The 144179-nt window shown below is 38.4% G+C and overlaps 1 protein-coding gene across 1 annotated transcript; it reads right to left on the bottom strand.

Annotated features, from left to right (window-relative positions):
- Positions 1-46013: 46013 nt before the first annotated feature.
- On the bottom strand, positions 46014-134497 carry LOC149144564 (endoplasmic reticulum oxidoreductin-2-like). Its single transcript, XM_089450112.1, is given in 11 exon segments — positions 46014-46483; positions 46485-46592; positions 46711-46834; positions 47002-47204; positions 70719-70823; positions 71041-71159; positions 72623-72733; positions 73134-73389; positions 132462-132593; positions 133619-133920; positions 134098-134497. Coding segments are annotated over 10 exon segments (1371 nt in total). The 5' UTR covers positions 133793-133920; positions 134098-134497; the 3' UTR covers positions 46014-46444.
- Between the last annotated feature and the right edge of the window lie 9682 nt (positions 134498-144179).

Genomic DNA, 144179 nt, shown 5'->3' with positions numbered 1-144179 from the left:
ACCAATTTCCAGATATGCATCTATTAGAGAAGTTATATCTATTTCCTTAGAGATGGGGTGGAGGATTCATTAGATGGATGTGAAGATAACATTCCTCAATGGTGTAGTTGAGGAAAACTTGTATATTGAGTAGCCTCATGGATTTTATGTGCATGAGATGGAGTCCCATGTATGGAAATTGAAGAATGCCTTATATGAACTTAATCAGACACCTATTGCATGGCAATGTACGATTGATGGGTACCTACTTGGTTTGGGCTTCACCAAGAGTGTGGTAGACTCCAACTTGTACTTATGTACTTTTTTATGGTGAGACACTTATCTTGATACTATATGTTGATGATATAGTTTAACAAGATCGAAGAGGCACATAGGGATGTGTAAGGACGACATTACTTTGGAGTTCAATATGGAGGATATTGGATTAATGCACTACCTTTTGTGATTGAAGGTATGACAATAGCCAAGAGAGATATTCCTTAGGTATGGAAATTATGCAATTGAGATCCTAAAGTGATTTGCAATGGTGGATTGTAAGCCTATGTTTGCACCTACGATCACTAACTTTAGGAAGGTTTATGCTTCTAGGATTGAATTTGTGGATCCCACATTGTACAGGTAGTTGATTAAGTCACTGATGTATCTGGTCAATACTAGATTGAATATATACTTTGTAGTCAATACACTCAGCCAATTTATGGTGGAACCAAGGAGGGTTCATTAGGTGGAAACAAAACTTGTGTTGAAGTATTTCATAGATATTGTAGACTATGGACTTAGATATGTTAGGTGGAGTGTAGCCATAAGGCTATACATATTCGAACTAGGCTAGGAGTGTAGTGGACAAGAAAAGTACATATGGATGTTGTTTCAGCATGGGGTCAACAAGGATATCATGGCTTAGTAGGAAGTAACACTTAATGGAACTTAGCTAAATAGAGGCCAAGTACATGGCAGTGAGTCTAATGATTTTTGAGGCCATATGGTTTCACAGGATGCTCTCATGTTTATTTTCTCTTAATATGGGACCCACAATTATCCACCATGATAACCAAAGATGTATAAAAAATTTATAAAATCCAATGTTTCACAATAGGTCCAAGCATATAAATATCATATACCACTTCATCAAAAATCGGTTCCAAAGTGTTGTTGTGATATTGTTGGATAGTGTTGTCTTTTATGTCAACCCTGGGGTTTGACTTTGATTAAAACACCAATCATTGATGTCCAAAAATTAACGAACACTTCTTATGATTATCTAGATTACATGAAGTTCAAACTTCCATCGTTGGATGGTTGAAAACCCTAGTCCTAGGGTTTAGGTTCCCTGGACCAAGGACATACCACAACTTTGTCGAGGGTTTTTGAAGTCGGAAATCATTAAGTTTGTCTCGTAGATCCATGTCATAGGATTCTCCTCGTTGAGATGTTTTCTTTGGTATGTGTCATGCCACATAGTTCTTCACGGTTTGAGATATATTCAAGGTTGAAGTTAAAGACCCCAATTTTTGGTCTAAAATCCCAACGGGTGGTAGATTGGCATAATTTCATTGGTTGCGGGAATCAAATATCAAGCATATGGCTTCCTTGTCATATTTTTAGGATAGGTCATGATTAGGAATGGTATCCAACCAATTAGCATCCACAAACTCCTTACTTAAGGACTAATTCTTCACCCTAAGGGCAGTAATCTTTTTCTTAGGGCTTAAGGTAACCAATCAAATTGTGTTATTTAGAAAAGTTAATAATTAAAAATGTTTAAGTGTCTGAAATTCCCATCCAATATTAGTTTTTAAATCCCCTCCTTAGTCCAACATTTTACTATAAAAAGGTGACCAAATGTACTCCCAAAACATATCAAATCTCAACAACTTATCTTATGTTTGACTCTGAATTTTTCAACCTACCTGAGGCAAGCATAGAAAATTTTAGAAGAGTTCTATTCTTGGTTCTTTTTTTTTTTATTGGGTGAGCCATTGCCTTCTTCTTCTATTCAGTCTCTCCTTAAGGTTTGAAGCTTGGCCTTCATCAACTCGGCCTACTCAAGTTATGCCTATTTAGTTTGATCTTCTTATTTTTTTCGTATACCTCTGAACAGCACTAGCAAAGTGACTTATTGACTAGATCTAGGGCACAAACAATAAGAAGTTTGGAACCTTGTGATAGTGACCTCGGCCCTCATTAGTGCTTAACCTTTGTACCTCAAACTCCAAAAACAAACAAAAACAACAACAAAAAATAACATCTTAGGATTACCTCTTAGGTAGAGCAAAGTCATACTCGGAATATTGTATCCTTTTAGGAATCAGACTTGTGGTGATTTTGTGTGTATGTATGAGTAGTTACAAATAAAGGTTTTGTTGCCTTTTTCATGGTTTAATCTAGGTTACAAACCTCTTAGGAAGCAAAAACTTGAGAAATTTTTTTAGCATTAAAGGAGAACATACCTACTTGAGTGCATCCTAGTAGTATTAAATATATTCATATGTAGACCTGGAATAAGAGGAGCAGACACAGTGATCCTACAGTTGTCAATATATGACATAAATTCCCACCATAATATCATTGTATCTTTGAACAAATTAAAGTATCAAAATGCACTAAGCCAATCATTGATTTTAGTGTTGTGTTTTGGTACTCACAAGCCATAATTGAATACAATTTTCTCATAAAATTGTTTATATATATACATATATACTTGATAGTGACTTGATCTCTAATTCAATTATATAGCTAACATTCTAACAAGTAATGACGTTGAAATATTATGACAGTACCTACAATGACATTTACATGAAGTATAGTGGAAATGGCTCATCAACCATCTTATAATAGCTACAGTCCTTGACATAACAATGATGTAATTTGATCTGACATAGAAACGTGTTTGATGAATGAAACTGATAGTGACACAGTGGCATAACACTTACCTTATCTAACCTTGCAAAATAGTGGCATTAGTACTTGACAAGCAGTTCGAAGATATATCAGTGTTCCTAGTTCATTCCTTCTTGATATGTGACTATGAATGCAATTATTGATACAAGACATTTTCTCTTTAGTAACTTTGTTTATGATAGAGTAGTCTTGAGGAATTTAATATAGACATTTTAGTGGACCTAAACTATAGAGTTGATTAATTGTGATTTGAAAATATCTCTCTTGGTGCTAATCACATGTTATTTGATAGTGACACAATATGAGTTGATATGAAAATGATCATGTAATGACTGTGATATGTGTACTTACAGTGACCTCAATGATTTAGCTATAAAGTTAGTTATTGACTTGACACATGGACATGACATATAAATTTGACAATTGTGATATATATAGACTTGAAATGGACTTGACACCTAAACATAACATATGTGTACTTATAGTGACCTCAATGATTTAGCTATATAGTTAGTTATTGACTTGACACATGGACATGACATATAAATTTGACACATAGATGATTGTGATATATATAGACTTGAAATGGACTTGACACCTAAACATAACATATTGACTTAACACATAAACCTTACATATAGGTATAAATGTTAGACAGTGAGTTGACACGTTGACTTTGACTTGACATTGACTTATATACTTGTTAGTGACTTGACATGTTTAGTGATTTTGCGCATAGACTTAACACACATGAGCATGAATCTTGACAGTGATAATAACCTTATTGTATAGCTTATTGACATGAGACATGGACAGCAGTGTATGACTAGTGATCAGTAGCAACAATGATAAGACATACGTTGGTAGCCCTACTTGGGCAGTGTTTGTGAGCATTAGAAACATGTCATAGGGATAACCTGAGGCATCTAAGACTATGCCATCATTATACATTTGTGCCTAGCACTTGCAGCAGTACAAGTGCTTGGGTATAGTAATTTGTAGACTGCTTTATTATCTCTTGAACGCTTATTCATTCATGATAAGTGTAGCGCAATGATAGAGTATGAAGTGGTTAATGGTAGAAATTTGTATTGTGATGAGCAGTGGTCAGGTTGTGTAGTTTTTAGTTAATTTGGCAGTGTTGATAGTTAGGGTTTGATGTGCAATGATATGACATGGTTGAGCAGTGATCAATGATGAGCAGTGGCTTGTATGAGCAGTGACATGTAGTGATCAATTTGAGTAGTGTTGGAACAGTGTTGTGCAATGGTCAGTGATCAGTTGGAAAAGTATTGCAATGTTGTGCAAAATATTCATAGTGTTACCTTCTATACAACATTCTTATATTGATGCAAAGCACAAGGGGATCCAATCTGAAAATTATGAAATGTGATCTGCCTACACTTCAGGGTGGTAGGGTGGTGCAAGGCAGGTGATTAGAGTCACCTTAAGGTTGGTGCCTAAGAAAACTTCAAGGCGGCAGGGTGATGCTAAATTAGGTTGAAGCCTAAAACAAGGTGTTGGTGTGTCGTTTCAGTGGGTGCTGATAAAACACAGGGCATTGTTGCATCTTTTAGGTTGGTGCCTGTAAACCAGGGGGTTGGTGCTTATAAACCAGGGGTTTGAAGCCTCCTTCAGTTGGAGTTGAAAATTTGATGTAATTATTTTCTTTTAAAAGAGAAGAAGACAATTACTAAAAAGCATTAGGTGGTTTTCGACCCAGAGAGGGTTTTCCACCTAAAATCTCGTGTCTATTGTTTCTATCTTTCTGCATTGTTGTATGGTGTTTTTTACTGGTTTTTCTATTTGATATTGAATAATAATAATATTTTTGAAGATCAACTAATGCTCTGAAAATGATTAATAAGGTGATAATTGCTAAGAATTATTGATTCATCCCCCATCCTCTTAGTATTTCCAACAATTGGTATCAGAGCAGGTTCCTTCAATAGCAGCTTCACAGCTGAAAGGAAGAGCTCAGAGTACATAGATGCAAAAATCAAATAAGCAAGCCCCAAGCATTCAAAGGAATCAAAGGAACTTCTAGGTATTAAAATAGTTTTAGATCTGATTATCATTGATGAAGATCTCGGTCCAATTCCTTTGTTCAGTGAATTAGGTTTTGTACTATAGAAAGATAGCATGGAAATTTATTTGAGACCTCAAGGATATGATGTATGGAATTCTTTTGTTTCTAGAAATACCTATACTGATGAATCAAGAAATACAATTCCAAAATCGTGAATATCATCTTAAGTTGCTTGCCAAATTCTATGAAATTAAATGTAGCACAATGCTCATCTGCCAAACATATTTGGGAGAAAATTCAAGATCTCTATGAAGTTCAAAAGCATGCAAGTCGAGATAAATATGTTCATTATGATGTGGATCATGATGTCAAAGAATCAAACAATGATGATTAATGAGATGAGGAAATGGATGAAAACACATTTCAGAATGAGATGATCAGAATTGTAAAACACCTTAAGGTTGAGAAGGAAAATGTCAGATTTTTGGAAGACCAATTGAAGATAGCAAAAGAACATGTTGAAAGCCTCAATGAGAAGAAAGAAGAATGGAAGAACACAGAGAAGGAAAATTTCACACTCAAAGAAGATTCTCTATTGAAACTCCAGGTGCAGGAAGCAAAAGATAAAGAGAAAGACTTGATAAACCAACAAAAGGAATCTAATAAAAGGTATATATGTGAAGTTGATCAAAAGAAAAAGGAACTAAATACAACTGTTGCAAAAATATATAAGCTTGGGAAGGAAAATGGAAGACAAATGGAATAGATTCAAGTTCTCAACAGAGAAGCAGAAAAAATAATTCTTCTAAAGCTACAAATAGAAGAAGCAGAAAGAAGAAGACAAATCTTGAAAACTTGGTTTCAAGAAGACCTTGCTCAAAAGCAAGAAGAACTTGACACATCTCTTAATGAATTCAACAAGTTCAAGGATTTGCAAAAGGAACACTTATAGGTTATTAACATGAAAGATCAAGAAGTGGCTCAATTGAAGATGAAGGGAGAAAAAGCAAGTGAAGCTCCATGTGATGAAGGCACAATCTCCAAGACTTCGTAGAATCAAAATGAGGAGAAGATTGATCGAAGTGAAGGATGAAAGAAGATTAAAAATGTTTCAGCTCCAAAGAATAATGTGGAAGCAATCAAGGACAAAGGACAACAAAAGACTACACCACCACCTCCAAAGAAGAACAAATATAGAATTCCATCCAGGTATGTTAATTCATTAATGGTTATTGTTTTTCATGTACTAACTTTGTACATATGGCTAGGGATTGTAAATTTTTTGATAAGTACAATTATCAAGGGCATTATAAAAACCCTAGAATCAAGTTTGCAAGATCACGAGACAAGTTTCACGATGAATTTGTCAGCAAAAATTACATGTCAACTAGGCTAAACATTGAATGTTTCAAATGAAATAACTATGGCCATATAGCTCGTGATTGCAGATACAAGGAGGCATCTTTCATGAATAATAATCCCAACATTGAATGTTACAAGTGCCACAATTATGGGCACATAGCTCGCGGCCATAGGTACAAGATGGAATCAACCATGAATAAAAATCTTGATTCCAGGTACGAGAAATTCTAGAGAAGAAAAATGGTGCAAAAAAAATCAAGCAGATAAGAAAGTCTCAGCAATCATGCTTTTAGGTTTCGTAATGGAAAAAGGTCATGATGAATCATAAGGAACATTGGACGATTACACGAGTCAAGAAGATCCAGCTGAAGAGTTGGGTGATACATTATTTTGAAGAAGCCAGCTTGTTGACTCACTGAGTTTTGAAGAGGGCGATTCTATGCAACAATATGTGGCACATTTTTTAAGACGTGTCTACAGTTTACAGATAGGCAACATTGTGGGTAGAATAATAGCTTCAAGTCAAATATGTCAATTCCATAGCAAGTTCAAGGAGAGATAGGTCGTTGTGACAAGCACTTTGCAGGAATGCAGAGGAAGGATTCTCATCAAGGGGAGCACAAGAAGGTTACAGGTCCACAAGAAGAAAGTGGATTGTCATGGGGAGTCACCCATTTCCATTAATGTCAAAGGGGGGGAGATATCATGAGAAGAAGATCGAAATCACGAGAAGGAGATGGAAGCATGAATTCAGGGGGAGTTGTACACACAAAAGGAGTGTGTATGTTGCCATCAATGACAAAGGGGGAGATTGTTGGATAGTGTTTTCATTGATGTCAACAATGGGGTTTGACTTTGACTAAAACATCAGTCATTGATGTCAAAAAATTAATGAACACTTATTATAATTGTTTGGATTACATCAAGTTGGAAGCTCCATTATTTGATGGTAGAAAATCCTAGTCCTAGGGTTTGGGTTCCCTGGATTAAGGACATACCCCACTTTTTCGAGGGTTTTTGAAGCGAAAAATCATTAATTTTATCTTGGATATCCATGTCATTGGATTCTCCTCGTCGAGATGTTTTTTATGGTATGTGTCAAGCCACATATTTCTTCACGGTTTGATATATATTCAAGGTTGAATTTAACGACCCCAATTTCTGGGCTAAAATCCCAAGGGGTGGTGACTTTGCATACTATCATTGGTTGTGAGCATCAAATATCAAGCATATGGGTTCCTTGCATTACTTTGAGGATAGGTCATGATTAGAAAGGGTATCCATCCAATTAGCATCCACAAACTCCTTGCTCAAGGACTAATTCTTCACCATAAGGGAAATAATATTTTTCTTAGGGCTTAAGGTAACCAATCAAATTGTATTATTTATAAAAGTTAATAATTAAAAAGGTTTAGCTATCTAAAAGTATCCTCAAACGTTCATTTTTAGAGCCCCTTCTTAGTCTAACATTTTACTATAAAAAGGTGACCAAATGTACTACCAAAACATATTAAATCTCAACAACTTATCTTATGTTTTACTCTTAATTTTTTGACCTACCAGATGAAAGCTTGGTGAATTTTAGAAGGGTTATATTCTTGGTTCTGTTTTTTTTGGGGGGGGGATTAGGTGATTTGTTGCCTTCTTCTTCTATTCGGCCTCTCCTTAAGGTATGAAACTTGGCCTTCATCATCTTGGCCTACTCAAGGTATGTCTATTTAGTTTGATTTTCTTTTTGTTTTCGTATACCTCTGAACAACACCAGCAAAGTGACTTATTAACTAGATCTAGGGGTCAAACAGCAAGGATTTTGGAACCTTATTTGGTGTTTGGTTTGGGTGAATTGTTTGCATTAAAATAATTGTTTGTGTTCATTGTTATACCCTTGTCACAGTGACCTCGGCCCTCATTAGGGCTTAAACCTTGTACCTCGGACTCCTCAAAAAAAAAATTCCATTATTACCTCTTAGAGTGAAGTCATACTCAGCATCCTATATCCTTTTAGGACTCGGACCTATTGTTATTTTCTGTGTATGTATGGGTAGCCACAAATAAAGGTTTTGTGTTTCCTTTTTCGTGGTTTAAGCTAGGTTACAGACCTCTTAGGAAGAAAAAACTTGAGAAAATTTTGAGCATTAAAGGAGATCATACCTACTTGAGTGCATCCTAGTAGTATTGAATAAATTCATATATATACCTAGAATAAGGAGCAGATAAAGTGATCCTACAGTTGTCAATATATGACAGAAATTACCACCATAATCTCATTGTATCGTCAAACAACTTTAAGTATCAAAATGCACTAAGCCAATCATTGATTTTGAATTTTGTTGTGTTTTGGTACTCACAATAGATAATTGAACGTAAATTTCTCATAAGACTAGTTATATATATACATATAATCTTGATAGTGATTTGACATTCGATTCAATTATATAGCTAACTTTCTAACAAGTAATGACACTGAAATATCATGATAGTACCTACAATGAAATTTACATGAAGTATAGTGGCAGTGACTCATCAATCAATAACCTTATGACAATTATAGTCCTTGATGTAATAGTGATGTAATTTCATCTAACATAGAGACTTGTTTGATGAATGAAACTGATAGTGACACGGTGACATAACACTTACCTTATCTAACCTTGCAAAACACTGACATTAGTACTTGACAAGCGGTTTGAAGACCTGGCAGTGTTCCTAGTTCATTCCTTCATGACATATGATTGTGAATGAAATTGTTGAGACCAGACATTTTCTCTATAGTAACTTTGTTTACGATATAGTAGGCTTGATGACTTTAATATAGACATTTTAGTGGACCTAAACTATAGAGTTGATTAACTGTGATTTGACAACATCTCTCTTGGTGACAATCACATGTGATGTGACAGTGACACAATGTGAGTTGATTTGACAATGATCATGCAATGATTGTAATAGTGTACTTACAGTGACCTCAATGATTTAGATATATAGTTAAATACTGACTCGAGACATGGACATGACATAGAAATTTGACACATAGATGAATGTGATATATATATGCTTGAAATTGACTTGAAACATAGACATAACATATTGACTTAACAAATAGACCTAACATATAGGTATAAATGTTTCACAGTAGGCTAACACCTTGACTTTGAATTGACAATGACTTATATACTTGTTAGTGACTTGACATGTTTAGCGGTTTGGCACATAGACTTAACATACATGGGCATGACTCTTGATAGTGACAATAACCTTGTTGTACAATTGATTAACATGAGACATGGACAACGGTGTACGAATAGTTACTATTAGTAGTAGTGATAAGACATATGATAGTAGCCTTACTTGGGCAGTGTTTGAGAGCATTATAAATAGGTCATAGGGATGACCTAAGGCATCTAGGATTGTGCCATCATCAAACATTTGTGTCTGTCACTTGCAATAGTACATGAAGTTTGGTACAGTCATTTGGTAGACTTCTTTATGAGCTCTTGAATGCTTATTCATTCATGATAAGTGCAGTTCCAATGACAAAGTATGCAGTGCTTAGTGGTAGCAATTTTTGCAATGATGAGCAGTGGTCAGGTTGTGCAGTTGTTAGTTAATTTGGCAGTGTTGATAGTTAGGGTCTTATGTGAAGCGATATGACATGGTTGAGTAGTGGCCAGTGATGAGCATTGATTTGTTTAAGTAGTGACATGCAATGATCAATTTGAGTAGTGTTGGAACAATGTTGTGCATTTGTCAGTGGACAATTGGAATAGTATTGCAGTCTTGTGCAAAATATTCTTAGTGTTACCTTCTATACATCATTCGTATATTGATTCAGAGAAAAAGGGGATCCAGTCTGAAAATTATGAAACGTGATATGATAGCCATGGTTCCCGAGATTATTAAATCTATCAATTGTGGCTATTGGATTCGCATCATGGGGCAGTCTACAGCTGTCAGCATGTCCCCAGGGATCTAGGAACGACCACGAATCCTTCACGTGCTTGAAGATGGAGTCCTGTTGTTGTAGGATTCCTCTGTTTGACCACCGCTTGACCACCTTTGACCACAGATTTCCTTGATGAATTCAGCTGAACCAATAGGACATAATCCATGTCCAGGTCATTTCTGATCTACCCACGTGTACCGTTTTGCCTGATGACACCTGCAACCTGGAGTTTAACAAAAACAACTGCAGAAAGTTGAATCAGCTGCAGAAAGTGGCTGCATTCCACAGCTCATGAGCAAAATCTAAGTCAAACAGCAAACACTAAAACATAGTTAGAAAACCACTTAAGTGCTATTTTAGAATCAATATGCAATGATTTTGATAGCTTATGAGGTTCCAGGTGAGGGGAAAAAGTCTAGGAAAGTGTGTAGGAGATATGTAGTTTCAGGACTCAACATACCCCCACTGTGAAGGTGTTGCATGTCCCCATGCAACCAAAACTTTGACCATCCTCCTTTTAGTTCATTTGTTCTGATACCTCTACCAATACATCTAGCCTTCTTTTCTTCTTTCTTGGGACCACTATCATCCTTGGCTTCCTCATTAGACACATGAATTTGAGGTTGATAAGAGCCCTACTCAACCTCCTGTTCTTTTTCTTTAATTTTCTATTTTTCTTCTGCCATATTTCAAGATGCAACATGGTGTTGTCGTGAATAATCTTATCTAACATGCCCTATTCTTTCAATGTTTCATTTTCTCTTTTTATGTGTCTATTTAAGACCTCCAGCTCAAAAACTTCCTGTTTTAGTGATTGGATTTGAGCTTCTTGAGCTGTATTAGGCTGGGCAAATGAAGTGCCTTGTTTTGTGGCTGTTTTCTCCAAGGTCTCAATATAATCATATATTTCTTGCTAGACTGGATCTATCTCAGGTGTGGTCTTCCTTGGGTTGTCCCCAAAATCTGGTTGAGAAGGATTGATCTCAAACTCTAGCTGAGAAGGACTATTTTCAAAATCTGGCTGAGGAATAGGAGTATGGTGTGGGCCACGGCCAGGAGGGATTGTTGAAGGTTGTTCGGGTGTTTCTCCTCCTAAATCAATAAAGTGGGGCCCTTTGGTTTGTACCTTCCTCAATTTTCCTTTAAGTTTGGAGCTCCTCCTTAAATTTTGTGAACTAGTGTCTTCTTTCTCCACACTCTGTTTTTCTTTCCCTTTTCTCTTTGCTGCAGCTGACTGTTCCTGAAGGTAAACTAGTCTTTCAGACAGTATTTGGTGGTCCTCTTCTGAGGAAGGTTCTGGGGTTTGATAGACAGCCTCAATATTTCTTTTCCCTTTTGATTTTCTTGGCTTCTTACCCTCAGTTCTTTCCTTCCTACTTTCAGACAATTTTTCTTCCCTACTAGTTTCTTCAACTATGTTAGTAGGAGTATCCTGAATTCTATCACTTGTTTTCTTTCTTCTGCTTCTCCTTGATGAGCTGCTTTCAGGGGTTTCTTGTGGATCTTGAAAGAAATTTCTAACTAAAAATTGCTCCCAGGTGTCCTTTTCCTTTAATTGTTTTTCTATCAAAATTTTCATAAGGTCGTGATGATACAAGTGGGGTTCTACGTCCCCCAGATTCTTTTGGACGGTGATGTACATTTTCTTTAGGCTATTTAACAAGAAGTAGGGCAAATTAATAGTTTGGTTTTCTAGAAAATTCATCAGCAACCGGGTGTGGTACATGTACATTGACCCGAATCGTCCCTCACAGGTAATGAATTTCTGGATTATCAATAATAGACTAGCCCACTTTTCTTCTAAAGCAGAGACAGGGATTCCATGGTTAAAGATGGTTACATCCATACCTGGATTTCGTAGGATAACCCTCCATGCTCTCTCGTCAAAGCTTTTATTTTTGAACCACCATTCTCCCTCATGTGGAAGTTCAGTTGCAGCTGCTATGGATGCCTCTGTGATTGAGAATTTAAGGTCTCCAACCTCCGCTTCCATGCCATCAAAAGATCTCGCAAAAGTCTTCGTAACTTCCTTGTTGTAGCCTCTGAATTTCTGAATAAATTGTAGCCACTGGGCCTTCCTTAGCATGCTTTTCAATTGCGGATACCCTTCCATAAATTTGGGCCCTTCCAGTTATGTTCTCAACAGAGGACCCATTCCTTCCCCTACTTTAAAATACGTCTGCGTGAAGGATAGACTGAGGTGAGACGGTTGTGCTTGCGGGGAATGTAGAAGGACTGTGCAAAAAAACTAGTAGTCGTAAATGGAGGGATAGAGAATAGGTAGTGAGAATGAGTTCACAGAATGAAGGTTAGAATGGGTTCACATAACGAGGGCTTATGTGAGCAAACCAACAATACAAATGCAACTTCGATGGGGAAGTATGGAAATAGCGTGAACCCGACAAAGTTTTGAACTAGACGGCTGCGGAATAGACGTTAGCATGCTCACAAAATGGCTACGGAATTTATGCGGTAGGAAAGAGCCATGACCAAATCGATCACGTCCTCATAATTACCCAGTTTAACAGATGGAATATCAAAGTACAATTGAACATGAGTTAAGATCGGAGATAGATCCTAAAGTCGTTAGGAATTAATGCAAGGTTCGTGGTGGAATTATGAAAAGGTTATGGAGCGGGTTATGGAATGTTGGCATTATGGCTAAAGTGTTGTCCTTGATGGCAACCCATTTAGGTGATAGATCACAGTACTTCAAGTCAGCAGCAGAGATTGATGATCAGCTATCAAATATTGAAGAAAATAAGGGGTACGCAGGTACACCTTAAAGAAGGTGCGTACACGCAGGCCGGTGTTACATAAAGTGCGTACATACCCGCAGTTATCCCGTTCAGGAGGTGCGTACCCCCAGTTCACTTACTTCAAGGCAGAGAAAAGCACACGTGGGGTTTCTTATGTTTAACCCTTGGTATTTAGCCGACGGTATTGTGTTATTATGGTTTTGGCTCGTGGTATTGATCCATGATTTGAGGAAGAGCTTGCCTATATAAAGCAAAGGAGATCATTTGGCTTAAGCATGCTTTTGGGGTTGAACATCTTATGGGAGCTAGATCTGAAATACTATGATCTCTTGGGAGTAATGTCTAGATCTAAATAAGGCGAATCTACTGATGGGTTGAGATCTCTTCGGCGCATGATCAGATCTGTAGATCTGACAGTCTGGGTTATTCTTGAAGTCTTGAAATTATCTATACCCGCAGGTACGCAAGTGCAGTGAAAGAAAAGCACGGAGATACGCAGGCGCAGAAGCGCTGCAGGTGCGGAGGTCCGCGGCGCCACAGAAGGCGCAGCTGCGGAGGTACGCGGCGCCACAGAAGGCGCAGCTGCGGAGGTACGCGGCGCCACAGAAGGCGCAGCTGCGGAGGTGCGCGGCGCCACAGAAGGCGCAGCTGCGGAGGTGCGCGGCGCCACAGAAGGCGCAGCTGCGGAGGTGCGTGGCGCCACAGAAGGCACAGGTGCAGAGGTGCGCGGCGCCACAGAAGGCGCAGGTGCGGAGGTCCGCAGCACCACAGAAGGCACAAGTGTGGAGGTACGCGGTGCCACAGAAGGGGCAGGTACGGAGGTCCGCGGCGCCACAGAAGAACAGTGCGTACTTGTACGCAGGCATTACATGGGTGAAGCTGCGTACTTCTCTTGAAATATATTTAGCTGTCCATGTTTATCATTGCTGTGTTCTGGGTTTTGAAGTGATGTCTGGTTTCTTATATTATGACAGTATTCTGAGAAGTGATAGAGTATGTTTCAGTTTTGATAGATGAATGGATCGGGTTCATAATGACTTATCTTCATGTGATCTGATGGACTAGATCTGGTTGATGACTCACTTGTATATGTATGGATCTAGTGCTTGGATGATTCAGAAGCTTGTTTATGTTGTTGTTGGGTCCAGTATGAAAATTGGATGAAATGTGGCCTTTCAGATTATGTGTTGTGATTCAGTGTGTCCAGTCTAAAAATTGATGAAACGTGGTACCTAGAAGAGAGAAGATTGTAGGTCAGCACCTACGTACTAGTATCTAAGCTAGTACAAGAGCTAAAGGAAATATTTGGAGCATTGTAGCAGGTAGCAACCTGCGTACTAGTAAATGGATCGGCTAGTACAAGATCAAAGGGGGTTGTAGCTCCCGTACTGGTATAAGACTGCACCAGTACAAACATTGTAAAAGGATTTTCTTATTAAGAAGAAGATTGAGATGACTTGCAGCAGGTTGTTTTCTCCCGCATTGGGTTTCCACCTTATATCATGGTGTTCATGTGTGTGCCTTATGTGTGATGATCTATTCCATGTTACTGCATCTGTTAACTGATAATATGATTGATAATGTTCTAATGCACTCATTGAAGATCAATTAACTTAATCATAAAAAGTTGTGGAAGTAGCATATATGAATCTGATTATGGAAATGGAAAAAGTTTTATTAATGTGGTAATACTGATTCACCCCCCCCCCCTCTCAGTATTATTTCCAACAATTGGTATCAGAGCAGGTCCTTCGATAGAAGCTTGATCGCTTGAAGGAGATCCGTGGAACAATGGGAAAGAAGCTTAAGAAGAAAGCATCTAAGAAAAAGAAGTCATCTCAGAAGAACTATGACAGTGGGAGAATTGATTGGGGATTAGGCATAAGAAGCTCTTCAAATTCGGAATCAGATTCAGAATCATTATCAGAAAGATATCAAATAGAGGCAGAGTTTAAAAGGCTGACAGACAAAATTAGAGATCAACAAGATCTATTGAACAAAAGGGAATGTGACTTCAAAGAAGAAGCTACCAAACTAAAGGCCCAACTAGAAGAAGGAAACAAGGTAAGAAAACTACTCAAAGACAAGGAAGACCAATATCAAAAATTGCAGCATGAAGTGACATCATTAAGAAATGAAGTCAATAAAAAGGACACAACCATCAAGAAACTCAAAGATAGATCCAGCTACTATGAAAATCTTGAAGCTACAATCCTCTCACTAAAGAGAGATCTTGAAGAATCAAAGAAGCAGAATGAAGATCTACATCAAGCAATTGAAAAACAAGACAACGAAGTCATCAGCTTAAAATCCCAGCTGGAATGTGCCTTCCAAGTTCGTCAAATGCAGCAGGATCTGAATGAAGAACAAGAAAAGGAGATTCTCAAACTAAGGGAACAAATGGAAGAAGGAAGAAAAGCTGAAGAAGATTTGAGAAAGCAATCTCTTGAAAAGGAAGAACAGCTTCAGGTTGAGGTAAATATCTTGAAAGGTAAAATAGAAGAAAAGGATAAGATTTTACGATTTCAAGATAGTTCTAAAGTCTTAGATGATATTCTTAGTAGTCAAAGGTCTCCTGCTATAAAGACTGGTCTTGGTTTCCATGAATCTGTTGAAGGTGAATCTAGTTCACAAGGTGAGGCAAGGAATTCTAAAGAGAAATCTAAAGTGATCAATGAAGAAATGAAAGATCAATCTCATCATCAACCAAGGAAAGAGATTCCTCAAAGAAAATCCTTTACTCCTCCTATGAATAATGTTGAATGTTATGTATGTCATAATCTTGGACATGTTGCTGCTAGATGTAGAAGAAGAAGGGTTCAAGATCATTATGCAGAAAGGTCATCTCAATCAAGGTACTTTTATGGATATTGCTTTGCTTGCAATATGTTTGGTCACAAAGCTGCTGATTGTTACAGGAGGAATATGAAACATGTAAGATGTTATGCATGTGACAAGCTTGGACATATAGCTAAGGAATGCAGGAACAAAGTGTGGGCACCATATCAAAAGGAGAAAATGTCATCATCACGCTTGAAGATATGGAGGAAAAAGGAAGTACAGTCAGAAAAAGGGGCACAGCACAACGTACAGACAAACCAGAATCAGAGGGAGCTGAAAGTACAAAACTTCAGTGTCCTGAATCTCATATGCAAACTCCATAAAGGGAAGTCGCATATATACGCGAATTGGATACTGCACAATCGCGTATATGATTGTTTGAAGAAAGGCAGTAGGGAAAGTAAAGTTGATCTATGAAGTATGATCTCTCGAGCACAAGATTAGATCTGGGCATCCGACTAACTGTGGCACACTGGTGAACTGCCAATTCGGCCCTAATCAGAAGTACGCAGGTGATTAACGGTGAAAGTGCGTGGGTACGCAGAGGAGAAACAGGAAAGCTGCGTGGGTACGCAGAGCAGAAGGAGAAGCAGTGCGTGGGTACGCGTTGCAGCAGAAGGCTCTCTGCGGGTATACGCAGGGGAGCAGAGAGTGAAGTGCGTGGCTACGCAGGGCAGATAAAGAGAAACTGCGTACCTGTCTTAAGGCATTTATTGGCTGACTCTTCTTATTAATATGCATGATCAGATCTGACAGATGGCACCAGTTTAGGGGGAGCATATGTTCTTAATGCATTATTGGCATTATGGTCCTTGATGACGATGCTTATGATTCATCTTGCTATGGTTATGAGTTGTTCACATGGTTCTTGGATCAGATTTGTGGTTGATTCTCTAATGGTGCTTGCATGGAGTCTTTATTGTTCCTGGCACATATATGGATGAGGATTGTTGACTGGATACATGGATGATTATTCAAAGTTGCATTGTTTGAGACTTGATGATGATGAGATCTTACCTATATGATGATAGGTTGTTTCGTACATATGTTGATTGATGCAGATGCTTCCTTTTGATGGCTCTTGGTTCATGTAGATCTGGATGGTTATGAATGAGTTGATGCAGAAGTACCTTGTTGTTGACAGATACTATGAAGCAGATCATACAGTGTTGTTGCTGATGTTTATCTTAAGTGATTGGTCTTTACTCATGATGTAATAGTGGGTCTCTATTGTAGTTATCTCTTCAGGTCATGTAACGGCCTATGTTTCCCCACTATGCCTGGGATGAATGATGTTATCATATGTAAACTTTTGATGTATCACCATTGTGATGAATGTATGTATTGAGTCTTTTGGTGATAGGAAGGTCATTTATGATATATAGAGTCATGTTCTTCTTGTAGAACATCTTTTTGCAGACCTTGCTTACAGTCAGGGGGAGCTTGAGCATGAACAGCACTATATAGCAGAGCAGACATCTCAGCTTGTTCTCAGAAAGAGCATTATCAGATTGGAGCACCATGGCATATACAAAGGGGGAGTTCATTCAGAGACTTCAGCAGAACTGGTTTATAGTCAAGGAGAGCATGTTCTTAGGGGGAGCATAACCCTTTGCCCTTGATGTCAAAGGGGGAGAGTGATTTGGTGTTGTTGCCATCAAGTCCAAAGGGGGAGATTGTTGGCATTATGATGCATGTGTTGTACTTGATGGAAACCCTCTCATAGAAGATCATCTCACTTGTATACATTCAGATGAATCTACAGAAGAAATATCAGATGTGACAGAGTGCATGGGTTACCGGACAGCACAAAAGGGATCATATGACAGTTCACAAGTAAGCTTTGCCATCAAGTCCAAAGGGGGAGATTGTTGGCATTATGGCTAAAGTGTTGTCCTTGATGGCAACCCATTTAGGTGATAGATCACAGTACTTCAAGTCAGCAGCAGAGATTGATGATCAGCTATCAAATATTGAAGAAAATAAGGGGTACGCAGGTACACCTTAAAGAAGGTGCGTACACGCAGGCCGGTGTTACATAAAGTGCGTACATACCCGCAGTTATCCCGTTCAGGAGGTGCGTACCCCCAGTTCACTTACTTCAAGGCAGAGAAAAGCACACGTGGGGTTTCTTATGTTTAACCCTTGGTATTTAGACGACGGTATTGTGTTATTATGGTTTTGGCTCGTGGTATTGATCCATGATTTGAGGAAGAGCTTGCCTATATAAAGCAAAGGAGATCATTTGGCTTAAGCATGCTTTTGGGGTTGAACATCTTATGGGAGCTAGATCTGAAATACTATGATCTCTTGGGAGTAATGTCTAGATCTAAATAAAGCGAATCTACTGATGGGTTGAGATCTCTTCGGCGCATGATCAGATCCGTAGATCTGACAGTCTGGGTTATTCTTGAAGTCTTGAATTATCTATACCCGCAGGTACGCAGGTGCAGTGAAAGAAAAGCGCGGAGATACGCAGGCACAGAAGCGCTGCAGGTGCGGAGGTCCGCGGCGCCACAGAAGGCGCAGTTGCGGAGGTACGCGGCGCCACAGAAGGCGCAGCTGCGGAGGTGCGCGGCGCCATAGAAGGCGCAGCTGCGGAGGTGCGCGGTGCCACAGAAGGCGCAGCTGCGGAGGTGCGCGGCGCCACAGAAGGCGCAGTTGCGGAGGTGCGCGGCGCCACAGAAGGCACAGGTGCGGAGGTGCGCGGTGCCACAGAAGGCGCAGGTGCGGAGGTCCGCGGCGCCACAGAAGGCACAGGTGCGGAGGTGCGCGGCGCCACAGAAGGGGCAGGTGCGGAGGTCCGCGGCGCCACAGAAGAACAGTGCGTACTTGTACGCAGGCATTACATGGGTGAAGCTGCGTACTTCTCTTGAAATATATTTAGCTGTCCATGTTTATCATTGCTGTGTTCTGGGTTTTGAAGTGATGTCTGGTTTCTGATATTATGACAGTATTCTGAGAAGTGATAGAGTATGTTTCAGTTTTGATAGATGAATGGATCGGGTTCATAATGACTTATCTTCATGTGATCTGATGGACTAGATCTGGTTGATGACTCACTTGTATATGTATGGATCTAGTGCTTGGATGATTCAGAAGTTTGTTTATGTTGTTGTTGGGTCCAGTATGAAAATTGGATGAAATGTGGCCTTTCAGATTATGTGTTGTGCTTCAGTGTATCCAGTCTAAAAATTGATGAAACGTGGTACCTAGAAGAGAGAAGATTGTAGGTTAGCACCTACGTACTAGTATCTAAGCTAGTACAAGAGCTAAAGGAAATATTTGGAGCATTGTAGCAGGTAGCAGCCTGCGTACTAGTAAATGGATCGGCTAGTACAAGAGAAAAGGGGGTTGTAGCTCCCGTACTGGTATAAGACTGTACCAGTACAAACATTGTAAAAGGATTTTCTTATTAAGAAGAAGATTGAGATGACTTGCAGCAGGTGGTTTTCTCCCGCATTAGGTTTCCACCTTATATCATGGTGTTCATGTGTGTGCCTTATGTGTGATGATCTATTCCATGTTACTGCATCTGTTAACTGATAATATGATTGATAATGTTCTAATGCACTCATTGAAGATCAATTAACTTAATCATAAAAAGTTGTGGAAGTAGCATATATGAATCTGATTATGGAAATGGAAAAAGTTTTATTAATGTTGTAATACTGATTCACCCCCCCCCCCCTCTCAGTATTATTTCCAACATGGAAGATATCAAGGTGAATCATTACATATAATGGAGTTGGTGGTTTCATAACTATGTAAAATGTGTTTTAAAATGCTATTTGAAATAAACTTTGCTCGTACCTTGGAACTTACCACTTCCGTCCACTAACCTTTGATTGGCTGCTTCCTGATGATGTTTCTAGGTGCTTTATATCTTCAAAATATCTTCCTTTGGTCATACATGCATTTGATTTTCATGATCATTTAAATAACATCTAACTATCAATGTTGAAAAATAGATTAGTGGCTGCGGAATCAGCTTCTAGCTGTGGAAACTGACATAGTGATCATATGACTGAATGGAGATGGATGAATAATGGTTGAGTGAATGAAAATGGTCATAAAAGGAATTTTATTGGCGGAATGAGATGATGAAATGAAAATGAAATGAAGTGAAGTGAAATGAGGTGAAATGAAGTGAAGTGAGATGTCATGAAACTATGGATACAATGGGAGAATATTATTATTTTTTTGGAAAATATAGGGCGCCAAGAGCTCATGATTTTCGCCCTGTATTTTCTGTATAAGACTGCCAATCAATGATTGGTTTTCAAGCTTATACACATTATTTTTTTATTTTTTATTTTTTTATTTTTTTAAAAGAAAAGAACAAAAGCTAGGATGGTGGAGAAGAAGGATTCTTCTTCACCAGCCTTATTGTAGAACTATCTTGAAAGATTTTGACAAATTCCTCTTTTGAGAGTGGCTTATGATAGATCTTTAATCTGTGGCCATTCACAATAAGAGGAGTTTGATGTTCATCAATGGTTTTGATTCTTACCACTCCATTGCTAAAGATTTTGTCAATCTCATATGGCCCAAGCCAATGAGTTTGAAATTTTCCTTTAAAATCTTTAAACTTGGAATCAAATAGCAATGCCCAATCTTCTTCTTGAAACTTTTTCTCGTTGATGTATTTGTCATGCCACTTAGCTCTTTGATATTGAACTAGATCAGTTCTTAGGATTGCCTCTTGTCTGATCTCATATAGCTCATTCAACTGCTCCATTCTATGCTTTTGGGCTTCTGATAGATCCATTCCCAACTGAACTGCCATCTTGAAAGTTTTGACTTGGAACTCAATGGGGAGCAGGACTTCTTTCCCATAAACAAGTTCATAGGGAGAATGTCCTGTTGTATTCCTCCATGTAGTTTTGTAGGCCCATAAGGCTTCAAGAAGCCTTTCTGCCCAATCTCTTCTGTGTAGATGAACAGTCTTGGTGATGATGCCTTTAATAACTTTGTTTGTAGACTCCACTTGACCATTTGCTTGCGAATGGTAAGAAGTAGATTTTCTGTGCTTGACTTTGTATTCTTCCATCGGCTTCTCCACCAAGTTGGATGTGAATTGACTTCCCTGATCTATCACAATTTCTCTTGGAACACTAAAGCGAGTAAAAATATCCTCATAAAGAAAACTAACAACTAAATTCTCAGCAGCAGAAAATAATGCTTTGGCTTCTACCCATTTAGTGACATAATCAATACATACCAATATATACTTTCTTTGTTTAGATGGTGGGTTAATAGGTCCAATGAAATCTAAAGCCTATTTTTCAAAGGGTTTGATGAGTACCTGTGGCTGCAATGGCATTTCATTTGAAATGGTAGGTTTCCATACTCTTTGGCAGCTGTCACACCTTTTGACATATTTTTTTGCATCTTTGAAGAGAGATAGCCAATAATATCCTAAAGAGAGGATCTTATAGGCTGTCCTTTTGTCAGAAAAGTGTTTGCCGCATGGTTCATCATGACATGCTTTGAGGATATCAGGCATTTCATCTTCCCTAACACACCTTCTGTTCACAAGATATTGCCTTGTTTTAAACAATTCGTTAGAAATCCATGAATATTTTGAACTCTCCTAAATAATCTTTCTTCTTTCACCAGGAAATAAATGTGGAGGTAGTTTCCCTGTAACCAAATAGTTAGCTATATCTACATACCAAGGGGTCTTAGTAGTTACTGCAAATAAATATTTATCAGGAAACTTATCCTCTACAGGAGAATCTTCTTTAGTATTCTGAATCCTAGACAAGAAATCAGCTACTGTGTTTTGTTTCCCTGGTCTATCCAACACAGCAATATTGAATTCCTGTAAAAGTAGGAGCCACCTTGTAACTCTGCCATTAGTAATAGGTTTGTTCATTAGATATCTAATTGCAGAATGATCAGTATGAATAAAAGTTGCATAGCCTGTTGTATAATGTCTAAACTTATTGATTGCATGAACAACAGCTAAGAACTCTTTTTCAGTCACAGTATAGTTCAACTCAATGGGAGTTAAATTTTTACTGGTATAGTAAATGGCATAAGGAACTAAATCTTTTTGACCCAACACAGCTCCTAAAGTTGTATTTGAAGCATCTGTAGAAATATGGAAAGGAAGTTTCCAATTTGGTCCTCTCAAGATAGGCGCTTCAGATATTCTTGTTTTCAAAGTTTCAAATGTTGATTGGAAATCAGGATCCCACTTGAATTCACAGTCTTTTGTAAGCAGTTTGAAGAGTGGAGATGCTATTTTAGTGAAGTTTTCTATAAATCTTATATAATATCCAGTAAATCCTAGAAAAATTCTAACATCTTTTTGACAATTTGGAATAAGAAATCTGGAGATGACTTCAACTTTTGATCTATCAACTTTAATCCCATCCCCTGAAATATGATGTCCTAAAACAATACCTTCAGTAAACCTCATAAAGCATTTTTCATGGCTTAATGAAAGGTTTCTCTCTTTACATCTTATAAGGACTTTTTCCAAATTTTCTAGTGCCTCTTCAAACTAATCACTATAAACTGTAAAATCATCCATATAAACCTCTACACAATCATGAATTAGATCAAAAACGATTCCTAGCACTGCTCTTTGGAATGTTGCGGGTGCATTACATAATCCAAAAGGAAGCACTCGATAAGCAAAAGTTCCCCATGGACAGGTAAATGTGGTCTTATCCTGATCCTCAGGTGCTACCTGAATTTGATTATAACCACTAAAACCATCCATAAATGAAAAGTACTTTTTGCCTGCTAATGTATCTAATACTTGATCAATAAAGGGCAAGGGAAAGTGATCCTTCAAAGTTGCTTTGTTCAATTCCCTGTAATCAATGCATATCCTCCATTTACCATTTTTTTGGATACTATAACCAAAGGAGAAACCCATCAGCTGTCTGAAATTGGATAAATGAAGTTTACATTGAGTAGTTTTTGGAGCTCTTCTTTCACTATCTCCCTAAGATTTGGATTCATCCTTCTCTGAGGTTGTCTGATTGGTCTACTGTTTTCCTCGATATAGCTACGATGGATGCAATTTTTAGGGTCAATACCTTTCATATCAGTATACTCCCATGCAAATGTAGTAGAATGTTTTTGCAAGATTTTGGTCAGCTCTTCCTGTTGTGATTTTTCCAAATTTTTGTTGATATTAAATGTCTTACCGGGAAAAATCTCAATGGTAAAACTACCAAACTCTTCCATAGAGTAAAGAGACATTTGTCTTGATGATAAGTACTCAACATCAGAATCTAACTGAAATTGTGTGTGGTCATATTCTGAAGATGTTTCAAAATTTTCTAATGCGTTCAGAAGTTGACTACCTTCACTGATTTTAGAAATGGAAAAGACAGGTTGTATAGTGTCCTCATCATCGACCCATTCATTGTCTCCTACTTCTGTAATTGCCTTTGCTGGAGGATACAAATTGAATTTCTTTGTCGAACTACCATCAAAAATGTACATATCTCCAGATCTACAACTAATGAAAGCATCAGTTGTGGCTAGCCAAGGTCTTCCTAAGATAAGTGGATGCCCTCCTAAATTACTCTTGGGAGTCAAAATCATGAAATCTACTGGATATTCCCAAGAATCTAAGGAGACTGAAATATCTTCTAATACACCATCTGGTTTGATTATTGATCTATCTGCAAGTTGCAGTAAGGTGGGTGTAAAAAGAAGATTAGGAAGTTTAAGCTGCTCCATAGTCTGTCTACTCATAATGTTGATAGCAGCCCCTAAGTCAATCAAAGTGTTTGGAATTTCTATCCCATTTATATGGGTCTTGACAATTGGACTACCTGGATCTACATATTTCTGCATGGTAATTTTTCCCATCATGATATCTGCAATTTTTCCTACCAGGTGGATTCTTCTTGTATCTCTTGGTTTCCTTCCTGGTCTCTTAAGACTCAACTCCTTTATTGTTTTTGCTAGAATAGGAATCTCTCTAATGGCTTGTAGCAAGGGAATCTTGATACAGACATTCTTTAATTCATCTAGAAAATCATAGTCAGGCAACAAGATTTGTTTTTCCACCCCTTTGTCAATTTGTAATCTTTCAGGGAAAGGAGGTGTTGATAAAGATGCAGGTTGCTCAACTATAGGAGTTGTGGGGGTTGACTCTTTTTCTTTTTCTTTTTGAATGTTTGGATTTTGAAGAGATGCTTCCTCAGAGCCTTTATTGGTTTTAAAAGAATCCTCCTTAGAGGTATCTTGCTTTTGAACATCTATAGAAGGTTTTTCTAAAACTCTACCAGACCTGAGTTGTGCATCATTAAGAGGAACAATCATATAGGTAGGAAATTGTTGTCCTTCTACCATGTAAGCATTCTGAGGATTTTTATTATTGGGATTTGGCAATGGCTGGGCTGGTAGTTCATTTGTCTTTTGTTGAAATGGAAGCAAGATTTGAAAATTTGGATTTTGTTGAGAAGGTTATTGTTGCTGAAATAGTAATGAAAGTTGTGGGTTTTGATTTGGAATTTGTGGATTTTGTTGATTTTGAAAAGATGGAGGATATTGATAAAATTGAGTAAATCTCCCATAAGGATTTTGCATCCCTACTGCCCATGATTGGTATGAATTTTGAGATTGGGGCCAAGGTTGTTACCAAGAGTTCCAATTTGGTGGGCGTTGAAAGTTCATATGATTGTTAAATCCTTGATTTTGTGGCCCCTGCCATGGTCTTCTTGAAACAAAACAAAGGGATTCTACTGAATTTGGATCTTCCTGAAAGATAGCTTTGAGCCCAGGAATTGAAGGACAATCCTTGGTCTCATGGCTTTCTGAGCAAATCAAACATGTTTCTACAACTTTTGCATCCAAGGGACATTCCCTTAAAGCATGTTTCTTTCTACATTTTGGACAAAATATAGCTAAGGCTTCAACTTCTTCTTTCTGTTTGTTTGTATTTTAAGGGTGTCTAGTTGTTCACTAAGGCTCCCTAGAATATCAGTTTTGAACTCATCAAGCATATTGCCAATCTCTGCCCTACTTACTGATCCAGTTGAAGATTTGTTTTCTCTAATAAGAGAAGGATCTCTAGGCCCTTTTCCAGCTTTATATTTTCCCCTTGAGAGATGGACACATAGTTCTGCTATGTCATTGAGTGGAAGTTGAGAAATATCTCCCTTCCCCATCATATTTAAAATATCTATCCATTCATCTCTGATGGCTTTTAATAGAAGGGCTTTCAAGGTTTCCTCATCTAAATTACTCATTTTTTCTCTCTTTAAATTGTATTGAAATCTTTCAAGTAAATCCTCCAAGTTTTCATCTTCTTTTTGCATCATCTTGAATACCTCATCCTTATGATTGGTGGGCATACAATAATCCAAGTATTTATACAAAAATGTTTGTTTCAGATCATTCCAAGTCCTAATAGATTGAGTGACTAATCCCATGAACCATTTCAAAGCATCTCCTTTCAATTTTGAAGGAAACAGTTTGAGTTTTTGAGAGTCTTCCATATAATCATAGGTTTGACACAAGACTTCAAACTCAAATAGAAATGTTTCAGGATCCTCACTTCGCAACCCATAAAAGTTTGGGAGGACAGATGGTGAAATGTTTTTCATTGTTGTATGGGTTTCCTCATCGGCTATAGGGAATCCAAATGAGTTATCTCCAACCCTATTTCCCCCATTGTTACCTCTACCTCCTCCACTGTTTCCTCTTCCTCTACCTCGACCCCCTCCTCCAAATCTATTTATTACTTCCTCTGTCATGATAGTTTCCTTAGAGTTCTCAGAGTCCTTTGGTTCTTCTATTAATGGCGAATGAGGAAGAATTTCTCCCTCCTCTTCTTCAGGTGATTCTACTTCTTTGATTACAATATGTTCCCCTGTAGAAGTGAAGAAAGGTTCTTCTCCTAGGTCAGATTTAATGGATAGTGTGGGAGAGTCTCCTAATTCGGTTGCTGCCCCTTGAATTCCAAGAATCCTAAGGCTGGGAGTGTGAGTCGGAGATGATGGAGGTGTATCTTGTCTATGCCTTGAAGTAGCTAGAGTTGTGAAAATCGAACTTTTGGCCCTAGCTATAAACCTTCCCCTAGAATCTCTTACTTTATGCATGTCATTTTTTTTATTTTTTTATTTTTCAAGTCGGGCTAATAATTCTCTTTCTGATCTTCCAGGTCACACTAGGTGCAAGAAGAGAGCATAATCAAGAAATTATTGAACTAACAACTCTCTTTTCTGATCCTCCAGATCACACTAGGTGCAAGAGGAGAGCATACTTCAAGAAGTTATCAATTTTTCCCTTCTTTTTTTTAAGAGATTGGCTACCTAGTTACACTTCCCCGGCAACGGTGCCAAAATGTTTGGTCAATTTAGTGTGTCCTAAATTGCTACATTAATTATCAATCCGGGAGTCGTAGACTGATGAAGTGTGGCGCACTATATGTGCAAGACAACCTCTTTCTTATCTTTTTGTCGTTTTCAATTTTTATTTTGTTTTGGGGGTTTTTATCTTTGTTTATCTCCTAATATGAATGGAAATCCTATTCCTGAGTTTTAAGAATACTCTAGAAGGCAAGTATGGATATAGATTTTAAGGCAATTGTGTCCTCTATAATGATTTCCAGAACTTAACACTTCAGAGGGTCTTAGAACATACTAGTGATCAAATTAATACTTGAACAAGAATAAAAGTGTGTTGCTATTTAAATCAAGCAAATAATGAACTAATGATCATGAAACCATTATCTCTACTACTGTCTAAATACAGAAAATGAATTAAGCTACTGCACTCAAATAAATCAAAAATTGCAATCTAGTAAAAGTAAAATCAATTCACATCATTCATAGTCCAATACCTCCCCAGGTAGTCTAAGCTAGGGCTTTTGGAGATAATCGTCAATGATATGAGCAAGTTGATGTCTAATTGCAAAAAAGTAAAACTAAAATCAAATCACATTATTCATAATCCGATTCCTCGCTAGTTAGTCTAAGCTATGGCTTTCAGAGATAATCGTCAATGATATGAGCAAGTTCATATCTAATTGTAGAAAAGTAAAACTAAAATCAAATCACATCTATCATGGTCTGATACCTCGCTAGGTAGTCTAAGCTATGGCTTTCGGAGATAACATCAATGACATGAGCAATCTGATATCTAAACTAACTACTAAAGCAAGTGAACAAGACTGGAATCAAAGCATAACTGGAATTTAAAAAAAAAAATAAGAAAAGAAAAGTCATCAGAGAGGCTAATTCCATGTCACTAGTTATTACGAAAATTGCATGAAAAATGCCCGAGCCTACTCTGTCCTGAAACATACACACACTGATTAGCATTAACAACAATATACAAAGCTTGTAAAATCATGTTATGAAACCAGCTCAAGAAAATATATAAAAGATAGATCAACGCCTTAGAATTCAGCCTCTTCGAGGGGGCAACCTCCTTTACATTACATAAATGAACAATTCTTGGATGATACAAATGAAAAGACCTCCTTTATATATATAGGAGTCTAAGGGGTCATAACATAACCAGAGCCGACATAACAATAATAATGTAAGGGCACAATAATAACAATAGTGGGCTTCTATGGGGCACATTAGTAACAATATGGGCACTACATGGGTACATCAATATAATAAGTGGGTTGTACTAATAACAATAAGGGGTTACACTAGTAGTATAGGGGCCTAACATGCCCCTCTCCTTCAAAAAGCATTGTCCTCAACGCTTGAGTAGTTCTTGATGCTTCTGTATAAAATTCTTGTCCTCCCATGTGGAATCTTCAACGGGTAAGTTCTTCCAATTGATGAGATACTCTAAAATTGATCGATTTCCTAGTTGTCAGGTTCTTGTTTCTGTGACTGCTCCAGGTTCCAATATGATTTTTCGTTCCTTTTCAATATCTGGAAATATTGTTTGAATTGGGATCTTTTGCAAGTTTTGAATAAGTGGCCATACTTCTTTGTCCTTCTTCCATTCATCCCTTGCTTCGTTTATCCAATATGGTTGGATAATAGAAATAGCACAAAACAATGCTTCCACATCCACATCCTTGAAGAGTCTTCCCATTCGGTAAGGTCGCCATTTTTTAAGTGCACGTAGTATTGCCAACGTTTCCTTCTCATAAATAGCTTGCTTTAGATGTAGCAGTAAAAATACCCAATCGCCTACATCAAAACATTTTTCACTATGATGTTGATCTACCTGTTGTTTCATTTGATTTTGCACCGAAGTGGCACTATCCTTTAAAAGTTGGAGAACTTGTTGTTGATGCTCGATGTGATCTTTCACTACTTGAACCTTTTTCTTCTTGATATGTCCTTCTATCTTTAGATTTTGAGGAGTGGTAATTTCTTCCAATCCTTTACAAGATATGGTCGGATTCATTTCTTGACGCTCGATGTGATCTTTCACTTCTTGAACATTTTTCTTCTTGATATGTCCTTCTGTCTCGCTAGTTTGAGGAGTGGTAATTCCGACCAGTGAATTACAAGATATGGTTGGATTCATTTCTTCTTTCTTGATGTGATCTTTCACTTCTTGCACCTTTTTCTTCTTGATATTTCCTTCTATCTTGAGAGTTTGAGGAGTGGTCATTCTTGCCAATAGTTTACAAGATATGTTCTGATTCATTTCTTCTTTCTCTGGGGTCGGGTCCTGGCATATATCCTCTTCTTTTGATGTTTCTTGATCCTTTTCTTCCTTCTCTTCATACTCTATGTAAAATAATTTCTTCTCAGCACACTTATGACCTTTAGTGCATTTGCTATCACAATTGTAACAAAGCCCTTTTTCTCTTTTTTCTTCCAATTGTTGTGGTGTAACCCTTGTAGGTTGTGGAAGGCTAGGAGGAACAACACGTCCATCTTTATAGTTGTGAGGGGTAGACTTCCTTGTTGCCATAATTTTACTTTCAAATATGTCACAAAGCCCTTTTACTCTTTCCATTTGTTGTGGTGTTGCTCTAAAGAAGGTGTTGCTCTTTGTATCCTCATAATGTGCTATCATTTCCTCCGTGAGAATTGACCACGTAACAAGTTTTTTACGAGAACAAAGCCCTTTATACCATAAAAATTGATCCGGTTCTAAATATGAAGATGCAATACATACCTTTTGTAACAGTGGTACACCATGTAGATCAAAATATTGCTCCATCTGAAGTATCCAATTTACCGGATCCTTGCCATCAAACTTCCTCATATTGCTTTTTCTTGATTTTAGGACCTCGAACTTGAAACGACTGTAACTTTGTACTTGTGGATATTTAAGTTCTAAAATTGCTACCTATAGTAGCCCTTTGTGTCCTCTTTCAAATGCCACCAGTCTTATCCAAATTGGATTCTCCAAGAAAGAGTTATGCACAATCTCCCAAGATGACCTGATTATAGACCTCTCCAGAAGAGTGAACTTGTATGAAGTGCCACGTGTACAATTTTTGATATTTGGTTCTGAAAAAGATATAAAAGAAACTACAGTTTGTCCTCTTTCTGTAACTTCTTACGAAATTTCAATCGGATTCCCAGAGAGAAAGTTATGACGATTTTCCCCAGGTCACCTGTTTTGAATGTAATTCAGGAGTCTGCAAAAAGACCAACTTCCTCAAATCATATCTCCGCAAATATCGCGCGAAAAGCTCTGAAATTCGGACCCAAGGTTCAACGCGATTTCTTCTCAAATGGGTTTTTTTTGCGACTTCTGAAACATCACAGAAAAAAAAATTTATAGCGAAAATTCCACGATGACCTGTTTGGAGCAGCGAAACCCTAGAATCCAAAGCTCTGATACCAAATGTTATGAAACCGGCTCAAGAAAAGATAGATCAACGCCTTAGAATTCAGCCTCTTCAAGGGGGAAACCTCCTTTACATTACATAAATGAACAATTCTTGGATGATACAAATGAAAAGACCTCCTTTATATATATAGGAGTCTAAGGGGTCATAACATAACCAAAGCCGACATAACAATAATAATGTAAGGGCACAATAATAACAATAGTGGGCTTCTATGGGGCACATTAGTAACAATATGGGCACTACATGGGCATCAATATAATAAGTGGGTTGTACTAATAACAATAAGGGGTTACACTAGTAGTATAGGGGCCTAACAAATCATAAACAAGAATGAAATGTTAATATCATAACAGATGAAATATATACACAGGTGGATAACTATGAAACATGTGCAATGGAAATAAGGAAACAATACGTAAAAACTATACAGCAACAAGGAAAATGAAACCTCAGCGTACAGGGGCCCTCTGCACAGCCTCGGTCAACAGGCTATCAATCCAAAATTATGTTCACGCAATCATATAGAAACAGAGTCTTCTTTATATATCAAAACAGAGGAAGAAATCCTCTCGTTACCACAGTGGAACTAGTGTCACGGCACAGTAACTTTAACAGCAAAATTACATTAACAAAGACTAACTCTATGCATATAGAAACGCGTTATTTATAACAAAAACTTCATAACTGTTTTCCTGTGAAACTACGTCAACAGAAGACACGTAAAAGACAGTGTCCATGGATTTAGCATAATGGTTGCCGAGATTATTAAATCTATCAACTGTGGCTGTTGGATTCGCATCGTGGGGCAGTCTACAGCTGTCAGCATGTCCCCAGGGATCTAGGAACGACCACGAATCCTTCACGTGCTTGAAGATGGAGTCCTGTTGCTGTAGGATTCCTCTGTTTGACCACCGCTTGACCACCTTTGACCACGGCTTTCCTTGATGAATCTGGCTGAACCAATAGGACCTGATCCATGTCCAGGTCATTCCTGATCTACCCACGTGTCCCGTTTTTCCTGATGACACTTGCAACCTGGAGTTTAACAAAAACAGTTGCGGAAAGTTGAATCAGCTGCGGAAAGTGGCTGCATTCCGCAGCTCATGAGAAAAATCTAAGTCAAATAGCAAACACAAAAACATAGTCAGAAAACCACTTAAGTGCTCTTTTAGAATCAATATGCAATGATTTTGATAGCTTATGAGGTTCCAGGTGAGGGGAAAAAGTCTAGGAAAGTGTGTAGGAGATATGTAGTTTCAAGACTCAACAGAGGGTTTTCCAACTAAAATCTTGCGTTTATTGTTTCTATGTTTCTGCATTGTTGTATGGTGTTGTTTACTAGTTTTTATATTTGATACTGAATAATAATAATAATGTTGAAGAACAACTAATGCTCTAAAAAAAAGATTAATAAAGTGCTAATTTCTAAGAAATACTTATTCACCACCCGCCCCCCCTCCCCGCCCACCACCTCTAAAAGATTAATAAAGTGCTAATTTCTAAGAAATACTTATTCACCACCCGCCCCCCCTCCCCGCCCACCACCTCAGTATTTCCAACAAATATTACAATACATATTATCCAAAAAAGTACAAGTAGCGGATATTCTCACCAAGGCCCCAGTAAAGGGAAGTTTGTTTTCTACATGGACAATCTAGGGGTGGTGGAGAATCCTTTCCTTGCTAGAAGGGAGTGTTTATTTTTAGCCTCAAAAGGTATTTTGAATAGGCTTTGTCTCTTGGCATGCAAGAAAGAATTCCTCTTTAGGTGGTTGTTTGATAGGAGAAACTAACATAATCTCCTTACTAAGTTTTTAACTTAGGAAAAGTACAATGATTAGTTATTTGGTTAATGTTGACTTTGGGCTAGTGTTTATCTAAGGATAAATATTAAATTATTTAAGTGACTTAAATCCAATCTCCATCGTTGATCTAAGAAGGCTAATATTTTATCTTAACACTCAATCACTTCAAAGATTAGTGATTTGGCCTTCGAGAATTATAAAAGGAGACAAAGAGAGAGGATGAGGACACATTGTATATTACAACTACTCAAGTGTGAGTGAAAAAATTTAGAGATATTTTCTTAATTATGAAACGTGATATGCCTTCTCTTCAGGGTGGTAGGGTGGTGCAAGGCATATCATTGGAGTCACATTCAGTTTGGTTCTTGTGAACACTTCAGGGAAACAGGGTGGTGCTAGGTCAACTCGGAACCTGCAGCAAGGCATTAGTGTGTCCTTCAGGATGGTGCATGTAAACCAAGGCGTTTGTGCGTCCTTCAGGTTGGTGCCTGTAAACCAAGGGGTTAGAGCCTCCTTTAATTGGAGATTAATTCTTTATGTAATTATTTTCTTTTAAAAGAGGAGAAGTCAATTACTAAGAAACGTTTGGTGGTTTTTGACCCGAAGGGGGTATTCCAACTAAAATCTTGTGTTTATTGTTTCTAACTTTCTGCATTGTTGTATGGTGTTGTTTACTGGTTTTGCTATTTGATACTGAATAATAATAATATTGTTGAATATCAACTAATGCTCTGAAAAAAGATTAATAAAGTGTTAATTTCTAAGAAATACTTATTCGCCACTGCCCCCCACCTGAGTATTTCCAACAGATATTACAATGCATATTATCCACAAAAGTACAAGTAGCGGATATTCTCACCAAGGCCCTAGTAAAGGGGAAGTTTGTTTTCTACAGGGACAATCGAGGGGTGGTGGAGAATCCCTTCCTTTGCTAGGAGGGAGTGTTGATTTTTAGCTTCAAAAGGTCTTTTGAATAGGCTTTGTCTCTTGGCATGCAAGAAAGAATTCCTCTTTATGTGGTTGTTTGATAGGAGCAACTAACATAATCTCCTTACTAATTTTTTAACTTAGGAAAAGTACAATGATTAATTATTTGGTTAATGTTGACTTTGGGCTAGTGTTTATCTAAGGATAAATATTAAATTATTTAAGTGACTTAAATCTGATCTCCATCGTTGATCTAAGAACGCTAAGATTTTATCCTAACACTCAATCACTTCAAAGATTAGTGATTTGGCCTTGAATAATTATAAAAGGAGACTAAGGGAGAGGATAAGGACACATTGTATATTACAACTACTCAAGTGTGAGTGAAAAAATTTAGAGATATTTTCTTAATTGCATATTTTTGTGAGCGAGTCACAAGGTTGAGGAAAGGAGAAAAGATAGTAGGAGAAAATTTCCAGTTGCAAGAAAACTAGCAAGGAACCCGTGCTTGTGAATCTAGGAGGCTCGCAAAGCTAAGGGAGTGACACGTATAAACGGGCCAATAGATTGGGCCACACATGGGACGTTCAAGAGGCTATGGAAGGGCCACACAGGGTACATTCAAGAGGCTATGGAAGGGCCACATAGGTTTATTGCAAGGCTGGAATTTTTGCTAGAAAATTCTTTAGTTTTTGATGTAATCTTTTTGTACTTTTTGTGGGCCACTTTCCCTAGTTAGGGAGCCTAGTGATTTCTGTGAGTTAATTGAATGTGATGAGAAGCTGGAGGGAAATTTTGTGTTTTTCTATCTTATTTCTTGAGTTATTTTTTGTTTTGTTTCCATTGCCAAGTATTGATGTTTTTAATTTTCATAAATTAAAATTTACAGTTGAAAATTATTTATTGGTAAAAAAAAGTTCTAGGCATAAAATAATTACATGAGAAAATAAATTTGATTAGCACTTAGAAAATTAACAAATTATTCAACATCCATCCATATCAAGCTATATCCTAGGATCTTCCCACCTTCAAAGAGTGGGCTTCTTAAATGCATAAAATGTCATTTCTTTATCAAGGTCATTGCCATGGTCTACATTCAAAGGATCTTCAATAACAACTATATTAGTTGCATGTGGTTTGTCCTTGAGCTTGAGAACATCACTAGCTTCGAATCTACAAATCCAAGCTATGTGATCTATTTTTCTTACAATAATAACATTCCACCTTCCTCATGTATTTAGCTAATTTGCTACAATTATATTTCAATGAGTATAATGTAGTCTCAAGTTGAGAATCATCCTTTGTATTATCTAGAATGTTCCTCTTTTCTTTAGCTAAGAAAGAAGAAATCATGTCTTCCAAAGTTGGTGAAAACATTTGATTGAGTAAAAATACCATTGTTGTATTTAGAAGGAAAAATGTTTAGCCAAATGGATTCGACATCGGCTTCCTCCATTGTAGCTCTAAATTTCAGTGGCTATGTAATGACAAATCCTGGATTGGTTATGTGGTTAGACATACTAACTTTGGTATACTAATTTTCTTATACATCTTGATTCCAAATACTCAAAGCTTCAAAGAAACTTGTACATTCACCTCTTTTTATCCAAATAGTGAATTGAGATTACCCTAGACTTCCTTGGATGATTTTTCCAAATCTATATTAAGTAATTATAAATCTAAAAGATCGAAGCCAATAAATGCTTATTCGTTATCATCTCTACTCTCATCATTCCAGTAATTCAATGGGATTTGTAGGTGATTACTCAATCCCTTTTACTATTCCCCAGAAGTTTTTGTTTATCCACTACATCTCAATTTTCTATTTTCATGTGTGGAAATCGTTACTAGAAATTTTTTCTAATTGAGGTTTCCATTAAAAGAACCAAAATTTGAGTAAAATCTATGAAAAACACGAGAGAATAACACTCGACTACAAACTAATAGAAAACCCTAAAGAGAGATTATTTATTCCATGCCCCTTTGGATTTCGAGTAGTAAAAATACTCATGATCTAGTGAATCAAACTAACACGTGCTAGAAACAAGCAATATTCTCTAAAACACTTATAGTTATACAGAGTGCATATAGAAACTTACAACGACTATTTAGGGGCCTACTTCAAATGCATGTAGTGGTTGATCAAGACTCAAAGGCAAGTCTTCATTCAACTTGATATGATACCTCTACTAATTCAAATGCCATCTTAAATTTTTGTGGTGATTGTTAGCACTAAGTTTGTACTTTCAAAAAATGGTCAAAATGTTTTGAAAATCAGTTAAGAGTTTTATTATAAGCAAAGTGGGCTTAAGTATAGGACTAGGTAAAATTTTGGTGTGAAAAGGTGGCATAAGGATTAAGAAACATGTTAAGAAAGTTGTTTTTGTCATGCCAAACTTTTTTACCCAAGTCTTGCACCAATCGGATGTGAAAAAAGAAAATGGTGCTACGAAATATTTTTGTAGCACCTATAGGTTGTGCTGCAAAATATTTTCATAGCGCCTATAGGTCATGCTACGAAATATTTTCATAGCGCCTGCAAAATTTTGAAAATAAATAATGTTTTATCACTATCAGTTGGGTCATTTTAAACACTTTAAAAGTCTTTGATGTAATTTAATATATGATATGACTCGATTTTATGTTTTGAGGTGGTTTCAAAACATTAAAAGAGGTTTTGAGAAGAAAAGTGTTAAAACCATAATTGTGAAAAAATCAACTATTTCCATCAAGCCCAGGGGACTTGTTGGCAACAGAAAGTGAAACTGTTAGCAGGTTTTTTATAGCGCATGGTAAAGTTTGGATTTTTTATCAATCAAGCAATGGGAAGCAGGGTGGTGCTAGGTCAGGTCAGAACCTGCAACAGGGCGTTGGTGCGTACTTCAAGTTGGTCCCTGTAAACCAAGGCGTTGGTGCGTCCTTCAGGTCGGTGCCTGTAAACCAAGGGGTTGGAGCCTTCTTCAATTGGAGATGAAGTCTTTATGTAATTATTTTCTTTTAAAAGAGGAGAAGTCAATTACTAAGAAGCGTTTGGTGGTTTTTGACCCGAAGGGGGTTTTCCAACTAAAATCTTGTGTTTATTGTTTCTATCTTTCTGCATTGTTGTATGGTGTTGTTTACTGGTTTTTCTATTTGATACTGAATAATAATAATATTGCTGAAGATCAACTAATGCTCTAAAAAAAATTAATAAAGTGTTCCCCCCTCCCCACCTCAGTATTTCCAACATAGATTACAATACATATTATCCACAAAAGTACAAGTAGCGATATTCTCACCAAGGCCCAGTAAAGGGGAAGTTTGTTTTCTACAGGGACAATCGAGGGGTGGTGGAGAGTCCTTTCCTTGTTAGGAGGGAGTGTTGATTTTTAGCTTCAAAAGGTCTTTTGAATAGGCTTTGTCTCTTGGCATGCAAGAAAGAATTCCTCTTTGTGTGGTTGTTTGATAGGAGCAACTAACATAATCTCCTTATTAATTTTTTAACTTAGGAAAAGTAAAATGATTAGTTATTTGGTTAATGTTGACTTTGGGCTAGTGTTTATCTAAGGATAAATATTAAATTATTTAAGTGACTTAAATCCAATCTCCATCATTGATCTAAGAAGGCTAAGATTTTATCCTAACACTCAATCACTTCAAAGATTAGTGATTTGGCCTTCGAGAATTATAAACGGGGACTAGGGGAGAGGATGAGGACACATTGTATATTACAACTACTCAAGTTTGAGTGAAAAAATTTAGAGATATTTTCTTAATTGCATATTTTTTTGAGTGAGTCACAAGTTTTAGGAAAGGAGAAAAGATAGTAGGACAAAATTTCCAGTTGCAAGAAAACTAGCAGGGAACCTATGCTTGTGAATCTAGGAGGGTCACAAAGCTAAGGGAGTGACACGTATGAACGGGCCAATAGATTGGGCCACACATGGGACGTGCAAGAGGCTATGGAAGGACCACATAGGTGATTGGGAGGCTAGAATTTTTGCTGGAAAATTCTTTAGTTTTTTATGTAATTTTTTTGTACTTTTTGTGGGCCACTTTCCCTAGTTAGGGAGCCTAGTGATTTCTGTGAGTTAATTGAATGTGATGAGAAGTTGGAAGGAAATTTTGAGTTTTTCTATCTTATTTCTTGAGTTATTTTTTGTGTTGTTTCCATTGCCAAGTATTGATGTTTGTAATTTTTATAAATTAAAATTTACAGTTGAAAATTATTTATTGGTAAAAAAAAGCTCTAGGCATAAAATAATTACATGAGAAAATAAATTTGATTAGCACTTAGAAAATTAACAAATTATTCAACATCCATCCATATCAAGCTATATCCTAGGATCTTCCCACCTTCAAAGAGTGGGCTTCTTAAATGCATAAAATGTCATTTCTTTATCAAGGTCATTGCCATGGTCTACATTCAAAGGATCTTCAATAACAACTATATTAGTTGCATGTGGTTTGTCCTTGAGCTTGAGAACATCACTAGCTTCGAATCTACAAATCCAAGCTATGTGATCTATTTTTCTTACAATAATAACATTCCACCTTCCTCGTGTATTTAGCTAATCTGCTACAATTATATTTTGAGTATAATGTAGTCTCAAGTTGAGAATCATCCTTTGTATTATCTAGAATTATCCTCTATTCTTTAGCTAAGAAAGAAGAAATCATGTCTTCCAAAGTTGGTGAAAACATTTGATTGAGTAAAAATACTATTGTTGTATTTGGAAGGAAAAATGTTTAGCCAAATGGATTTGACATCGGCTTCCTCCATTGTAGCTCTAAATTTCAGTGGCTATCTAATGACAAATCCTAGATTGATTATGTGGTTAGACATACTAACTTTGGTATACTAATTTTCTTATACATCTTGATTCCAAATACTCAAAGCTTCAAAGAAACTTGTACATTCAACTATTTTTCTCCAAATAGTGAATTGAGATTATCCTAGACTTCCTTGGATGATTTTTCCAAATCTATATTAAGTAATTAAAATCTAAAAGATCAAAGCCAATAAATTCTTATTCTTTATCATATCTACTCTCATCATTCCAGTAATTCAATGGGATTTGTAAGTGATTACTCAATCCCTTTTACTATTCCCCACAAGTTTTTGTTTATCCATTGTGTCTCAATTTTTTTGTTTTCATGGGTGGAAATTGTTACTAGAAATTTTTCCTAATTGAGGTTTCCATTAAAAGAACCAAAATTTGAGTAAAATATATGAAAAATATGATAGAATAACACTCGACTACAAACTAATAGAAAACCCTAAAGAGAGATTATTTATTCCTTGCCCCTTTGGATTTCAAGTAGTAAAAATACTCTTGATATAGTGAATCAAACTAACACATATGCTAGGAACAAGCAATATTCTCTAAAACACTTATAGTTATACAGAGTGCATATAGAAACTTACTACAACTATTAGGGGCCTACTTCATGTCTTCAAATACATATAGTGGTTGATCAAGACTCAAAGGCAACTCTTCATTCAACTTGATATGATACCTCTACTAATTCAAATGTCATCTTATATTTTTGTGGTGATTGTTAGCACTAAGTTTGTACCAGTGTAGGTACGTGCTTCCCCAAGAAAGCATACCATGACACAAACACAGAAGAAAGTTTCAAAAAAGGGTGAAAATGTTTTGAAAAACAGTTAAGAGTTTTATTATAAGCAAAGTGGGCTTAAGTATAGGACGAGGTAAAATTTTGGTATGAAAACGTGGCATAAGGATTAAGAAACATGTTAAGAAAGTAGTTTTTGTCATGCCAAATTTTTTTACCCAAGTCTTGAACCAATCGGATGTGAAAAAAGAAAATGGCGCTACGAAATATTTTCGTAGTGCCTACAGGTTGTGCTACAAAATATTTCTGTAGCGCCTACAGGTCGTAGTATGAAATATTTCCATAGCACTTGCAAAATTTTGAAAAAAAATAATGTTTTATCACTATCAGTCGGGTCATTTAAAACACTTTAAAAGTCTTTGATGTAATTTAATATATGATATGACTCGATTTGATGTTTTGAGGTGGTTTTAACACGTTAAAATAGGTTTTGAGAAGAAAAGTGTTAAAACCATAATTGTGCAAAAAATCAACTATTTCCATCAAGCCCAGGTGACTTGCTGGCAGCAGATAGTGAAATTGTTAGCAAATTTTTTATAGTGTGTGGTAAAGTTTGCATTTTTTCTCAATCAAGCAATGGGAAAGTTAGGCCATCTAAGATGGTTTGAACCAGATGGAGTATGGTTTGAGGTCTATGATGAAACTTCACCTTTATTCAGAAACGTAGGATGGGAGTCAATTTTCTAGCAGTTTAATGGTTATAATTTGAGTTGGCGTTATGATTTTATTCACTCTTTAGACAGCAACAAAGCTCCGATAAGAGACATGGAGTTTGAGGTTACTAAAGATTCAATAGCAAAAGCCATGGGATTGCCTTCTGAGGGTGAGAAGTGGTTCAAGAAACAAATGATGCAAAATGTGGATCTCAATTTCTTCTTAAAGGAAGAGTATCAAAACCCTAATTGAAGTGTGGGAATCCCTTAGAATATGTTGAAGCATGAATGGTTTGTTACCTTAAAGATTGTGCAATTATTCTTCCAAAATATACCTATACAATATGAGATTTTTATGTTATTTAGTTGGGTTTGGGAAAATGAGTCTACCTCATTCCTTGCATCAAAGTTTATTTAAAATGGACACTAAGGCTATAACCAGGGTAGAGTTATTACCTCATGTTATATGCCATCCTTGCTTAATTAAGATATTGTACAAACATGAATTAAATAAACAAATAGAGCAGTTGAGAAGAAGAAATTTGGTGAACCCTACACCCAGAAGACAAAGAAAAGTTAGGGTTGCAACTAGAGTTGAAACCCTAGTTCTAGAAACAAAGACGGTGGATCCTAGTCATCAAATCCCTGTACAAGAAAACGCAAAAAACCCTACGACTGAAGGAAAAACTAGGGTTTATAAGATAAAAAACAAAGAACAACAACATAAAATGCAAAAGGAGCAAGAGTCAAGGCATATAGCAGCAGAGAATAAAAAGGCAAAGTAGCCAATAAGGTAGGCAGAGGATACAAGCCAAAAAACAGAGTCTAGGGTTTATTACTTGAGAAAGCCTCACACCAGAACTACCAAGAAGTTGATACTTGGCTTTAAAGCCCAAAAAAGAGGGAAACAGTGTTTGCAAAAGCAAAGGAACGGGAAACCCTAACAGTTAGCGAAGACACTCAAGAAAGAAGTTAAAGGGTTACTAGAGCAAGAGTAAAGAAAGACAAGTTGAGCATGCTTGCTCAAGTTGTTGAAGCCGCGGAAGAATAAACAAAGTTGTGTTTTTGGTAAAGTAGTGCCTTGATCTAAGAACGGGGAAATTATTTTTGTTATAAAAAAACTTAATTTTGACTAATATATCTCATAAAACTTTTATGAAGATTTTTGACATTTTGGTCATCATACTTTAAGGCCTAATGATGAGATATACAAGCTTTTGTGGATTGAATACACGCAAATGATGGTTTTGGTCACAGGTTCGATGAAAAAGAGATGTCATAGGACAAGGGAGATAGGTGTAAATTCAGTTGCATGACTTGAGGAGATTTTTTGTAGGTTCAATGTATCTCATGGATAGCTACAAGAAGGATCTACGCATGGCCTAGATGGTGAATGACCCTACAAAACAGTAAACAGTTCCAGATCTTGAAGTCTAGCATGTGACTCATCAATCTGTTCCAGAGAATCAGCAGAGGTCTCGTAATAGTTTGCATAGATATTTTGTTTTAGTTTAGATGCCAAGATAAGGCTCGAATAGCTAGAATAGTAGGATTTATTACATTTTGTAAATTATATTATGAGGTTTTGTAATATTTAACAGTTAAACTTCCAAAATTGGTGGATCTTGAAAACTTTATGCAATTTTCCTATATAATGTATCAGAAAGAAGGAAAAAAGTTGGACTTTGAAACAAAGTACTATTTTTTGTTGTGTGTGATAAAATTACTTATCTCTTTCAAGTGCCAAGAAGACTAGGATATTATGTTCAATGATACAGAGATTCCTATGATGGTATACTCGGTCAATTTTCTTTTGTGATAGTTCCCTTTCTATGTGATGTCATTTATCTTTTATCTTCTAATGTTTAAATGAGATTATGTGACAGAATTCATTAGTTAATGCTCTGGCTTATATGGTTTAGACATCTGCATTTATCTTCTAAAGTTTGCAGGATTCATGTTTCATGCCCTACTATAGTGTATTGTTATCTCCTTCTACCATTCAGATGATGTTTGATATGTCTATAGTTTGCCATTTATCTTACCTCTATCCCTCTTGATTCATACAGTCAATATCTTGGTAACTGCATCTAAAAACCTGATTTGTTGACCCCATTGCCCAATGGATTAATTGCTTCATCCCAACCAAACCTTATTTTCAGCATAACCCTACTGAAGATCTAGCCATTATTTGAAGACACGGACAGTTGCTAATCTTAGTGATTAAGTTGTTAGAGAGAGCCCTATCTGGATTGAAGGGGCTAGCCTTCAATCTGTAAGATTGGTTTGAAAAGGTTATCTTAGGAAGTTTTTTGTTACAGCCAAGAAACTTTCTGAGTGTTAATAGTGACCACAACGCATCATATTTTTATTTTATTTCATATGCGACATTTTTATTTGTTCCTTTCACCCAACAAATCCATTAAACTTGAATATTAGTTCTTATTCCCAACTTGCAACGAAAAAACCATCTTCCTTCTAATGCAGCTTGATTCCTTAATTCAATGATTGCAACAAACATAACATGGGTTGTATACAATGGCAGCTTCAAATTGATCTTAAAAAATTTCACACCATTTTACCTTGTGGCTCCTTCACAACAACAAAGGAATGATAGCATCTCACTTTTATGGCATATTTGCATCCAACGGTACGATGATTACCTTTTTCACCAACACACAGATTGAATCACCTCACTCTAATACCATTTTATGTAATGGCCAAGGATATTAAATGCCAAAACCCTAGATAGAGTCAAGACAAAGATACACAATAACACAATATTATGAAAAGAAAACATATCACACACTCAATGATATTCACTTGTCTTATATAGAGTTCAAAAGTTCTTAATTGTCCAAAAACCTAAAAGTCCATAATAACCAAAACCCTAACTTCTATAGTCCAAGCCACTAAGGTGATGTTATTACACATTCAAGCGTTATACCCTAACATAAATAGGGAGCATGTTTTAAATGAGATAAGTATATAAATAAATCCCTTGACAACCAAGCACTTGCCTATAATTATTCAAGAAGAAGTAATTTCCCTAAACAAGTAGTTACATATCAACAAAGATGGGATATTTTTTTGTCAATAATTGAATTTGTTATTAGAGACACAAGTCATTATTTTATGCCACATACAGTACTTTTAAAATAGATGATATAGTCGAAAGAACTTCATATATATTAACCGTAGACCTTCATTAAATCCTCTAAAACTACAAATATTTCATGTTCAATCGGATTCCCTTGCTACTTGAGCTTTTAGTTCCCTCTTAAATTTGTTTGAACATATAGCTATCATGCAATTATTGGTCAAGATGAAGAATTGCATGTTGTGCATTAAAAGAAATATATGCATTTTCATTAAATAGTAGATGTTTTAGCAAAATAGAGATTTGACATTATTGTGACATCCATGGGTGACCATCCAAGTCTTTTGGTCATATGGACATGTTCAGCGCCTTGAATAAGATGGTTCCAATAAGATGTTTTAGTCACATTAATGAGTACAAGATCTTAAGAGAATATTAAAACCATTTTGCATAGATTTACAAAGCCTAACCATAAAATGCTCAAGGGGCCTCACTGCGAGCTATCCCCAACTCCTCCAAATTAATGCTTAATGTTGTGAATATCACACTCAAATTTATATGAGCTTGACTTGATTCGTCCTCAGTGAAAAACTTAGTCACCAAGTTTGGTGAATTTAAACTTCCAAGTTCTAAATTTGCCGAACTTGAAGCGATTTTGAAAACGTTTGTTGATGTTCGCTATTAAATTTGTGTATTCCGTGAAAGCTTGCCTTTTCACATGTTAAAAGTTCAAAAATATGAAAAACAAACCCTCGTGTTCATTCCTTTCTCTTAAGCATTGCATTTGTTTGGTCACATTGCACTCTTCCTCCACTGAGCTCTCATGAATCAAACAACAATTGTTCTTCCATAGACACGATGCCAACACCTTTAGATTCCCCTCTCACATAGTCATGACATCGAGTCAATTATAGTGCATAGAGGTGAAAGTGGCTACTTCAATTTTTACAATGATAGGAATGAATGGTTCGAACTGTGAAGGCTACAATGTGACAAGATAGCTACACGGTTGACCAAATGAAGGCGGATGCAATAGGATTTAAACCATTTTTCAATATTTAAACCATTTCAAAAATGTGTCGGTGGGTCAAATTTTCTGTCCTCTTTGTTGGATAAGGATTACAATGCCCCATGTATTTAAAATGTTATCTATATTTATCTATTTATTATAAATAGATAATAAGTAGTTATTGCATATCTAAGACTATTTATCTATATATTTAAAACTATTTAAAATTCACAATTTAAAATTTCTTATTTAGTTAAAAATTTCAAGACATGTATTGAACATAGAAAATGTTTATATATTTGAAACATAGCATAATATAAATATAACATTTTAAATTTTTCTCAAATATTACGCATATCTATTTCACCCACTAATCAATCCATTGATTTCTCAATGGCCTCAGCGGGAAGTTTTTTGCTTTTTAATTAATAAATATATTGAAATTTGTGGTATATATTTTTTATTTTTAACTTTTTTATAGTTGCTCGAATTCAATGTCCAATTTTATTATCAATTTTTTTATGGTCAAAAATTATCAAATTTCAAGTTCGTCGAATTCAAACACAAACTCGAACCAGGTGACTTAGGTAGATGAAAACTAAAATAGATACAAAGATGTCTACAATATAGAATGAAACAGATATCATGCACAATATAGAAACTCCGCAAATTAGTAAAATAGAAAACCCATCTTACACTAAATTGAGGTCACATGTGGAGCACAGAAAGGAGAAAGGAGATTTTTCCTAATGTAATAAAAAATCCAACCTCTTTAAATTTTATTGGCACTCGGGAGTTTTACACAATGTTCGAATTTACATCCTATGATTTAAGTACAAGAGGTAATACAATGTATAATACATGTATAATATTAACTTTCATCAATCTAATCTCAAGGAGGTTTTGTATCTTCTAGATCAGAGTCATTCTACATCTAATAAAAGTATTATATATTTTATGTTATTCTAAGCACATATAAATGATGGCCACCATTTAGATACTACCAAGTCCCTCATATATTTTACCTCAATTTCCCTCCATTTAATCCCAAGTAGGTTTTTAATCTTCTAAACCATAGCCATTTTACTACATCTAAATTTAGTATTTATATACTATGCTATGTTAAATATCAGATGAACAATGTGACCATGTGCTTGATAGAAATTGTCTTGAAACATCTACATGTATTAATCATATAGTAACATCGTATTCCTTTCACGAACTCAATTATAAATTTGTGCTTGATGGAAATTGTCTTGAAACATCTTTGTGTATTAATCATATAGTAAAGCTGCATCTTATTCTTTTCATGAACTCAATTATAAATTTGTAGCAAACATTTCAACCATTATTGAATAGCAAAAGTTTCTAAAATCTAACAAGCTTATAATAAATCTCTAAGCAACTCCAAACACCACTTCCTTGAACATAAATAAAAGAATTAATAATATCTAAATGGATTACAATATCTATATTGTAGTTTTTTTTTGGTACAATTCTTTACTAATTAATTGTCCCCTAAACAACTTATCTAATTATTTTCATTATGTTCTAAGAATCACGTAAGGGTATTTCTAAGCACCCTATACTGCTTTATATATATCTAATGCATTTGCTAATGATTCACTGCAAGTCTAGTGTCATCAAACTGCACATTTTTCCAAAAATCAGACTCTGCACATATTAACAAACATGACTGTTCGATATATAAGTTTTGACTAAGTGTAGAGCTAAGGAATATAGAAAATTCCGTATAAATTAACTCATTTCAGTAAATTTTCTAATTAGAGAGACTTACATAAAAGTGAAATCAACCGAGCTACCCTAGTTTCATCGGGCATCAGAAAATAGATATTCAAGTGATGACAATAATCACTAAGTAGAATTTAAAAGTGCCTCATGGCCAGCATCGGTATTCAACAGCACCCTGCATATGATACATCGAATAGAATCTTCCACAAGTGCCCAAAAAGAAAACCATAATCATGAAAAAAATCACAAATATTCATATAATGTTCAATTCATCAAAGCACGAGAACATACCATGATACCAACTTATACATAAATAGAACATATCACAAGTGCTTTCAATGAGGACCATGGTAATGAAAAAACAACCAATATCATAGAGATGATCCTAACTCAACATGAAGAATCCAACTGTAAGTGCTTGTGGATTTAACCTACCCATATAATTCGCATCTAGTAATCATGTTTTGGAGAATGCTACTAACAATCAGGTTCAAGTAAGGTGGCATAATTCTTCATCATAAGCAAGTGTGCATGCAAATGCTTTACCCAATCCTTGATTCAAAATTTCTTTTATAGCTCTAAATCATATCAAATATAACAGACATTCCACACAAGATGAGTCTCCCTCCCTCTACAAGATATATTCCATAAGAAAGCAATTTGCTATATAAATTTTGTTTTGCTTCAACTACAAACATTTAGACTTATCAAAGGAAAAAATAATAGCTCAAATATACCTTCTATAGTTTAAGGAAAAATTGCAAACGAAAAATATGTACCATGCAGATGAAGTAGGTGCACTGGACAATTAAAATGTACCTTGAAACGAATATAAATTTACAAATGCATTACCGAGGTAATAAACAGTATAGATAGTGATGATTAAGAGGCATCGCGTATTGATATCTTGATCACTATACTGTCAACAAGATATTGCTGCTATTTTCTTCCTTTATAGAGTTTCTTGTCCATTTTAGTTTGATGTGCATGATTCTATCTTTGTACTCCTGACTCTCAAAAAGACAGACAGGGCTTTCGCAGTTGGTCAGAACAGGCTCACAGCCATCATATAAATTTCACCAAGAAGCTAGCAGCAATGAAATTTTTGCATTCTACGCCTGTCATTCTGTATTACTTACTACTCCAAGTAGTTTCTTTGAAATTGTTTATAAATGCTTTGGGAAAGTTGATTTAATGAATATTAAAAATGGATATCAAGATTTAAACTCAATGCAATGGATTAGACTTGCTAAAAATGCTCTCTTTAGGGTTCAATATGAAATTTATAAATTGAAGATGCTGCCTAGATGGGATCCTTTGGATTAAAGCCAAAATATGCCGATCTCATGTACATGCTTCCAGGTAAGAATGCAGTTGGTGTTTTACGTTCCCATACAAAACTTTTTACAAGTTTTATGGGGCCAAAAAAAGATGTCATCTACATCCACGTTTTTTCAGCCTCAAAGTATGTTATATAACAGAGAATGTAGAATGACTATGCTGGTAGTACATCATTTTCAACTTGTCAGAGATGGAAGGACAGGAATTATAGTGAATGTAACTTCTATCTCAAGTAATTTGTTTACCTTCAAAAAATTTCAAATATATCATGTGAAGCTTGACCAGTTGATTGCTGTTGTTATTTATTGCCACAGGACTTGCTTCTGAGTCCCAATTTCTTGTACAGTATGACAGAGCACCCCCTTTTGGAAGGTAGAGAATGAATAAAATATTCCAAAGCCCCAGTCACCATTATTACTCTTTCCCAGGAATTAATGAATCTAGAATATGTCAGTGCTCAGATTGTCCTTACAATCTTATAAAATTACAATTTAAAGAGGCTCATCAGTTCAGTAAAGTGGCACCCAGTGTCAAGAATAACAAACCAGCATGATATGCAAATGCACATTCAACTAGGAAATTATCTGTTTATCTTCACTAGCTGCCCTTAATTGAAAAATACTTACCAGGAACTCTTTACACTCTCAACAATGGGCACTGAACGATTCCCTTTGTTTACAACATTCTCAACAATGGGAAGAAATGTCTGCACTGTTTGAACTGATTCTGATAATCTGTTCAGAAGATTTATCAATGCAATAACTTCGTTTCGCTGTAACTGTAACTGCATGCCACAAGATCCAATATGAATAGCATGAATCAAAGCATACATGATAAACATGGTGCAGGTGTAGAAAATCACAAGCAAGACAAATTCTAGAAGCAGTTAGAGCAAGCCTTACTGGCTGGCCTACAGAATTGCCACTGTCTACAGAAAAAAGAATCTTCAAGGCTGTGCCAACACCAAGGATTTGAAGCTTTCCCCAAAGCCGGCATTTTTCACAGCCAACACAGTCCATCAACGCACTGGATGCACAGAGATAACACAAAAAGATGAACATTTCATTTACATTTGGATGTCTCCTATATCTAATTTCCATAATGACCTGAATTTTAGTAGGTTTTTTCGTTGCAGATATTTTTTAGCCTACCTACATCCTGGTTCTCAAACTCATATGCTAGTTCAAACAAACCTTATATTTCTGAACTGCAACTGAATTTGCCTTTTCAAGTCATGCACATTCTGACCCCTCCACAATTTGGCTTCATCAAAAGGAATTGGACAAGCTGCTTGTAGTTGCCTGTTATTTACAAGCTGAATGATTAATGACTGTGTATGTTTATCCTCTAATGGATTTCCTGTGCTGTATTCTGCTTGGGAAAGGTAGTCAGCTGCCTGAGGACAGGATGTACATGTACAGATATTAGAAATACTAATCTATCCTGAAACCATTATAGTGACTCGGACTTGGAGATAAACAGAAACTGTGAATTACTGGATTAAATCATATAACAATTAGAAATACAGCCATTAGGTTTATTCAAGCAATGTAAGATTCAAAAACATGTTGAGTCTAAATATTCGGATATGATAATTTATTTATTTTTGCAACAAAAAATTCTTAAGAGAACACAACTGATTTTAACATTCTGGTGGTTGAGATGAAGATGTCATTCTTTTCAAAACTAGTGATGTTATCAATATCGTTGCAATAATGCCAATAATTTAGTTTGAAAACAATGCATTCAATATACAAGCTCAAACTAAATATATAAGATAAATCCAATCAGACTATCATTTTCTCAATGGATACGATGTTTCATACAGAAGAATATAACAAACTTTTGGAAGCTGTGAAATACAACCCAGAAAATCAGCACTGACATCCAATTCAATAAACATTTATAGATGAAGCGATTGTAACTTCAGCCAAAGAAACCACTAAGATGGTGAATACAGCAACAGCGTACCATCAACAGTCTCAATGTTGTGGACTGGCTACCCTTCAGTTGAAATAGGCTTGTAACAAAGGAAAGATGGTAATGGCATTACTATAAAGTGCCTGCCTTCTCAATCAGATAAAGGGTTTATGATTATCAAGTCAAGCCTTGTCTGCATGGTGACTGACCCTACATCTTTACGGAAAGATATAAGGTCTAAGTGGAGACCCTCCTCTATAGGTCAGCAACATTTCTTCCTGACAGAGAATAATTAATTATAAGGTCCTAAGGACTAAAACTAAATAAATAATCGATAACTGTCGACCTTCAAGGGAGGCAACACATACATAGGTCTAATTTGACATCAGTCTTGTCCAGTTGCACTCATACATGTTGCAGCTCTAAGATAAATCCTAACGGAAATACTAGTTGAAAGTAAGTCAAAATCGTCACCCATATGTACAATCAATTCATTTGTGTCTGTAATGAACCTAACATAGTATATTAAAAATATTGTAATTAAAAGCAAATGGACACATGCCACATGAAAGGTCGCAACCTTATGCTCAGCGGAATATTTATATGGTTGTCCTATACATTGTAACTGAGCATTGAAGGGTTGGACGGAGGACTTTGGGTAACAGTTTTGAAGTGTGTTCAAGAGGAGTGGGACACAGACTGGTTTGCAGCATGTAACTGAGCATTGAAGGGTTGGACGGAGGACTTTGGGTAACAGTTTTGAAGTGTGTTCAAGAGGAGTGGGACACAGACTGGTTGCGCACAGCCGAAAGAAAGAGAATGTGGACCAGAAGGAGCCTCCAAATGTTGACACAGAAGGAGAGGGTGTGGACTGACACAGACTGGGGGTGAAGAGGACATGGAGCAAAGGGAATGGAATGGACGCAGATGGAGTAGTGGAATACAGTGGACAAGAGTGGAGGAACACAGCTGATGCACAAAGGAATGGCACAACGAATGGTGAGCACAGCAAGGGAACACGAGGATGAACTACTCCGATAGCAACTTGCAGGCTTTCAAATAAATTATCAAATACATATTTTAGTATTCTTTAAATATTTCTCTATGCATAAGGTCGTGACCTTTCATGTAGCCTGTGTCCATTTTCTTTTAATTATAATAATTTTAGTATACTATGTTAGGTTCAATTAAGGCAACTGCCAATATGAACAATTTGAAAACTACTTTTTCATATAGACACAGAATTTCTCTACAAAATTTTGCAGTGGAATAGGAACAGAAATAAACACACCATCACAATAATCAAGGCACAAAATTTTCTAGGGAACCCAACTGGGAAAACCCTCTGCTTGTTTGAGAATTTTATTGAAGAAATTTGAGCAATAGATCTCTTACAAATACAACTTGTTTCAATAGAGAATACAATCTGATTCCCTCTGCTTGTACTAAGCTGAAACACTCCTTGCAAGACCTCTGATCTGCTCCTCAATTTCCTCCTAAATTCTTGAGCAATTCCCAAGGAAATTCCTCTCTCCAATAATGCACACAAGCTACTCTTGAGTCTTGGCACACCTTTCTCTCACAAGCTCCACACATAAACCTGTGCAACTAGAATCTGATTCCCTCTGCTTGTACTAAGCTGAAACACTCCTTGCAAGACCTCTGATCTGCTCCTCCATTTCCTCCTAAATTCTTGCGCAATTCCCAAGGAAATTCCTCTCTCCAATAATGCACACAAGCTACTCTTGGCACACCTTTCTCTCACAAGCTCCACACATAAACCTGTGCAACCTTCTCACAAACCCGTGAGCTCTATTGTCTTGTCTCACCAACTCGTGCTCACAAGACAATGATCAAATTGTGCCTTCGTTCCTCCTTTTAAAGGAATTCGAATAGCTAAGTTTACTGAGTTTCTAATTAAGGAGTTTGCTTTTGTGATTGATTGAGTTAGCATGAGTTAACTACTCATGCAACTCGTCCTATCTCAAATCAAGGACTTGAGACTCAAACACACATTCTTTTCCTCAATTAACTCGCACTAGAAGACTAATAACTCGGCCTTCCACTTTAACACATCAGTTAACTGCTTCTAAACTCGTCCTGATTTTTAGGAATGATTCCTAAATTTTAGGAAATCATCCTAAATTATAGGAAACTCAAGCATGCCAAGGAGAAACTTGTTGTGGTTCCTTTGATTAAGGCACAAATCAAGGAACCCTTTCTCATTTTTATTTTCAACATTAGGGACTACCAATTACGATCCACCATGTGTGTCATGGAAATCAGTGGAGTGGGTGTAGTATTAGGAGTCCATTGGTTGTCCACAGTGGGTACAATAGGGCTGAATTTATAGAACCAATTCCTAGAGTTCTTTGAAAATGGGAGAAAGTACAAGTTTTATGGAATCTAGAGTCTGTCCCCCAAATAATCCCATCTACTAGAGTGCAGAAGATGATCAAAAAAGGAGCACCATCTTACCTTTTCCATTGTTATTCCATGAAGTCCCTCTCTAATGAAGCTGGTGTTTCTAAAAATCTTGATGAAATTCTCAAGAAATAAAGTACTACTTTTCAAGCCCTACCTCAAAGGTCTTCCTCCAGCTAGATCCAAAGATCATATCATAGAATTGATCCCCGACTCAACTCCAATTAGAAGAAAATCTTACCGACAATCTCACAGTCACACATTAGAAATCGAACATTTGGTTCGGGTCATTATAGAAGATTCATAAAGAATTATGCAGAAGATGTTGCAGGTTATTATAGAAGGTTCGTAAAGAATTATGCAAAACATGTCACCCCACTAATAACACTATTGAAGAAGGATACATTTGGTTGAAATGATACAAATGTAGAATGTTTTAAGAAGATGAAAACCTTAATGACATCAACCCCAGTTTTAGCCACTCAAGATTTCACTAAAACCTTTGTGCTTGAATGTGATGCTTTAGGTACTGGGATCAGAGCAGTGCTAATGCAAGAAAACCACCCCATCGCCTATGAAAGCCAGAAATTAAATTCTGTTGAGCATAAGGCCATGACCTTTCATGCGTCCTGTATCGATTTGCTTTTTAATTACAATAATTATAGTCTTATGTTAGGTTCATTACAGTGTCCAAGGGAAATCTAGAAAGAAATCTTTCACTGAGTACTCATTTGATTTCTCTCTATTGATTTTGTTGTCTTTGCTCCTATTATTATGTTGGCCCTTGACATTCGCTATAAGAGCACATTTGCAGGAACATTATATTGCTGAGGAATAACAATGGAAAGGGGCAACTGCATATCACGTCCAGTGTTGGCCACCAAGGGTAAGAAGGCATGACATATACACTTTGGCAAGCTAAATCAACAATTCACTCAGATTATGACGAATAATAATTTCTCATGTTCCTCGGTGTGATAACATATGAATAAATGTACCATTTTTGTTGGTCCATGATATAACAGCTGGAAGAAACTATTCTAGGATATGTTCCTTTTGTCCTATGAACACCGCTATCATACAGCTCCTCTCGTGTACCCAGAGTCAGTTGAATGAATGCAATAAAATTCTGGACTGAACTTGCTTCACGACTGTATGATAATAATTCCACAGGACCTTTCATAATAGTGATAACTGGACAGAGATAAATCATGTTTAGACAATACCTCTTGACAGTATTTATGTGACAGCATTGTGTGAATGGTAATATCAGTGATGCCTCTCAATTGATATCTTTCAAGGTTTGAACGGTATTTGGTCTACTTTACATGGCAACTGGAACCTTTGACAATTGACCTGGTCTATAGAAGACATCAGAATCATTGCTACTGATTGATATCTTTATCTTTGCAAGATGAATGGGCAGCAGTTCTGTTGCAGTGGATTAGCTAACATAAGAAGTCTGTTGGTGATAGTTTCAAAGGAAATTGCAGTAAGGAGGTTAAGAGACTAAGATAACCTATGCTTATGATTGTCACCCATAGATAGCCCTCACTCCGGACAGTGAAGAAACAACGGGAAGCAAGCCTGTTACATGATTGCAGTAAGATAAAACTAATCTGTGTTTGGTTGCCAACACATACACAGCTGGAAGTTGAGTAACTAGGAGATAATGACAGATGACAGTGACCTACCTTTGATGCTGATAGGAGTGACAGCAGTAGTTTGACATTATAGTAGAGTCTCAAGTGTTGTTACAGTGATCTCCGACATCTGGTGTGGTAGCAATAACAGTGAGCAGAAAAATCTTTACAGCATGACAGGGTAGCAGCAGAGCAGAGGAAGCAGTGGCAGTTTGTTGATGTGATAAATGCAACAGTGAGTTTAGACAAAGGCAAGTGGACTTTGTGTAACAGTGATGAGGCTATGGAGACAGTAATAATTGTGACTTGACAACAGTGATGAGAAGCAGCAGTTGTTGTGATAGCTGGTGGTTTCAGAACAGAGGTGGCAGAAGTGTGGTGAAGGAAAGGTGGTTGCAGTGGCAGAAGTAGAGGCAGTAGTAGCAGCGAGCAGCAGATAGAGTGAGCAGTGATCCATAGCAGCAGTAGCAGAGGTGGTAGCAGTGAACAGATATGGCAGGAGTGATGCAGTAGCAGTTGTACATTGTACTTGGGGCCATTATCCCTGGTACGGGAGCCCCAATCCTCAGGAAGCATTTGCTTCCTTCCAGCTTGCTGGAAAAACTCTTGGGAGTCTTGCACTTCCTTCTAGGCCTACCTAGTAAAGTGTTGTATGTACATCCATACATAACTGAGCTTATTATTGAGCCATTCCTGTGTACAGTCTATTTGATGTGATGATGATGAGATGTTTCCATGTTTCTGCGTATGCTCTGAATGTTCAAGTGAACTAACTAACCAATTGCAAAAAAAAAAAGGAAATACTGATTCACCCCCTCTCAGTATTTCCAACAAAATTTGCTGCTGTTATAAATCATTGTCTTACTATAATTTGCTGGCATAAAACCCCAGTTTATAGTCGCTTTGAGTTTTTCTTCATTCGGTGTGTTCAAACTTCAGATAACCTATTTGAGACTCCTTAGGCTAACCTTAGCCTTTAGATTAACCCATCAGCCCTTTGAACCTGAGTCTTGAACTTATTGTTTCAACCTCTGAAAACCCTAACCTGTCATACCCTTGCCCATTGGATTTTTCTTATAGAATCCTTAAGGGGCATTTTGTAGGAGATCCTTGGGTTAGTTGATCTCTAAGCCCTACCAGGGAAGCCTCCCTTGTGTTAGATTGTGTCTTTCACTAAAGAAAGGGGAGAAGTTGCTGAGGTGATAGTAGTAACACTATTGTGTGTTGCACATTGTCTAGGTCACCTAGTGAAGCTTTCCACTAAATGCTAGATTTTGCTATAACAAGGCTAACCTAGATAAATTGCTTATAGAACAAATTAAAGAAGTAATCCCATTTTCTTTACTTATTAATCAACTCCAGGGAAAATTTTAATAACCCCCCCTAAATTTATAAATATAATAAATGGGCGAATCTCCATGGTATATAGGAAAAATGGAAGGCGATTTTATCAATAATATAATATGCATATATAATTTTTTGGCGAATCTCTCACCAGGCATGGCGAATATTTTACTCAATTATAAAATCTTGTAAGATCTTGGCGAGTCTTTCACTAAATAATAGAACTTTGTAAAGTCCTAGTGAATCTTAGCATAGGCTACATGCTGGTTTAACTCCCCCATTTAAATAGGCTACATTCTAGGTGAATACCATGGGTCAATACCATGTGCCATTTTGGTGAATACCATGGGTCAATACCATGTGCCATTTTTATTTTTATTAATTCTAATATTAGGGTTAATAATGGTTTTTTGCATGGTATTAATAACAATCTAGTCCATGGTATTTGTCCCATAGAATTTTGGCCATAGGTTTCACCTAAATATAACCCATTTTTTGAGTGTTCGTAAATATAAAGTGACTTATGGAGTAAATATAAAAAAATGTTTTATTTGTTTACCATACGTCTCGTTTATTTATATTTTTATTAATTTACCATACCTCGTTTACAAATATGGTATTTGGCCCATAGGATTCACTTAAATAAAACCTCTTTCTTGAGCCTTCATAAATAGAACGAGGGTTATGGACTAAATATAAAAGAGGTTTTATTTATTTACGATACGTCTAGTTTATTTATATTTTTATTTATTTACATATCTTTTGAGTAAGTATAAAAAGACGTTTTATTTATTTACCATACCTCCACTTTACTTATTTGTTGGCTTGTTTGTTGGCTTCCATATTTTGGGACTTGAGGAGGTGAAAGAAGGATTTAAGAGGGAATATTTCAAAGGCTCTAGAGATTCCTTGTAGCAGGAGTTTGAGATAGTTATCTTTGGACCAAGTTCCTTTGTATAAGAAATGAATAGTTAGGAGAAAGTCCCCAAAAATTGCTAAATTTTGAATATTCAAATATTTAGCCAAAGTTAGGCCCAAGAAGAGGCCATACATCTCAGCTTCATTATTATCCCTGTGTCCCAAGCTCCAGGAATAGCTAATGGCTAATTTTCCATCAAGCTTATGAATAACCTCTCCCCCTCCTGCCAATTTTATTTGTTTACACCCTTACATGTATATAAGGTGACTTATGGAGTAAATATTTAAAATGTTTTATTTATTTACCATACCTCTCATTTATTTATATTTTTATTAATTTACCATACCTCTTTTATAAATATGGTATTTGGCCCATAGGATTCACTTAAATAAAACCTATTCTTGAAAATGGGCGAATGGATTCACTTAAATAAAACCTATTCTTGAAAATGGGCGAATGGAAGTTTGTAAGTCCTAATTTCAAGGGCTAAATTTACCTTTTTTACCCTCTCCCTTAAAATAAAGTGGGCTATTTGAGGTGATTTGTAAAAATGTACTATGATACAAAATATTCGCCCACTAAAAATTTAAAACCCCTTAATTTCGCCAAAGGGCGAACATTCGCCCCTAAAATTATCCTTGATCCACTCTTGCAATCCCATTATCCCTAGTGGAAGGATTAGAAATGGAACAAGACCAAGGCCTTCAAGAAATACAAACATATAGATGGTTACAAAGGTCTCTATAACAAAACTATCCTAGCTAGTCCATGAATAAGCTTTGGAGGCTCAAATCGAAACAAACAACCTAGCTCTTTCAACAAAAGATTGAATCTTTGGTCCCTCATCATAGGTACCCTATCTCTTGGCAACAAGTTGATTAAATTGGGCATCCCTCAACCTAAGTGTCCTCTTTGTAGTAGATCAAGAACACTCCAGCATCTTTTCTTGTATTAGTCATATACAAAATCAGCATGGGGTTCGATCACTAAGTTTTTTGGCAACCTCCTCCCGACTTCCATATTTTCGAGTGTAACCCTCTTAGAAGATAAACTTAATCGGGCTATCCAAATTCACACAACAAGGAAACTAATTAGAATTGAAGTGATTGTCCTCATTTGAAAGGAATGAAATGATGCTATGTTTAACAAGGCATAACCTATTAAAAGCTAAATGATTTTCCCATTATGGAAGATCACTAATTTATGTCAATATGCATGTGAAAATGATTCTAGAGATGCAAAATGTCAAATCAGATGTGTCACGCCTTCACCAATTGTCAAAACATTAGGGGCATGCTCCACGTACAATAAGTCGGGAATCACTTGTCAACTATCCAATGTGTTCAGCCCAATCCAAGCAATCACCACAACATAGATTTGGTTAAACTGTTGATGAGACAAGGGAACACCACCACAGCTAGCCCCCTCCACCACAGCACCAAAATTATGAATTCCCAGCACTCACATGGTTATTTCCAAGACAAATACATTTTTCACAGAGGGATTATTTTTCCAATAAATTTTATAAAACTACTACTAATTTTGAAGACTATTTTATGACAACTAATGTAAAAAAATTCCAATGAGTGCCGAGAAACTTATGTCACACATTGGTCATTTTTCGACAATGCCAATGGGGTGAATGCCAATTACAAAGCAAAACATCCAAATAAAAAAGAAAACAAGAATATTGTATCTACTTGAGAATACGATCACCAAATCTACAATAAAAATAAAGGCTACTTTCTAATAATTGCCAGAAAAGAAAATTCCAAAATGGTCAAAAAATGATTTACCATGTGAACACAATGTGAGAAGTCTCCCAAGGAGGCTGTGCAGCAGAATGATGGCTAGGGTGATGCAATCTCAGATCTAAAACTAGTCAATGGTGGATGGGGACCAGCCCCCAAGAATGATGGCAACCACTCTCACGGTGCAAGCCTCATCCAAACAACTAGAGTTACTATCATTGTTAATAGTATTATTCGTTATGTGTGTCAAATCCCAAACTTTAAAGGTTTATGGTTTTTATATTAATTGGACTACTTTTAGCATTTATATATGACCAAGTTGAAGTATTGAGTATTATAGTCACTAGATCGAGTTGACTCAAACCACTTTTCTGTTGAAATTTTGGGCAGCTATGGGATGAATTTCCCAAAGAGAAACCCAACTACCCCAAAAGAATCCCATGTCAACCCAAAGAAAGATTTCAAATGGGATTAAAAAAAATCCTATCATTATTATTTAATATGGCATAAATTTATATGGGCAAGTATTTATGTTGGCTTCAATTAGCAAATTTGAATTTGTGTTTTTCCCTCCAAAGTTCAAGTTGGTTTGGCTTGAGGAATGCCCTAGAAATGGCTAATCGTTGCACCTTGTTGTCGCACAAAGTGTGTAGGCACCGCGACAACGCTCAGAGTAAGGGTTGTCACTCTTGATCCTTACTCACTCCGTTTAGACTCTCTCCTAGGCAAGTCAAGGGGGATAGTCCCTAAGGTAAATGGATGAGAAAGCCTATGGAAAACAAGCTCTAGGAGATTTTAATGATGAACAACTTGATGAATTTAAATGAATCTCGATTAATTCAGATGAATAGATCAAACACTAATGCAACCAAGACACGACCTCTGACTAGAAATGATTATAGACCAGTGCCTTTAATTTGAATTAACCATAGATTAAGTAAGAAAACAAGTCATCCGGAATATTTTTCCAATATGTAACGAACAGTAACAATCATGAATGATCGATATAAACGCCCAAAACTTTATCACGCAAGATATTCTAGATTTAAAATGATTTTCGTTTACTGCCTAGATCTAGATTTAATCAACTTTCTCCTATGGCCAATATAAATTTTAAAACACTAGTCACACTTTGACCATAGAAAAATCATGAAAATGCATTTAATCACCAGATAACACCAAGGAACTTTAGATTAGCGCTTCAATTACTCCTTAGGAAAAATATAAAGAAGTAAAACAAATCAACGGGTTAATAAATCGAATTTTTAATGGGCCGTAGACCACGTTAAAAAATTTTAATGTTAAAGCACAATTCCTTTAATTTACTTTAACTCCTTGTCACAAAAATTTAAGATTTTTAGAATTTTTTAATTTTTTATGATTTTTTAATGAAATTTTTAAATTAGAAATAAAAGAAAGGAAAAAATAAAATGTCAAAAGGTTAGTTTTTTAAAAGTTTTTTAAGTTTTTAGATTCTTGAAACTTTATATTTTTTAATCAAAACCATAAAAAAGGTGAAACTAAATGGAATGAAATCAAATAAAAATAAAAATGAATGGCCGACTTAAACCTTAAAAAAAAATATATAAAAAAACAAAGCTAAATGAAAACTAACGCATATATACAAATGAACATAAAAATCGAATGTATGCGTTTGTGGTTTTTTGCAACTGCAGGTCGACAGAGAAATGCACGCGGGAGTAGCTTTGTTGGATGAAGGGAGCTCGGGCTGCAGTGATCGCTGCGTGAGAGCCTAGAGAAGATGGAGCTGCTTGCGGGTTTATGTATGGAGCAGCTAGGAAAAGCGAGAAGGGATGCTGAGGGCTGGAGCTGCGGGAAGGAGATGGAGGCTACGGGTGTATGGCTGCAAACAGGATAAGGATTGAAATGGCAGTGTGAAGGTGGCCAGTCGAAAAGCGATGGAGCTTTGATGACGGAGGCTACTGCGGATAAGAAGAAAAAGGCAGATTCGATGGTGGAAAAGGGTTGTGTAGGAGGGCAGGTCAATGGAAACTAAAGGCTAGCGAAGGGACAGACAGCGGGGTTCAGGCAGCCACGGAATGGATAGAGGGAGATCTCAAGGCCACGGAAAGGCTAGAAAGGAGCTGCATGAGGGTTTGCAGATTATGGCAGCGAGAACAGAAGTCTGCGTGAGGGATCTGAAGAATAACACAGATGGAAGGAAGGAAATGTGGCAAGAGAGAAATGGAGCAGCAGCACGCAACGAGGGTTTGGTGAGGAAAATGCAAAGAGAGATGGCAGCGAAGCTGGGACTTTGCCGATTCGAAGAGAATGCAGGCAGCAAGGCTGGGGCCTTGTTAAAAAAAAACTGAAATTTTCCAATAAAACCCAGAAATTCAAAAAATGATATCCCAACAGTAACCCAGAAATTTCAAGATTAAAATGTTATATTCTGCTTCAGCATTTATTAATAAAACCCTTAAAAATTTCTCCAGATTTAGAAAAAATTTGAAACCCTGGACTGCAAAATCTAGATAGAATCCCTGCAAAAATGATGTTGCTAAACCCCAGAGATCCAGATCTTACCCTCCAAGGCCTAGATCTGGACTCTACACAGTTTTCTCCTTCAGATCTGTAGCTGCAAGACAACAAGAAACATCCAAACCAATGTTGCACAAAGCGGGGACGTGGAAGCGTCATTTTCCAAAAATCTAGGAAGCGAAGCATCCACGGAAGCGTCTGCTCTATATATATATATATATATATATATATATATATATTTGCATTTATACTCAAAACAAACATCCCAAATACCAAATTAATTGTAGAAGACATGAAAACATGCATATTTTTGCATAAATCAAGATAGATATGGCATCCATGATTCCATTGTAGTTACTAGTATGTACAACAACCATCTATATTCTAGCTATTACAAACATACATCAAATTTTTAAGCATATTATAAAACATAAAACATTTAAGCATATTATAAAACATAAAACATAGAGCATATTATGATTTATTTAGCAAGTGAGTAACTGTCAACATTTGTCATGTCCAAAATTCAAATAATAATGTTTACAAAATATGTCACTTGGTCAACGCCAAGACAAAAAAGGTTCAAAATTCAAATTCACAAGCCTACAAGATTAATGAGTAATCTATGACAAAAGTAGTAGATTGTGAATATATCTACTAATCTCTCCTCTTTCCACCACGAAGAGAACGTGGCGGCGGGCCTCCACGTGATGGCAGGCCTCCACGTGGTGGCAATGAAGAAGGTGGTGCCTGTGGAAGTTGTGGCAGTGGCACTGAAACTGATGAAGAAGAACCCACTACTGTTGGTGTTGAACCATGGAACCTAGGAACAGATGGGGGTGGGGTGACATATCAACACAATCATCATCATCCTGGAATCGCTCAAAAAATTCATGCAAAAAAAACACTAGTTAACAAAAAAATTAAAAACATGAATTAGAGAAATGCTTTATAAGGAAAAATTGGAAAATTCATACCACAATGGACATACCTGGATAAGAGCATCCTCTGATTGCTCTAATTGCAACACTCCATCCTCCAAATTGGGCTCCTCTGGATTCTTGTCCCAAATCAACAGGTCTTTATTAGACTTTGCATCTTCACAGTAATGGGACAACAATCGCAAGTTGTAATGAACATAAACCAAGCTCTCTGCCCGGTCTAAACTCAACATGTTCCTTTTAACACTGTGGATGAAAGAATAAGAGCTCCAACACCTCTCTGCAGAAGAAGTGTTTACCACCTGTGATAGCACCCGCAATGCCAAAGTTTGTAGAAGTGGAGTACCCCCTCCATGCATGTTCCACCACTCAAGAGAAGAAAAAGTCTCTCGATCTTTAATTGCATGCATGCTCCCAAATGGACCAGGCGTATAGTTGCTCACCTGTCTCCATACCAATGCAGCCTCCTCCTCATCAGGGATTAATTTACTCAATGCAGCCATATATTTTCTGTGAACCTCTTGATCTTGGTGTGGTTTTCTCCTGCTTCCCCCCCCAGGTGCTGGTGTTGAAAGCCATGATGGTTGATAGTATTTAGGTGTCAAAACATATGCTAATGCATGCAATGGAACATTTAGCATTTCCCATCGGTTTTCCACCTGTGCACGAATATAATTGTACAAGGTGGTATCTCTAGGCTCAACAATGTCTTTAATCTGCCCCAACATGCTATCCATTTGCTCATACACCTCCCCAATTACTGGTCGATCTAAATCTGCAAACTTGATCATGTAATAAATTGGTTTGGTGAATTGCAAAACATATTTAACCTGTGCCCAAAAGTAACTGTCAAGAACAGTGTCCTTGACTGCATTAGCACCATCTATGTCAGTGTTAATTTCATCCCATGATTCAGCACACACCAGATTAGTTAAAGCTTGTCTCACCTTCACTAGCCGCCTAAAGGTGAGGTAATAACTAGCAAATCTTGTCTTTGCAATTTTAAGCAACTGCAACTTGGAGTAAGTGTCATAGAAGTAGTTTACCCTTGTATGCCCTGTGATGAATTTAATGAGTTGCTTCCCTCTCCTGTAAAGCTCATTAATCCACCCACATTCTTTGTGCTTCACAATATCATGCATCAAAAGGTTCAATGTGTGAACCAGGCACCCAAACCAAAAGATGTGTGGATAAGTACGCTCAATAATTTTTCCTACTGCCTTACAGTTTGCTGCATTATTTGTGATCACTTGAACCACATTATTCGGACCAACATCTTTGATTGATTCCAATAGGAGATCTACAATGTTTTGTGCAGATGCAGTGATGGAGGAGTCATGACATGTAATAAATATTGCACCACTAGAAGAAACACCAAGAACATTTATCAAATGTTGGTTTCTAATATTTGTCCACCCATCTGATACAATGGATACCCCAGAATCTACCCACTCATTTGTAAAACGTGTCAAAGCTCTTTCAACCTTAGCTTTTTCTCTTTCTAATAACACTGTTCTAGCTTTCTCATAGTTGGGGGCCTTGTATCCTTTTGGGGCTTCATTGATGGCCTTTACCATTTCATGCCAATAGCGAGAGCGAAGCACATTGAATGGTATACCGCAAGCACAAAGAAAACGGACTATCTTTCCATCCACATCATCCCTCCCAGCAACATTAAGGAAATCCCCTATTGTTCTTCTACCTCCAAAGCTTGGAGAAGTACCACGAGGAGACGAGCAGCTACCAAATTTAGAGGTTGCACTTGATTCAGAATGAGTTTTTCTTTCTTGTTTTTTTGTTGTGCAGCATCCCTCTATTTGGATGTATTTTCTTCTTTCTGCAGTTGAAATGTTTGGGCAAATTTGTACCCCCACAGAACCCTTTTTTTCATCACTGTCCAGCACCCCACAAAGATGCCTCCTCACACGGGTATATGAACCACAATATGGTTTTCCTCCATGACAACCATGAGGGCACACAAATTTGTAAGTTCCACCACCCTTTCCTCCATCAAGTTTGGTCAAGTTCCACAAGGGTGTTAATGCAGCTTTCCCATCTAGTGTTTCAGTTTCCCCTTCAGGTTCATCCCCTTCCTCTTCAAAGCCTTCCTCTTCATCATACATTGGGTCACTCATATTGGGACCACTGTCCTCTTGTGTTTCTTCCCTTCTATTTCTATTCCCCCTTGCCATCATTAAAACCAAGAGTCGAATGATACATAGAAGCCAAAAGAACACCATCTTGGAATATGGATATAGGTGGTGGACAACCTGAAAGTAAAGGAGCAAGTAGAAATAATGGGAAAGAGTCGGAGAGGGAGGAGAAAAATACAAAAAAAATGTCAAAAAAATAAGGGAGTTTGGGGTTTGAACTTACCTCTTTAGCTCTTGTAGATGAAGTCCTCCAAGCTCTTGCTCCAAGCTCCTCCTCCTTCTCCTAGCTCCTCCTCCTTCACTCCTCCAAGCTCTCCTCTCTTCTCCTCTCATTTCCTCTCTTCTCTTCTCCAACTCTCATAAACTCAAAGTGAGCAAATGAGGAATGAATGGGGGCTTTATTCCCTTCATTCCTCACCTTAACCTCACCCTAACCCACCCCCTTTATGCCAAGTCAACAAAAATTTAAAAAAACTGAATTTTACCTTGCGTGCGGCCTTTTCCGGAAGTGTACGGGAAGCGTACGCTTCCTCCTCCGAAGCGCCATGCTTCGTACGCCCGAAGCGTCGTACGAAGCGCGCTTCGAAGGTCTAGAAGCGTGCTTCCGAGCCACGCTTCCGAAAATTCCAAAAAGCGGCAAAAAAATTCGGAAGCGCGCTTCCGCCGAAGCTTCCTAGGCGCCTCCATACGGGACGCGCTTCTAGGCTTGGAACCGGGGGGACACTTCATGCAACATTGGCCCAAACGATATATACAATGACCCAAAAAACTAAAACCCAGAAAACCCAAGTCAGAAAACTGAAAATAATTATAGATCTATGTACATGAATGGCAAATCTATCAGATCTAGGGAGTGTGAGTCCAACTCCGCTCCCAGATCTGATAATCTGAGGCTCTCAACAGCCAGATCTATCGATTTAGCACAGAAAAATTTAAAATTTTTAAAGTTTAAAGGAGGTGCTGAGCTCAAAGCCCTTCATGCATCACCCATAAAAAATATCTTATGATAAGCCCGGGATCAAATTAAAGTTGGGCTCTTCAGAAAACACGGATTGGGAGTTGGCTGGTTCAACCGAAAACTTCCCCAAACGCCCGATGATCTAAAAATCAATACTTTCCTGCAAAACTCGATTCGGTCATCAACATAGAGCGAGAAAACTATAATAAAATTCAGATAAATAGAGATACCTGCTATTACATTCAAAACTTAAATTATCATTCAAACCCCAGCGACTGAGCAAGATATCTGTACTCAAATCACTCTTCAGAAAGCTACATCAATGGCTAAAAAAAAATATATGCATGAAAATGACAAATCTTACAGTATTTCCACGAAGAGTAACACCAGCAGAAATTAACCCCAAAGTCTTCCTTTATTGCTCATAAAAAAGATTACAAGAGAGCTTTTCACTTAGCACACAATCAAAAGATCGGATCAACTGACTGACAAATGACCTCTTATTTAAAGATAAATCCTCCAATGGCTAGTTCGAGTGATCCTCGACAAAGCAATCTCGACCATTGATGAGGATCAAAAATTCTTTTAATCTCATCCGTCGAAATTTTAAATTCTTGAGGAAATTCGAATTTTTCAATTTAATGCATTTTAATTGATTCAAAAATTAAATTTTTGAATTAATTTCCTCAAAATTTTGACTTTGACTTAACCCTAGGGACCAAAAGCTTAAAATTTAGCAAAATAATCAATTTACCTTAGTCCCTGGACCTCTTAAAATTTAATTTTGAAGGACCAACGAATTTTGCCTTCGGAGAATTTAAATTTACCTAGGACCTAGAATTAATTAAATTTCTGGCTTAGGATTTTAATTAATTTTTGACCAAAAAAATTAATTAATTAACCTATGAGGGGATAAATTATTTTTCCAACCCTCAAGACACTTTACATCATGATTTTCACATTTTTTACATCTCAAGGGGGAAACCCCATTTGCAAAAGACCCTCATAGACTACTCAGTTTTGTGACACAAATATAATCTAGCAAATCAAGCAATTTGTAATAAAATAACCTAACCAAATAGTTAGGATTATTCCCAAATCACTTTTACATAGACTCGATCTAGAACACTAGGACTCCCCTAAGATCTCAGTAACAAAATCCATTCCGACTTTGGGGTAACGCTGAAGAAAAACTCTGTCGACCATCCGAGAATGGATTGGTGAGACAAAAAACCTCCCGGAATGTAAATCGTCACTAGAAAAGTAGGTTTACCTAGGTAATTACATACACGACACAGATCTGTTGAGATTATTTACATTATACACATGCAGACTAGGTTTACATTATAAGATGATGATCAAGCTGATGATGATAGTTGGACGGCACGAACACATCAATCAGGCACTATCCCTTTTGCGAAAAAAGGGGGTGTACTGCTATGGGTCATTGACACGTAGTGGTCAACACACCTCAAGATTATATAAATAAGATGCTTGTCATTTGTTCAACACACTCATCTTGATCTAAATTTTTTGGTGGAAAAGGAGCTTGCACTATCTAAGGCATTTGGACAGAGCATAACCTATTCCCGTGGCAGCTCGTAATGTACTTCTATGGCAGCTCGTTGCGTATCATATGGCATCTCATTGTATATCTTGTGGCAGCTTGTTATGTATCTTGAGGCAGCTCATTTGATAATGTTTGCTGCCTATCTCTACTCTTTGCGGCCTAACCTAATGCGGCCTATCTCTACCCTCTAGGGCCTAACCTAATGCACCCTATCTCTACTCTCTATGACCTAACCTAACGCAGCCTGTCCCTAATCTATGTGGCCTAATCTCAGACCATCTACAGCCTTCTTTGTGGTATATTGTGCAGCCTCTCTGGAGTCTGTGGTATATTATGCAGTCTCTCTATGATATTTTGTTTGGCATTTCATGCAGCTTCTCTACAGTATTCTATGCAGACTATCTATGTCCTATATACGCTCTTTCTCCAAGGATATGTGTGTTCTTTTCAGTAAGTATATACAACCTTTCTCTGTAAATATAAGGATTGCTCCAGCAAGGTTAAATCGACCTTATATGCAGGTCCTTTGGTGTTATGGTGTTATTTTTGTGACCCTAAAGGCGACCTTTATAAGGCCTGTTAAGAGATCACCGTGACCTACTTAAGTAGCTTTTAAGTGCCCTAATCCTCTATGGTTCGCAGTGATGTATGGCTATGATGTATGGCAACAATTCTTGTGACTTATGATAGTGACTCTTGATACATGGCCATAAGGTATGGCAGTAAGATATGTCTCTTGTAACTGTGATTTATGACAGAGGTAATTGTTTCTATATGGCAGAAACAGAGATTCTTGACAGTGATATTTGGGCAGCGATTCTTATATCTATGATAGTGATGTTTGGAGCAGCGATACATGTGCTTATGACAGCATTGATGGCAGTGACTCTTACGATGTATGACTGTAATATATGACAGTATTTCCTATGCTTATGACAGTAACATATGGCAGGGATACATATGCTTATGCAGGACAGTGACACTTATTGTGACAGAAATATATGCTATGGAGGCAACCCTATCTGAGGTTGTGGAGGACTCCCTGACAGTCTTGTGAACTGCCATCTTATGAGGATCCTGTATGATTCAGGATTGGCCCTAGGAGGTATAATTTGTTTGATGGCCTGTGTCTCATTCTTATTGTACTTTGTACCACAACTGAACATTTGATGAATATCTAATAGAAGAAGAAAAATTGATTATGGTTTTTCCCCTTTGTGGGGTTTTTCCCTAGTCTCTGACCAAAACTCCTGGTGTCTCTATCGTGCATGCTTTTCTTCTACTATTTCTTACTGTTCCGCTGCATTGTTGATGTTATTGTTCTCTCTATATAATTGCTTATGATGATATGATGATATGGGCTTAATGTAATGTGAAAATGTTGAAAAAAAATTAAATGCATTATTTACAGCAGAGAACAATCTAGCCCAAAAATTAACATTTTCAAAACACAAATTTGTGCTATAGTGGAGAAACCCTTTCCCTGAGCTATAATATCACTGTAATGGCTAGGTCTCCCAATCCCAAAAACACAAAGTTCAAGACAAGTTTGTAAGGATTCTATGCAATGCAGCTAACCAAATTCTAAGCATAGGGATCATCGGTCCTTCTACTAGAACCCTGACATAGGAAAAGCACTCTCCCTCCGGAGTCAAACATTCCTGCAAGGCAGATTCAACACCCATGCAAACAACCATCCTCCTTAACATGCACTCCATGTAGAATATATCAATGCGACATACAATAACCACCTCATCAAGGAGTGCGCCACATCTGGCACCAAGTTCAAGGTCAAGTTTCGACCTATAAAAATTTAAAGTCTCTCTGTTGCCTCCACGAATTGCACACCTAAGAATGCGGGAAAAATCCTAAACCCCACAAGGTGTGTCCTTTGTGGCAATGCTTAGAGAAGAGGCTGTCACCTAATCTCAACTCTCTCCATCTAGGCTCTCTCCTAGCTAAGCCAAGGGGGGTAGACCTGAAGGAAGATATCTAAGGAAAGCTTGTTAAATCTAACAAGTTCTAGGAGATGATTAGTAAACCAATTAGGCATTCACCATTCAAATAACTTGAATTATAGCTTGAAATGATATTGATTAGCAAGTACAGATAACTATGAGCATATAAACATCAATACTGAAAACAGATCAACTAGATTCAACAATATAGATCCTGCAAGGAAAGTAATTGTGAGTAGACCAATGCCGATAATAATATACTTACAAGAAATATATGCTCAAAATAAAATCACAATACTTGTGATGAAATATGATTTTCAAGTTACAACAAATTGCAAAAATGGGAAGCTGAACAAAAGCAAGTGTTAGTGAATTAAATCAAAATTTATTAGACACAACTTTGAAAGATGAGCAACTATAGTAAAAATTGCAAGTGAAAAAAGCTTGTACTTGAACTTGAAATTGCTCAAATATGATATAATGACATCAAAGGGAGCTTAATATGAGCATGAAATGGACAACTACAAGAACATAAAATCAAGCGCTTGCAAGTAAATGTAAATGCTCACAATCCAACTTGTATGTATTTGAGAAAGACCTTAAATGATAACCAATTATATGCAACGTGAATCAAAGTTTTAGGTGAGTGTGTGAAGTAAATTGGTCTTGGTTAATTTTATTGATTCCTATTCTAGCGTGTTACTTCCCCTTAATTCCTTCAATTTGGTAAAGACTCGAGGTGGTTGCAAGAAGGCTAAGTGAGGAAGCTAGGGCATCATTAACAATACCCACCTAGTTTTTCAAGACAACCCGCATGTCTTCGTTCCTACAAGGGACTTAGCCATGCAAGAGAACTGTGAGGTCATCGTTTTACGGTTTTACCTTTCCTCCAAACTCAAATCTTGGGAAATTGAATGAAAGTTGAGGAAGATTTCCTAAAAATCTATCAACCAAGCTTATGCTTGGAGGTAAATTTAGAGAGATGAAGTTAAAACAAGTGCTTAATGACAAAAAAAAATTATGAATTGACATTGCTAAGTATAGCTCAATAAAGTGTCACACTTTCCTAGAACTGCAAGATCTGAAATGCAAACAAGTTAGATTATGAAATGAACAATGAGATAAGCAATATACCAGCAATAAAATAAATTATATCAGCAGTGAATAAATCAGATCTAAGCTAGTAAATCAGCTATGAAAATGAGTGAATTTAAATGTGATAACTAACCCAATGCAAAAATGCAAATTAGAGATTAGATCTAGCATGTAAATGAGCAGCTAGATGATTAAATGAGCAAGAAACTAAACTAAAGAAAACAAATGAAGAAAGTTAGTCACCAATCATCCAAAGATCCTCCTTCCAAATGAGGAAATCGGGATGCCAAGGGGAAATCCCCAAGCTCCCTCAAAAAGAAAATTTATTTTTATTATTATCATAGATGCCTTCTTATAGAGAAATGAGGGATCTTGAAGAGGATTTATAACAAAGGCTTAAGGAGCAAATACTCCTCAAAATACAAGATGCAAATGAGAAAAATTTCCAATGCTTAAGTGTTACAGTGAAGGAGTTTCTCAAGTGAAGAAACTTGTTTTTCCTCCAATAGATCTAACTTGGACGGCTCAATTTCGAAGTCTTTGGGAGGAAGATCTGCGCACAAGATAGAGAGATAGAGGGTTTTATCCACAGATCAGGGTAGGAGAGATCTCAAATATGTAGATCTCTTGATATTTCAAGCATCCACCTATGGATCCATGGAAAATGTCTTCAAAGAAAACCCCAATCCTCAAGCTTCCAAGAGAAACTACAAAAACATCAAGAGGACAATTAGAACTGTTGCAAGAGAAAATAAATCACAAAATAGTGAATATGTACACTTAAAAATACAAATTCCAGCAACAAGAGTATGAGAACACCTCCGCTCTTGTGCAAGAAATAAGGGATTAACCATCTAATACGCTCTAAAAAGCTAGATCTGTAAATGAAAATGCATAAAATAAATAGATCTTGATTTAAAAAATGAGATATCTTAGAGATTTGGGTAGAAACTCCCTTTTCAATCTTTAGATCAGACTTTGAGAGAAGTAAATTAATGAGGATTCTTCCTGCTTTCGACTTGGCAGTGGGTTTGCTCAACCAAAAACTTACCCCATGCTCAAGATCTGCTTCATAAAACAAAGATCTCTACACACTTGACAAGAAATCATTAGATCCACAAGAAGCTAGATTATACAATGAAATATAAGGCTAGGGATTCAACCAAAAACACTCTAGTGCTTCTCCGTCTAGAGTGGTCCTCTAACTCAAATATTAACGCAAGATAGCTTTACATCAATAGATCCAAAGCCTGGCAAATGGAAATATCAGATAGATTTAGCACTTGTAGAGCATTAAGAATGAACTGAGACAATTATACCTCAAAGGCAGACGAATAACACCACATAGAATAAACCCCAAAGTCTTAGCCTTATTAGATCTGGAAAAATAGAGTATAAAATTTGCAGAGCCACTAGCCCAGTAGCATCAGCTAAGTATTACAATTAATTCTAATGAGGAGCTCAAGCCTCAATTTATAGAAAAAATGGGAGTAGATCCCATTGATAGATCCATCTCCAAGTGCAATGTGTTGATCCCAAGGAAAACATCTTGATCCCTTTGAAAAACGTCTTGATCCCATGAAGAAATTAGAAATGCTTCAATGGCCTGTACAGTCTCCAAGAGAGATAGTTGTTTGCAACTGGAAAAATGGGTGGAGTAGTGGCAATTTAGTGTTGGAGTAGTGGGAGACCCCCTTCAAGCTCATCCCAAGTCAAAACTTGACCAAAACCCCCATCAATCTTGGAACTCAAATTATCCTCCTCAAAAAATGCGATTTTTTGGGACATTCGTTGTGCTTGAGGACCATTGATTTTTTTCTTGTGGTTAGCTTCCTTGGTAATTGGAGTCCCCATCACTTTTTGACTTGACTTTAGTTTTTTGTTAATTTCCACCTCGTTTTGAGCATTTTCGACTTGGAGAAAAAATTTGTTTTCTCTCAACTATTAATTTATGGCTAATTTATTTTCCAGTTTTACGTCAAAACTTAAGAAAAATGAGCTTTGAGGGGTAAATAATTAGTTTTTCACCCTTAAAGTGTGTCCTAGTAGAAAGTTGTGGTGTAGAGGTCTAATTTTGAGTACACATACCCCCTACAACTTCTCTAAACAACACTTATTACATTTACATCAAAAATTTATTAAAAATCTTGTCCTATGGGAAATTTTTAACAATTATAAAAGTGACACCTAGACTTAACCAAATTCCGCAAAACTTTAGAGATGATCTAGTATGGTAATATACATTGATTCTAGACACTAGAATTCACCTAAGACTTTACCATCGAGCCACACTCCAGCTTTGGGGTATATCTGTGAGAAAAGCTCAACTATTTATTTAGTGTTGAGAAACACAAATAATTAGCTAAGGAAAAAAACTCCCTAGAGTGGATTCACTTGCTAGTAAATCCCTAAGCTACCTATGTCTGTTATGACTCTATTTCACCATACTAGCATCATTTTTACAGTGTCCCTGCAGGATTGCGGAATCTAAATAACAATATGATAAGAAGAAGAGGAAAGGGGCTTAAAAGGCCTGATGAAGTTTGAAACTTTGACTGATCTGATGGTGCTGGAATGCTCTAAGTGTACTTTTATCATGGAGTCTTTGACAAATCCTTAAATGCAACTTTAGTGGTCAACGCTCCAAAGATAATTAATCGAAAGGTCTACGATACAACTAAGTGGCTGGGGTTTAACCATACATCCCACACATCACATGAAGACACCACTAGCATGATGTAAACACTTTTAGAGCAACTAGCCAATAGCCATTATGTCGAATTAGTCTATGGACCAATTTTTCTAATGTAAATAATACTACTTTTCAAGCAATTTAAGATATCCTTCATTGGATGAAATATATAAAATGTTTATTATTCATAATCCATTGATTAAGAACTTCCTTATTGACACCATAGCAAAAAAGGCATCTACTCTAGTAGCGAATTCTAACTTTTGGTCGCTCCGCATAGAAGATACAAGGCTTTGATTCACTCTAGACTTGATAAACAGAGAATCAAATAATACAACCATATTTTTTCTATGCGCAAAGGTATCTGAGTGATAAAGAAGCTCAACGAGAGCTTGTTGATGAGCCAAAATAAATCCTAGTCAAGACATTGTCTAAATCTTTGCTAACTTTATAATAATTTTATGATGCAACAAAATAGAATCTTATTTACCAATTACTACCTACTACATAACACTAGAAAAGAAAGATTCATCTTCCAAAGACTTAGAACTAAAGAGAACCTAATTGCAATTTCAATTTTCAACCATAGAGCTCACCTTCATCACATCTTCACACACTAATTAATTTACGCATCCCAAGCTCGTTATACAGAACACAAATGCTTATGACACATGCATCATCTATTACTAACAAACATTTTCTCACCCAACAGAAGACACATACAAACAAACAAGATTATTTTATTCTATGGGATTGTAAGTCAGAACCAAGATTAAACTAGACACTTAGGACAAACTAGTAAAAGCTATGTTCTTGTGTATAACGCTAAAATCAAGTCAACGCATTCAGAGTTCTCAATGTGTGACTGAGGAAAGGAATCTTACTTAAATAGAAGCTAATGGCACTGAGGTGCCAGGTATTTGACACCCAAATAATAGCAACATTCCACAACAGCAAGTAAAAATATGCTTTAGCATTATAATAAAGAACTACTTACCATACTTGTGTCCATAATACTTGGAGGTGTTTAGATTATGTACCTTTGTCACTGCTCGAAGCACAAAGAGGAATGTGAAGTACAAATTTCTCATTCTCTCAGGATATTTCAACACCCGTTCATAAAGCAAAATTGGATTTGGCCCCCACTGGACAAAGATAATCAGCATAACAAGAGCTCTTATGAGTGATCATACCTCTAGTTTGTACATAGAATTCAACTGCTGCTAATTAATAACCCAAACCCATGTATACAAAAGTAAGCCTTAAAAATGGTTTGTAATATAACTACAAATCTGCATCACATAAATATGGACATACACATCAAAATCTAAAGAACAGATGGATATTACTGAGAGGGCCTACCAGATCCTTTTCCTCATCAAGTAGATATTCTGCTGCAATATGAACTGTAATAGAAGAATGCAACCCTGAAATAAGCTTGTAGAAAACCCGCCTCTCTGGAGAGGAATCTCCAGGTCCATCTACAAGCATATACATCAAAAGCCAATAAATAGCATGTAAAGAATGATCTATCAAGAGGAAGACGTATTTTAACTGATGAAGACAACAGCTGCTACATAAAAATACTAATAGTAGATAAACAAGTTATAAGAAATCCCCTATGTATAAAAAATATCATTCTCAATCCTACACTGTTTTTCCTCTAAACAATTTTTTAGGAAAGCTTCTAGCAGTTGAACTGTTTTCAAGAGTAATTTTATAGGCATTCCTTCCCCCAAGAAAAGAATCATTAATGAAAAACATATAAGGCACTTAATCATTAATGAAAACCATGTAAGGCGCTTACATTTATATTTATTATATCTTATTCACACATGTTTACCAATTCCATCTGGTTTCATAGACACACCCATGGGCCACGATTTAGACACAAATGTGTCTCAACATCACAAAAGTACATTGAGAAAGTCCTAGCAGAAAAGCGGGCCTCAAAAATGAAAATTGAAAAACTTATCTGAAAGGTAATAACATCCACATATTCTGAATTTAGAGTCTATGCTATTAATTTTTGGAGTTGGCATTCACATTATGCCATTATGGTGAGTTTAAAAGAACATTTAGACAGAACACATCCCTACCCCTTCTCAGCAACAATTTCATAACTGCGCCTAATGAAAGCATTTAGAAGAATAAACATATAGAAGGAAAACCCAAAAGGGAGAAGGGGATGCATCTTTAATTCACAAGATGAAAATAAGTCTTTCATCCAGTGTGAAGTCCCTCCCATCTAGATTCTCATATGATCATTTTGGCACAAAAAGTAGAAGCTACCATAATCGATCAAAGAATTGAAATCTATTGAAGGATTAATAAAAACACATCAGCAAATCAGCACATACCCCTGACTATTGATTGGCATAGACAATCATTTTAGTAACCCATGACTTTGGGTAAAATGATGAATCCTATTTCAGAGGCACGCCAAAGATGTAGAAAAAAGTTCCACATAAAGAAATCATGGTCAATGCAAAGAGAAGCATATCCTCCATAAACCTGAGCAAAGAAAATTTATAGTTCACGAGATAATGCAATCTAAAAAGTAGTGACAGAATTCTAGTATTAGACGTGCATTAGTAATTCGACACCCAAAGAAAACAAAGTGTATGCATGACACCCTAAATACCATTGAAAATCTCAATCTTTACCTGTCTATAAGTTATAATCTTCCAAGGGAAAATGTTGAATAAGACCCCTAAGAGATTGAAAGATCTCAAATCAAATATAGTGCTTGATATGCTTACAGACGGAAGGATATAATAATATTAATGCATATATCTATACATTCAAGAACAACCATGAATAAATAATTATAGGACTTTCACTGCAGGCTTGAAGCATGAAGCCTTATACATGATCCACCATTGCACGAACTTAGAGAAAGGTTTCATATTATAATGCATTTCATGCAGTGGTATCTAATCACCTTTGAGACAATGCTCCTTGTATATAGAGTCCCAAATTCTCCGAGATGAAGGACCAATGTAGCCTGTGTAGCGTTCTGGATTTAGTTGAAGATTTACATAAGTCATTTCAGCTGCAAACAGAAGATACAGAAGCAATTTTACTAATTGAAAGCATGGTAATGTTTCAAAATTTGCAATGCACATTCATGACAAATTATAAGTTTGAGTAGTTTATGATATTTAGTTAACTATTTCCTGGTGTGTAAATTCTCTTTCTAAAAAAGACATTGAGTATGACCACAAATTAACAATTTTACTACATTGCAAGTAATTTAATTTCTCTCTCCTGATGTAGTTAATGTGTATCAAATACAAGACCCAAGGTTAATGATAATGAGTTATAGATTGTGTATACAAAAAATTATTCTTTCGGTAAAAGTATTTGATCACAATACACAATTTACAGACATCAATATCCAAGAAACACTGAACTCGTGACAGAATGTCAATTCAAAGGCTGTTTGCACTTACAGTTGTCAGTCTCGTCATCATAGGTCCAGGGGTTGTCTATTTCCATCCAACCCGTAAATGCCTTACTATCTAGAGTCCGATCAACTGTAGCCTGTGGCTTGCCCTCTTGACATATTGGGTCATCACTGGACAGCTGAATATTTGGTCTCTTGAATGATTCAGGAAACTCATGAGCAGGACATTCGCACACACTACAATCTCGGAGATGGCACATACCATCATCAGGCCAGAATGGACAATCACACCAAAGCCTTGCCTAAATGCGTCAAGCAAAACAAACTAGTTATTAAACAGAAAAGTTTAAAGAACAGCAGCAGAGCATTATGTTTATGAAAGCTGGCCATGAGAAAACTCCAAGAAAGCATATATTGAGATGGAACTGCAATGATCAATAATAAAAAACCCATTAATCCACAAGATTTATCAGAAAATGCTTGGGAACAAAGCATGCAATCTTAAGATTATCAATTACAACTTTTGTAGATGGCAGAATACATAGAGGGGAAAAAATGTCACTGACCAGATTTCAAAATAAACACCTAACAATATACAAACTAGAAGGTATAGTCTACTTGCTTTCTCTCTATCCCATACCCTCGTTAAAACTAATTACTCTAGTACAGCCCTCCCTCTTTTCCTTTCATGCTTCTCCTTTTGTCTCTTTGCTCCCAAATAGCTTCCAAAGGGAAAGCCAGTGTAGGAAGGTTTAAGGCATTCAAGAAAAACACATCAAGAAATAAGCTTTACAAACAAACAACACTAGCAGTACTAAGTAAGTGGATAGCATACAAAAGGTAAACCCTTTGACAAGATCCTCAAAACAATGTTCCACCAAGAACTCAAATTTAAGTCTACTTTATAGGCAACGTCAAGGTCCCCCAAGTGGGGACCTAGCCATAAACTCTCTATGATGTGAATAGGTTGACAATTTAGTGAGTTGTTGTCGTTACTCTCTTGATGTAGGGACCCTGCCCCAAATATTATATTATAGATATATATAAAAAATCAAAAAAATTATGGGAAAACCCTTTTTAAAATAGGCATTCCTTTAAAATGAACTTTAAATTAGACTTTAAACTAGATATATACATCATTCCCAATGGTATCAAAATATAATTAGAGCAACAACAATGACTCACTAAATAGTAAATTGTCAACCTCTTTACAAAATAGACCAGACCAATATCACCCCCCCTTTAAACAAGCATATACCCTCCTCCAAACCAATGGTTTTTGCCGCAACAACTAAGCAATGTAAACAACAATTCATTCTGAATCGGGCAACTAAGTCACAGAACAAACATTTGTCCATTTTCAAGCCGCAAGCTTTTGTTAGCTTTTGGTTGCTCCAAAAGTATTTTCACGTAGCTAGGAAAACACTTCATTGGATGTGGAGGGATTATGATCCCCTGGCCCCTTTGGTGTATTTTGGGTATACTTACATTTGGAGAGCTTATTGGGTGTAATAGTGTATGCATATCTTGGGATCAATGCTAAGGAGGCGCACTTCTTAATGCGATAGTTGGCATATATGGTTGTTTGAAATTTTCTACGAAGGCACTCTTCTTGAGGAGGATGAGCACTTAGAACATGTGGAGTAACCATCCTGAAGACAAGCATTATGCACTTGCAGGGTGGGCACAAAGTCCTAGGACCATGGGAACCACCTTGTACATATGTTGAGGAGGAATGCTTGAGTTGATAAGCATTTGTTGGAGGACACACCATCTTGCTTAGAGTACTTAGCATGTGGGAACCTAAGCTTGGAGGGTGCACCACCTTCACAATTGCACATAACCTATTGTGCCATGCAGCATTCATGTTTAGTGTAGCACTCCACTTGGGGCTTTGCTGTTGACTTGCGGTCTTGCCCCATGTGTTATTGTTGGCCTCCCTCATACATAAAGGAAGGAAACAACCTTTGTCACGATTCATATTCTATCTTAAATATGTGATAGTTGGTGTGAGGCTAACTATTGGAGTATCTTGAAAGAAAAATTACTTACTCTTGTAACAAGGATAGTGCTTGTGAGCACTGTTGAAAAGTGTAACTAGGTTCGGTCTTCATAATGACATGTAATTGTATTTTTATGTAAAGAGATGAAAAGAAGAAAAATAAAATTATTGTAATGCTTGCATCATGGGTTTCATGAGCAAGAGATTTTATTTTTGAGTCAAGGCTCCCATTGAGAGCCTTTAGGAATTTTGTCATCTAGTCATAAAAGAATAAAAGAGTCATTGTCATGTAATGAAGTCATGTTACACTTTGTAAAGAGTCACACTTGTCTATGTAAAGTCATCCTCCAAGACCTTGTCACTAGCCCTCTTCAAGTCGGCCTACAACAAATGAAGAAACCTAGAAGATCATGTCGGCTCTCCCTCAAGTAATCATGTCGGCCTAAAGGACATGAGGTAACTTGTATATATAGAAGCACTCGACCTCATTTAGAGACAAGCAATTTGGTGAAGAAGAGCCTACAATCATAAGTGTGAAGAAGGACTAGAAAAGAGAAGCGAAGGACAAAGGAAGGAGAGCGAAGGAAGGGATACTTCTGGGAAGTCTGATTTGGGCTTGTATACTCTCCCACGTGTGAAGGTAGCAGATCCAAGGGCATATAGAGAAGGTCGAAGAACTTGTTGCTGCATTGAGGTGACCTTGTTTGGGTAAAGGATCTCGCAAGAGGAAGTCGAGTAGAAGTGTTATAGGTCTCTCTCTCTTGAAGAGACTAATCAAAGAGCAGAGAGCGTTCTAGGGTTTCTGAAATAGGGTTAACCTAAGAGACCGAGATTCTCGAGGAAGCCGAGAAGAGTCTCGAACTCTAAAGCTTGGAGGAAGAAAGAAATCAAGACTCCTAGAACCCACTTTGTCTTTGCAGGATATGATCGATGCAAGTGTGGCAGGCGATGGAGCAATGCACGACAAGCAGGCAGCAACTGTGGGTAAGTCAAACCCTAGCCCTTCTAGGGAAAATTAGCAACTAATATAGTATGCTATGTAAATTTGAAATTTTTTTGGGGCAATTCTGTAGAATTTATGGCCATTTTCAATGTAATATTGTAAAGAAGGAGGCCCGCGGCTCTAGGAAAGTTAAGTTATGGCTTTACTGGAGCTTTGAAGTTGTTGATGTTATTGTTGAATGTAAATGAAGCTAGCCATAAAAACCAGTTTTTTATCTAATATAAATAGCCGGTTTGTTTAAAAAAAAATCCCAATGATACCTTTTTATTCAATAAAACCAAAATCAGCAAGGAAAATTTACTAGGAAATAATTCACCATTTAATAGGGTTAGAAAATGGATACAAAAGGCAGCTTAACACTTAATGGTAGACTTAGGCCAAACACTTTATTGGAAGAAGGATAAGAATCACTTGAGATCAATTGCAAAAGAAAGTTTAAGTACACAACTCAAGAGCTAAAGTGCTTTCCCCAATAGGGGTTATAAGCCCACATGTACAAGCCCAACTTCACTAGAAGAAAGAGGAACCTACTAAGGAATAATAAATAGCAACTTTTGTCCCCAAGAATAAGAATGTGGAAGGACAACATCTTGCAAAGTGTGTAAAAGTTGTAAGAAGAATCACACAATAAACAAATGTTCCAAATTACATCCAAAATTGAGTACTAATAACAAGGAAAAAAAATTCGATTTTCTATTGATCCAAAGGGAGGATGCTAAATCACTAGACACGGGGACATGCAAGACACGCAAATTCGAGTGTCCAACACAGGGCACATAGTCCCCTTGGAATAGGACACATTATATATATATATATATATATATATATATATATATATATATATATATATATATATATTATATACTAACTAGATATTTCATATTACCTAAGTACCCTGACATGGGAATTCGGGATTCGTAGGATACGAGGATTTAGACACGTTGACCCCCCGGAACAAGACACGTAGGATTCGTTATATATTATTTTATTATATATATATATATATATATATATATATTAAAAATTAGATATTTCTTACACAAATTCTCATTAATGATACAAATTCATTGATTTCAAACATAGATCTTCATCTAGATGTTAGTTTTACTGTTTACAAAGTAAGTTAGTAACATTATAGCATGCATAGTACATACAAAATTCAAATACATGTCACATAAATCATGATTCATAAATGAAAGACAACTTACAAGATAGTAAGATAAAGACACTGACAGTTGTAGTTTTCTCATTAAGTCATCAAATCAAAATGTGTTACATAGGTAGTGCAATGCCAATGGCAAATAGAAATAGAAAATATAAAACAACTACAGGTATACAAGCCTCAAGGCAATAGGTAGCCCATGACTCATGAGTCATCAATCCTCATAGTCATCATCAGAATCAGCATCAATGTCCTCATCATCATGGTCACCACTGCTCTCCTCTGCATCCTCCTCCTCCCCTGTATCCATAGTCGCCTTTGCATCTGCTGGTGTGGAGGATGACCCCTCTAAAATATCACCGTCATCAAATCTAACAGGCTCTAGCACTAGATCATTGAGATCCATGTTGGCCAATGCCAACTCAACACTGTTGTCCAGACCCATATCATCAGGAAAGACATCCCACATCTTTGTCTTTCCCCTCAACCACTCTTCCCTCTGCTTGTAAATAAGACGAAGGTTGGTGTGCACATACACCATTGTCTCTGCCCTGGACTGCTCAAGCCTACTCTTCTTCACACTATACAAATTCCCATATGTGCTCCAATTCCTCTCGCAACAAGAGGATGAAGTCACCTGAGAGAGGAGCCTCATGGCTAACTGTTGAAGAGGAGGGCTTGTTGCCCCATGATTTGCCCACCAAGAATAGGGCTTCTTAGCCCCCTTGAAGAGGACAGCTTGTTGCCCCATGATTTGGCCACCAAGAATATCCTGCAAATCGACCAGTGCTAGTGGAAAACTCTGCAAAGGCATCCTCCATCTCATCAAGCAATCCCAAAAATGGTTTCACTTTTTTGGGATTCGAATCCCAAAATCGAGATACAATGTGTCCTAACAGGACACAACCGGGATTCGATCGTGTCTCGTTTTTGGATTCGAATTCCCATTGAATCGTGTCAGATTCGTGGGATTCAGACACATGGCCTGTTTTGGACAAATCCCGTTTCAGAGCATATTACACAAATTCTCATGATGATACAAATTCAAACATACATCTAGATTCTACATTGTAATTTTGTAACGCTATACATACAAATACAATTGTGATAGATTCATCAATGATCCAATACAAGAAAGACAAAAAATTAACAATACGCTGCAATTTTCTCATTTAGTCATCAAAATCAAAATCAAAATGCGTTACATAGGTACTAAGTCCTGAGGACTCCTGACTAGGAATGCCAACGGAAAAATAGAAATAGAGAATAAAAAACAACTATAAGGTAGTAGGGTAGCTCATCAATCATCATCATCAAAATCAGCATCATTGTCACAATCACCACTACTCTCCTCTACATCCTCCTATGTATTTAATGTAATCTCTGCATCTACTGGTGTGGAGGATGACCCCTCTAGAGTATCACCATCATCAAAAGTGACAGGGTCTAGCACTAGCACATTAAGATCCAAGTTGGCCAATGCCAACTCAATGTTGTTGTCCAAGCCCTTTGCTACTTGCTCACACACACCTACAACAAGAGAGATGCATTACAATGAGATATAGCGGCCCAAATCGGGCTTTTAAAGAGTCGTGGCATGCTTTTCGAGAGGGACGCGTGTCCTAAAATTTTGACACACTACTTGAGCAAATCAAATTCATTAGGTGCACAAATCCCTTGTGTTCGGACACACTCGTCCCACGAATCAAACATGTGTCCTTCGAGAATCGTGTCCGACACCCGGGATTTGAGACACGTTGGGGGGGGGGAGGAGGACAAATCCAGTTACTTAGGGAGGATGAGAATATAATAGAGTTAGGTAGAACCATTAGAGCCAAAAATGAATTTCTTGATGGCAAAACTGCATAATGATTTAGAATGCAAAGAGCATTTTTTGAATGTCAAAATTCAAAACAAAAAGGAGATTGTATTTGGCATCATTAATCGAAGCAATCAATAGAGACTTATTATAAAATCATTTCGTCCAAATATTTGAATTGCACATTTTGTGACAAGATATGCAAGTTTGACTTCTATTGGGCAAGAAACGAGTTTCCAACTTCAACTAAGTCAAATTGGGGTTAACTAAGTTTAACTTGTGTTGACCAAGTTTAACTCACAATTGGTCATGAGTTTCACTCAGTAACACCCCCAGATTTCTATTTACAAAGAAACCCCAAAAAATAGCCTAGAATGCTATAAAACCCAAAAAAAAAACCATATTTCTATAGAAAACGCAGAACACTGCCATTTATTGAATGTCAACAAAATTTTCTTTTTTCATCAAAAAAATAAAGTCTTGACCCCTCTGCCTCGCAAAGTTTTTCTAATTCCCACTTTGGTAACTATGGCACATCCTTTGCAATATTGACTTTGATTGTTGGATAAAGACAGTGAGCTAATGGTAGCAAATTAGTGCAAGTTCAAGTTCATTGATGAGATTGAATGTGATCTGGTGCCACTAGATGTTTGTGAGGGAATAAGTAGGAAGTCCCTATTTGTAGGACAAAGGTGCAATCGTATATGAGGAATGCAAAAAAGCAATGTCTTGAGGATGAAGGTAAGCCTTTATCTAGTTAGAGAAGCTTAAGGTAGGAATAAGATCTTTGTGACTTCCACAAATCAAGCAAATTCATTGAACAATGAAAACCAAAAGATTGTTTTGATGGTAGTCAAACACAAAATGGAACACACACATGTAGCCCACACAAATTCATAACAAACAATGGAGCAAAGGTACCAATTGCATAATCTACTCATGAAGCACAAAGAGGTATTTCTTGAGATAAAAACATGAGATAGAGCTCATGTCTAAGTAAGCTTTACCAGATATTGGTTGTTACAGAAGCTCGTCATTCGAGACTTGGGAGATCAAGAAGCAAGTGCATGAGCTCACATTCATAGGACTAATCAAGCCACATTTGGTGCCATGCATATCATTAATAGTGCTAGTTCCAAAGGACAATCATATATGCATGTAATGTACACTATTAGGCATTGAAAAAAATACACAAGGAATCCATACACAATGCCAAGGACTAATGAGATAGTTGACCACCTAAGGAAGCCCAATATTTCACCAAGTTGGATATGGAACCTAGATATCATCTAATCTAGATAAGAGATGACAATGCATGGAATAAAGTTTCCAGGATGAATCAAGGTCTTTAAGAAATATTGAAAATACAATTCAACTAGTGCAACAATCTAGTGGCATTCATGAGATTGAAGAATGAGGCAATAAGACCATTCATTGACTACTTTTGTCACTAAGAAATCCTATGACACCCTAGTGCTCAACAAGAGTTAGGATGAGCATTTGCAATATCTAGAGGTGGAAGTTGAGATAGACTTAAAGCATTAGCTACAAGGCAACTTGCAAAAATAAGTTTGTTAACCAATGTCCAATGCACTTAGGTTTTGTTGCCAATAAGGGAGAACTTAAAATGAACTTGAGCAAAGTCACGGTTGGCCCAACTTGAGGAATATAACTAAGCTAAGGAATTCATGAAACTTTCCAACTATATGAGGATGTTTGAAGAGCAATTTTCATAAGTAAATGGCTATGACTCTAAATGCATTGACAAAGCAAGGCAACACTTTTTAATGAAGATCCAATCAAGGAAACACCTTTCAATCCTTTTATACTAGGCCTACCAAACCTATGGTTATCATTTGAAATTGAACAAACACTTTAGATCATTCAATGATGCGTATTGAAACAAGAAGGAGAAATTGCAACATATAATTCAAAGAGATTTGCTAGGGTCTTAGTAAACTACCGAACATATGACAAGAATCACAATAGTCTAAGCAGCGAAGCATTGAGTTAATACCTATTTGGAAAGGAGACAATAATACAATTTGATCACAAGTCCATTGCATCTTTTGTAGACATGGATAAAGATGCGACTAAGTTATCAGGATCAAAGTTTGAAAGGTCATCGACTCAAAGTCTGTTAAAATCTTAAAGTTCTATGCATAAATTTAAAAAAAAAATTACATAAACTTGAAAATTCTATGCAGAAAACTGAATGTACTTGTAGAAAATTGAATGTACTTTGCATAAAGTTGAATGTACTTTGCAGAAAATTGAATGTATTATGTTGTTACAATTACTTAGAATGCAGATTTCTTCTTCACAACTTTTCAGAACATTGTAGATAGAACATAAACTTAAGGATCATATGAAGACAGTCAAGCACAAATATGAGACACTGAGAGTTAGGTCCAATGACCAGGGCAAAACCCACAAGGGGAAAACCCAAATGATTCTTCTTCTATTAGATTTCTTCAATTGTTCAACAAAGTACAGAAAGAGAGAGAGAGAGAATGAGAATGAATAAAGTCACCAATGTTTGATCAACTTGCAGTTGAAGTGCTCTTGCTCTTTGCTGAAGAATCTCCTCCTTCTCTTGATTAAATCTTGTTCTACACACTTGCTCCAGCTCTTCCCTTGCTCTTACTCTTCACTTGCTCTCACACTTCTCTGGCACACACTCAACTGTAGCTCTCCTTCTTCACAATGAACATGTTACTCTCAACTCCCACTTGCTCATGCTTAAATAGATGAGAAAGGAGAGTTACAAAGTGAATTCATTCCTTAAGAAAATAATAGGAGAATTGAATTCCATGAGGGAGGAGTTACTTGAGGAAAGTGTAACTCATCCCAAGAATGGAGAGAGGTACACTTGTCTTGAGGAGTTACAATTTGAATTAGGGGGAGAGAGAGAGAGTTACAAATCAAATTGAATGAGGGAGTTACAAGTGTATTTAATGAGGAGGAATTACACTTTTGTCATACATTGAATCAGTGTTTTAAAAATCGGTCGGTTTGAACCGGTAACCAGTCAAACCGGCCATTAGCTAGCCCACCGGGTCAAACTGGCAAAAAAACCCAATAAAAAATTGACCCACAATTTCGCCAAAAAATGCTAATCGGTCCCAACCAGCTGGTTTAGGACGGAACATGCTAGTTTGTCGTCAAACTAGTCAGTTCCATCATAAACCAGTCAGTTAGTTGCCACGGTCACGGAGGACCCACACAACGCTTTTTCCCAAGTGTTTAGGGTGTTTTGGAGGGAAAGTAAGGGTTCTTTCCCTCCAAAAACACCCTCTCCAAGCCTTTAAAAGGCCCTTCTCCCTCTCATTTGTCTCACACATCTCATTTGGAGTATTTGTGAGTTTGATTGGGAGTTTGAGAGAGTTTTTGTTGGAGTGTTCATCTTGGAGTTGGAGTTGGAGTTATTTTGGAGATAGTTTGGAGTTGTCAATGGAGTTGGCATCTTCAAGAGGAGGCTAAGGAAGCTAGTTTGCATTTCCAGGTAAGGATTTTCACTTGAAAATTCCTCATTTGACTGTTGTCCATGTATTAAATTTTTTATGTGTTATAAACTTCTAACTTCTATCAACTATGCTATCAAATTTTGTAGGGTACATGTGCATTTTTTTTCTTAAATTTAGATTTGGTTTTCCATGTTTATTCGCTGCAATTTTTTTTAAATGGCAGATTTCTTTGCAAATTTTAATTATTTCAAGCAAAAATGGCTCCAAAAGGCAAGGACAGTGCGTGGGCTCATTGTGATGTGATTGATGGAAAAATGATATGCAAATTATGCCATAAACCTATTGGAGGTGGGGGTATTCTTAGATTGAAACAACACTTGGCTAGGGTAAGAGGCCAAGTAAAGCCATGTGATGCACCAAATGAAGTGTTAGGTCCTATTAGGGCAGAATACCTTTCCAAGCTTGAAAAGTTTCATGAGGATAAGGCTAGGGAGAAGGCCATCCAATATGACATTGCAAGGAAGAGGGAATTATTAGAAGCCATGAAAGAGAGTGGGTATGATGATTATGAGATTCAAGACTCCTCTTCTATCCCTTCCACCAATGACCCCTTTCATTATGTTCATCTTTCTTTTGGCCAACTATCAAAAAGAACAAAGAGAAAAAACATCCAAAGTTATTTCTCATCCTCTGCCAACATTGCCTCTTCTAATCCCACTTCCTCCCAGCCAAATCATCAACCCACTTTGGATCAACATTGGAAAAAACAATGCAAAGAAACTTCTCATCAAATCATTGTTAGATGGTGGTATGATGCAGATATCCCATTTAATGTTGTTCGCTCACCTTATTACCAAGCTATGTGGGACTTCGTTATAGCTGCAGGAAAGGGCTTCAAAGGCCCTAGTATGCATGACTTGATGGGAGCTCTTTTTCAAAAAGAGATTTCTTCCATTGATGAGTATTTGGCTAAGTATAAAGATTCATGGCTCAAAACAGGTATCATGTCAGATGGATGGACAGATGGAAAAAACTGCACTATCATTAATTTCCTTATTTCTTGCCCTCAAGGAACCATGTTTTTGAGATCAGTTGATGCATCTGATAAGGTGAAGGATGCAGCCCTTCTATTTGAGCTTTTAGATGACATTATTCAAGAAGTTGGGGAGAAGAATGTTGTGTAGGTCATCACCGATAATGCCTCAAACTATGTTCTTGCTAGAAAGATGCTTGAGTCCAAATATAGGACCATATTTTGGACTCCATGTGTTGCACATTGCATAGACCTCATGCTTGAGGACATAGGCAAAGTGGAGTGGGTAAAAAACACTATAGATCATGCCAAGTGCATTACAAAATACATTTACAACCACTCATGGGTATTGAACCTAATGAAGAAAAACATTGGGGGCAAAGAGTTTGTTAGACTTGCAATTACGAGATTTGCAACTCACTTCCTCACGCTGCAATGTCTCAATGGTCAACATAAAAACTTGCAGAAGATGTTTTCTTCTGATGATTGCACTGAATCTTGGTGGGCTCGTAGACAAGATGGCAAAGACACCAAAAAGAAAGTGTTTGACAATTATTTTTGGAAAAGGTCTATAGAGCTTGTGAAAATTACCGAGCCCCTTGTTAAGGTGCTAAAGCTGGTGGATGGGGAAAAATTGGCCATGGGCTACATTTATGAGGCTATGGATCAGCAAAAGAGCAGATATGGGCAGCTTACAATGACAGGTTAGCTAAATATAGCCGTATATGGGAGATCATTGATAACAGATGGAACAATCAACTCCATCGTCATATACATGCAGCTGGGTATTTTCTTACCCAAACCATCATTATAAAACTCAGCTAGGAGATCTACAGGATGGGGAGGTCAGAGTTGGATTGATTGATTGCTTGGAGCGCATGGTCCCTAGCCATGCAGACCAGGTGGAAATACATAGACAGCTTACTGTTCTCAATATGGCAACTGGTACCTTTGGCAAAAACTTGGCAAAGATGGCAAGAGATGTGGATCAACCAGGTAAGCAATTCCAATTTCCAATTTGTTTTTCTTTTCAAGTTAAATTGTTTACAAATTTACAATTCAAATTATTTATAAATACTTGTAATTTGTAAATAAGTAATGAAATGAACTAAGTTACTAATTAATGTCTTTTTCTTTGCAGCACATTGGTGGGAGTCATTTGGTGGCCAGTGTCCTAAATTTCAAAAGTTTGCAATTAGAGTCCTCAACCAAACTTGCAGTGCTTCAGGTTGTGAGCGCAATTGGTCTGTTTTTGAGTGCACACACACGAAAAAGAGAAACCGTTTGGAACAAAAACGGTTAAATGATCGTGTCTTCATGCAATACAACCTTCCACTAAGGAGGAACCAAATGATAAACAAAACACATGATCTAGATCCCATTGTGTTGGACGATATTGATCCAACATCAGAATGGGTGGAGGAGACTGAAGATCCTGTGTTTGATGTTGATTTTGATATCGATATGGCATTAGCGGGGTATGAAGCAGATTTGGTGGCGCCGTCAGAACCAGAATCAGTAGTGGCATCAAGGAAAGGCAAACAACCAATGGAAGGCACTAGTCGTGCAGCTCGACCAACTCATGCTTCCATTATGTCCACTTCTATTTTTATTGGTGGCATTGCTACTAAGGTTGCAGATCAGGCTGAGGCATCCTCAGACTCTGAACCAGATGATGTTTATGTAGCTTCTAATGATAATCCTGTGTCTAGTAGTGGTGATGAATTTGATGGTTGATTATGTGTACACTGTAGACTCGTAGTAGGCCAATGGCCTCATAGCTTGCAGCATTGTTTTTGGACTTTATAGGCCATCTAGAGCCTCATTGCTTATGTATTTTGTCGATGATATGTATTGCACTCAGTGCCATTTTGCTATATTCACCTTTACATGGCATATAAATGAGAAAACTTTGCATATTTTTTCTCTATTGGCTTGGAATCATGGTTTTAAATCTTAAAAGTAGTTTTTTTCATTAAAAATAATTATTTAATGTATTTTTCTAAAATCGGTTCATTTAGACCTGACCAGTCCCTGTTCAACTGGTTCTGGTTCGAAACCAGGTTCATTAGATGGACAATCCGATCACCAGTTATAGTTTTTAAAACAATGCATTGAATTAGTTAGGGAGAGTTACATTCTCTTAAGTGTGGAATTACTATTTTATTCCAAAAGAGAGGTTCAATTTGCCAAGTAAGAGATTTTCAATTTAATTTACTTATTTCATGAGAGAATTCGTTTTTATTAATCCATGAAAGGTGAATGACTTTAGATTATTTTATAAAATAATAGTATCATAATAATAATAATAATAGTACGGATAAAAATATTAATTATTGACTTGTATAATCATGATTGATTTGATTTTAAAGTGGATTCCATATGTCAAGATCATCCTTGATCATTTAGACATGACTTTCTATTTTTGGAAAGTCACTTCCAAATTGAGATGTGACTTACTATTTTTGAAAAGTCATATTAGAATTGTTAGAAATGAAATTTTATTATAGGTGGTTCAAACGGAACTGAAAGATATGATTTCTTCTAGGAGAAATTCATCCCTGAGCTGTCAAATTTTAACACTCCCTCTCAGCTAGGGAGGAATTTCTTTCTGCATCAAAGATCTCTGCTTCCTCTGATCTCTTTCATTCATCTCAGTTCAACTTTGCTCAGTAACATCTGTAACAATGAAGTCGCAATTTAAAGAAGAATCATCCACTTGACACAAATTTGTAAAGGAAAGAACCATCACATGTCACATAAACAAGGACTATACTCAACCAATTTTCATCTAAAAAAAAATAGGTGATAAAACATAGACATCACATAGACAAGACTCAAACAAGTCACACAGACAAGAATCAAACACAACCAAGTGTCAAGTGGTGGAACACCTACATCCTAGACAAGTCACACAGACAAATCTCACTACACCTATAGGCTAGATAGGTGGCTCTTCCCATGTCCCAAATTTAGGCCGAATGCATACTAAGGCCTACTCTTGTGGCACACATTACACAAGAGGTCCCTCATCCTCAAGAGCTTTTCGACATCATTCCCTAATCTTGTGAGCTCTGACAGGGGGGAAAGGCAACTCAGTGTTCTCGATCAGCTATGACCACCTCCCGGAAGGGTCACATCCATAAGTCCAAGTTGCTCTCTAAAAACCAAGAACTTCCCTTTCGATAAAGGCTTGGTAAGAATGTCAGCTATCTGATCATCAGTGGAGATGTGATGGAGCCTCACTGCTCCTCTCTACACCATATCCCGGATATAGTGATACTTGATCTCAATATGCTTGGACTTGTCATGAAACACAGGATTTTCTGCAAGACGAATCTCGCTCTTATTGTCACAATATATAATTGTTGTGTTTGGAACTTGCTCAAATAGTTCCCCAAAAAGCTTTCTCAGCCAAACTGCCTCACAGCTAGCCATGCTAGCAGCAATGTACTCAACTTCAGTTGTACTTAGTGCAACAGACTTCTGCTTTCTACTCATCCAAGAGATCATGGCAGATCCCAAGCTAAAGCAACACCCAGAAGTGCTCTTTCTATTAGCAGAGTTACCTGCCCAATCAACATCAGTATATCCATGAAGTCTTACATTTTTAGCAGTATATTTCAATCCTAGATTTATAGTTCCATGCAAGTATCTGAGTACATGTTTTGTAGCAATCCAATGGGCATGAAAGGGATCAATCATATGCTGACTTAAAGTGTTTACAGCAAAACATATATCAAGCCTAATGTTTACCAAAAACATCAAAGCACCAATGAGTTGTCTATACTTTGTGGGATTTGTTAAACAGGGTCCTACAGCTTTGCCACATAATTTTTTAAAGTTCATTTCCATAGGAGTATGCATGGACTTACATTCTACCATAGTAAATCTTTCAAGAAGCTTAACAACATATTTTCCTTGAGAAAGATAAATTTCACCAGGTTTTTGCCATACCTCTAGTCCCAGAAAGTAATGCATCAAACTAAGGTCTTTCATTTCAAATTCAGAAGCTAACTCCCTCTTACACTGGAGGATAAGAGGTTCTCCTCTTGTCAAGAATAAATCATCAACATACAATACCAAAATCAAAGGTATACCTTAGACTGTCTTGAAGTAGAGGCTTAGGTCTGCACTGCTTCTTGTGAAACCAAACTTTATCAGGTAGTTATCAATGCGAGCATACCAAGCTCTTGGAGCTTGCTTCAACCCATATAAGGCTTTCTTTAGTCTACATACATGAGTTTCCCTATCATGCTCTTCAAAGCCTTGTGGTTGTTCCACAAATACCTCTTCCTTGAGGAAGCCATGCAAGAAAGCAGTTTTCACGTCCATTTGGTGAAGAGTCCATCCCTGGCTAGCAGCTAAGGCAACAACAGATTGAATAGTAGTATATCGAGCTACAGGTGCAAAAATCTCATCATAATCTATTCCCTCTTTTTGAGAGAATCCTCTAGCTACAAATCTAGCCTTATATTTTTCAATACTACCATCTGCACCATGTTTAATCTTAAACAACCATTTGGAAGTGACAACAGATTTACCTTGAGGTCTAGGAACCACTTCCCAGACATCATTTTGGATGATGGACTCGTATTCTTCAGTCATGGCATCTTTCCAGACTTGTTCTTTTGCAGCTTCTTCAAAGGTGCATGGTTCTACCTGAATGATGTTGCTCATGGCAGCAACGTACCCTTGAAACCGACTTGGCTTCTTACTTTCTCTAAACATTCCTCTTGGGGCAACATGTTGTTCAGCATCTTGCAAGGTATCTCGCAGCCATAGTGGTCTCTTTCTAGTAGGAGGATCATGTGGTGGAGAATCTATAGGATCCATGGAACCCATTAGATTATCAGCAAGCTCATTCTCAGGTTTCGGTTCAGACTCAGATGCAGGATCTTTTTCATTAACAGCTTGTCTTTCAGCAATGGCAGGAAGAGGAGAGTCTCTTGCTTTTCTAAGAGTTGCATCTTCATCAAATGTTACGTCTCTGCTAAACTCTATAGTTCTTTGACCAAGTACATAAATTCTATAAGCTTTTGAATTATCACAATAACCAAAAAATGTACCTTTCTTACCTGAAGCTTCCAATTTGTTCATTTTCTCTTTCGACACATGAAGTACACAGGACAGCCAAAGATTCTCAAGTGACTCACCTCAGGCCTTTTACCAATGAAGACTTCTTCAGGAGTCTTATTGTCTAAGGCCTGATGAGGAGTTCTATTTTGCACATAAACAACAGTATTTGCAGCTTCTCCCCACAGAAACTTCGGTAGCTTTTGATCATGTAACATGGCTCTAACTACTTCCATAATGGTTCTATTTTTCCTCGCAACCACACCATTTTGTTGTGCATTATATGGCACAGTGATTTCTTTCTTTATTCCAGCGTCTCTGCAAAGATCATTAAAATCATTGGAGGTGAACTCTCCCCATTATCAAATCGGAAAGCTTTGATCAGCTTTCACGTTTGATTTTCAATCAAAGCACTGAAATCTTTGAACATGTCAAATGCTTCCCTCTCTTTTTCAAAAAAAATATCCTTGTCTTGTGAGAAAAATAATCAACAAAAATCATGAAATACAAGTAGCCACGAAGAGAAGTAATAGGCATAGGTCCACATAAATCAAAATGTATGAGCTGAAGTGCCTGACTAGTTTTTGTTCTGCTTGAAGGGAATGGTCCCTTTATATGTTTTCCACTTGCACATCTTGGGAAAACTCTTTCATGATCCATTCTAATCTTAAGCATTCCATAAGCCATCTTCATTACATGAGGTAAAGCTTTGTAGCGTAGGTGAGCAAATCTTTTGTGCCATAGTTCACACTGAAGATTGATATCATGGGCCAATGCATGAATGGATTTACCATTGACTTTGTAAAGCCCTTCACATCTTGATCCAAGAGTGAAGGCTTCTCTCATAATTCAGTTCAAAGGCCAAGTTAGAACTTTTCCATTAATAAAATCAACTTTCATTTGTTTATCTTCTAGAGTAGATATGGATACAAGATTTTTTTCAAACCAGGTATATACAAAACTTCTTATAGAAAAATAGATTTGCCATCATCTAATTAAAATGAAACTGAACCATGACCTTTAACTTGGTGAATAGAATTATCTCCAATAACATTTAATTAGTCTCCCTCTCAACTAGATTAGAGAGTGCCTCTTTGTAACCAGTAAAATGTTTGGAAGCACCACTATCAACTAACCAGCTATCAAATGAATCTGCAGAAGAAGAACTGGAAAGAGCAGAAACAAGAAAATATTCTGATTGAGTTTCTGTTGCATTATTTCTATATCTTGGATTTCTTGTTTTCTTAGGATGCCCTTTTCTTTGATTTTCATAAGAGTCTTTTCTATAATTAGGTTTGTTTTTGAATCTAGGAGCTCTTCTTCTTTCTTTACAGTCACAAGCAAAATGACCATGTTTTTGACAGTTAAAGCATCTAACTTTTGACATGTCTAGATTCTCTTTACTTGATTTGAAAGCATATTTCTTTTTATTACCTTTCTTTCTCTTGTCATAGCTGAAAATGCAGTAGGTTCTCCTTTTTCATAATGTGAAATTCTCCTTCGGAGATCATTCTGGCTCCTCTTGGATACACTTTTCTAAGAGCTCATCAAAATGTGGGAATAATGTTGATGTTGCTGATGTTGGTGATAAAAGTTTCCCAAACATGAGAAAAACCTCCAAGCGCAATCAACACAATTTATTTGTCGAGTACAATTTCACTAACTATTGACTGTTGATCCCTGATTTTAGTCATTCTCAAGAAGTACGTCTGAACCATCTCTCCTCTATTCATCTTGATGTCCTTCAACTGATTCTTCAAGGCGATAATCTGGTTCAAGTTACTAATTGCAAACATGTCAATTAATTTGTCATATATTTCTTTAGCTTTCTTCAAACTAGAAACATAAGTAATGAGATGATCACTAGAAGAATCAAAGATAATTTTTTTCGCTTTGATTTCACCATTTTTATATTTGGATTTGTCAACAGCACTTGCATTCTTTGGTGGATCAGATATTGTGTCTTCAACATACTCCAGAACATTGTGTTCTTCAAGAGTGATATCTACCCTTGTTTTCCATGGACCAAAGTTTGAAGCATCATTCAACTTCTCCTCTATCTTGAAGTAGGACGAAGCCATCTCAATCAGAAAACTTTGGCAACAAGTGGGGTCTCCTCAGGTGATCTCTGATCTCCTTGGACTTGTCTTCACCAAGGCTTTAATACCATGTTAAAATCTGAAAGTTCTATGTAAAAATTTAAAAATTCTTTGCAGAAACTTGAAAGTTCTATGCAGAAAACTGAATGTACTTGCAGAAAATTGAATGTACTTTGCATAAAACTGAATAGAACTGAATGTACTTTGCAAAAAGTTGAATGTACCTTGCAGAAACCGAATGTACTTTGCAGAAAACTGAATGTACTATGTTGTTACAATTACTTAGAATGCAGATTTCTTCTTCGCAACTTTTCAGAACAACAATTGTAGATAAAACATAAACTTAAGGATCATATGAAGACAGCCAAGCACAAATATGAAACACTCAGAGTTAGGTCCAATGACTAGCGCAAAACCCACAATAATTCTTCTCCTATTAGATTTATTCAATTGTTCAGCAGAATACAGAGAGAGAGAGAGAGAATGAGAATGAATAAAGTCACCAATGTTTGATCAACTTGCAGCTGAAGTGCTCTTGTTCTTTGCTGGAAAATATCCTCCTTCTTTTGATTAGATCTTGTTCTACACACTTGCTCCATGTTGAAATTGGAAACTAGGGCCAAACTCCATGTGGGTATCTTATTTATGGCAGCTGATATTTTTCTTGGATCCCTCTCATCGAGAGGTGTAGGATTGATCTAAAGATCATCAGATTCCAATGAGTATTCATGGAGTTATGAAGTTATTTGTGTTATAAGACAATTCGTCAAGGTCGACCAGTAACCAAATAAACCCCACACATGCTTAATGTTTTAGTATAAAAGGAGATGACTTGAGAGTCAATTCTCACACACACTTCTATCTTGATTTCTCTCCACTTGTCTTGGGTTTTAGTGAAAGAGAAATCTAAGAGTGGAAGGAGGAAAGAAGACTAAGGGAGCTGCCCTAGCCCTAGACACTGTCAAAGAAGAAGTCAAAAACATTGTCAAGGAAGCATGCCCTAGCCGCAATCTTGGAGGAATCTTATCACAACAAAGAGAGGCCCTAACGTTGGACAAAAGGCAGCCCTAACGCAGTCTAAAGGGATCCCTAACGCTAACATACAATGCCCTAGATGCAGGGCTAATACGGCTGAAAAGGTGGGTTGTAGGTGACCCTCAAAACCAGTGTTTTTAAACCTGACCGGCTCAAAACCGACTCAGCCGAGTTGGTCCGAGTCGGCCAAAAAATTTCAACTCGGTGGTTGAACTGGTTCGGCCGGCCAGGTCAAAGAAAGCGGCCAGTGAACCCCCAAAAACGCAATTTTTTTTATTTTTTTATGTTTTTTTCTGAGTGTGGGGGACTCCAAATGGTTTTATTAATTGGTTTGTTGGTCTTTGGGGTCCATTCCCCTCTCCTAGTATTGATATGCTATTCAAATTTCATGGTAATGTTAAATTCTTAAAGTAAAAATGACATTCTCCTTAATCTTCATTTTCATCCTTTTACTTAAATTTTTAACATTACCATGAAATGACTCAAGATATTTGAGAGTGGTTCCGGCCTCATTGGATTTCACATGGAGAAAGTAGAATTTTAGATTTCATTCAAAATCCAGCAGACGTATCAGTTTTTCAGGATTTCAGGATTGGGGGATTGCAATGTTTCCATTGAATTTTGTCATGTATTAGGGTATGGAACTCGTATTTAATCAAGAGCACCAATCCCTCTATGTACCTTGATGTTAGTGACATTGGTTGTCGAACTCCTCCGGATTCGCTCCCAAACCGGGAGCTTCTGAAAATGTCGCTCCCGCTCTTGTTTTCGCTCTCGCTCCCCGCTTTCGCTCCCATTCCCAAGTAACACTAACGCAGATGATGTTGGCAACTCTAGCAGTAGCTAGTAGTACTGGTCACGGACTTTTGTTGTAGAGACCATTTATAGCCTCCTTGGTTATGTGTTTTTGTTTTGATCTCTATATCATCATCGTGTATGTATTGGACAGTGCACTGGGTGCCATTTTGATATAATGGATATATTCATGAGCCTACTTTGATCATATGTTGTCTTCTATCTATATTCTAACGTTGTGTGTTTGGAATTATGAATGAAAATCTTTAAAATTATGTGTTTTTATAAAAAATAAATATTTAATGTATTTTTTACAACGACCGAGTCATTGAAATCGAGCTGGCCGAGTCGATACCGAGTCGGAGTCGACCCTCGGCCGAGTCGGAGTCAGAGTTTTAAAACATTGCTCAAAACAGGGACAGCATGAGAGTTTGAGGACTCAAACATGCCCAGGACAGCAATGCTAATAAATGGGACAGCAGGGCTACATGGTGCTACTAAGACACATGGGACAACAGCAGGTATGGCAAGGCTAAGGGGCAGTAGCAAGGCATAGCATGATTGTTAGGGAAAGCAATTACACCTATATATCTAGGCAGGAGTGGCAAGGGACAGTTGTATATTAAATGGGACAGCAAAGGAATGCTAAGGAAAGCATGGCAAGCATGGACAGCATGCCAAGCATGGTGTTGCAAGCACATGAGACATGTTGTGTGTCAACATGCTTCAGCATACCACTTGGGACAGCTGTGTGGCAACATGATCAGCTTCAGAACAATGATGGGACAGCAGCATGTTGGGACAGAACTATGATGGGACAGCAATGACATTGTGCAATAGTGGCACAATGGGATAGCAGCAACAGCAAGGTGCAGCAAGTACATGGTGCAGTCATGATTAGTGAAGCATGATGAGATGCAACATAGTGATGATTGGTGCAGCACGGTGAGGTGCAGCATGATGACGAGATTCAGCACAACGATAGGTGAAGGAGTCACTTTGGAGAATCAATTGAAGCAGCATGTCTTCAACTAATCTCGCATATCATCTTAGAGATTATCTATGCTCTTATCTAGATAAGTCAAAGTGTTGACTTCTATTGTAAATGTACCATCTCTCTCTCTCTGTTGAACTATTGAAGAACATATAAGAAGAATTGATCAAGGGTTTCTCCACATTGGGGTGTGTCCCTGGCTAGCGCCACATCTTATGTCCTCTTGTTTTGGCTTGTCTTCTGCAATTTATGTTATGTTCTATCTACAATTCACTCTAATGCTGATGTGATTGCTAATCTGGAAAAGATATTGAGCTAACTATGAAAATTGAAATAAATTGCTCTAAGCATAGAACATACCTAAAATTAACATGGTATCAGAGGTGAGGTGAAGACAAAGCCCAAGCAAAAGTGAAAGAGCAATCACCGAAGACAGTTGGGAAAGGACAAGGGGATCAGTGGATTCCTCATCCCTCTTCAAATTCACCAAGGGTGAAATCGAAGCAGAGAATATTATCAGAATGGCGCAACGGAAGCTTCTGATGACCTAACTAAAGATCACTTCAGTGGGAAGACCAGATCTCAGGGCAAAAGGAAAGGCAGATGCCTTGTTCACAATAAGTTCAACCATTATGCGAAGGAGTGTCTGAGGTAGGCACACATCACTTGATGATGATAACAATCATTCCAATGATCAGAGGAATGACAGGTAATACTGTCATCAAGGAAATAGCCGAATTTTCAAAAAAGCAAGGAACCCTAGGTATGAGTTTTTGATAGGATATAGAAGCGTTATCTTGTATTGGCCCTCTCCTTCAAACTCTTTGGGAATCTAGCTTATTGATTGTAGTGCTTCAAGACACTTCATCGAATAGAAGGGTGCTCTCTCTAACTTGGTAGAGATGGAAACAATCGTGAGATTATACTTGGAGTCAATGCCACCTATCTCGGAAAGGGTGTAGGGAATGTTACCCCTCAATTGAATGAGGGTAAATTCATTTACAAGAATCTCTTTATGTACCTGTTCGCAAGAAGAACCTGGTGTCCATTTCGGCAATGGAAGTCAAAGGTTTCAAGGTGGTATTCATCGATGGAAAAGTACATGTTTGAAAATAGAATTTACAAAGATGTTTTTTCTCATGGATTCAGGGTTGGCAATTTGTATCAAGTTGCAGGGTGGTCCATTGGAGATCATGTCAATTGACATATCTCATCTATAACACCGGAGGTCTACTTTATGGGGCCCTACCCGATGTGAGTCAGATGGTGACAAGGATGTCTGAATTCAAAAGGAGCATGAAGGTACATGTCTGAGATGTACCGAAAGAAAATCTTACAAGGGGACCATTCCCCTCATGTAGCAGGTCCACAGGTTTGGAACAACCCAAGGGGTTTGAGATTCATGAACGAGAATCTCATGTATGCAGGTAGAAGAAAGCCCTCTATGGCTTGAAGCAAACACCTCGAGCGTAATATGAGAAGATTGATAGTTGTCTGATAAAGCTGAGATTCACTGGGAGTGAAGTCGATCCAAACCATTGCTTGAAGGTTGTGGATGATACACCTCTCATACTGGCACCTTATGAGGATGACCTCTTTCTGACAGGTGCAGAGCCTCTCATTTGCAGAAGTAAGAGGGACATGGATTCCAGATGTGGAATGGTAAACTGCAAGCCCGTGACTACCTCGAGGATCTTAACTTTCAGAAGTTATATGGTAGTGATGCCGGACCAGATTTGGGAAATGCCTCTGAGTTTCATAAACTCATTTGCGTTGACGTTCTTGGTGAACTTTCGTCGGACATATGATTCGCAGTTAGCATGTTGGGCTCATATTTTGGTTGAGCCTCACTAGATTGGTACCAAGAATCTTCTTAGATATCTTCGGGGCACAATCTCTCATGGATTGAGATACACTGCCAGAAATATGAAGCTGCATGATTATTCGAATGCTGACTGAGCAAGCAATGTGTAGGATCACCAGAGCACTTCTCAATGTTGGTTCTCTTTGGCTTCTACTTCGATATCCTGGATGAGCAGGAAGCAGAAGTTGGTTGCTATAAGCACCGCTGAGACCGAATACATAACTATGAGTATGATCTCATGTGAAGCTGCCTGGTTGTGGAAACTCTTCAGCGAGCTGTTTGTACACATGATGAATACCACCGTGATCCTCGTGACAATCAGAGGAGGATTCGATTGTTGAGGAATCCCGTATTCGATGATTGCTCCAACAGATAGACATCAGATACTACCTTATCTGGGATATGCTACGTCGATGAGCGAGGAGGCTCCATCGCATTGAGACTGATGTATAGGTCGCAGACATTTTTTCAAAGCCCCGGGGAAAGGTCAAATCTGTGACTTTCCCGAACTACTTGGAGTCGTTGAGAGACCTTCTTATAAGGGTCCTGCATGTTGCATGCATTGAGCTCTGGGAGCTTCGGGGGGCTTGGGGTACTTACTGGAGAAACACACGAACATAGGGCGACTCACCCTCCCCTAATGGTGCATTGTGTATAGGGTGAATGAGTCAGTCTTCCCCTGTGATGCCCCAAGGCGACTTAGGGACAGGATGAATGGTTCTCTTGTCGAGGCATCCTACCCATGCAGTCTGGGACTCATGGGAAGTACCTCTCATCTGGCGAATGAACAGGGAAATGGGGTTAGGGACCATAGTAGTACTATCGATGGACGCATCATTGTATCTACCGTACTCCCTATGCTAGGATGACCTCCATTGATCTGGGATCAATGAAACTGGTCTGGAATCAGTATGAGTGGTTTGACACTCTCTTGTGATATTGATCTGAAATCAATAAAACTGACTTCGGGTCAATAGAGAATGGTATGAGACATTCTCGATCAATTCTTCTTCTTCATGGTTCAGCAGAGCAGTGCAAGGCACTAATGCTATAGATAGTACAGTCAAACATATGGATCAGCAGATGGAGTTCTCCCTAGTTGAGAGGGAGTGTTAAAATTGGCAACTAGGGCCAAACTCCATGTGTGTCATCCTATTTATGGCAGCTGATATTTTTCTTGGATCCCACTCATTGAGAGGTGTAGGATTGATCTAAAAATCATCCGATTCCGATAAGTATCCATGGAGTTATGAATTTATTTGTTATAAACAATTCGTGAAGGTCGGCCATAAACCAAATAAATCCTACATGTGCTCAACGTTTTAGTATAAAAAGAGATGACTTGAGAGTCATTTCTCACACACACTTCTATCTTGATTTCTCTCCACTTGTCTTGGGTTTTAGTGAAAGAGAAATCAAGGAGTGGAAGCCCTAAACGTTAGAGGAAAGAAGATTAAGGGAGCTGCCATAGAGGAGATGCCCTAGCCCTAGATGATGTCAAAGAAGAAGTCAAAAACTTTGTCAAGGAAGCATGCCCTAGCCGCATTCTTGGAGGAATCTTATCGCAGCAAAGAGAGGCCCTAACGTTGTTCAAAAGGCAACCCTAACGCAGTCTAAAGGAAGCCCTAACGCTAACCTACGGTGCCCTAGATGCAGGACTAATATGGCTGAAAAGGTGGGTTGTAGGTGACCCTCAAAATAGGGATAACATGAGAGTTTGAGGACTCAAACATGCCCAGGATAGCAATGCTAATAAATGGGACAGTTGGGCTACATGGTGCTGCTAAGACAAATGGGACAGCAGCAAGTATGGCAAGGCTAAGGGGACAGCAACAAGGTATAGCATCACTGTTAGGGACAGTAGCTACACCTATATATCTAGGCAGCAGTGGCAAGGGACAGTTGTATAGTAAATGGGACAGCAAAGGAATGCTAAGGCAAGCATGGACAGCATGGCAAGCATGGTGATGCAAGCACATGAGACATGTTGTGTGTCAACATGGTTCAGCATACCACTTGGGACAGTTGTGTGGCAACATGATCAGCTTCAGAACAATGAGGAACAGCAGCATGTTGGGACAGAACTATGATGGGACAGCATTGACATTGATGGGACAACAGCATGTTGGGACAAAACTATGATGGGACAACAATGATATTGTGCAGCAATGGCACAATGGGATAGCAGCAACAGCAAGGTGTAGCAAGTACATGGCAATGTTGCATTAATCGTTATCGGGATAATATCGGCGCGAGGAAAAAATTGGAAAAAATCGTAATAATCGGGAAAAAATCGGAAATAATCGGGAAAAAATCGTTTGGTACAAAAATATTCATGTTTTTCATTTATTTTCAATTTTTTTAATATCTAAACCATCTACAACATAAAATAAATACATTGACACATAAATATGATAAAAGAACTAATATATAAGATGTTTAATATCATTTCTAGTGCTAAAATCACACATAACAGTGAATCATGTCTTGAATAGTAAGTCCTGACTCCTGAGTCCCAACTCAGCCTCAAAATATCAACAAAAAATATAATAATGTATCTCATGAGTCATAATGTCATATACAATAAAATGAACAAAATAACTAAAGTCTAATACTATTGATTTCCTCTGCCCCTCTTGCAAGAAAATGCCACAGCTTTCCCTTTCCCTCTAGATGTAGATGTTGGTGCTGGTGGAGTTGGCAGTGGAGTCTGCTGTGCTCTAGAAGCTGAAGAACTAGAAGTAGGAGCTATAGGAGGTAGACCACGTCCTCTACTGGTGGCAGGGGTAGCCCGGGCAGGTGGTGTCACCTCCACCTCCTCCTCCTCCGCCCCCCCCCCCTCCACTACATCCTACACTAACCAATCATCAGCAAACTCCATGAGAGGCCTCTCAGCCTCAACCCTCCATGCAGCAGTGGTGTCAATCCCATCCAATGAGATGGCCTCCATATCAGGTGTCCTCTCAAGTTGCCTCACCCACAATCGAAGATTGTAGTAGACGTAGACCATGTCATTAAGTCGCTAGGACTCCAACCTGTACGAAGATCATGAAATAATAATTAACAATTATAAAAAAATTATTGTTTAATGAATTCAAAAATTTATTTGGAAATTTGCAGTATTTTAAATGTTTAAGTGTTAACTTGTTGCGCTTCTTGTTGTGTACTTTTTCAAATACACTCCAGTTGTGCTCACATCCTAAAGAGCTACATGTTTGGCTGAGGATTCGAATGGCAAGCTTTTGTAGAAGGGGTACCCTAGCACCATACATTCTCCACCATGCATCTACAACAAAATTACAAAGAAAATTTTAAATAAACATAAGAAAAAATGGAATTTGAAAAGACAATGAAATTTGAAACAAAGTTACAAACTAAAAAATACCTGGCATTTTAATCTTCCTATCAGTCACAGCCATGTCAAAGCCAAATGTGCCACCTGCCATCCTATATGTCTCAATTTCTTTAGAGATCTCTATATGTTCTGCTGGAGATCGCACCATCTTCTGGACACAGGATAAGAATCCATCCATGATCTCAGCATCAAATACAAACCCACATGCGTAAGAAAATGTGGGGTTCAGGAAAAGCCCAGCAGCATGAATGGGACGATGGAGTGTGTTGTTCCATCGCTCATCAATCACTCCCCATAGGAGGAGTTGTCTCTGAAACCCCTCATCTCCCTTATCATCATAGTAGGCCCGAATGGCTTCTTTGGCCCTGTCCATGGCCTCATACAAATATCCCATTGTGGGCTTCTCACCATCAACTAACCGAAGAACCTTTACCAAAGGTTCAGTAACGGCGCACACCTCCTGCACTCCCGCCTAGAAGTCTTCCTGGTATGAAACTAGTCTGCATACGGCCTCTCCCTTTGGTTTGCGGCTCATTGGCAAAGCACGCCACTCCTCTGAAAGAAACATTCTCTTCACATCCCACATAGAATTCAAAAGGGATTGAAGAGATATGAAACTGGTGGCAAACCGTGTAATGGCGGGGCGCACTAACTCTTTGTTGTTGGTGAATCTTCTCATCAAGCTAAGCACAGATGTATGGTTATATATAAATTTTGTAATGCTTTTGGATGACTCAACAATATCTTTGACAAAGGGAATTTTCCCTATGTCCTCCAACATCAAATCAATACAGTGTGCAGCACAAGGTATCCAAAATAAAGTAGGATGCCTATCCATAAGCATCCTGCCAAAAGCAACATAATTTGCAGCATTGTCTATTATGATTTAGACAACATTTTCTGCACCCACCTTCGAAACAAACACATCTAGCAAATCACATAAAGTTCATGCATCTTTGATTTGTGCAGATGCATCAACAGATTTGATAAACATAGTCCCCTTGGGACAACTAACCAAGAAGTTTATAAGGGTTCTCCCCTTTTGGTCAGTCCAACCATCTGACATAACAGTGCATCCTGTTTGTGCCCATGATGCCCTAAAATCCTCCAATCTTTGGGTGCAGTCAAGCTTTTCATTTTGAAGAATCCAGCCTCTGAAATTATGATAAGAAGGGATTTTGTACCCTGGGCCAACAGTTGCAATAGCATCAATAGCAGGTTGGAAAAATGGATTATTCCTTACAATGTTGAAAGGAATATCACTCCAAAGGAGAAATTTTGCCAGCAACTTACCAGCGTGTTCTTTTTCAATTCTTTTTAGCATTGAACTGATAGATGGCTGTGAACTAGGTGTGATTTGAGGAACAAAAAATGATGTGGCAGCTACCAAATTGGTTGATGCTGCAGTAGAACCAGGCCACTTGCTTGTTCAACTGACTTTTTTAGTTGCCTCTTCACTTCTTCTTGGGCCTCTCTATTTTGGTCTAAAGTTTCCAATGCTTTCATGGCTCTTTGGATGAGTTCAAGATTTGTATTTTACAAGGCCCTGTTAGCTCTGCTACATGTCGCTGATTTTCGAGGAGGAGGAATAAGCTCGGTCATTAGTTGTTGGCTCAGAGATGGTCTACACTGGTTATCCTCGCCTTTCCCTATTCCCCCGCTTTCTTCCTTTCACCCTACTGCCTCTGTTTTGTTCCTCTAAACTCTGCATAACCCATATTTCCTTAGCCCCCGGCGCTGAGTTCAAATGATCATATAACTGCGATCATATGACAGTGCGTTGTTCGCGAGCCCTTTCTCGTCACATCAATCAAGGTTCGTGTGATCGAGTTTCCGCCGTCCGATCATCTACCGCTTGATCGAACGGTCTCCGCCTTTTTCCCCGCGCATTAAACTCCGTTTGTTCCCCCCGCCGTCCGATTGTCCGTCGCATGACCCAATGACTTTCGCTCCTCTCCATCCCGTGAACCGCCTGTGCGTTAACTCGCAAGGAAAGCAGTTTCCCCCCTATCCCATCTGCCACGCATCGTGCGCCTATCGTGATCGCTACCCCGCGTACAATTACCGCTTGCCTCCCTAAAGCGATGCAATGCATACCGCTTACAGCCCTTGTCCTCTCTCCCGCGTGTTATCTCCCATGCATCTTTCGCGCTCGATCGCCGTCGGATCTGTCCACCCGCGATCCGACGGCCCACGTTGGTTTGATCCTGTTTGTTCCCGCTTCTCTCCCGCCGATAGATCTTCGTCGTCCATCCATGTGATCTAACGGCTGATATCTGTTCCCATCTTGCTCCTTCGTCCGCCATGAAGTCTCCATGTTCTCGACCTGTAACATGCACCCGAAGGACAGAAGCGACCATCTATCAGTGTCTGGTGCATTACTACTTCAACTACTGCATTCAAAACATTGTGTACCCGAGAGGGAGAAGGATGAGCATAACCAGTTCTCAGTACCGTTTGCAGCAAATCCTCAACCACTGCATTCAAGAGCAGTATGGCCGAAGGACGAGAAGGACAAGCCTCGAGCAGTTAAAGCGTTTATCAGGCATGGAATTTCATCCATATTTCACTCCACCCGATCGAGAAGGACAACAGAACATCAGAGAAGATCAATTTTGTTCATTAAAGCAAGCAGATCGTAGCAGAGACTCCATCAGAGAGTTAAAGTGGTTGGTGGTCCATTATGACCCCTCCACGTCCAGAATAGCAAAATATCTTTGTAATGAAACTCTATATATACCCAGAACAGAGATGCAATCTAGGATGATGGTTGATGGTTGTTGTTTTGATGTAAGGTTCAACTTCTGGAGACTGTAACTACTGTGATACTTGCAGCGTCTGGTCTTCATTTTCAGCTAATACAAGCTTCTTTTGTTGTTAATTGCTCACTTTCCATTTCTACTCTGTTCTAGGTTGTGCCTGTTATGTATTTTTCATGTGCTCAAGATGTTTAGCATTAGAGGGGTTGTCAACCCACCTCTGTGTTAGAATCTAGTATGTATCATTGACTGTGCTATGCAGGTTTCTGTTTGCTTAGTGCCAGAGAGTTGTCATCCTGTCTGTGCATTAGGAAATAGATTTGCAAACCTCTTTACTGGTTGCAGCCGACCATCACATGGTCTTGTGCATCCGCTGGTGTGGTCAGTGTTTTCCATGTTCACGTAATCCTCAAACTGTGAGTAATTGGTGGTCTAAAGCCTTGTATTCTGGGGGTGTTCACCCATGTCTGGAGTCAAGCATAGTAGAAGTGGTTATCTGGCTTGAATATGCATCATTCCTTCCATTCATCCATTTCCAACATTTTGTTGAGTTTGTAATGTTCCCGAGCATCTGTAAGATACAACCTAGGAGAGTTTCTTGGGGTGATAACATTAATTGGCGCCGTTGCTGGAGAGAGGAGATTGAAGCTCAACTTCCCTGGGAGAACGACACAATTCCAGGGTTTGATGATAGACAAGGCCTGGACACATTTTTGGTTGTAATCATCTATCTGGGGACTCCACTGGAGGAAGACCAACCTTTGGCGACTCCACATTATAGTCCTGGCTCAGTTTGTGAGACACACTCGAAGAATTCCTCAGAAATCACCAGCTGAACCAGTGCCTGACCCTGAGAAGATCGTTAAGCAGAAGAAACTTTGCAAAAAGGAGCATCAGAATCAGGTAAGCCTAAGAAATCTTATGTATCTCTGCAAGAGAAGGCTTTAGTTGAGAATATACAGTTTGAAGATCTAAGAGCCTAGTATTTCTAGTGAAAAATCACCTTCAGAGATTCATAAAGCTCCTTGTCCATTTAGTTCCCCTCTGAATCTCAGTCCAAAGAAATCATCCATGTTGCCCATCATGTTCCTCTGTCTCTGCTATCCATTTCATTGATCCATACTTCTCAATCTACCAGTATCCTTTCATATACTCCAGTCATGGCAGGCCAACAAGCCCACACAAAGATAGAAAGAATCGTTGCTGCTAGGTCTGGGCTCTTAGTCTTGCCGGTCCCTTTGAATGCCATGCCCGCAGGAGATTATCGGAAATATATGCCTAAGTTTACTGGTTCAGAAGGAGTAACAGTTGAAGAGCACCTTGAATCCTTTTATAGCTATGCTGATAGCCTGGATATCAATCAAAAGGATGTGTGGATGAGGGTTTTTGTCCAAAGCCTAGATGGGGAGGCTAGAAAATGGTTTAGAGAATTACCCCCTAGGTCTATTGCAGACATTGAGGCTTTAGATGATGTGTTTCTAAAGCATTGGGGGAATAAGAAGGATCTGCTCTATTATCATACTGAATTTGGGAACTTGCAGAGGGAAGAGGGTGAGCTGTTGTCCGATTTCAACATCAGATTCAACCATATGTACAGCAGAATACCAGCTGAATTCAAACCTACCCCTACTTCTGCTATGCTCTCTTATGCTAATGCCTTCGATTCTCAGTTCTGCCTGTTGTTAAGAGAAAGAAGATGTGCTTCTTTGGCTGATATGCAAGATGCAGCCTTTGAAGTAGAATCAAACATCATCGTTGCGGAGAGGCTCGGAGGTGATGCTGATAAGAGAAGACAGGGAGGAGAGCTCTCATCATCCTCTGATCCTGAGATCGATAAATTAGCCAGGATGATAGAGTTATTAGCCTCTGAAGTTTCCAGATTAGAGGCTGAGCAGTATTCTGAGGAAGCAGGAGTTCCTTGTTCCTTTACTCTTCCAAATCCAAATCCATATAGAGGAGCAAAGGATCAACAGCAGATTTTGCAGAGAAATCAAGATGCAAACGAAGATCAAAGGGTGAAAACCCTTTTCAAAGTATATTCATGGAGGAAGAGCAATATGAAGAAGAGGAGGAGGTCCATGGTTTGGAAGATAAGCGCAGTGCCCCTTTCTTAACCAGAGCTGCCTATGAAGAATCATTATCCAGAGGCACTGCTCGTGAGTTTGTTGTACCTGCAGAACAACAAGCTTATCAGCAAGAGCAACCAGCAGCAGGTCCCACCATCCTCGAAGAGCCTGCAGCTAGCCCATCTTCCAATGACTATGCAGATCTGCAACTTGACCAGCGTGCTATCATCCCCAACCCAATGATCAATAAGGGAGAAGAAAGCTCCCCATCATCTTATGCTTCTCTGTCTGTTCAAGTGACAATCCCTCACAGTTGCCCACTAGGCGTCGAGGCAGACCATAACTCAATGCCCAAGGCTGATACTGATCACCTCAGTCTTGATTTTCTGAAGCCTGCCCAGTTGGCCTCCACACAGATTGAATAGGCAGCTTGCCAGATGACAGAGGAAGAGGGTGCGCAGTTTTGGGACTCCTCCTTGGATGTAGACTGTTCTAAGAAAAATGGAGTAGATGATGTCTCTATGTCCCTCGCACAAGAATACATTGGTTCACCAGTCATGTTAGTTGTGTAGACCACAAATGACACAGAGAAGTACACAACAACCATGGTTATTCAACAGGTGTACAAAGGCTCCCATGAAGAACATCCGAGGATGAGAGTATACAGAAAGGGGATGAAATTTGATCCATATCTACCAGATAAGGTCAAATGCCCTAAACTCTTTGAGGTAGAGGATCAAATCAACCCAATTTTGCAAATCTATGATGAATGGGCCGAGAGGAGGGGAAACAATTTTGATGGCCCAGTAGATGGCCAATTTTTGAGGATTTATGTTTAAGGTTTCCGAGCCTTAACAATTATAAGCATGTTCTTTTACAGGTTTTAGCATAGACTTAATTAGACTCCATGCCCAATGGAATACTAGGCAATGTTTTTAAGCTGGTTTTGTATGAAGGTATTGGTCTGCAGTTCTTGAGACCTCACAGGGAGGATCTCATCCCCAGAAGGAGCCAGTGTTAGCTCTGCTACATGTTGTTGATTTTCAAGGAGGAGGAATAAGCTCGGTCATTGGTTGCTGGCTCAGAGATGGTCTACACTGGTTATCCTCGCCTTTCCCTATTCCCCCGCTTTCTTTCTTTCACCCTGCTGCCTCTGTTTTGTTCTTCTAAACTCTGTATAACCCATATTTCCTTAGCCCTCGAGCGCTAAGTTCAAACGGTCATATAAATGCGATCATATGACAGCGCATTGTTCGCGAGCCCTTTCCCGTCACATCAGTCAAGGTTCGTGTGATCGAGTTTCTGTCGTCCGATCATCTACCGCTTGATCGAACGGTCTCCGCCTTTTTCCCCGCGCATTAAACTCCGTTTGTTTCCCCCGCTGTCCGATTGTCCGTCACGTAACCCAATGATGTTCGCTCCTCTCCATCCTATGAACCGCCCGCGCGTTAACTCGAGGGGAAAGCGGTTTTCCCCCTGTCCCATCGTGCGCCTATCGTGATCGCTACCCCACATACAATTACCGCTTGCCTCCCTAAAGCAGTGCGATGCATACCGCTTACCGTCCTTGTCCTCTCTCCCGCGCGTTATCTCCCATGCATCTTTCGCGCCCAATCGTCGTCGGATTTGTCCGCCCGCAATCCGACGGCCCACGTTGGTTTGGTCCTGTTTGTTCCCGCTTCTCCCGCCGATAGATCTCCGTCGTCCATCCATGTGATCTAAGGGCTGATATCTGTTCCCATCTTGCTCTTTCGTCCGCCATGAAGTCTCCATGTTCTCGACCTGTAATATGCACCCGAAGGACAGAAGCGACCATCTATCAGTGTCTGGTGCATTACTACTTCAACTACTGCATTCAACACATTGTGTACCCGAGAGGGAGAAGGACGAGCATAACCAGTTCCCGGCACCGTTTGCAGCAAATCCTCAACCACCACATTCAAGAGCAGTATGGCCGAAGGACGAGAAGGACAAGCCTCGAGCAGTTAAAGCGTTTATCAGGCATGGAATTTCATCCATATTTCACTCCACCTGATCGAGAAGGACAACAGAACATCAGAGAAGATCAATTTTGTTCATTAAAGCAAGCAGATCGTAGCAGAAACTCCATCAAAGAGTTAAAGTGGTTGGTGGTCCATTATGACCCCTCCACGTCCAGAATATCAAAATATCTTTGTAATGAAACTCTATATATACCCAGAACACAGATGCAATCGGGGATGATGGTTGATGGTTGTTTTGATGTAAGGTTCAACTTCTGGAGGCTGTAACTACTGTGATACTTGCAGCGTCTGGTCTTCATTTTCAGCTAATACAAGCTTCTTTTGTTGTTAATTGCTCACTTTCCATTTCTACTCTATTCTAGGCTGTGTCTATTATGTATTTTTCATGTGCTCTTGATGTTTAGCATTAGAGGGGCTGTCATCCCACCTCTGTGTTAGAATCTAGTATGTATCATTGAATATACTATGCAGGTTTTTGTTTACTTAGTGCCAGAGAGTTGTCATCCTGTCTGTGCATTAGGAAATAGATTTGCAGACCTCTTTACTGGTTGCAGCCGGCCATCACATGGTCTTGTGCATCCGCTGGTGTGGTCAGTATTCTCCATGTTCACGTAATCCTCAAACTGTGAGTAATTGGTGGTCTAAAGCCTTGTAGTCTGGGGGTGTTCACCCATGTCTGGAGTCAAGCATAGTAGAAGTGGTTATCTGGCTTGAATATGCATTATTCCTTCCATTCATCCATTTCCAGCATTTTGTTGAGTTTGTAATGTTCCCCAGCATCTCTAAGATACAACCTAGGAGAGTTTCTTGGGGGTGATAACAAGCCCTACATCAAATCCACGTATTTCTGCAAGGTGATACTTCAATCTGTACACCCCCCGGGACATATGGTGCCCACACAATTTGCAAGTCAAGTTTAGTCTATCATTCGGAGCATTAAGTTCACCATATTCCCAAAAATGATCCAATTTCTTTGGCATGTTTGATTTTGAACTTTGAAGTTGAAAACTTGAATGGTGTTTCGGTGAAGTTGTGAACCTATGGGAAAATAAGGATTACAATTTAGCATTTACAGGTTACAAACTTACAATTTAGTATTTTAATTTTTACATTGTACAAAAACTAAAAAAAATTACATACAATTTAGAAACCCCATTCCAAACCCAACCAAAACAACTAAAAAAAAATTACATTGGACAAATGTCAAAAACCCCATTCCAAACCCAACCAAAAACATTGAAAAAAAACAAAAACAAAGTTTCAAAACAATGAAAACAAAAAAAAATTGGTGCCCATACCGTTTTTATGGAGATAATCGGTCTCCTCCTTAGCACACTCTTTGATTTTCTCCTCCGCACAGTTGATTTAGCTCCAAAATGGCAAAATCTCCAAGCCTCTCCAACACTCCAAGTCTCCACAGCCCTCCGCGCGCTCTGCTGTCCAAATGAAATAAAAAAAATCATTTTTTCCTTTTAAAATCGCGCTGCCCCGACCCTCCGCGATTTTTTCGGAAAAAATCACGTATAAAAAAAAAAGTCCGAGTACTACTCGCGATTTTATATTTTTGCTGAAAAAATCGCGAAAAAAACGATAATATCGCGATTTTAACAACACTGGTACATGGTGCAGAGAGGTGCAGCGATAGTACTTGGGACAGCAATGATGCTTGGTGCAGCAAGTACATGGTACAGTCATGATTAGTGAAGCACGATGAAATGCAACATAGTGATGATGGATGCAGCATGATGACGAGATTCAGCACAATGATAAGTGGAGTCACCTTGGAGAATCAGTTGAAGCAGCATGTCTTCAACTGATCTCACGTATCGTCATCTTAGAGATGATCTATGCTCTTATCTAGATAAGTCAAAGTGTTGACTTCTATTGTAAATGTACTCTCTCTCTCTCTCTCTCTCTCTCTCTCTCTGTTGAACTATTGAAGAACATATAAGAAGAATTCATCAAGGGTTTCCCCATATTGGGGTTTGTCCCTGGCTAGCGCCACATCTTGTGTCCTCTTGTCTTGGCTTGTCTTCTACGATTTATGTTTATGTTCTATCTGCAGTTTACTCTAATGCTGATGTGATTGCTAATCTGGAAAAGATATTGAGCTAACTGTGAAAATTGAAATAAATTGCTTTAAGCATAGAACATACCTAAAATTAACACTCCAGCTCCTCCCTTGCTCTTACTCTTCACTTGCTCTCACACTTCTCTTGCACACATTCAACTCTAGCTCTCCTTCACAATGAATATGTTACTCTCAACTCTCACTTGTTCTTGCTTAAATAGAAGAGAAAGGAGAGTTACAAAATGAATTCATTCCTTGAGCCAATAAGAGCATAATTGAATTCCATGAGGGAGAAGTGTAACTCATCCCAAGAATAGAGAGAGAGGTACACTTGTCTTGACGAGTTACAATTCGAAATAGGGAGAGAGAGTATTTGGTGAGAGTTACAAATCGAATTGAATGAGGGAGTTACAAGTGCATTTAATGAAAAGGAATTACACTTTTGTCATACATTGAATTAGTGAGGGAGAGTTACATTCTCTTAAGTGTGGAGTTACTGTTTTATTCCAAGAGAGTGGTTCAATTTGCCAAGTAAGAGATTCTCATTTTAATTTACTTACTTCAAGAGAGAATTCATTTTTATTAATCCATTAAAGGTGAATGATTTTAAACTATTTTATAAATAATAGTATCATAATAATAATAATACTAGTAAGTATTCTCTGATCAAGGTGTGGAAGGCAATGGAGGGCAGAGGTAAGAAGGACAGGACAGATGGCAGGAGGGTAGGCAAGTTGTCGAAGGGAAACAGAAAATATAAGACAGCAAGAGCAGCTGGAAATGGAAAGGCGATGATGGAGGACAATAAATGGAAGGTAAGTGGGCACCTAGACCGAGACCTACACACGAAGGAAAGGGAGGCAGATAGTGAAGCAAGGCAAGTGGAGGGTACCTCGGTAATGAGGATAGGTAGGTGGGAGAGCAAGTTAAGGAAAAAGGTGGCAAGGCTGAAGGGTAATTGCATGCAGGCAGCTAAGGAAGAACGATCAGACGGAGCTGGTGAACGCCGAGAGCCAGGGCGCGACGACCAGCAAACGGCCTTCGTAAGCAACACCTAGTATGTACTTACAGCCTCCCCCTGTGTCGATAGGGTAACAATGCCATGGAATTTGAGAAGAATTTGGAATTTAAGGAGAAAAGTAATGAATACTCTAGAAAAATGTTGGCTCTGTGTTACTGGTCTTCCAGTCGAGAGAAGGAATGGAAAATCCCGAGTATTCAAGGATAATTGTCTGTTAACCCGGAATGGGTTCGACCTGATAGCTTTCCTGGAAGGGTGGGAGGGAAAAATCGAACCCCGTAAGATGGCTGACTGGTCTTGGGGTAGAACAAGACTGTCGGGCCATATAGATGCTAAAAGTAGCGATATTTTAAGTGTCTCCCTCTGTAATTGCCTGAGGATAATCTCATGGTATAAAGGGATGGTTATCCTGTTGGGGTGGGTGGGGAAAAAAGGGCACTGTAAGAGGCCTGGGGGGGAAACAGAACCTGGAGAAAACTCTAGACTGCCTGCCTGTAGGAACCGCCATAGAATTGAGAAGACGAAAGGCCTGGAGGCCTCTACGAGATGTTGGGGAGCTATTTCCCCTTGGACCGGGGAGGGGAGAAGGATAGACACCGGAATTGGCAAAACAACCAAGGGAGGATAGCATGGAGATGGGGGGGGAACTCGCAGCACGGGATAAAAATCTAGATCAGAGGGATAGGAAAGGGCAAACTCTAGTTCAAAAGGGCAGTGAAAGGAAGGAGAAAGAGCACCCTGGGAGGTCAGTGGGTAGGGTTGTCAGCCTAGGGAAACCGCAGCACAGAAAAGTGAAGAGGGGGTCCATCCCAGTGGCGGAATGGCTGACAAAGTTCAGCTCCCTTGAAGACGGTGAGAAAATCTCTAGCCCACTAGACCATGAGCATGGAGGGGGTTACCTGGGATCCTCCTGGGGAATGAGAAGCAGAGGGGGCATAGAGTCGAGGATTGAGAATGTAACGGAGTGGTTTCAAACTGGCAGTGATGGGAAGAATGCGAAAAAAATTGAAGCGAAAAGGCCAAAACACAGACCATAAAACAAAGTAAGAATACTAAGGACAAAATTATTCCTGATTTTAATGTTTTACTACTAGTTCACATTATAGGTAGTATAAAATCCAGTGTCCACCAAGCCCCGATGCACCGGAACTTGAATCAAGCAAGGGCACAAGAGTGTAGGGACTGTAAGAACAGAGAGCAAACAAAGATGGTAAAGGAAGGCAGACAACAGGGACGAAAAGGGAGCAGAAGAACAGGAAAAAAGACTGAACAGAAAATGAAAGGCCCGGAGACATCAACAAGAAAACCACCGAGGAAAAGGGGTAGAAAACAAGACAGGAAAGTATGCAGAATCTAATCAATGCCTACTATGTAGGAACCCTGGCTAAAGTAAAAGCAATCATAGCCGAATCCAGCGGGGCAAATTTGTTGGCCAAGAATACAAGAATGGCCATTTTGAAAACCCGTTTAGGTGCGTGATCTCAAGTTCAAATGCAGTGGAAGTTTTCCACTAGAGCGAATATGAGGCCTCTTGAAAGCCAGGATGATCAAATAAAGATATAGACAGTGGAGTCGCTCAAATGTAGGGGAAGTTTTCCACTAGATCGAGTATGAGGCCTCTTGAAAGCCAGGATGATCAAATAAAGATATAGACAGTGGAGTCGCCAAGGTGTTTACAATAAGATTGAAACAGTGGAGTCGCCAAGGTAAGAGATTTCAACCCACACTTCCCTTGCTCACTTGACAGAGGGAATGTAAAAATTGTCGTACTCAGGGAAAATATTATGATTCATTCCCTAGCAACGACGCCAGAAAGATGTTGTAGCTTTTTCTATCTCCTGTCACACAATTGCTTCAGAAGATATAGAAGCCTCCTAAAGACAACCTTCGGGTTGATAGGAGACTAGTGCCTAGGGCATCCTAGAGGAGTGCTTTTGAAGATTATCTGAGGGATTTCTGTTGCACTCCATATGTCACGTAGTTTGAAAAGAAATAATTTAGGGGCTTGGTTCAATAGTCCTTCATCAAGGTAAACTCAAGCAAACACATAGATCTAAATACTCAGGGGGTAAATATGGCTAATCTCAAAGAGAAATGTCTTGGTTCTGGTGGTCGGCACAGAACAATACCTCATGGCAGCATATCTTCTTTAAAGAGCTTTCACATAGCATTTAATCATTTTTGCAAAATATTATATCCACCTGGTGCTCTATTTGAAGATTGTTGTGCACATTTTAATGTTGAAATTATTTCTGAAGTTAATGATCCTGTTGAAGATGTTTGTCGGGCTCAACACCAAGAAAACATATAGCACTTGTTAGGACTTTGGACACCACATATCTCCACAATGGTATGATATTGTCCACTTTGGGCCTAAGCCCTCATGGATTTGTTTTTGGGCTTTACCCCAAAAGGCCTCATACCAATGGAGATATTTGTCCATCCTTATATACCCATGATCCTCCCCACTTCTAGTCAATGTGGGACTTTGGTCGTATACCCAACAACTTACATCAAGAGGCACTACCCAGCAATCAAGAAAGGGAAGAAGGAGACATTATTAGGTTGCAAATAAACCCTCAAAGATCTTATTCTGCCGAATTTGATGATTCTCCTTCTTATGATTCGTATGACTCCGATGGGATGTTGAGCAATGCAGGACTGCAACAGTCCCAGTCATGGGAAGATGCACAAAAAGAGGAGGTCCACCATGAGGTTAACAAGGAGGCTCCAGTTTACGATCCACATCCTTCAAATGGAGAACAAGTTCAAGAAGTTGATATTAAAGTTGATGAAGATTCTTTGATTTATGATTCATATGATCCAGAGGAGGATGATATGGTTGCAAGTTGTCAAAGAGATCTACTTACCAACAATTGGGGAGAAGACTACTAGCATCAACTTCTTCAAGAGGAGCCCAAAGTTGAACAATTGAACAGTATTTGTGGCTGCCCTAACCAAGAATATATTGGTCAGCAAACTTTTCAAGAAAATGAGGCAAGTGCATTTTTTTCTCATCAATTCTATGACTTTGTAGTTAACTACATGACAACATTCTTAGGTCAGCAGCGATTGTTGTTTCTAGGGTATGTATCAAGTTTTTTTATTGAAGATTTTTCATGGTGCGTGCTTGTTTTGATTTTTAAATTCCAGCAGCATGGAGGCATTAGGTCCAGCACCCAAATGCTGACCTGGTACCATTGGAAGGTTGACCTCACTTGGGTGAATTGAGCCCTATGCCTAAACTAGAGTTGTATATAAATAATCTCACTAGAAGAGTGTTAGGGTCCCACCCTAACCCCCTCATTTATGTAATAGGATCGAGTCATAGTTATCGTTAAGTAAAGAGTCAATAAAGCCCATATTAATAATTGTAAGTGGTTAACCCGCATTTAATGAAGGGACCACAGTTAGTTGCAAATGGGCCATGGTATTAGATAGATGGTATTAATAAGAACCATGGTATTGCCCCATGGTATTGCATGTATGAATCCTATATAAAGGATAGAGACTCCCCTCGAGGAGCATCGTGTCTTATTTTGTATTGAGCTCAGCTCTATTGGAGGTTGCCCCCTCGAAGAGGCAAGTGAACATTGCTTTCTAAATAATAAAATACTTGCTGTTATTTCTCATTGTTCTATGTTCTGGGTATATTTCTTCGCATATTTGGTATTCTAGTATCGTCTTGCAGGTTAAGAGCATAACAAGTGGTATCAGAGCGCTTTCCAGGGCCGGTGGGATCTCCAATTTTTAGCAAAAAAAAAAAATTTGGCTAGAGACATGTTCCGGCGTCTTTAAACCACCGGATTTGTCGTTGAGCGCATAAACCTGCGGATTTGGGGAGGCATGCACGCAGGAAATACAAGAGGTGGTCACGCTTGTTGGACTCCCTTATAACCCCTGTGGGTACCCCTTCGAGTAGTAGCGCATTAGACAAAACCGTGCACGGACTGTCTTCCAAGTACCCTCTAGGTATATCAGAAGACCCCTAGCTCCCTTGAAACCTCCCCATAGATAAACCATCAGCCGTCTTGCTGCTACAGTACACTGAGAACAGCACTCGGAGAGATTACTCGCACGTACGATAGGGTAGTCGGGTTGTACAGCTAAGGGTACAGTTGATCCTCATTGGTTAGTGCCCTGAAAAATTGGGCCGAGTACTACTGTCAGACCCATATGTATATTGCGATCTGTAGCACCTGACACTCCTGGAGACCATAGTTCCCTTCTCTATCTCTGGATCACGCATAATCTTTATCGATCAGATCTCGCAAGTGGGGTTTTGTCACAGCAGCAACAATCAGTTCCGCCGTTCAGATCTATCAGAACAGCCATTCAGATCTATTAGATCCATCAGATCCGTAGCCACAATCAGTTCCACCATTCAGATCTCTCAGATCCATCAGATCTGCCATCCAGATCTGAGTAGTTGTGTGGGTTCCTATACCTGGGCGTGATTTTCGTAGGACTTTTGGCAACATTGACATTTCTGGGATTCGGCTACTGTAGTATTCCTAAGCAAGGAGTAAAACTCCGTTCAAAGTAAATAAAAAAATTTTAAAAAAAAGGTCCGAGACCCCCCGGGGCACTTATTGGTGACTTAGCCCATAAAAATCAGGATGACGAGCTGAGCAAGGTGGTACCATTCAATTGTTAGTGCCAAAAAATTCAGGCGGTCCCAAATTTCAAGTACATCGGATCGGTGCATGGTACAAACTAGAGCTCAAGCTATGGCAAATGAGAGGATCGACAAACTTGAATCAACATTGAACGAGGTTGTGTTGCAGCTGCAGAACTTAAATGCAACACTCTCTAAGGGCAAGGTGGAGGAACGCGCAGAGGCATATATTGGCAATGAAAACAGTGAGGGTGAGTCTAGCCAGTCTCTTCACCTCTTTGGCACCCACCAACAATCCCATCCGCGACCACCCAAGCTGGACATGTATAAATTTGATGGCTCTCACCCGGCCGCATGGATAGCACAAATGGAGCAATATTTCACTCTGAATTACATCCTAGATAATGCGACTCAGCTTAGTGTGGGTATCATGTACTTGGACAATGAAAGATGGCAATGGTGGCAATGGCATCAACGTTGCTATGGAAGGCCCTTGACTTCGGAGACATTCAAAAAAGCTCTTATGGGTCGCTTTGATCATGAATCTGACTTTTTGGGTTGTCTCACTAAGCTCTGACAGACAGGAATAGTGAACAAATATATTACAGCCTTTGAAGCCTTAGCTTTCTGCACTGGAGGTCTACAAGATGAGTTCAACACAGAATGTTTTGTCAATGGTCTCAAAGAAGCTATACAAGCCCACATCTAACTGCACCACCCTAGCTCATGGTTGCATGCTTGCAGGATAGCTCGTGAAGTCGAACGTGCGTTAGCGGCCCAGTCCACTCGCCCAAATGTTATCGCCAAGGGTCGCCCCCCACAGGATCAAAGCACTACCCAAACACTCAAGGTTCAAAAGGTGTCACCAGCAGAAATGGCAGAAAGAAGAAAGCAAGGATTATGTTACCACTGTGATGAGAAATACTCCCCCAAGAAATAAATGCAAGGAGCCCAAATTCTTTCAAATTGATGCTACTGATCATAGTTCATCGGAGTAAGCCCCACCACTTGAGGAACCAAAGGAGGAAGAAGAGGACAACCAGCAGGACAATGTACCTAAAGAACTAGTTATCTCGTTGCATGCTTTGGCAAGGATTTCTTCGCCCCAAACTCTCAAAATCAGAGGTTTTATTAAGCATCGCCCAGTAGTAGTCTTGATTGATAGTGGAAGTACACATAATTTTATCCATCAAAGAGTCGCGGAAGCAGTGCATTGTTTTGTCCAAGCAGTTTCTAACTTCCGGGTCCAAATTGCTGATGGGGGGACAATGAAATGTGAAGGCCACTGTGAAAATGTCAAACTTCAAATGGGGGATTATCAGTTAAAGACCCACATGTTTGTCATACACATGGGAGGGTGCGACATTGTCCTTGGTGCTGAATGGCTTCGCACACTTGGCCCAATCACAATGGATTTCCAAGAGTTATATATGAGCTTTAAGCAGAACAACCACACACATACCCTCCGCGGACTCCAGGCAGGAGCTCCCTCTATCATCAGCTCACATCGGATGGAAAAATTGTTAAAAAAGGGCCACCATGGAGTTATAGCTCAATTTAATGCCATCCAGGCCTTAGAACCCAATTCTCTTCATATTCATCCTGAGATGCAACAGATCTTAAACAACCATCTGCCAGTCTTTGACAAGCCTCATGAGCTTCCACCCTCGAAAGGGGAACATGATCATAGCATTACTTTGGTTCCAGAGCCCCAACCACCAAATGTGCGCCCATATGGATATCCGTTCGCCCAAAAGAATGAAATAGAAAAAATAATCAAGGAACTCTTGGAAGCAGGCATCATTCGTCCCAGCATTAGTCCTTATTCATCGTCAATGGTCATGGTGCTCAAGAAAGATGGGGAATGGCATATGTGTCCAGACTTCAAGGCCCTTAATAAGTTGACAGTCAAAGATAAATTTCCCATCCCGGTTGTCGATGATTTGTTGGATGAACTAAATGGGGCTCAATTCTTTACTAAGCTCGACCTTCGCTCGGGCTACCACCAAATTCGCATGAAAGAAGTAGACATTCCAAAGACTGCTTTCCGAACTCATGAAGGCCATTATGAGTTCCTGGTCATGCCATTCGGTCTTTGTAATGCCCCATCCACTTTTCAGAGCCTTATGAACCACCTGCTCAAACCATATCTCAGAAAATTTGTCCTTGTTTTCTTTGATGACATCCTCATCTACAGTCGCACCTGGGCCACACATCTTCAGCATGTAGATCTGCTCTTGCAACTACTCCGCAAGCATAAACTATTTGTCAAGATGTCCAAGTGATCTTTTGGCCTGGAAGAAGTTGAGTATTTGGGCCACATTGTGGGAAGTGAAGGTGTCAGAGTGGACCCCAAAAAGATCCAGGCAATGCAGGATTGGCCTCAACCTAGGACCTTGAAGAGCCTGAGAGGATTTTTGGGTCTCACACGCTACTATTGCAAATTTGTCCACAATTATGGTCGCATTGCTAGGACCCTCACTCAACTCCTCAAAAAAAATTCATTCCTCTGGAATGATGAAGCACAACAGGCCTTTACAGCTCTCAAACATGCCATGTGTTCCACTCCAGTCTTAGCACTACCCGACTTCACCAAATCTTTTGTGATTGAATGTGATGCTTCAGGTACGGGTATTGGGGCGGTCTTAATGCAGGAAGGTCGACCCTTGGCCTTCACGAGCCAACAACTAAGTGGGAAGAATCTGGGACAATCTACCTATGAGAAGGAGATGATGGCCATCTTACATGCAGTAGATACCTGGCGACCATACTTATTGGGGCGACGTTTCCAAATCCGCACAGACCATCAAAGCCTTAAATATTTTTTGGAGCAACGCCTATCCTCACCACAACAAAATAAATGGCTCGCCAAAATGCTAGGATATGATTATGAGATAATTTACAAGAAAGGGCACGAAAATATTGTAGCAGATGCGTTATCCTACCAATTTGAGGAGGAAAGTACCCTGCTCACAATTTCCCTTCTCATTCCATAATGGATTGAAGAGGCTCGCAAGGAATAGTTTTCACATCCCTAGCTCTCCCAACTCATTAATCAATTGTAGGCGGATCCAAATTCCACAACGGGCTACGCGTGGCAGGATGAGATTCTTCACTACAAGGACAAAGTCATAATATCACCAACATCCACCCTCAAAAGTCGCATTTTGGCGAAGTTGCACTCATCTCCCACTGCAGGACATTCAAGCTTTCAGAAGACGTATGCTCGCACTCAAAGATCATTTTTTTGAACAGGGATGAAAAAGGACATTCTTACTTTTGTAGCTAAATGTGACGTCTGTTAGCACCACAAAGGAGAAACAGTCAAATCCCCAGGCACATTACAGCCATTGCCCATCCCAGCCTCAATCTGGACGGAGTTTTCTATGGATTTCATTACGGGTCTTCCAAAGTTAGGAAACAAGTCAGTCATCATGGTGGTTGTGGACAGACTTTCTAAGTATGCTCATTTTTGCGCCCTACCCCACCCTTTTACACCAACTTTGGTCGCTCAATCTTTCATGGATCAGATCTTCAAATTGCATGGCCTGCCCACTTCCATTGTGTCTGATCATGACCCGATCTTCACCAGTAACTTTTGGCAGGAACTCTTCCAGCTACAAGGTACCCAACTACAATTTAGTACTTCCTATCATCCACAAACCGATGGTCAAACTGAAGCAGTCACCAAATGTCTGGAGACCTACCTTAGGTGTTTCACTTCAGAAAAGCAACATCTCTGGGTACAGTGGTTACCTCTAGCCGAATGGTGATATAACACCAACTATCATGCCACCACCAAAATGACTCCATATGAAGCAGTTTATGGTCAACTCCCTCCTTCCACTACTTCTTAGATCAAGGGATGCTCGAAGGTACAAGCAGTGGATCAACTCCTATAGAACCGCACAACCATGCTAGCCCACCTTAGAGAGAATCTTCATCAAGCTCAAAACCGCATGAAGCAACAGGTAGATCAACATCGCTCAAAACGCCAATTTCAAGAAGGGGATCAGGTATTTTTGAGGCTGCAACCATATAAGCAAACATCACTCAAAGACAAGGGTTGTCAGAAACTATCTCCAAAATTCTACGGACCGTATCAAGTACTTCAGCGCATTGGAGAAGTTGCCTACAAGCTAGCTTTGCCACCCACTGCAAAAATCCATCCAGTCTTCCATGTCTCATGCCTCAAGAAAGTGATTGGGAACAATTGCAGAATTCAAACCAGTCTACCTGAACTGGATGAAGAAGGGTCAATCTGGCTCCAACCTGAACAGGTTCTTGACACACGAGAATGGCACCTGCGTGGCCACATGATCAAGGAAGTCCTTGTCAAGTGGAAAGACACCTCTCCGGAAGATGCAACCTGGGAACCAGCCACTATTCTTTAGCAGTTTCTGCAGCTTCAGCCTTGAGGACAAGGCTATTCTTATGGGGGAGGGCATGTTAGGGTCCCACCCTAACCCCCTTATTTATGTAATAGGATCGAGTCATAGTTATAGTTAAGTAAAGAGTCAATAAAGCCCATATTAATAATTGTAAGTGGTTAACCTGCATTTAATGAAGGGACCACAGTTAGTTGCAAATGGGCCATGGTATTAGATAGATGGTATTAATAAGAACCATGGTATTGCCCCATGGTATTGCATGTATGAATCCTATATAAAGGATAGAGACTCCCCTCGAGGAGCATCGTGTCTTATTTTGTATTGAGTTCAGCTCTATTGGAGGTTGCCCCCTCGAAGAGGCAAGTGAACATTGCTTTCTGAATAATAAAATACTTGTTGTTATTTCTCATTGTTCTATGTTCTGGGTATATTTCTTCGCATATTTAGTATTCTGGTATCGTCTTGCAGGTTAAGAGCATAACAAAGAGCATTTAATTTCCAGTTGTTAGAGTTTATATTTCTACATTTCAGTATTGTGAGGAAAGGACTCCCAACAAATAAAGTTCCATGGAGATTCTCTGGTTTTATAGATTCATTATATTTTTTACTCCATGCTCAATGGTGAAGGCTACTAGTCTGCAAGTTCTCAGCACCTTGCTAGCAAGGCACTGTCCCTAGTTGGCAACGATAATTTTAGGGGCGAATGTTCGCCCTTTGGCGAAATTAAGGGGTTTTAAATTTTTAGTGGGCGAATATTTTGTATCATAGTACATTTTTACAAATCACCTCAAATAGCCCACCTTATTTTAAGGGAGAGGGTAAAAAAGGTAAATTTAGCCCTTGAAATTAGGACTTACAACCTTCCATTCGCCCATTTTCAAGAATAGGTTTTATTTAAGTGAATCCTATGGGCCAAATACCATATTTATAAAAGAGGTATGGTAAATTAATAAAAATATAAATAAATGAGAGGTATGGTAAATAAATAAAACATTTTTTATATTTACTCCATAAGTCACCTTATATACATGTAAGGGTGTAAACAAATAAAAATATAAGTAAAGTGGAGGTATGGTAAATAAATAAAACCTCTTTTTATATTTAGTCCATAACCCTCGTTCTATTTATGAAGGCTCAAGAAAGAGGTTTTATTTAAGTGAATCCTATGGGCCAAATACCATATTTGTAAAAGAAGTATGGTAAATTAATAAAAATATAAATAAACGAGAGGTATGGTAAACAAATAAAACATTTTTTTATATTTACTCCATAAGTCACCTTATATTTACGAACACTCAAAATGGGTTATATTTAGGTGAAACCTATGGCCAAAATATTATGGGACAAATACCATGGACTAGATTGTTATTAATACCATGCAAAAAACCATTATTAACCCTAAAATTAGAATTAATAAAAATAAAAATGGCACATGGTATTGACCCATGGTATTCACCAAAATGGCACATGGTATTGACCCATGGTATTCACCTGGAATGTAGCCTATTTAAATGTGGGCATTAAACCAGCATGTAGCCTATGCTAAAATTCACTAGGACTTTACAATGTTTTATTATTTAGTGAAAGACTCGCCAAGATCTTACAAGATTTTATAATTGAGTAAAATATTCACCATGCCTGGTGAGAGATTCGCCAAAAAATTATATATACATAATATATTATTGATAAAATCGCCTTCCATTTTTCCTATATACCATGGAGATTCGCCCATTTATTATATTTATAAATTTAGGGGGGGTTCTTAAAATTTTCCCTGCCAATTGGAGCCAATGTTGTCACTTACTGCAAAATGTGTTTTCAGTTGTCCAAAGAGTAAATGAGCAGAGAAGTTTGTAGTCATCTTCCAAGCCTCAAAATGACTCAAAGCCCAAATCGGACCCTCTCCATTGGAAAGTGCTCTAAACAAGCTTTCCAACGATATGTGGAAGTCCAAAAATGGACTCCTAGATCAAAAGTTATGGTCTTCTGAAGTTTCAAGGATTGAAGCCTTATGAAGGCATATCAGAATATCGGTGATCGAAATATCAAAGGTCCGGAGATATAGGGGTCAGGGACATCGCAGTCAAGCATATCGGCGACCGCATATCAACGGTCGCAACATTGGAGCTTGGAGGAGATCGGAACATCAAGCAGATCGGAGCATCAATCAGATCAGAACATCAGCAATCGAACATTCGAAACTTCTGAACGTGTGAACCTTTAAAAAGTTGTGATATGGGAAAAGTTTCGATAGCGTTTAAAACCACCGGGGAATGCCAATAAAGGTTTACAGAGGATTTCATCACAAAACCAAAGGCGAGCGGGCCCTTTTCTCTCTCCTCTAACAGGACACGTGGCAGCATATGATTGGTTACGATAAGCTACACACTGCAGCATATGTTTGGCTTCGATAATGACGCGTGGTGGCATATGATTAGTTCTAAGAAAGCTACAGTGGCATCTGATGTCAGCATGATATGGCAATACGGAAGGACACGTGGCAAGTGGTTTTGGCATTTTGCGGGGGCCTACAGGGCAAATCTAGGTGACGTGTCACCACTCAGGGGGTGCCATGTGGAAGAGATGACGTCATATCCAGTTTCTTCTATGATATCAGACCAAGCCAATGGCTTGCTTCCTTCTTTCTTTCCTCTTCTTTCCCGATAGCACCTTATTTCTTTCTTCTTTCTTATTGGACTGTGCCCTTTGGGGATGGCTTTCTTATTGGTCTTATCTCTATGGGGATGGCACAGTGCGGAATATCGCAACTCCAATGTTAATCCTTCGATTAGAAACTTCCAATGTGAGGGGCTTTGATATTTGGCTAGCACATGGTCTAGAAGAACTTAAAGAGCCAGGGGTGAAAATCACTTTAAAAAAGAAAAATGACCCCCGGCAGGAGTCTAAACACTCTAGCACCTCAATGCTAAGCGACAGGTCACAGCCCTCGGTCCCATGGAGGAAAATAGAAAGGGGCTAAATAGAAGGGGCCAAGGACATTGGAACTCACTATTTTCGTAGTGTCTATTAAGAATAAAGTTTCGATAAAGCATAGCTCTGATATAACATTATGGCTATATTACAGGGCATATAGCACTTCGATAATGAAATGCAGAGAGTTATGTGATGGATGAGTCGACAGTTGTGATTCTGCGACACCATTAAGTTCACCACAATTGATTGGTCCCCAGCTCTAAAAGGTGGGAAGTTCAAGAGTTAAGAGGAAAGCAACAGGCAATCAAATCTGTTGCAATGATCGAATCAGCCGAGTAGCTGAAGAAGAGCATTGTGGCAGAGACATGGCCTAATTAGAGGCGATCACAGGAACGACAGGGAGATATTTTCCTCAACCACCATTATGTTTCCCTTATTTCCTTTTATTTTGTAATTTTTGCATTTTCCAGAACGAAATCAAATCTGATTGTAATGATTTGGGTAGCAGAGCCATCGCTCGTCGAGACAGCTAGTCGATCAGACAGTTGGAGCTCAAGCTGAGATATTCTGTAATTGTTTTTCAAGCTCTCCCTCTCCTTATAAATAGAGGGAAGAAACACTTAAAATGGTTCCAGAATTTTGCACCCAAGAGGTCAAAATTCTGTGGTTCCAATTTGGTTCAATTTGCTTGTTCATGAGGGACTTGAGCGATACAATTGCTAAATGTAATGGACTAGTGATTTGGACTCCATCTTGAAGGATTAATGAAACTGTTTTGTTGATTCCAATCAAAGCAATGCGCAGTATGTTTTCCCCTCTGTATATCACTTCATGTATGTCTTTCCTCTTCTGAAATCGTGTAATGAAGCTGTTGGTTTCACTCTCATTTATGGTTGTATGTTTGCTGCTAAGTAGTAATAGTACCTATGTTAATTATATATTTACTTGTGTTATTTGATAGCCTACTGTACCTGTATGTAAACACAGATTTATTTATGATAATTGGTGACAAATGTATTCATGAGTCATAGAGCTTGAGACCTTAATTTGTGCTCCACTTTTTCTGCATTTTCACCTCCTCACTCTTCCACATTTCTGTTGGATATTGTTGCTTAGGATTTTGTGCTATGTCCAGCCCTCTGAATCGATTTCCCTCCTCTCCTTCCTCATGTTGACCTATACTACAACAACAATGTTAAGTTGCTTATTGTTGTGTGTCGGCCACCAGAACCAAGACATTTCTCTTTGAGATTAGCCATATTTACCACCTAAGTATTTAGTTTACCTTGATGAAGGACTATTGAACGAAGCCCCTGAATTATTTCTTTTCAAACTACGTGACATATGGCGTGCAACAGAAATCCCTCAAATAATCTTCAAAAGCACTCCTCTCGGATGCCCTAAGCACTGGTGTCCTATCAACCCAGAGGTTGTCTCTAGGAGGCTTCTATATCTTCTGAAGAAATTGTGTGACAGGAGATAGAAAAAGCTACAACAGGTCACAAGTTCAAATCCAGTTGAGTCCCTTAGGGTTACTAGCCACTATTGTGCTTGGCGACTAAGTTACCCTCCATTTAGGTATTATTATGAGTAAAAGGGGCAAATCCCATGAGGTTTTCCTCCTCCAAATATCTATATAGCCCCAACGGTTAGCTCAATAGGTAAGATGTTTCTATGCAAAGTCCACAAAGGTCTCAAGATCGATTCTCATCGAGTCCTTCGGGGTTATTAGTCACCTTTACAACCGATAGTTGATTTTCAATCCATCCAAAATTTCCAAGTAAGATGGGGGAGGCTCTCCAAGAATGTGTATGTATGTATATTCTAGCACATCAATATAGAACAAAAAGGCATTGCATATGCAAGTTTGTAAATTTAAATTTCAGGTAAGGGTGCAAATTGGAAAAAATAACAAGATACACAAACTATAAAGTTCAAAGATATATAATCTTAAAGTTCTAAGCATAATATAAAAACATCAAGGCTCCAAATGGCCTCTATAGTTCAAAAATTAGGGTGTATATATATATATATATATATAATGAAGCACATCAACGTAAGATAAATGGACACTAAATATGCAAGTTTATTGATTTAAATTTCATGCAAAGATATAAACTAGCAAAATCATAACAAGATACATGAGTTTCATTGTCTGATATATAAACTTAAAGTTTTGCGATATGATACATAAACATTAAGGCTCCAAATGGCCTCTAGAGTCCAAAAATTAGGGTTCATATTAGTTAGGGTTTCTATTTTTGCATTTTGACTTTCCAACCCTAAGCCCTATCCACAAGTTGACACGTCAACTAACAAATCATGAATTTTGCATTGACTTGGCCAAGCCACATTTTTGTGGACTCTAATCAATGAGAGACCAACTTGGTTGAGCCAAAATCTAAGACAAATCAGGTCAACCAAATGTAATAAATAAATCAAGCAACAAAGTCAAAATTTCAAGTGGATGGCATTTTTGCATCAACTTCAATTTGGTGATCAAATACAATAGCACAAAGAACCATGTTGTGAATTTCCTTTCAAGATCTCCAATGTCTTCATTGGTAGTGTTGATGAAGTTGGGCTTGTTTGTACATGAATACAAGGAACTATAAGCAACATATATCCAAATTTTGGCCCAATTAAAGATACCATGCAAGGTACACGAAAAAGTAAGATGTATATATCCTTAAAAGACTATAGTCTTGAACGAGGATTATTGTAAGGTTAGGTAATGTGTGCATTCTAAAGGGAGAATTGAAGATCAGATAAATGCAAGCAGCTTACATCATCAATGTTGTAGCTTAATTTAGGGTGAGAAATACTCTAGCCAACTTCCAATATTATGTGTAGGCCTATATCCTTAAAAGACTATAGTCTTGAAGGAGGATTATTGTCCAAGTTAGATAATGTGTGCATTCTAAAGGGAGAATTGAAGATCAGATAAATGCAAGCAGCTTACATCATCAATGTTGTAGCACAATCTAGGGTGAGAAAAACTCTAAACAACTTACACTATTGTGTATAGGCCAAGAATATAGATCTACATGGAAAGATTTTTCAAGGGTGGTCATTGTGCAACATATCCAAACCAACTGTTAAAATTGGCAACTAGGGCCAAACTCCACATGGGTCATCTTATTTATGACAGCTGATATTTTTCTTGGATTCCTCTCTTCAAGAGGTATAGGATTGATCTAAAGATCATCTGATTCCGACATGTACAAATGAAGTTATGAATTTATTTTGATTATGGACAAATTGTCAAGGTCAGCCAACAAACTTATGTAGGCTTAAAAGTCCAACAGTCACATCTATTCATCCTCAACGTTTGCTATAAATACATGATGCCTTAGCCTCATTTGGACACACTCATCTTCACACTTCTCTCTCTCTCCTCATTGATTGGGTACGGATTTTTGGGCCTCTCTCCACACCTCCAAAATTTCAGGAGAGCGAAATTTCACGAGGCTGAAATTTCAAGAGAGCGAAATTTCAAGAGGTCGAAATTTCAAGAGACTGAATTTCTGGACAGTTTGACCAAGTGTTGACCGACATGCGTTGACCTCTTTTGACTGCATTTGTGTGAGGGCTATATCTATTTGGGCAGGCCGCATTTCTGGGCACAGAAATCAAGGCTAAACGTTGACTATTGACCAGTGTTAACTGCAACTAGGCTTGACCGCAGGTGGGCTGTTTGACCAAACTTTGACTAGGCTGAATTTGACTGTTTTGAGGGTTGTTTTATCTTGCTGTTTGGAGGCCGAAGTTGACTGAAGTTGACCCATTTGCTAAGGGTCAAATCTTTCTTGTTGACCAGCGTTGACTTTTCTGGTTAGGGATCTTCTTGCTGCTATCATAAATTATCAGATTTGTAAATTGCACTCTCTCTCTACTAAACTATTGAAGACTAAAAGAAGATTTGATCAAGGGTTTCCCCACATTGAGGTTTGTCCCTGGCTGGTGCCACATCTTGTGTCCTCTTGTCTTCTACTGTTTATGTTTATGTTCTATCTGCATTTTACTATCATGTTGATGTGATTGCTAATCTGAATATTGATACTGGGCTAATAAAGAAATTGAAGTAAAATTGCTCTAAAGCATAGAACATACCATTGTTGCCTAAAATTAACATGGTATCAGAGCTGAGATGAAGACAAAGCCCAAGCAAGAGTGAAAGAGCAATCACCAAAGACAGTTGGACAAGGACAAAAGGCTCAATGGGTTCCTCATCCTACTTCCCGGCTAAAGACAATAGAAGGGACACATCACATGATGATGATCACAATCATTCCAAGGGAAACTTCAACAACAACAATCAAAGGAATGGCAGGTCCAATGGCAAAGGAAAAAGGAATGCACGACATCAAGGAAATGGTTGACCCTCCAAGAAATCAAGTAACTCTAGGTATGAAGAATCAAATGTTGTTAACAATAAGCAAAAAGAGTACTACCTTATATCGGCCCTCTCCATTGCCTCTCCTCCAGACAATTTGGGAAATTGGTTGATTGATAGTGGTGCCTCAAGGCACTTCACTAGATACAAGGAAGCCCTCTCTGATCTGATAGAAAATGAGACAAAATTGGAGATCATCCTTGGAGACGATGCCACCTATCCCATGAAGGGAGTAGGGAATGTTACCCTTCAATTGAATCAAGGTAACACTATTTATTTGCAAGAAGTACTATGTGTACCTAATCTCAAGAAGAACTCGGTGTCCATTTCAGCGATGGAGGACAAAGGATTCAAGGTGGCATTCATTGATGGAAAGGTACGTGTTTGGAAAAGAATTTTAAAGATGCTTTTACTCTTGGGTTTAAGGTTGACATTTTGTATCAAGTTGGAGGAAGTCCATTGGGAGCCATGTCTTGCAAGACATCTCTACACTCTAAACTATGGCACTGAAGGTTTGCCCATATTCATTATAAGGCCCTACCCGATGTGAGACAAATGATGACAGGTATGCTCAAGTTCGAAGTAGAGCATGAAGGCGTATGTCCGAGATGTGCCAAAGGAAAACTTACAACGGGACCATTCCCCTCAAGTAATAGCAAGACCATAGATATATTGCAATTGATCCAATCTGACATATATGGTATGATGCCCGTAAACTCTTTGGAAGGATACTTATATTACCTCACCTTTACGAATGATTACTCTCACAAGACCTGGATCTATTTCTTGAAGAAGAAGGATGAAGTGTTCACCTGGTTCCTACACTTCAAAGCCTTGATCGAAAACCAATCCGAGAAGAAAATCAAGATATTGAAGATTGATAATGGGACCAAGTACGAATCCAATGAATTCCAAGATTATTGCAGAGAAGTTGGCATTAAGAGGGAGACTACAACGCCATACACTCATGAGCAGAATGGTATAGCTGAAAGGAAGAATCACTCTATTGTAGAAGCAGTTTGTGCCATGCTTCATGATAAAGGCCTTCCGAAGTTCCTATGGGCTGAAGCTGCAAATACCGTCATGTATGTTCAAAACTGATGCCCTCATCAAGCATTGGACTCCAAGACTCCCGAAGAAATGTTCACTAGTAAGAAACCCGATGTCTCTCATTTTAGAATTTTTGGAAGTCCCGTATATTTTCATGTGCCTAAAGAGAAAAGAAGCAAATTAGGTGCATCTGGGAAGAAAGGAATATTTATGGGCTATATTGAAAATTCTAAGGGATATAGAATTTATGTGGTTGGTCAAAAGGAAGTTGAGAACCTTCCTATCCTAAGGAAAGACAAAGAAGCTGACACCGGAAATCATGGTGAAAAAGAGGATGAAACGATGCCTGATGTTGATGAACCTATGGATCTTATAGATCCTCCTCCTCATGAGCCTTCCTCGTCCAAGAGGAGACCCTCATGGCTTAGGGAGACTCTCGAGGGTCGAGAGAAATATTGCACCAAGGAGGACTTTCCGTGAAAACAAGAAGCCGAACAGGTATCAAGGATACTTGACCATCATGAGCACTATCATTCAAAATGAGCCTTCATCATTCGAAGAAGCCATGAAGCAACATGCCAACAAGTATGGAAGGATGCTATGAATGAAGAATACGAGTCAATTATGAAGAATGATGTGCGGGATGTGGTCCCTAGACCCCAGGACAAATCAGTTGTCACCTCTAAGTGGCTCTACAAAATCAAGCATGGAGCTGATGGAAGTGCAGACCCTCTCATTCACAAATGTAAGAGGGAGTTGGCTTCTGAATTTGAGATGAAGGACCTAGGATCTCTGCATTGTTTCGTAGGGTTGGAGGTCTAGCAAAAGCCAGATGAAATTTCCTATCTCAAGGAAAATATGTTGTGAAGATATTGGAAAGATTTGGGATGGTGAACTACAAGCCTGTGACTACTCCGATGGAACTTAACTTTAAGAAGTTATGTGGTAGTGCTGCTGGAACTGAATTGGGAAATGATTTGAGTATCGTCAACTCATAGGAGCACTGATGTTCTTGGTGAACTCCCATCCAGACATATGTTTTGCAGTTAAGACATTGAGCCAATATATGGTTGAGCATCATCATATACATTGGATTGGTGCCAAGAATCTTCTGAGATATCTTCGGGGCACAATCACTCATGGACTGAGATACACTGTCGGAGATGTGAGGCTGCATGGTTATTCTGATGTTGATTGGGCTGGCAGTGTGGTGGATCGCAAGAGTACTTCTGGATGTTGTTTTTCTTTGGGTTCTGCTTCGATATCCTGGATGAGCAGGAAGCAGAAATCGGTTGCCTTGAGCACTGCCAAGGCCAAATACATAGTTGCTAATATGGCCTCCTGTGAAGTTATCTAGTTGAGGAAACTCTTCAGTGAGTTGTTTGGACATGTGCTGGATACCACCATGATCCTCTGTGACAACCAAAGTGGGATCCGATTATCAAAGAATCTCGTGTTTCATGATCGCTCCAAGCATATAGATATCAGGTACCACTTTATCCGGGATATGGTACAACGAGGAGCAATAAGGCTCCATCACATTGGGACTGATGAGCAGGTCGCCGATATTTTGACAAAGCCCCTAGGGAAGGTCAAGTTCTTGGCCTTTCAAGAACGACTTGGAGTCGTGGAGAGACCCTCTTATGAGGGTCCTGTATGAGATGGACATTGAGCTCTGGGAGCTCCGGGGGGCTTGGGGTACTTCTTGGAGCAATGAGCAACCATAGGGTGAGTGGTTCAACCTTCCCCTAGTGGTTTGTTGTGTACAGGGTGAGTGGTTCAACAAAGCTAATTGATTGAATTAGGCAAAGAAGATTGGAACTTAGGAATAGTGCCTATTTCTTTCATCTGACACTACAGCTTAAGAACAACAACTTGGGGCGGCACTATTTTTCAAAGAATGGAGACTGGAAATGCTCTTAAGGCTAGCCTTTGCCCACCACACTCCAACTGGTGCTCCCTTGCTCGCTTGCCTGGATGGAAAACTTCCCCTATGATACCCCTTGGTGACATGTAGGCAGGATGAGTGGTTCATCCTTCTCCTGCTGAGACATCCTACCCATGCAATCTGGGACTCATGGGAAGTGCCTCTCATCTAGGCAATGAGTAGGGAAATGAGGATGGAACCATAGTACTACCGATGGACGCATCGTGTACTACCCTACTCCCGATGTTAGGATGACCGATATTGATCTAGGATCAATGGGAACTGACTTTGGGTCAATAAGAGTGGTATGAGACACTCTCTTTTATTTGGAACTGACTTCAGGTCAGTAAGAGTGGTATGAGACACTCTCTTTTATTTGGGACTGACTTCGGGTCAGTAGAGAATGGTATGATACATTCTCGATCACTTCTTCTTCTTCATAGTTCAGCAGAGTAGAGCAGTGCATTGATGGCAGAGATAGTACAGATTGGCAGATCGATTAGCAGATGGAGTTCTCCCTAGTTGAGAGGGAGTGTTAAAATTGGCAACTAGGGCCAAACTCCACATGGGTCATCTTATTTATGACAACTGATATTTTTCTTGGATTCCTCTCTTCGAGAGGTGTAGGATTGATCTAAAGATCATCTGATTCCGACATGTACAAATGAAGTTATGAATTTATTTTGATTATGGACAAATTGTCAAGGTCGGCCAACAAACTTATGTAGGCTCAGAAGCCCAACAGTGACATCTATTCATCCTCAACGTTTGCTATAAATACATGATGCCTTAGCCTCATTTGGACACACTCATCTTCACACTTCTCTCTCTCCCCTCATTGATTGGGTACGGATTTCTGGGCCTCTCTCTCTCCACACGTCCAAAATTTCAGGAGAGCGAAATTTCACGAGGCTGAAATTTTAGGAGAGCGAAATTTCAGGACGCTGAAATTTCAAGAGGTCCAAATTTCAAGAGACCGAATCTATGGACAATTTGACCAAGCGTTGACCAGCATGCGTTGACCTCTTTTGACTGCATTTTTGTGAGGGCTATCTCTGTTTGGGCAGGCCACATTTCTGGGCACAGAAATCAAGGCTAAACATTGACTGTTGACTAGTGTTGACTGCAGCTAGGGCTGACCGCAGGTGGGCTGTTTGACCAAACTTTGACTGGGCTGAATTTGACTGTTTTGAGGGTTGTTTTATCTTGTTGTTTGGAGGCCGAAGTTGACTGAAGTTGACCGATTTGTTGAGGGTCAAATCTGCCCTGTTGACCAGCATTGACTTTTCTGGTTAGGGCTCTTTTGCTGCTGTTATAAATTATCAGATTTGTAAATTGTACTATCTCTCTCTACTGAACTATTGAAGACTAAAAGAAGATTTGATCAAGGGTTTCCGCACATTGGGGTTTGTCCCTGGCTGGTGCCACATCTTGTGTCCTCTTGTCTTCTACTGTTTATGTTTATGTTCTATCTGCATTTTACTATCATGTTGATGTGATTGCTAATCTGAATATTGATACTGGGCTAATAAAGAAATTGAAGTAAAATTGCTCTAAAGCATAGAACATACCATTGTTGCCTAAAATTAACACCAACACATAAGAATTTCATACTACACACCCCATTTCTAGTCCTATCAAGACATTGGGAAAGTATATTGATGGACTTTCTAGGAGAATTGTCGAAGACCAATCATGGACATGACTACGTTCTCATGCTTGTTGATCAATTTATGAAGATAGCAATACTCATGCCACACCATAAGATAGCTAGACAACAAAACGTGGCAAACCTCTTCTACACAAATGTGTGAGCACACTTTGGATTGCTCAACTCCATCATTTCCAATCAAGTTTCTGTCACCACATTGTGAACATCGATGGACACCAAAATAAAGAGTACCACATTCCATCCACAACAAGATGGTCAGTCCAAGGTTGTAAACCAAATGTTAGTGCACCTATTGAGAGGGTACAGGTTCAAGCATCCTAAGACAAGGGGTAAAATCCTATTGTACATTCAATGTTGCTACAGCAGAGCAGTGCGGGGACCTACACAAACATTTCCATCTGAAACTTGGTTGAGGTATATTCATCAAATCCCATTTGGCTCAACTTTTCAAGTAGCTAAGAACAACAACAAGCATCAAGAAGAAGTATAGGTAAATGTAGTTTAAGTTTGTGGAAAAGGATTAACAGGTTCATAAGCATAAGCAAAAAGCCTTGCAAAAATCACAATCACGTACAAGGAGAGCCATGATAAGCATTGGATAACACAAAGCTTCCAAGTCAGAGAACAAGTATGGCTTCATTTATCTAAAGTAGCAATTCACAGTACCACATGAAAGCCCATTAGGTATGCATTGTTCACAATCCATGAGAAGCTTGGTGAAAATGCATTTTGGTTGGATTTGCTTACATACATGGGTATTTATTTCGTGGTGAACGCATTTCAATAAAAGTCGTTTGAGCCAACCTTATTGGATGAAGAGGCTGAAGGGGAGTCACTCCTACAATAACGAAAGAAAAACTTATTCCAAATCAGCAGCATGCTTTATAGTACGACGAGATAGTGTAGTGGCACCACTCCCACCCACAGAGGAAAAACTTATTCCAAATCAGCAACCTACTTCATAGTTTGATTAGATAGTGTAGTTGAATCACTCCTACCAGCAAAGGAAAAGCTTATTCTGAATCAGCAGCCTGCTTTATAGTATGACTATATAGTGTAGTAGGAGACTAGATCCACCTGGATAAGCCGAGATAAAGCTGTTGCAAATTGTCAGAAAAGGAGATTTCCCCTGGTAAAGCAAATGGTACACCCAATAGGAGGTCAAAAACACTTAAATTTAGAAGATGACTATGACCATCAACGTCAAGAGGGGGAGGTTTGATCTATGTCAGATCCTTGAAGTTGATTCCTATAAGATGCAGAGCCTGTTAGCAGCTAAGTTAGTCACAAACTATGGAAGGTACAAAGTTGGGGTAACGAGATTAGTGGTTTGCAAAAAGAACGCAAATCCAATTTGCTTAATGCTCAACAAATACACAGGTAAGGTGTCATGTTTCAAGGTGACCTTGCTACAATCAGAACTCATGCTAGCTATAAGCAAGTAATCAAGTCTTTGTGAGAAACTTGTCAAAGAGGCCACCAAAATCCATCCTATTTGCAAGAAATAGTGGGTATGTTGCAGTATGGACCCTCTACAGAAGTCACTAAATTTACAACATCACCTGACCTAGTTTTCAAGAGAAGACTTATAATATATTATTGCTGAGACAAATTCGTTCATTAACTCATAACCACTTTAGTGTGTTGGTTGAAAAGGATAGTGGAAATTGAAAAAATTGTGGACAAGAATCCCAACACAAAATGGAAAGAAACTGAATTGCAAAAGATGAAATTTGTAAATTTTAAGAATTCATTGTGAAGAGCCATAACTTAAAGTAGAACCATCAGATCTCAAAACATAAAATCTCTAATATTTGTTTCTTGCTTGTTTTAAGTTGATTGTTATTTATCCATCTCAAGTGAATGCTACATTTTTTTCTCCATCTTTCCTGCTTGTAAGAAGTGATTGTCTGCATTTGATGTTCTTCTTTGAAAATTAACGTTCATATTTGATTATTTAAAATCAGAAAAGGAAAAGATGATAGCTGAGTTGCAATAGTCAGGAAAATAGGAAGGGATATGGACACCGCACTTCTGAAAATTATAGGATAGGCGTACTAGAAAATCAGTTTCCAAGCCATATATAACAGAATGTCAGAATCTCAAATATTTGGCATGCTTTATAAATGATAGAAATGCTGTGTATTTCACAAATTCGCCTTGATTTTGATCCCACCATAGACACTAGCTCTTTCAATATCTGGAAATCTGTTTACCGTGATAACTGTATTGGAGAAAAAAAGGTTTACAAAGCATATAATATAAAATCTGAAATATATAGCATGCCTTATAAATTATAGGAATGCAGTGTATATGATAAGTTCTCCTTGATTCTGATCCAGCCATACACTAGCTCTATCAATAACTGGAAGTCCGTTTCCTGTGGTGTTAGGGCTAAAATAGTTGACATAGGGTAAACGGAAATTTGGATCCGCACTTGCAGGATTGGAAACACGGATGAGAATCCAAAGAATAATTTTGTGTAGAATAAATATATATGGTTAAAAGAGAGCCTAGTCGCTATCATCTCAATGTTGAATATTGCTAAATTTCTTCTTCAAGAACTCTGATTCATTAGAAAAACCATGGACTGAAATTGCTTGGGTTCTGTTCAAATCACCCATTCTTTATCGCATCTCCCACAAATTTTTGCTAAACTAGAAAATGACATTGGCTAATTGAACAAAGAAAAATTAGCAGTGAGATATGTGATTTAAATAATAAATTACCATACATCCTGGCCCAAAAGTTTATGTACTCACCTTAAAATACCGGAAGAAAGGAGTTTTCACAACTTCTTGAAGTGAAGGGTGTAACACCTCACTGTTAAGAGCGTCCACAGTTTCATAATCACAACAGCAATCTTCCACAAGTCCAGTAAGTTTATTTTGACTCTGCATCATATACAAAGGAACTGTAAGCTGCAAGCATATCTAACAACTATATATCGATATCTTTTAACAAGCAAGTTAGATCACTGTAAGTAAACTTGAGGGGAAAAAGAGAGAAAAAAGATCAATTATGCTGTGAATTGTTTGCAATGAGCTTTGAGCTCAAATCAAAAAGAGCCAGCGGAGAATTGGTTCACTGGTGAGGTCAGTGAACATGAAATCGTTCACCAGGAATCCATTCTCATCATGGTCTTCTTCACCCGAATGGCATTCATTTCGAAGGCATGAGAGCATCATGAGACCAGCTGCAACAGTTTCAAGTCAGATCCAGCTACTAGCTAAAGGAAGTCCGCTCTTTGCAGTACAGGCCTTTGAAGTGTATTTCTCAAAGAACTTAAATTTAAACCAAAAGACAAACAGCATTGTTTGTCTTCCATATGGAAGTACCAAAGCTTATGATACCTTGCAGATAAGGAAATGACTTAAATTATTTGAAAGAGTCACTTCCACTTCTTTATCATGGAATTTTATTCTACAAACAAAAACATTTTTAAGCATTTCTAATTATCCAAGTCCGGATGAGAATGAAGACAGAACCCTTAAACTCTGTCGAGGCCTGCACCTGCAACAACAGGGAGCACCATGCCCCATCACAGCGACACTTCAGTTCGCCATGATAGCACTGGTACACAACCTAGTGGACCCGCATATGAGGCCAATGGGTGATCAAATTTGAACGGATCACGGGCAGACCCACACTCCAAGCAGATCAATTCACACAAACTGAGCACATGTGCTAGCGGACGTTAATTTCGTGCACCCTCATTTAACAAAAATGCAAGCATCCTAAATTCTATACAATCACAAGTGTTCAAGCTTACAATCCAAACTACTTCCACTTTAAAGGCATCACAGATCAAAGCGTTTTCAGAAAATCAGTTGATCCTTAAAGAGGAAAACTTTAATTCATTATTTAACGGCATGAATTGCAGCATTAATAGAAAAGAAACTATTTTGTCAGCACTTACCCCACAACTGCATAGCTTGTTGGAGAAGCCAAACAAAGAAATCACAGTCCCTCTGCCTGATGATGATGAAGCAGCAACAGCGATGGCCAAAATCCCAATTAAAGCGACGGATGCCCATGATTTCCATTCCAATCTATACCTCTTTCTCTTCTTCTCCAAATCCGAATTTCCCATCTATTCAATAACAATCAGGCACCAAAATACCCCGGTTGGTTTGCAGAATTCTTCTTCGAAATCCTCGGCTTCTCCAGAGCCAATGAATCCTCTTTGTCGATAAATGCCTATACTGAGTTAAATCACACCTGCCATTTGTAATGCAAAACATGAGAAACTTGGGCAGATTATGTCGTATGCCAGTATTGCATTGCTCATAAATTGGACCCAAATGAATAGAACTTAATTCCCACCTACAACAAATTGTGTTATAAGAAGATAAAACGAATTTACTGTGGTAGATAAAAATCTAAATCTTGCTTTACCCTATCTGATTCAAATTGGGCAGACTGGTGAGCATAAATACAATAGGACAGAAAGAGTACTATCCCCATTTTTGGTGATCTAACTCTCCACAAACCAAAAAACAAGAACGATTGCAGACAACGGGCGAGATTTCTGTGTGCAGTTGGAAGGATTTTGCAAACAACTTAAGTAATTTTGACTTTTTCTAAAATATCACGCTCTTAACTAAACAAATTTGGTCTTTTCCCAAACATGAATTTACTGAAAATCAGCTATTCCATTTATTTCGAAATTGGGTAATGTGTCACGCAATGGCTCGTCATACAGAATATAAAAATCTCTAAAGCCGCCATTCTGGGCAAAATAAGATGAATGAATTGACCGACTCAGCCCAAGCTACATGCTCCATTATTCTTAAACTCGGACCTCAGCAGACGAGAGTGGAATGAAATCGTCGGTGCCGTTAGTTTTAATAATCGAGGTATCGTCTAGAAATGAACTACAAATAATAATAATCACGATCAACTTAACCCTTTGTTACTGTGAACAGGTAAGTAATGTATCCATGGCGGTGGTTTTCTTTTTTCATTATATTGGAAGTTTGCGTACTTGGAGTTGTTATTGGTAGGTTTGAATTCGTTAACGGTGGGATGATCACTAATTACGAGTGGTTTTTGGTGAGAATATATGGAAGTTGTTTTTGGGTTTTTTTTTTTTTATTTATTTCAAATTTGGTAGAAATTTATTAAAATCACAAGGTTAATAGGTAATTCTGTGTAATTGAAGTGTTATAAGTTTATTGAAATATATTCAGTCAAAAAAATAAGTTTAAATAATACAAATTAAAATTTTACTTCAATTTTTTCTATAGAATTTCAACACAGAAAATTCAAAAAATCACACTAAACACAACTCCCAATTAAAATAGAAAATAACTTTTAAAATAATTACTAAAATAAAATTTAAAAATAATATTTTCGTATTATATAACAATGCATTAAAAAATTATAAAAAATTATATTTATTTTAATTATTTAATATTATATATATATATTCTCGATGACGTTGGCTCTGCTGGTCGAATGTTGTGAATTTTAAGTAAAAGGTTTTGGAGTCAACTTTTGCAACGCACTATTTTTATGTAACTATTAAACTTTAATCAATATTTTGGTTGAATTAAATTAAATGGCCTAAACTACCATTTATATATTTAATTATATATATATATATATATATATTTTTGCTTTCTCTTTTCTAAATTTATTCCTACATCATGTTATGTTTAGCTGTTTTTCTATATTCATTTATATGACATAGTTATGTTTAGTTAATTGACTTTTTATACTCATTTCTTTATGAGATTAAGTTTAGTTGTCTTTTAAAATGGTGAAAAAAAAATGAGTCTTTAATATGAGAATTTTATTTTTATTTGTGACTCAATGTGTTTGATATTTGCATGGGAGTGCTTATTATTAACATGGGTACTTTGGTACTTTACTATCTTTGAAATTCATTTTATTATTTTGAAATAACGATTGTAATGATTGAATATTAATTTAATTAATGTTTTTACTAAATTGGATGAACAAAATTATAATTAATATATTAAAAAAAATAATATAAAATTATTTGTTTTTTTTTTCTATATCATGCCATGTTTAATTGTTTTTAAGATGTCTTACAAAAAGTTAAATTATTGCTTTTAATATGAGAATTTCCATTTTTGTGTGGCTAATGTATTTCATTACTGACATTAGTTCTCTACTATATTTCGAATTTTTTAAGTTTATTGTGTTATTTTGTAATGTGATATGTTTTTTATTTTATTGGTGTTTAAAATAAATTGTGTGTTAAACTCTTTAAAAGGGATGGATTTAATAGTGGAAAGGAAAGAAATTTTCACTCTTGGACAAGGTTCAATTTCCATGAGACTCTAGCCTAAAGCTATGGGGTAACTTGAGGTAGTGGTTGAAAGTATAGTTTACCCAGTCAGATTATATTAAATTGTGTTATGACCTATGCACGCACAAATTTGAAGTCAAATCTAGCTATCACAATTGGATTTCGAGGGTTTTCATTATATAAGGTGGTCAAGATTTGAAATTAAGGCTAGTTAGGAGGAGACATCAAAATAAAAATCCAACCATGGTAAAGGTTGGTGTGGCCCAAGGCAGGTGTGATCCCTGGATGATTTTGATGGCTTAAATTCCCCTTGAATCATTGTTTCTTAAATCACAATCGAGTCCCACAAGTCACAAATATATATATATTCAACTCCATAAACTCAACTTGTTATTTTGTAACATGACTACTACATATCCTTCTTCACACACAAACAACAACACTCCTTAATTTCCAACACATTGTTGATTGAATATGTGGTTTGCATATCACTCCCCACACCCCGCCCTCATTCCAAATGCCCCACTAGATTTTGATAATTTAGTTAGTTCGATGTATTAAATTTTTAAGCTATGTCATATTACTTAGACAAAGTGATGATTTGTTACCAAGGTGGTAAGCCATATCATTCACTGATTTGGAGATTGAGATAGTTTCATTTGGATCATGTGTTGAAGTTAGATGAGGGTGGTGGTGAGGGGAGTGGTGGGTGCGGGTGGAAGGAGCTAATATGGAAAACATATTTGGGTGGGTGACGATGTGGGGAGTTAATACACAAAACATATATTATATATGTTTTGTGGGGGTAGGGGGAGCGAATATGCAAAACATATATAATATGTGTTTTGCATATTAACTCACCCCACCTCCACGCACCATAGAGTGGGGGGATTTAATATGAAAAACGTATATTATATATGTTTTACATATTAATTCTCCCCATCCCGAGGAAATACTTACAAAAAATGTATTTTGAACAAAATATAATTTATACATTTTCTCTAATATCTCCCTTGCCTCCACCTTGTGGAAACATTAGATGGTGGAAGTGGCTGGAAATATTAGAGAAATATATGTTTTACATATTAACTCCCCCCCACCTCGGGGAAATATTACAGAAAATGAATTCTGAAATACATTTTCTCTAATATTTCCCCCCACCCTCAATATTAGAGAAATATATGTTTTGCATATTAACTTCCCTTAGCCCCACCCCCATGAGGATGGGGGTGTGAAGTAATATTAGAGAAAATGTATTTTGTTCAAAATGAATTTTTTCTAATACATGATAGTGGGTGTGGGGAGGGATATTAGAGAAAATGTATTTTCAACACCCCCTACTGGGGATGGGAGGAAATATTGGAGAAAATGTATTTAGAACAAAATACAGTTTCTCTAATGTTTTCTTTGTCCCCCACCCTTGTGGGGGTGAGGAATAATATACATTTTCTCTAATATTTCCCTCCACCCCCACGCTCATGTGGGTGAGGAAACAAATTACATTTTCTATAATATGAGAAAGTCTATTTTGTTCCCACACCCTCATGAATGTGGGGGTGGGCTTGATGCGGTGGGAGTTAATATGCAAAACACATATATATATATATATATATATGTTTTCCCTCCACTCCCATCCTCATATTAGAGAAAAAGTATTTTGTTCCCTCACCCTCATGAGGGTGAGGGTGGGGATGGGCGGCAGTTAATATGTAAAACTTATATTATATATGTTTTCCCTCCACTCCTACCCTCATATTAGAAAAAATGTATTTTGTTCCCTCGCCCTCATGTGGGTGGGGATGTGGGGAAGTTAATATACAAAGCATATATTATATATGTCCCCCCTCCCTCCCCCCCGCCACTCTCACCCGTACCCCAAGGTGGGGATGGGGGAAAAACATATATAATATATGTCTTGCATATTAGCTCCCCCCATCTCCACCTCCACCCTCATAATATATGTTTTACATATAACTCCCTCAAACCCCATTGTCATGAGCGTGGGCATCGGGGTGGGGGCGATATATGTTTTGTATATTAACGATCCCCACATGAGGGTGGGGGTAAGTGGAGTTAATATGAAAAACATATATTACATATGTTTTGCATATTAACTCCCACAATCCTCACCCTCATGTAGGGGGAGTTAATATATATTTTGCATACTAACTCCCCCCCACTCTCACCCTCATGTGCGGGATATATGTTTTTCATATTAACTCTCTCCACCCCACCCTCATGTGGGGGGAGTTAATATGCAAAACATATACCACCCCTTCCCTAATGCCCAACCTCATGAGGGGGGCAATCTGGGGAGTTAATATGAAAAACATAGATTGTGAGGGTGGAGGTGGAGAGAGTTAATATGCAAAACATATATTACATATGTTTTGCACATTAACTCCATCCACCCTCACCCTCAAAACATATATTATATATGGTTTGCACATTAACTCCCCCTCATGGGGATGGGAGTATGGGGAGTTAATGTGCAAAACATATATAATATGTGTTTTGCATATTAACTCCCCCCCAACGTCCACCCTCATATTAGAGAAAATGTATTTTGAACAAATTGCATCTGCTTTAATATGAGGGTGTGTCTGGGGGGAGTTAATATGCAAAACATATATTATTCCCCCCATGCCCACTTTCATATTAGAGAAAATGTATTTTGTTATGGGGGAGTTAATATGCAAAACATATATTATTCCCCGCATGTTCACACTCATATTAGAGCAAATGTGTTTTGAACAAAATACATTTAGACTAATATGAGGGTGGGTATGGGGGGAGTTAATATGAAAAACATATCTTATTCCCCCCATGCCCACCCTCATATTAGAGCAAATGTATTTTGTTATGGGGGGAGTTAATATGCAAAACATATATTATTCCCCGCATGTCCACCCTCATATTAGAGCAAATGTGTTTTGAACAAAATAAATTTGCTCTAATATGTTTTGCATATTAACTCCCCTCATAACAAAATGCATTTGCTCTAATATGAGGGTGGGCATGCAGTGAATTATATATGTTTTGCATATTACTTCCCCCACACCTACCTTCATATTAGAGTAAATGCAATTTGTTCAAAATACATTTGCTCTAATATGAGCGTGGGTGTGGGGGGAGTTAATATGCAAAACACATATTATATATGTTTTGCACATTAACTCTGTCCACCCCCACCCTCATGACGGGGACGTAATGTGAAAAATGTATATAATATGTGTTTTGCATACTAATATGAGGGTGGGCGTGGGGAGAGTTTAATATGCAAAACATATATTATATATGTTTTTCACATTAACTCGCCCTACCCCTACCCCCACCCCTATTTTCTCTAATATTTACCCCTACCCTAGAGTTAATATGCAACACATATACATGAGGGTGGGGGTTGAGTGTGTCAATATGAAAAACATATATTATATATTTTTTGCACATTAACTCCCCAAAACATATACATGAGAGTGGGGGTTGGGTGTGTCAATATGCAAAACATATAGTATATATGTTTTGCACATTGATTCCTGCTACCCTCATGAGGTGTTTGGTGCATTAACTCTCCCAGGGGGTGGGGAAGTTAATACATAAAACATATATTATATATGTTTGACACATTAAATTCCCCCGCACCCGGTATGATATTAGATAAATTGTATTTTGAACCAAATACATTTTCTCTAATATTTCCTCCCACTCCATCACTGCCCTCATAAGGATGGGGGTGGAGGGAAATATTAAAGAAAATGTATTTTGTTTAAAATACATTCTCTATTTTATGAGGGTGGTGGGGAGATTTGATATGCAAAACATATATATTTTATTTATGCTTTTCATATCAACTCCCACCATCTTCACTCGTGAGGATGGGGGAAAATATTAGAGAAAATGTACATTGTTCAAATTACATTTTCTCTAATATGAGGGTGGTGGTGGGGAGAGTTGATATGCAATATATATATATATATATATATATATGGTGAGAGGAGTTGATATGCAAAATATATAGTATATATGTTTTGAGGGTGGGAGTGTGAATAGTTGATATGCAAAACATATATAATATATGTTTTTTATGCATAATCAAAACATATTTTTGCATATCAACTCCCTGTACCCCAACTCCCACCTTCATGGTGAGGGTGGGGGTGAGGCCAGTTGATATGAAAAACATATATTACATGGTGAGGGTTGGGGTCAGGCTTGTTGATATGCAAAACATTAGTGGGAGTGAGAGGAGTTGATATGCAAATCATATATAATATATCATACATGTTTTGCATATCAACTCCCCCCATGCAAAAAATTGATATGCAAAACATACATAATATATTATATTTGTTTTGCATATCGACTCCTCCCACCCCCACCCTTGTGAGGGTGAACGTATATATGTTTTTCAATCAACTCCCCCATTCTCACCCTCATAATATATGTTTTTCATATCAACTCCACCTACTGCCACCCCCACCCTCATGAGGGTGGAGGTGGGGGGAGTTGATATGCAAAACATATATAAATATATGTTTTGCATATCAACTCTGTGTAGAAATTTTGAATAATTTAACACATATTCACAGAGATTATCCTGATCATGTACTAATGCGGAAAACATACACAATACATAAGCTCCTCTACGTTGATCAAGAATATAGCAGCATCAATAACAATAAAACATCAAGAGCATTCACACATTAACACAGTATGTATCACGGGGAAAGCATCTCGCTAAAAACCCCACACTATCTGTATATTAATGATTGAGTCATGTAACATTACACAGCATAATACTTCTCACAAGTATCTCCACCTCTGTTACACACAATACAGCTCAGATCTGATCTCCAAATCTCTTCCACTGCTTGCCTGCCTCCACTGCTCAATACCTGCTCAAGAACTGATGAGAATTGCTTCCCAAACTCGATTTTCACCTGCAAAATAGTCACTCACTCTTTGTGGACGTGAGCAAAGGCTAAAATGCGGGCCAAATACGTGAGCAAACTCATTGGCATACTCAATCCTTTGATTGTGCAAGATCTGGTGCACAACTATAGTCACAACTGATAGCAATCTGATTCTCTACCACCTGTCCCTGTTGAACTGAACATGCACTGACATGCAACTGAGTTAACTGATGTATTCTTTAGTTGTATTATGAGTTAATAATTAGTTTAACAACTCATCATTAGTCTATCTGCAGTTAGACTAACTACAACCAGTTTACCTAAGTTAAACTGAACACAACTCCATCAACTGTACCTCCAGTCCACTAAACTCAACTCACTTGAGTTCTAACTGAAGTCATGCATGCAACAACTCAACTGACTCATAAGAAAAACGAATTTCCTTCTGACAGCTGCATGTGCCACTTCCGTAGCTCAAACTGAAGTGCTCCAAGAGAATAAGATTAAGTTTATAGTCCAAATATTATTGTGAGATAATAATATTTGACTTTTCTATTTTTGACAGCCAGTCTAAAAATAGACTTTGATCACTCACACTGTGATCACTCACACTTTCATCAAAAATAGAAGTCCATCTATTTTCCCAACTTGATCAATCATCCATAAACATAGACATGATCCATATGTCTAAAAATAGACATAGTCTAAAAATAGACTTGCGCCAAAAATAGCCAGCGGGCCCACTTAGTGAAGGCGACTCTTTTCACTAAGCTCCATCATCTTGTTGCAATCTCAACACTCCCTCTCGACAAGATATGGATTATCAGCAACCCCTATCCTGCCTCGGTGGTACTCGAATTTGCTCCTGGTGAGAGCCTTCGTCAGAATATCAGCATCCTGATCCTCCGTTGGAATGTACGAAAGTAACATGATCCTCCGCTGCACACAATCTCTGATATGATGGTACCTGATGTCAATATGTTTAGATCTATCATGAAATACAGGATTAGCCAAGAGTTTAATGCAACTCTGGTTATCACAGTAAATCACAGTAGGATCCAAATGAGAACCGAACAAACCAACCAGGATCTTCCTCATCCATATAGCCTCGCATGCAGCCAAACTTGCTGCCATATACTTGGCCTCCGCTGAACTGAGTGCCACAGATCTCTGCTTCCTGCTATACCAAGAAACTGCTGTCGATCCGATACTGAAGACCCCTCCTGATGTGCTCTTTCTGTCTGTTGGGCTCCCTGCCCAATCTGCATCCGTGAAGCCACATAGCTTCACCTCATCCTCCTGTCTGTACCACAAACCATATCCCGATGTGCCTCTCAAGTAGCGCAATACATGCTTGCCCGCCTTCCAGAAGAGCTTGGTAGGCTTAACCATAGCTTGTGAAAGCTGGTTAACTGCATAGCATATATCAGGTCGTGTATTGACCAAATACATCAGCGACCCCACCAACTGTCGATAAACAGTGGCATCCACTTCTTCTCCCGAAGTGGCATCCTCCTTCCTCCAACCTCCAGGAAGAGGAGTATCAACAGGCTTGCAGCCATGCATGTTGAACTTCTCCAGTATCTCCCGAGCATACTTGCCCTGAGAAACAAACAGTCCACCACTGCGCTGCCATATTTCCAATCCTAGGAAATAGTGAAGGAGGCCCAAATCCTTCATCTCAAACTCTGTAGCAAGATCCTTCTTGCATGACAGTATCAACAACTCATCACCCGTTAGAATCAAATCATCAACATACAGTACAATGATAAGCAACTTACCCTCCACCACAATCTGGTATAGGTTCGGATCCGCCTCGCTCTTGGAGAATCCAAGTCCTGTGAAATAGCTGTCTATCCGTGTGTACCAAGCACGTGGTGCTTGCTTCAACCCATACAGCGCTCTCTTGAGCCTGCACACATGCGACTCGCTGCTGAAGACTTCAAAGCCTTCGGGTTGCTCAATGTACACCTCCTCCTCAATGACTCCGTTGAGGAACGCAGTCTTCACATCCATCTGATGAATGTGCCATCCCATCTGCGCTGAGAGAGCAAGAATCGTCCGTATGGAAGAATACCTTGCGACAGGTGCAAAGGTCTCCTCATAATCGATCCCCTCAATCTGTGAAAAGCCTCGGGCAACAAATCTTGCCTTGTACTTCTCCACACTCCCGTCAGCTGCCTGCTTAACTTTGTAGATCCATCTCGAACCTACCACTGATTTCCCTTCCGATCTAGGAACAATCTCCCATGCACTGTTTCTGACAATAGAATCATACTCTTCCACCATGGCGTCTACCCATGCGGGATCCTCCATAGCTTCCTCGAAAGAGGATGGCTCAGTCACAACACACTTGCTCATAAGAGCCATGTATCCAGTGTACCGATCAGGTGACTGTCTCTGCTTGCGTTGGGTTGTAGGTGGTCCTACAACTTTCTCTGCATCTTGAGCCAGTCGCTCAGCTTCTGTCAAGCGCTTTCGCCCTCTGATGGTTGGCGCTGCATGAGTGGTCTCTTCCACTCCATGAACCTCGTCCTGTGGCTGATCCACGTCCTGAAGCTCATCCTTAGGAACTAATAGCTCCTCATCTGCATGCAAGTGTAGCTCCCTCTCAAGCGAACACTTCATGGCTTTCTCCTCCTGAAATTTTATATCCCGTCACACAACAGTTTTACCACTATCTGGCAAATACACACGATAGTTGTGGGGCGTATCAGTGTACCCCACAAATATCCCAACCTCTGCAGTCGGTTCCAACTTCTTTCTGGCATCCTTCGTCACATGCATGTAAACGTTAGCACCAAAAATCCTCAAATGAGAAAGATCAGGCTTCTTACCAGAATAAGCCTCCTCGGGTGTACTCATGCCAAGTATCCTATGAGGACAACGGTTCTGCACATAAACTGCTGTATTGCATGCTTCCGCCCACAAGTGAAGGGGTAGGCCCTGATCATGCAACATTGCCCGTGCAGCACCCACAATCGTTCTGTTCTTCCGCTCAGCTACCCCGTTCTGCTGTGGGTTATGGGGAGCTATGAGCTCTCTACGAATCCCTTCTGCCTTGCAGAAATCCTTGAACTCGTCCGAGATGTATTCACCACCATTATCGCTCCTAAGATCCTTCACCTTCTTCCCCGACTCCTTCTCGACCAGTGCATTGAATTCACAGAACTTTGAATATGTCTCGCTCTTCTTCTGCATGAAGAAGATCCAGCACTTACGAGAGAAATCATCAACAAAAATCACATAATACTTGTGTTTTGCTGTCGAAGCAACTGAGAAAGGTC

Source organism: Pinus tabuliformis, chromosome X, assembly GCF_031772625.1.
Source record: "Pinus tabuliformis cultivar Carrire ecotype Pingquan chromosome X, CPIR1, whole genome shotgun sequence".
Taxonomy (NCBI): Eukaryota; Viridiplantae; Streptophyta; class Pinopsida; order Pinales; family Pinaceae; genus Pinus; species Pinus tabuliformis.
The sequence above is the reverse complement of the archived record's forward strand: the minus strand, read 5'-3'. Positions and strand labels throughout refer to the sequence as shown.